Source organism: Chinchilla lanigera, unplaced genomic scaffold (assembly GCF_000276665.1).
Source record: "Chinchilla lanigera isolate Chin_1 unplaced genomic scaffold, ChiLan1.0 scaffold00004, whole genome shotgun sequence".
Classification (NCBI taxonomy): Eukaryota; Metazoa; Chordata; class Mammalia; order Rodentia; family Chinchillidae; genus Chinchilla; species Chinchilla lanigera.
Genome location: NW_004955405.1, coordinates 26,816,082 through 26,945,607, shown reverse-complemented (window position 1 = coordinate 26,945,607; position 129,526 = coordinate 26,816,082). Strand labels below are relative to the sequence as shown.

Genomic DNA, 129,526 nt, shown 5'->3' with positions numbered 1-129,526 from the left:
TGGGGCTGGGGATTTAGCTCAGCGGCAAAAGCGCCTGCCTGGCAAGCGCAAGGTCGTGAGTTCGGTTCCCGGTACCGGAGAAAAACCCAAAAAAAAAAAAGAATTTTTCAGGTTAGTATTTAGTTTTCCTAATCATTATTTTTAAGTCTCTTAAGAATCTTAAACATCTAATTTTAATTATGGGGAGAAAACCTTTTTTCTCCCTCTTGTGTATCACTCTACTATGCCTTTGAAAGTAGGTGTAATTTGGAGATTAGATGTTACAAAATCTTAGATGTGTGATTAAAGATCTCTTGGCTTTTTAATTCTTAATTATTTGGAGTCATTATGTACAAGCAGATCACATTCAAATACTGAATTAAACATCTTTGTCTATTTAACAGATATGTATTGTGTTCCTTATATTACTAGATTATTTTAAGCGTTATGTGATACATACTTAACATGACTTTATTGGAAATTAAAGTTATATTATGGCTAATTATAACTGTTACAGTAGACTAGTTTATTGGATGCTTATTATTGTCTGGCTCTGGGTTGAAGATGTTAGGATGATTCTAAGATATTTTGAAATACTAACTTGTTTAGTCCTTTCAGAAACTTATGAGGTAGATAGTAGTATTCCCATTTTACAAATTAGGAAGCTAAAATACTGGGTAAATTTTCCACACAGTGTAAAAGATGCTAGAGTGAAAGCTGAGAAGCTGTGGACCTATCATCATAGTTAGGGGAAGAATATTTACTACTCTGGGATTGACATTCCCTTCTGCTGGCCTCTGAGATGGACTTTACATTAGTACTTACTAAAGGACCATTGTTTGTTTTTAATGACATCACCGTGTGTTCTCCAGTTCAGTTTACCCTGTGTTGAGCAATTTTTATGGGCAAAGTACTGTTGCTGGAGTGGTCAGTGGGAGATAGAGAAATGAACAAGATCATCCTCCTCAGACCTGAAAGTTTGAGGGGAAATCTGTGTACACAAGAAATTGCAGCACCCACTGAATGTGTTATATGGGCTCCAAAAGACTTTAGAAGCAGAGCAGAGGGGCAGTGTAATTGTTCCTTGAAGAAGATAATAGAAGGGAAAGGGGAAAGGCCGGTTTTTGAGGAAAAATTCACTAGTATGACAGTAAGACTTGTAAAACTTGGGGAGTCCGAGAGTGCACTGGAATAAATGGTGGAGAGGAGAGGTGCTGACGTAGTGTGTGATACCTGACCTGAACGTGTTAGTACCTACAGCTCTTATTAATCTCGTGCATGTGATCTATTGAAGACCTCTGCAGGTGGACAGTGCTCCCGGGAAGATACTGCCATTTCCACTGCAGTCTTGAAAATACTCTTCATCATCTTCCTGGTTTATTCATTTTACTTACCACGGTTGCTCAGAAAGGAAATCAGACATATTTTGGTCTCAAATATGACAAATCTCTCATTGTCTTACAAAATAATTTGAGCTGCTTTTATTAAAAAGTTACAAAAAGGGAGTTAGAAACTTTTTTAAGAACTGCATGTTTTCTACCTCTCAATTCCATATTAGCCTAAATTTTTGTACTTTCTGTTAGGGGAGCATAAACATTTTAATAACGTTAATCTTGTTTGGTTTGGATGTAATATGTCCTCCAGGAGGTTCACCAGTTCAGAGATGGGCCTTGGGGGAAGTGATTGTTCCTGAGGTTACTCCCCTCATCAGTGGCTTAATCCACTGACGAGTTCATATCTGAACGGTTTATTTGGAGGTGAGCCATATGAATGAAGTAGGACATGGGGCCTACCCTCAGGGACTGTGTTTTGTTCCTGGACTCTGGCTCTGGGCTCTTTTGCTCCCTCTGCTTCCTGACTACCATGAGGTGAGTACCTTTCCTCTAGCATACTCTTCCACCACAACTGTGCTTCACCACAGGCCTAGAAACAGTGGATTCCAGTGACTGTGATGAACCCCTAGGGTCTTTATACTGAGCTACATCCGCCATCCTTCTCTTTTGTGACAGGGTGTCACTAGTCCTTGAGTTGCCCAGGCTGGGCTCAAGCTTGCAATCCTCCAGCCTCAGGCTGCAGTTATAGGAATTCACCACCATATTTAACTTCCTTTCTTCTTTTAGTGTTTTTCTCAGGTATTTCTTCATATTGATGAAAAGCTAACACAAATCTTTTAAACTTTGCTCTTTCCCATATATACTAATGATCAGTTAAGTGATTCACTAGCTTCTGTAAGGGATGGTACTAAAATGAATACAAGACCAGGGGATAAAGGAAGATGGGAGGGGGGACGAGAGGAGGAAGTAAAGTAAAATGGATTAAGATACATGTGTATTTACCAATTCCCCATGATGAATATACATATTATGTACTGTAAACATACTAATAAGTTTTTTAAATAAAACAGCAAGAAAGCAAATTGCACCTATTACCCTGCCCTCAAAAACTTAAGTTGTGTTTTAGGAGAGAGAACTTCGAAGAAAATTTTCAGTGGGGTGTGATGGCACACACCTGTAATCCCAGCACTTGACAGGCTGAGGCCGGAGGACTGCTGTGAGTTTCAAGCCAGCCTGGGCATAGTGAGTTCAGGGTCAGCCTGGACTACATAGCAAGACCCTGTCTCAAAAAAAAAAAAAAAAGAAAAGAAAAAAAAATTTTCAGAGATAGTAGTGTTTTTATCACCATGCTCTATTAGCTTTTTCCTCTGCTGCCTCTTTGTTCTCGTATGCTTAGCTCTATCAGAGTTTCAGTCACCTTGTTTTCAGCTTTTCCTCCACCCCTCCACCACTCACCTTAGTTTAGGTGTATCCTAAAGTGAGCCCTTTCTTGAAACCTTATAACAGTGGTGGTGAACTTACGGCACATGTGCCACATAGGCTGTTTGTATCATTAAAAGCTCTAAAAGGTTCGTTTTCACTCTTACATGGCCATTTAAAACTTGGTTCACCACATCTTTTGTGATTCTCTCTGCAAAGCCTGTACTGTAAAATCCTGACCAATCCTTGGATTCAGGGTTTACTCACCTATCTCTGGGACTGATAGCAACTTTGGTGAACAACAGCAGATTTGGGAGGGAGTTTAAGTTTGATATTTGTACTTGAAGTACTTCAAGATGTTTAATGGAAATATCTTAACAATGGCAACATGGCCTGTAGCTATATCTGGTGGTCTATATAGGTCATTTTATGGGTTTATGAGGTATGAGTTTCCAAGAGAATTTTAGAGAAAGGAGGCCTGTAAATAGATCTCTGGGTGATACCCTCATTTAGGACATAGTAAAGATTTTAAAAGCCAGTTAGTGAAGGCTGGTTTAAAGTCCTGTGAGAACTAAGTAAGGGATATAGTGGCTAGGAAGGAAGAATATTGTCTGATGACACAGAAGCACAGAGGAGGATAAGGACTGAGATGGTTGATCACTGTGAAGAGTCATTTCAGTAGTATGTGGGCAGAACAAATCCAGTTTTCCAAGGTTAAGGTGAGTGTAGGTGAAAAGTATTGAGGAAAGACCTTTGAGAGATAAGATAAAAGGAGGGAAAACACAAAAAGGATAATTTAGTAAGGCAAGAAAATCCAGAAGAGTCAATTTTAGTGGGCGGAGGAAGAGACATGGTCTTTTGCAGAGTAGACTGCATCTGAATGTTGCTGAGGCTAAGTAAGGTAAGGAAAGAAAGGGCTGAGTTGTGATGGCTGATCGCAGTACTCAAGAAAATAATGTCTCGGAGCCAGTTAAGTGACCTGGGTAGAGACGAGAGTGGAATAATTTAAGAAAGACATGGAATTGAAGGAACATTCTGAGAAATTAAGCAATATTGGTGGGTCATATATGACTAAGAAAAATAAGTTTCTAATGGAACTAAGAACTCAGTTTTCAAAATTTTACCAACAGTGCTCAGCCAGATGGTTTGTCTATTCAAGGGTAGCTTAATTAACCAGATGGATATAGTAGGAGGATAAAGAACAAGTCACACATAGACCATTGGGAAGTTAGCTTTTTGAGAGAGGCAAGTACTGATCAGAAGGAATCTTTACGCCTTGCGCCTAGAGGTGAGAACATGTGTACAGGATTCAGTAAAAGTGAAGAGAAATAAAGAGGAATAAATTGTACTGAAAGGGAATCTTGAAAATAGAACAACTTCCAGGTGATCATGACGTTTCATGCATGTCCCTGACCTTGAATAGGAGCTACAGAGTGTAAATCACAGTCTTAGAGTGAAGAGCAGGGTGGTATGAAACCAGAATTCAAAGGATCTTCAGTGTGATGTGATGGAGTTACAACTCAACACATCTTTAATGTCCTTATTCTGTGCACTTCATTGAGCTAATGATAGATCAAATTCCAGTGTGACACTCTCTTAAAATATAGCTTACCTTGTTTTTCAGCTGGATGACTTGAATGTATCACAAAAGTAGGCATTGCTTTACTAAGCTATTGTTTAATAACTACAGCTGGGAATTACAGAAGACCATTAGCTATCAAACTACATACATAAAATGAGCACAAAGATGGGATGTGTCTTAGGCATTTAGCTCTGTATTCAGTTGGTCAAATATTGGAATAAATCTTTGAAATCTGGAGTTTTAATTAATAAAACAGCTCATTTACAGATCAGAGTTAGGCCTCCCTCTATTGCCAACTTTATTTTTGTAAGCTTGTTCAGTGAAATAATGAGCACCCTGTTTCCTTAAGCACTGAAGTGTAGGTTCTTGTGAATTGACAGGATAGAAGCTCTTAAGAACTGAGTAGGCTGACCGAGCAGCTGGTGCGACATTCAAGTGTTCGTATTGCCTTCTAGCTTCTGAACAGAAGGAAAGAAACAGTTTTAATTTAGAAATCTCTTCTTTGACTATATCTGAAAATTCCAACACCAGGGAGACTAGAAAAATGATAGAACATTTGGTTCCTATTTAACTGGAGATATAGTATGTTCTTATATTTGGAAAATTGCACAGATTATATAAAATTAACTTTGTTTTTGAGCTTTTCAAAGTTTTGTTTTTTTTTTAACTAGGAAGCTTACTGTAAATATGAAACATTCCTAAAATGCCTAAATAGAACAAAAGAAGAAAAAATAAAATTTACTTTGGGGGGGCGTAGAAAATATAGGTATCTAAATTATATAGCTACCTGCTAAATTTGTTAAAATTAGTACTGCCGGATACTAAATGTAGCAATGTGACCTGTATTTTTACTTTGAATGAAGGAAATTATTTATACTATTTGTGTATTATAAGGTTTAAGTAGAAAAAAAGTCAGTATACATGATATTAAAAACCAAAACAGTTCAAAGTACTAGTTCACAGAGTACTGTATTTTTGGAAGATGGATCTGCTTTCAATTATCCATGTAAGTTAAGAATAGTGTAATAAAGAACCATGAGTAATTTGCTCATACTCAACACTTCGCTCCCTAGTCAAAATTCAGGCCTACAACAGTGATTCTGGAACCAGTAATATCAACATATCTCCATCATCTAAGAGGTTGTTAGAAATGTAGTCTCACATTATGGCCCAGATCAACTGAAGAAATTTCTGGCATGGAGCCTATTTATGATTCAGATGCATAAGGAAGTTTGAGAACCACTAATCTGCAGTGTACAGACTTCCAAATGTTTCCTAGTTTTGGTAAATTTAGAGGGATTTTTGGTTATTTCTTGGTTATTGCTTGCTCTTGAGTTTTGATTCTGTAAATACAACTTTGCAAAATTAAACCAACCCCTTGAGAAATGGAGGTTTCATTGATGTTCTGGATAAAATGGTACTGAATTGCCCATAAAACCAAACATGTCTAAAGTAGCTTCAGGATGTTTTGTATCAGATCATTCATATTAACATTTTGCCATACACTGTGCATATTTAAGTACTTTGTTGGCATAAATGATGTGTATTGGAAATGACAGTTATCACAAACAGGGGCTGTGAATCACCACTTAATAGAGGCTGCCCTGCTTTGGGCTGGCATATTCTTCAATAAACTAAGGATTATGGGAAGAGGAGCTGTATTTGTGAATAGGAAAGGAAACTGGGTGGTTTTTTCACACTTTTGCTAAGCTAGACTGCTATTGTGTGGTTTCATTTTAATTAAATTGTGACATTCTGAAATATGAGAAAACAAAAAACCATAAATAAGCCTTGTAAATGCACATGTAAATAAAATTTTGTTATTATCTATAAACGAGCCTAATTTTCGCTGACTAAACCCAGATGAAAACAATTACGATAAAGACTACCATGCCACCCAACTCCTCCCCACTGGGTCCCTTGACAATTATTGTAGAAGTGAAACAAAGCAGTAGGAAGTGAGAACAAGCCCTTGGCAGTGTGGTAGGAACAAGAGAAGAATTAAGGCAGCAAAACTAAGAGTGAAGACGTGGTTAAAAGTAGCAAAGTGTCAGTAGATGAGATAAGAAGGATTTGTTCTCTAGATGTAAGAACAAAAGGGGTCATTGGTCCTCTGGAAGAATAGTTTCATTGTAGCACCTGAGGAGAAGCGATTGATCTGTGAGTGGACAGTAGATAGAAACAGCAAAGCTCAGAGAAGATGCTAGATGTAGGGTTGAGGATTTCCTTACCAAGTAGCCTTAACTGGGTAAGGTTTTGCTTCATGGTTATTTATTACATATTTGGATCTACTTGCTAATTTTGGTTTTGTACATTTTTATTTGGCATGGGTAACAAATTATTTTCAAAATAAATACGTCATTTCTTTCCTGCTTTATGAAATTACTGAAACTCAGCAGTGTTACTTTGCATGTCCTCAGGTATCTAGGAACCTGGTTTAAAAAAAAAAAAAAAAATTTCCATAGGCCAGGCATGATGGCACATACCTATAATCCAGGCACTCCAGAGGCTGAGGTAGGAGGATTACTATGAGTTCAAGACCGGGCCACAAAGTGAGTTCAACACCAGCCTGAACTGCATAGTGAAACCCTGTCTTAAAACGACAAAAATAAATAAATAAAAAATAAAAACAGTTGCTGTGTAGCAGAATATAACTCATGGGAAATTCTGAAATTCATTTCAATTGTCAAGAAGGATTTAAAGGAAAGTTCATATAGGTTGGCTACCTACCCATCTGGAATGTTGACTTTCTCTGACATATTACTTTAAACATGTTAGGAGGTTTTATTTTGGTCTGCTATTTAAATTGTCGTTGCTTCTGTGTCAAAACCCCTTTCTCAAATTGATTTTAGCTTAAGGTTCAAACGAGCATTTCTATGCGATAAGCATTGAGCCCACATTATATTCCAGACAGTCTTGAAATTTAACCTTGAGTTCACAGTTCACTGAGGAAGACAGAGAGGTAAGCAGCTCACTCTAGCTGTGTGATAAAAAGCTGTACTAACAGAAGAAATTAATCTCTCCCCCATTCTAGTCTATCCTAATCTGAGAGATATGTTGAAGTGGTCATGCTGAGTTTATAACTGACAGCAGCTATAACTTGCCATTTAAAGTACTATACTTAGTCTTGGAAGGAGCCTACTAGATCATAAGTAAATTACTGAAGGAAATGGAACTGATTTTAGTCAGCAAAACACTGGAATAGTACTTAAGAGTCCTTTGAGAGTAATAAACTAGGCATTGTAAACAATACTGATTTTTTGCTGTATCGGTTATATAAAACCAGCTATATCTGTTTTTTAAAGCTGAAATCTTGTTTGGTGAATTTATTCGTGTTTTGTATCATTTATTATCTGATACAAATTATTTTCATTTCTAAGTCATATAAACTATTTTTGTGTGTGACTGTATATTTAAGGTCCTTTAAAAGTGAAAAAATGCAAGTTTAAAATAATACTAAATTTAAGTTGTCCTTTGGTTTCTTTGGAGTGTAGTGAAATAGTTCAAATACAACAAAACTGTAAAAGAAAGTCTGCACCTGGCATGATTGTAAGAGTGTCTTCTCTTTTTGTATAGTATCAGACCACCTGCTCTTTCCACACTAGTTTTTGTATCTAATAGTTTACAGTAAGCTATTATTTCTTATTAAAAATTACTTTAATTATCAGAAAATGTTCCTGTTTTTACAGCCTGCATTAAGTAAACAGTTATATTTGTTTCTTGCAGTAAGTGGCTGTGGAAGATAGTTGAAAGATTGTAGTTCTTTTGCTAATCTACAAGACATATAATGCTAGATTTTGCCTTTAAGTAATTTTTCAGTATAATAGGCATTAAATCTAGCCCCAGTTACCTAGTAATTATCCGGCCACTGTAGGAAACATTAAGGTGGTAAATATCAGGTTGTCCACACTGCCTTGAGGATCACTGCTGTTACACAGGAGTGTCAGGTAAGGTGCGGCTGTATTTCTTAATTTATGAAATAGCTCTCACTTAATGACAGTTGCAGCCACGGTAAGAAACAGTTACAGTGATTAGTTGTGACTTTTCCCATAACTACCTGTTTGGGTGCAAAGGAAGTGGACTTGATTTTATGTTAAAGGGAAAAAAAAAATAAGGAACTGAAGATCTGTTGAGCATTCTTTTTTGGAAAAGCTGTAGTCAGAATTATTTTTTAGTTTTTTGTCCGTCAAATCGTGTATCTAATAACAAGGGTGTCACTTTCCTTTTAAAGTATGATTGTAGTCATTTACTTCATAGTAGGTTCCTCCCTAAAAGCTGCATATTGTTGTGAATTATTCTGTGATTTCAATGTTGGTCACTTACTGGTTTTTTAATGCTTTTGTGAGTGTTTAATACTTACCTTTTATTATAAGCGTTTTTATCCTTTCTGGATGTATGCGATTGTAGGTATTTGGTTTCAGTGGCTATGAATGAAGTTGTACTTGTCTAGCATACTTTTCAGTTGTTAAATTCTAAGATTCTATTAGCATAATGAAGACTTTTAAAAATTTCTTTGTATTTATTTTGATTCAGACATGGTAACTTGTAAAATTTAATACATGCTTAATCACTCCAAAAAAATAGTAATTATTCTGATTAAGGTTGATGGCTTGATATGATAATGTTTATTCATACCAAGTTGGTGCATATTTACCTTCAATAAATTGTACCATAGTTTTTACATATATGCTGTTGCATTTCTTATGTATCATAGTTATACAGTTAGGTTTTGGAATTAACCATAGTATTTATGTACCAGTTAAATTTAGACTCATTCCTACCTGCCTGTTTGGATCGTGATATTAACATACTTGCAGATTTATTTGGCTTCAAGATAATTATAGATTGGATAAATATGATTTCTATGCCTTCCGGTCACTAGCAGAAGTTCAGAATCATGCAGGAATTGGAAATATTAATGCTTTTCTGCAGGTTGTTTCTCCTGTTGCTAATATTTTTAGTTTTATTAGCATACATTTTTTATCTTGCCTGCAAAAATTGCATGTTGTTATATAATATTGAAAAATCATTTTTAGATCTCCATAGTTCATCTAGGACCACATTTCAGACCATAATTTACTGAGCTATTTTCCTGTTCTTTTGATTTTTCTAAGTGATGGAGAGATTTGTAGCTTCCATACACCTGTTCCATGACTTATTTATCAAGTTACTGTGAAAGAAGGAATTTCAATTGTATTTTTAAACAAAGCTGTCTTTTCATGAGATTTACTCGCTAGGACCCATCTTACTTTCATCTTCTTTTGGATCTATGCCTAATCACATCTATAGGAATCTACTTTATTGCCACTTTGGAAAATTATAGCCATTTTTGTCCAGCTCTAGGTTTCAGCTACCTCTTTTTTCATAATGTCTCAAAGACTACCAGTAGGAGTTTGATCAGAGATGTTGCTTATTCTGGGATAGATTTTTGTAGGCTAAGCATCCTGTGTAGAGTAGCTGTGTGTTTTCTTTAAAACTTGTCCCTTCTGGGTCTCAGCTTCCACTTACCTTTTTTTCTTAAGCTTTTCAAATGGAAACTAGAAGTCCTTTAAAGAATGAAGAGAATCAAAATAGACCTTCTAATTTTTATTTCAGTCACAAATAGTTTGTCTCTTGCTTACAAGTAAAAAGCGGAACGTTTTGTTGTCCTTAGCATTTTTGTCAATCAGCCCGTTGAATAAATTAAAGAAGATAAAGGGGAAAGTAGAAGAGGAAGGCTATGTAGGGTTTGGTACTTTCCCTGGACATCCTTCTTTTAAATAGTGAAGCAACTGAAAGTGATTGAAAAACATGTCTTTATCAAAGATCTGTGAGTTGCAAAGTGATAGAAAATCAACCCTATGAGGAATTTCACAAATTGCCGAAAAGATCAATGATAAACAAGATCAGTGATGGGACAAATTTAAATCATGACCCAGGAGGGAATCACATGAACTCTTAGGAGTGATAGGCACATGCTTGCTTGCGTACCCTCAGAGGCTTTCTCCTGTGATAGTAGATGGCCTCTTGCCATCTCTGTCAGATTTCAGTACAGTGAGGGAGGGAAGAAGGGAGGGAAGAAAAGAAACAAACTTTGCCTCAGAGTTACAGCAAGTTTCTTTGCAACTCGACCTTTTTTGGGTTCCATTCATGTTCCTAATGTGAATGGCTGGGGACTGTGTGGAATGAATCCCGTTCAGATTTGAAACAGATGGAGGAAAGGATTTGGAGGTGATCAATGACAAATACCCCCCAGCAATATCCCTTCAGTACTGATTTGATTATATAAATTGGCACATTTGACCTTGACTGTGTTCTGACCTGCAGAAATTTCCATCTGGTCTAATAAATGTGAAGACTTAAAGTGAAGACAGTATTGTGGAAAGAGCATGGCTTTCTGAATTAAAGAATAGGTACACCTCCTTGTTCAGGACTTTAAGGACATCCAGTAAACAACACTCTTTTCTTCTGTTTCAGTTTTGTCAGGAGAAAAGACAAAGATTGGTACATAGGAATTTTTAAAATGAGTTTTATAACTAGTAAAAGCTGAAATGGAGAAAGTGATGTTTATGTGGCAGTAATAAAGTTCTAACTTGGAACCCAGAAATAATCGGTTATTTTCTTCTACTCCATGCAGTTTGAGCAACAGGAGCTTTTTTATAAGCCCAGGGATTTGCCTCTTAAATCTTAAACTAGAAGGCATGAGTCCTACAGATGTCTGACACACACAGCCTCGCACCACCCCAAGTAAAAGGCAGCTAGGAGGAGAAGCTATGTATGTCTAGTTCTAGGAAAATCTGGTCAAGCAGGACATTTCATCTCAGAAGTAATCAGTGGGATAGGATGCCAGGAGTTAGTGAGGAAAATTCCTCTTTATGAAAACCAGACGACAGATGAAGAACCATGCACTCAACACACAGACTTACAAATCTTAATTATTTTACCTGTTAGACATATTCTGTTTTAGAATTAGTGTGGTATTTAGGCAAACACATCCTGAGTATGGGAATTTAAGATTATTGAAGAAGGCTTTCCCAGTTTTTTAAGTTGGGTTATTAAAGTAACTAATGTATGAGTAGAAAGGAATCCACTTTACCTATGAAATAAATAAAATTAGTAATAATTGTGCAAGCATAAGGGTATGTGAAGTGGGAGGAAGCAGGCAGTGAAAGAAAATGTCTTACAGAATCCATTGTGAGCATATCTTTGTAAATTTAACCCAAGGCAATCAAACTTGTATTAGCCCATCATCTTTAATTCCCTGGTATGTATTCTAAGTTTTTAATCAGTTTTCCAGTCCAGTGCTTCTCACATCGTGCTCCCTAGACAGGTAGCACTGTGTGGAAACTTGACAGAAATGCAAATTGTGGTGCCTCTGCCTAATCCTGCTGAATTTAAAACTGTGGAGATGGGGCTCAGCGATTTGTATTTTAACCAGCTCTCCAGGTGACTTTGGTGTATGCTGAAGTATGTGGATTCCATGCTGTTGTGGTTTGTGTCTGGATGTCCCCCCAAATCCTCATGTAGTCATGGGGTGGGCTTCTAGAGTTTATGACTGATTCATGGTCCAATGTTGGGATTATGGGTGTGACTGCTGTACCTGCCCTAGGGTGGGTAGCCTGCATACAGTATAAGGGAGGGAAAGAGGCTGCTTGCTGCCACTCCTTCCTTTTTTGTTCTTGCTGCTTTGGTGGTTTTCTGCCCCAAGAACTGTTGCCCTCTGCCTTGGAGCCAGCCAAGTAAGGACTGAAGCCTCCACAAACTGTGAGCTAATGAAACCTTTCCTTCCTTAATTCTGGGTGTCAGGTATTTTGTCTCACAAACGGGAGAAAAGTAACCAAGACACATGCCATTGTTTATAAGCATCCTCATAACAGCGTCACAGCTTAAAGATTAATTGCACTTGCCAGTGCACTTGCCAGTGTCTTTTGTAGTTCATAACCATCAAACATTTCATTAAATGTTGTTGAAGGGTGTGTTGCTCGGGGGAGAGAAGTGGAGTCAGTGAACTGGAACTTGGCCTTGAATGCCAAACAAGCTTGGTGTTAATTTTGAGGTGATTGTTACTTTAAAGGAGAAAGAAGAGGGCTCATCTTGAGGTAGGTTAGAATAAGAAGGAAGTGCGGTGAAGAAATTGAAGCAGTATAGTACATCCATTTATTTCTCCAGCTTTTATTGTCTACCATGGTCTGGCACAGTTTTAGGTTCTCAAAATATAGTGATGCTCAGAAGTAATATTAGATGGGGGGATAGAAAATAACAGCATAATTGAATGAACAAAATAATTTCAGGCAATAATAAGGTTCAGCAACAACAAAAGTAGCAGAAAAGACTGATCAAAGAGTGGAGAATTTCTTTAGCTAACTAGTCAAAGAAGATCTGGTCAATAAAATGTGACAGAAGTCGTGTGGAAGATAGTTTTAGAAAGCCAGAAGATGGTGGAGGGCACAATAGAATGGCTAGGGAAAAGGACAGGAAACCGTATGAAAGAGTGAGTTTGTTGTGCTGCTTACCCTTTGAAAGGCTGTTCTGTGTGAGAAAGGGTTAGAAGGAGACACCATGTATGAAAAGGAGCATGGGCTTGGAGATAGTCTGGTCTTAGACGTTTTACCCACTTGTTAGCTGTGCAGAAAACTTCCTTTGGGCCTTACTCTTAGCAGGATAAGGACCAGTAACACCTCATGAGATTAAATTGTGATGATTAATTGAGAGGATGAACTTTTAGTAGTCAGTATAGTGCTTGGAACTAAGTACTTAGTTAATAGTAATAGTTACTAAGTACTGGTAACTATCAGTAATCTTGGGACATGAAATTCAGTCATATGGATTAGTTTCATTTAATGACCATCTAATGTCTTGACAAAATTAATGTAGACATCGTACTTGGATCTTTTATTATGCAAAAATTTTAAAGGCATTAAAGTTCTCAAATATTTCTATAATTAAACAGTGTACTTCGATTAGTTACCTCATAATGTGTGGAAAGTGTGCTTACGTGCTTAACTCTTAAGATGGCTCTTACTAACTTAAATGTTTTCCTGCAGATGTGTACATCTCATGATTGATACGAAGAAACAAGTCATGGGCCAAAGGTCAAGATATTTCTCTGGGAAATGTTGCTGTTGATGCTGCTTTACAAAGTCATACAAGGAGTGTCTGGTTTAAGAAAAATTTTCATATTTAGAAGATTTTCATCTTGGAAGTATATCAAGTGAAAATTAGATTCTTTTGGGAAACATTTTCCTTCTAATAAATTATACTTGTAATGGGCGACATGGCAAACAATTCAGTTGCATATGGTGGTGTGAAAAACTCTTTGAAAGAAGCTAATCATGATGGAGACTTTGGAATTACGCTCGCAGAGCTGCGGGCTCTCATGGAGCTCAGGTCCACAGATGCATTACGAAAAATACAGGAAAGTTATGGAGATGTGTATGGAATCTGCACCAAGTTGAAAACATCTCCCAATGAAGGTGAGTTTCATTATGCTTGCTTTAAGTCCATTGTGCTGTATATTTTGGCTCACAGATAAGCATGCTTAGCTTGTCTTGCCTGTTACTTGATTATGCCATGATAGTAGTGACATTAAAAATAGGCTAATAACGGATTGGTAGAGTTAAAATATGTTTAGAGCAAGAAGTAATGTAAATTAATTTATATGTTTTAGACTGGTGGGATGAAATACTGTGTCCTGTTGTACATATTATTGCTGCCTGTTTACAATAACTAGATTGTCTTTCCACTCACGCTATAGGCTACCAAGTTTGGTAGCCCCTAAGAGATTCAGTCAAAATAAACCTACTCACTATTCTTTATTTAAGGTGGCTTAAAATAGTTGTTTCTGCCAGTACCTTAAACTCTTAAGAATTAGTTCAGTAGATCCTAAGGTAAAATTTATAGATTAGATGACAATTAGTTTTTCACCTAGCAGGCATTTCTTTGATTACAAATAATTTTAAATCTGCAGGTATGTTGATTTTTTCCTGTTTGGAGAAGACATTAGTTTTATGATTCTTGATTTGTAGTAAGTTTCCTTTGAGAATCAAGAAAGAAAAATTCATTATAACTTCATTGCCTTATAGTCTTTGAAAGGATTTGAAAAAGAACCTTTCATTCATTGATCGTGTTGAGCATAAAATTGAGGTTAGGGTTTCAGGAAGGCATTTCCAAATTACAAAGGTGAGAATGGGAGGGAACATGTGAAGGTGAATGTTTGACAGTTACAATTTATTGTAACAAAGATAAGAAATCATTGCAAAAAATTATGCATATAAATTGTAAAGCAGATTCTAGAGCAGTTAGACAAAAGTGTTTTCTTAATATTATTTCTCAAATATGCCACACTGTTACAGTATTTATATGATAGCGAAAAGTAATTTTTAAAATTATTCTAAAATTTTGGGGCTGGGGATTTAGCTCAGTGGCACAGCGCCTGCCTGGCAAGCGCAAGGTCATGGGTTCGATTCCTGATACCAGAAGAAAAAACAAAATTATTTTAAAATTTTAAATCACACCAAAAGATTTGTTAAAATGTTTATGTAAGTTTTTGTGCATTGCAAATTATAGTGTCATAGATAATGTCTTTGATTTCTCTGAGGTACTATGTTGTTGAGGAACCCACTGTTGGTATTTGCACATGGGTTATTTTTCTGCAAGACCTGTTAACTCTTCAAGATTTTCTGTATCTTTTCAAATTAGAACTTCTAATTACCTGAATTTCTTGTTATGCCTTAGTAGTCTGATAAAATTTTGGAGCTTGTTCATTATGCAGACTCACTTTGAAATAATAGCTAACTTTACAACATCTTAGAGCTTTGTACATTAAGATGTTATTGGTAGTTGGTAGGTTCATTAAATCATCTTAACCATATGTTCTTACTACATTTTATCTAAAACTTACTTGGTAAGTGTTTCATGATCCCCAGGCTAATAGGTGACTAATGTTAAAGAGCTCTTAGTCCCACAGCATAGTTTGTTCATAAAAACCATATTGAACTTCACTTTCAGATTGGTATGTAACTACTCTTCCCTGAACTGTGTTTTTGTATTTCTCTGCAGTTGACAGTCTTCTTTCCTAATAACTGAACACTGTTGTGTTATGCTATCTCAGTTGTATAAATAAGAGTTCGCATTAGCTTGCACTGCAGTTATTTTTTATTAGCTTCTGTTGCTGTTACTTTGGATAGCATTCCTTAGATTGACTTTGGTCTAGTTAGTGAAGTTAACTGAAAGCTTTGCTACTAGTACACTAGTTTTTAAGATTTGGAAAAGGAGGTTAAACACCCTTTTACCACCTGGTAGAAAATATCTGTATGCTCCAGAAAAATAACTTAGCATTCAGAATCTAATGTGAATTGTTGGTGCTTTGTGTTATTAAAGTATGCATTATTTTTCCCTCTTGTGTTTTCTTGCTCACATTCTTTAGCAAGTATATTTAGTACTTGCTAAAATTTGTACAAACTATTGTCTTTATGATTATATAGAAACAGTTTATCATTTTGGAATGATCTTTTAAAGAATGTAAAACAACCCTTGTAAGCATTATATAGTAATACCTCAGTTTAGGAACACTTCTCTTTGGAAACAATTCAGTTTGCAAACAAAGCATTCAACAAAATTTTGCTTAAGTTCACAAACTCTGTATCTGGTGACAAATACAATCAAGCGATCTTCCCCACACAAACACAAACATAGCCATCTTCCCCAAAATGTAGAACAAATTTTGTAAGCCGAGGTACCACATTATTTGTGTTTATAGTTGTTGGAAACAGAAATGGCAGCAGGCTTCATAGAATTATTATGTCCAAAGGACTCTTCAGAGTTCAGAGATATGTCATGCAGAAAGCTATCGAACATTTTGTTAGTAATCAGCTGGGCCGATACTAAGTAAAGCAAGAATAAGAATAAGCAGCCACTCCGGCAGCACATCACTAGAATAAGCAGCTAGGCTTGTGTGTGCTCAAGCAAATGATCTAGACAAAAAGTATTTCTGTTAGGGTTAAACTGCTTATAGTCAGGGAAAGATATTTAGAATGATTTTCCAAAATTATGCATTATGGTTGGTAAAATGTTGTTTACCTGTTCCTTTAATTCTTTCATTCGTTAGTGTATTCATTGACAAAAGTCTTTCATTAGACCTAGGATGTTGCCATGTGTTTTATATACATCCCTAAACGAAAGATGTTAGCAGTTATTGCAAGATGATTTTAAGTATATAATTAAATACATCGCAGTTTCAGAGACTTAAATAAAATGTAAGAATATGTGTATCTTAGAATTGATGTAGGGCTGGGGATTTAGCTCAGCGGCAAAAGTGCCTGCCTGGCAAGCGCAAGGTCGTGAGTTCAGTTCCCGGTACCGGAGAAAAACCAAAAAAACAAAACAAAACAAAGAATTGATGTAACACAGTGTTATCAGGTGTCTGCTATGTAGCAGTTACTTTTCTAGCCCCTCAGCTAGCTCCATGAATAAAACAGAAACCTCTGCCTTATTCTCATGTGCGAGAGGTAGGCGTAAATGTGTGTCAGTGGCATGTGCTTCAGAGAAAACTTCAGGGAAAAAGAAATACTGGGGGTGCTAATACTTGATTATATACAGTCTGGAAGGACAGCCCAAAATGGCAACTGTGAAAATAATAGGTAGCACATATGATAGTAAATCCTTTTTGTGCCATGTTGGCTATTCATAAATATTATCTCTTCATTCTTACACCACCTTTATCCTATTTTGCAGCCAAAGAACGCATCGCACAAAAAAGGTTACACAACTTACCCAAAGTCTTATGACGCTGCAGTCTCTCATGCTTAATCAAGAAACCATGCTTTTAATAAAACCACTATAATATACTGCCTGTTATCAAAGTTCAACTCACACAGCCTCTTAAAAAGTTGAAATACTGAGAAAGAAATATCTATATGCTTTCCTCTTAATAGTGTTTTTTGATGAAAAAAACACATTTTTTAAAAGTACATACTGAAAAATAATTTGGATTAATTTTCTGTATGTTAGCTTTCCATCACTCTGATTGAATACCTGATATGATCAATTTAAAAGGGAGGAAAGGTTTATTTTGGCTTAGTTTAGGAGTGTAGTCTGTGTTTGGTCGGTCCATTGCTTTGGGCTTGTAGTGAGACTGTGTATCACAGGGGAACACATAGCAGAGAAACCTATTCACCTTACGGTGGCCAGGAAACAGGCGGAGAGGCAGGGTCCCCTGCCCCCTGTAGTGTGCACCCACAGGTAGCCACCAGATCCTGAGGTTCTACCACCTCCCAGGAGTGCCCCAGGCTCTGGACCAAAGCTTCAACAGTAGCCTTTGAGAGACATTCAAGATCCAAGTTTTAGGATTTATTTAGCAGTCTGGTCTTTAAAAACATGTTCTGCCTGTTTAGGCAGTTGTATTTTTGTGCTTCCGCATTTGTTCCACCAGTTTATTTCTCTAACAGCAGTTCTTGAATTTGTTCTGAAGAGTTCTGTATATGTGTACTGACCTACAAGAAGTATTTTGAACCAGATATGATTTTCCATATTGAAAACTTTCTAGTGTTTCCTGTTAACCATAAAAATTCTTAAAGGAAATGGAACTGTAAATTTCAGGGTTATCTGGAATTGAAACTTGTAACTTCACATTTTTAGCTGTATCTCTTAAAGAATACATCTGTTTTTTGTATTTCCAGGAATATATTCTTATACCAAAATAACCGGCTTACCACAACCTAACTGCGTAAAATTATCTAAAGTTTTTCTTTTATATATTTTTTTATTTTCTTACATTGAATTTCTTATTCTAAATCACGTTTCTTGATAGCTTTATTTTTACAACAGATTTCAGTAGCTTTTCTATTTTAATGTGTTCTTATGTTATCTATATTTTATATTGAGTGGTAGGGTAGACTAATAATAGGATCTAGAATGTAGCTCTACCTCTAGCATAATATTTATTATTCAGTAGTACTGTACTAAACAAAGTATAAAAATGAATTCATAAGATGTACTGGTAAGTGTGGAGTGATGTTCTAGAAGATTGATGGCTTTGTAAAGGTCGAGAAGTCAGGTGAAGCCCTAAACATTGGTGGTTGCTAAAATTAGAGCAGAAAAAAACCCAGAATTTTAAAAAAGAAACAGTGCTGTATAGAGAGAGACAAGATTTGTGGTGAGAACCAGTGCAGGGTCAATGGTAATTTTCCTGGTTACCTAAAGTTTCCATAATATTTAAGATGACAGGTATTGTTTACACTCAGTAAAAGTAAGGCTTTTGTTTTGTTTTGTGAGACAGAGTCTCAGTATGTAGTTCAGGTTTGCCTTGAACTCACTGTATAGCCTAGGCTAGCCTCGAACACCTAGTGATCCTCCTGCCTCAGCCTCTTAAGGGCTGGGATTACAGGTGTGCACCATAACGCAGCTGAAGTAAGGCTTTTGTAATGATATAATTTGAGCATGTCTTCATGATGTGGTAGAATAAAATGAACAATCATACATGGAAATGTATATATAGATATATATATAGATATATAGTGTGTATGTGTGTGTGTTTGAGACAGGGTCTCCTTATGTAGTTCAGGCTGGCCTTGAACTCATTATGTAGTCTAGCTGGCCTGAATTCCAGTGATCTTCCTACCTTAGCCTCCCCAGTTCTTGGACATGTGCACCACACCTGACTTGGAAATATATTTTAACTTTTTAAAAGAAACAGCCTTTAACTGAGGTAAGTCATTATTGACGTAGATGGTACATTTTTGTAGTACCAATGCTTGGTTTTGCAAGTTAGCACAGGCCTCTAGCAAGTGCTTGCAAGGCCACAGGTGTGCCAGACATCTGTGTTTTTACCTGTATAGAGTTACCATTGAGTGCTTTATACTAATGCTGCTGCATGACTATATCCTAGAAATGTATTGCTGCTCTAGCAGAATTACAGTTATTTTAATACCTGATCAGATCACTGGTTTTCATTGCTTATGGATTATTTGAAGATAGTTGTAATGCTACTTCTTTACTCTGTAATACATATGTTTTGGGGATTTTTTGTTGTTATTTTTGTACCAGGAATTGAACTCAGGATGTGTACTCGCCAGGCAGGTGCTTGCGCCACTGAGCTATATCCCCAGCCCCTATAGTATATATGTTACTTTTAAAGCCCAATTTAAAAGAACCTGAAGTGTAGTATGGCCTTAGTTTTGTTTTATATTGTTTTGCTTTAAGCTTAGTTTTTAGATCCCAGTAGACATATTTCCTTTTCAAAACATTCTCTTCTGTCTTCCTGATAGTATCCTCTTAGTTTTGTTTCTCTGACTGGCCAGTCTCATTACCTTCTTGTATTTTTCTTCTGGGCGATGCTATCCAGTCTTCTGACCTGGTGATTCCCGTATTAAGAGCTCCAGCCCAGGATTTTCCTTCAAGCTTTGGGCCTGAAGACCTTTCTTTTAGACACCCTCTCCAGACTTCTCCTTGTGATAGCATACTTCTCTTTTTTCCCTTTCCAGTGAAACTGTTATAAGCTAGTGACTTTGCTGGCCTTGGTCTTTAACATGAATTTCCTGTGCTCACTTGAACAAATGTAGGAAATTCTAACTCCTAACTTTCTCTTAATCCAAAGGTGTCTTCTTCATTATGTCCTCACTACCCTACTTTAGGATAATTCAGGTAACATAAGAATTGCTGTCTCTTCCTGTCTTTCTTCCCACTACCTATCATTTTCCAGCTTAAAGCCAGCAGTAGTTCTGCATTGCTTTCAGAATGAGCTTTAAGATTTCTCATTAGGCTTACAAATCTCCTTAGAATCTGACTACTGTTTGTTTACCTTTTCTATTTGTCACTTGCCTACAATTCAAAGGATGAGAGGTTTGTTTGGGCTCACATTTCAGAGGATTCAGTCCATGGTTAGTTAGAAACAAACTGCATAGCAGAAGGGCATTGAGGAGAAAAGGTGCTCAACTGTGGCAGCAAAAAAAGCTAGAGAGAAGAAGGAACCAGGGACAAGAATACACTTTTGCAGCTGACACCTCACTGGTCCACCTCCAGCCAGACCCCACTTCTAACAGCACATGCGCTACTGAATTCATTAATGGATGAATCCACTGCTGAGTTAGTTATACCACCCTCCTGATCAAATTACCCTCCGGTACTCTGGCTTTTCTTCATCATATAAATCTTTTGCCTTTTACAAATTACCCTCAAAGCACATGAGACTTTGAGGGAGCAGTTCTAAACTATAACAGGTTTCAAATCTTTTATCCAACTTTGTTCCTCAGTGTTTGAAGCATAGCACAGTTTTTAGTTTTCTTAAATACTTTTATTATGACACACTCACTTTGTTTCTGGGCTTCTTACTACTGATCTCACTTCACCACCAAAATCAACATCCTCTATAAAGGACAAAATACCTCATTCTTTAATGAAGTAGTAACCTATACTGTAACTATCCTCTTAATCATTATTATGATCACAGGTTTAATATCTTAGAATTCCTGTATCCACCCCAGCTCCCTAAATTTGGATTCTAGTTCTACGTGTGTACTATAACATTTGTACCATCCCCATAATACTTAATATACTAGGTTGTCTTAAGCTGATTGCTTACCAGTCTTCCCCACCAAATTATGATTTCCTTGAGGAAAGATACCAAGGAAAGGCATTTTGACTCATTTCCCTTTGTATGGTTTAATACCTTTCAGAGTGTTTGGCAGGAGGTGGGTATTTGGGAATGAATATATGAGTTTGACTTCAAACCAGTGGTTCTAAAATTTGGGAGCAGCGGGCTGGATCACGACCCCTTTTGCAGTTGAGATGTTGGTGAAAATACTAGACTATTCCTAAGAAGAATGCACATAGATGCAAATTTTCGTACAGGTTCTTGGTGTGTTTTGTTCTGGCTTCCACATGGAGCAGTCAGGTTGGCTGCTGCCACTTCTCCCATCACACACACATACACACAGTACACATACAGTTTCAAATATAGAGTTTGATAGGACCGTAGTTATGTGCTGTGTATTAGCCATGATTTTCAGTTAAACCTACCTGCTTCCAGCATTCCAGTAAACTGCCCCCCACTCCATGTCCAGAGTTAGTCCCAGCATTGAGATGCCACATTTTCTTGTAAAACAGCAATTTTGATAGAATTTGCGTTTTATTCCATAAAATATCATTTTTCTTTAAATATAAAGACAATATGGCTGAGCTATTATCTACCCATATAATAAATATAGGTTATTTTTACTCTTCACAGTGATAGATTCAGATCTGAAAAGCATATAATTCTGACGCTGCGTTTGTATTTTTAAAACTAGGACTGGAACTTTCATAACCTCCCCAGCAGCATAGCTATATCTCTTCCCCACAAACCTTGCTTTCTCCTTCTTTGCAGTGAAGCCTTTTCCTATATTACACTAATACAGTACCCCCACACAGACCATATAGCCCGTTCCTGCTTGCCATTTCAAATGTGTTACTCTAGTATTGTCTTTTGTCTCTTGCATCATATCTATCACTTGTCTTTTTTAAAGGGACAAAAACAACGCAAATAAAACCCACTTTAACTCACCTTTACTGCTTTATTTCTTCCTACTGCATCATACTTCTGTAAAAAGTTTTCCACTTGCCCATTCCCATTCTATATTCAACTCTTCCTAATCAGACTTTCTCCTACATTACTAGGTTTCTTATCAAGGTAATCAGCTGCTACCTAGTGAAAGAAAGTAAGCCATTGTTCGCTTTTCTCAGCTTTCTAATACCACTTGTCATGGTCTAACCACATTTTTTAGGTTTTTGTGGTACTGCATAAACATATCTTTGTTTTATTCTTCCTTTCCCATCCCCACAAGCTGCTGCTTCTCAGTTACCTTTGACTCTTTCTCATTTAACCATCAGGCTCTATCTTTAGTCCTGTTCTCTTTTTGTCTGCTTTCTGGGAGCTCTTATCTGGCCCATTGTTCCAGAGTCATCTGTACATTGATGATTCACTGGCTGAAACTCTTCCCTGAGTTCTGAATATGACTAACTACATGTTTGTTAGATAGCACCACTTGTTTTGTTTAAATCTGTAAAAAACAAAACCATTAACTTCTCTCCACTTTATCCCAGTTGTGCAATTCTCAGAGCTTGCCCTGTCTTGGTAAATGACTCTGCTGTCTACCCACTCAAGTATGCATTTGCCGTGATTTTCAGTTAAACCCACCTGTTTCTAACATTTCAATACCTGCCTCCACTCAGTTGCTGGGACAAAAAAAAAAAAATCTAGTTATTACTGTTCATTCTTTCTCCCTTTTAACCTACGTACCCACATCTAATCATTCTATAAGTTGTCTTCTTTTCGTCCAAGGTCCCTGGTAAATAAAATTACTCCTTTTTGCCTTTATTTCCAAAACTTAGATTCAAGCACCTCATGTATTTGAATAGCCTCTCAGCTGGTCTTTGCCCTCCACTCTTGGCACTCCCATTTCTTATTCATGTAGCAATTTAAAGGTCTTTCTAAGATGCAGAGTAGTTATCACTTCCCTGGTATAAAACCTTCAAGTGGTTTCCATGCACTTAAGGGAAATCAAAGCCTCTTTCTTGTCTCTCATGGTCTTGCCCCTATTTCCATATGTCTTACTGTCTTGCCCCTAGCTACTTTTCTATTTTGGCCCTGTTCTTTTCTGTTTGATCTCTGGAATCTAGCCTCAGTGCCTTAGTTTCTGGTTCCTGACCAGCATGTCAATAAACTGCTTCCACTCAATGTTTTAACCTTGCTTTGGTTCCTGGGTCTTGCTTTTGTGCTGCCAGGAGTGCTTTAGAATCTTCCATAGTTGACTCCTCATCATTTAGACTCAAGTCAAATAGAGTGTGATACCTCAGTTCAGGAACTTAATTGGTCTTGAGATTTGGGGGAAGGCAGCTGCAGTTCTGTTTGTCACTCAGTATAGTTTGTGAATAGAAGCAAAATTTTGTCAAAAACTTTTATTTCAGAATCAAATTGTTTGCAAACAGAAGCGTTCATGAGCTGAGCTATTAGTGTATTAGCTCCTGAGAAGGGCTAATGCAGTCCACGTGTCCTGTTATTGTCTTCAACATGTGTCTATAATTATTTTAAGTGCATGTCTGTTTGTCTCTCTTCAATGTATTTTGCACTTGTTGAAGGTGGTGAGCCTTGTTGTCTTGTTGACTTTGATACCTTAGTCTGTAAAAGAGTCACTGGAAGTTCAGTAAACACCTACTGGGGAAGTAACTTGTTGAAAAACTCCTCCTTCCATATTTAGATTAGTAAGTTTATTATTAGAAATGAATTGCTCTCAAAAAGGAGTTAAAAACTGTAATATTCAGTTTGTAACATGTCTTTATCCTTGCTTAGCTTAAAGCAGTGATTTATGATTTACAGACTTACTATAATTTATGTAAAAACTACTATGTACTATAATTTGTAGTACAAACTACTATAATTTATGATTTACAAACTTAGGTACTTTTTCCTTTAGACCTTCAAAACAACCTTGGAAGTTACATCAGCTAATATTAGTGGACATCCAAACCCCAAAGAGGTTAACTGACTTACAAGAGATTTCAGTAGATGACTTGGAATCCAGGTCCTCTGATTGTTAAACCTGAAAACTTTTTTGATACAGTGTTCTAAATATGTGCTTCTGTATGTGGTGGTAATTTAAAGGAATTATAACAATCCTTAGATTTTTTTTTTTTTAACCTCTCAAATTCCCTCAAAGATACATTTTAAAGCTATTTTTAGCTCGGTGGCTATTCTTTCCAACATTAACACAAAATACTGAATTTGGTTATAAAAGTAAAAGGCTTTGAAAAATTAGCTTTGGAAGTGTAGTGGTAATATTCAGTATGATCAGGTGTTATATTTATGGAATTAATGGTAGTCTTTTCATTGGGAGTTAAACTGATTAAACCAGTACTTTAAAGACATTTCTTAGAAAAAATAGAGACCAATGCAGAGAGGGTTACCAGTAATCGTTGCCCCTAGTAAGAGCATTGAAACACAAGACAAGACAAAGGTACTCATCACCCTCATTGTCAAATGTCATTACTGCAGTCCACTGCTTTGCCGTCCCCCATTGCCTGTCCTTCCCTTGACTCTGGCTGAATGCTTAGAGCTCTGTAGAAAGGTGTGGTTGTTGGCTGCTGTCATCAGAAATCTAAAATGCTTTTTGAACTGTTCCATTATGGACTGTATTACAGCTGCTGTTGCAAACATTCTCTAGAATCTTTTTTTAGTACCATCAACAAATAACTTCTTTAAATCTACATGTCCATTTTCCATTATTTATTCTAAAATGCATTGTGTTATTATTCTAAAATGCATTGTGTCTCCCCCGCCCCCCACTGCATTGAGATTAATAGCTAACATACTTTAAAAAAAGAGCCTTCCAGGAATCTACTTTCCTTTTTTTTGGATGTTTTTCATGAAATGGGCACTGGCCAAAAAAACAAGTGAAAGTTAGGTCTAATATGATAAATTGGAAGCAGTATTATTCTGGTTATCTCCAGCCCCTTACTTCAGCATTCTTAAACAGACAAGAATACTGTGATTTGTCACTGCTGTCTGCCTTACACTGCTGCCACGTGTGCTGTGAATGCACTTGGCATTACTACTGTCTAGGTTTGGGAGCATGGACAAGATTAGGGAGAGCATGCTTGGAATATTCACCCCACTCTGTCTTAACCTCTTCCCTCGTATTTTTTGTTTTTTGTTGTTGTTGTTGTTGTTGTTGTTTTGTTTTGTTTTTTTCCGGTACTGGGAATGAAACTCACAGCCTCACACTTGCCAGGCAGGCAGTGTGCCACTGAGCTAAATCCCCAGCCCCTTCACTCATATTTTTTGAATTCTGTATTATGTCGTATAGTGTACCTTTTCCCTTATAGTGACAGTAGGTGAGTCAGTCGGTTGCACTACCTTTTTCTTCAAAGAAAGGTCATTCTAAGTTGTGACGTGTGAATCGTTTATCAGTCTAACAGACATTTTTAGTAGAGAAGTTTTTAGAGGTTTAATAAATTAACTTCACTGTTCTTCAATAAGTGTGAAATCAGACTTTTCACTGATTATTCATGATTCAGTATCTATATCATATCTATACATATGTCTTTATATAAGCTTTCTCTTTTTGTAGGGAACATATCCTAAGTAAATATCAGAGAAATGTTTAATTCCAACATAAAACCTATTAAACTGTCATATCAGTTCAGGTCTCTTGCGATCTAGAAGATGATGTTAGTACAACACCAAAGTAAGCAATTAAGAAAGTGAAAATTCTTCCACTGTTGCATCTTCTACTTAAAATATATTTTAAAGCACTACATTTGTTTTCCCAGTGATTTATTTTATTTTTTATCTTTTTGAGACAAGGTCTCACTATGCACTTCAGGCTGGCCTTGAACTTGCTTTGTAGCTAGGCTGGTCTCACAACAATCCTCCTACTCAGCCTCCCACGTGAGGGGATTACAGGCGTGCACCACCACACCCGGCTTCCCAGTGATTTAAACTTGTATACTTTGAGGGGCAATTGGCTAAAATTTATTCCCACTCTGTGGGTTGTCTTTTCACTCTGTTGATGTGGTATTTTTATATAATGCAGTACTACTAAGCCATAAAGAAGAATAAATTCGAGATTGTTACAGGTAAATGGATGCAAATTGAGACCATACTCATAAGTGAAACAAGTCACATTCACGTGTGTAAACATCATATTGTCTCCCTGGTGTGAGAAACTGAGAGTAAATAAAGTATAAAATGTACAATAGAAAAAAAAATTAAAGTCTTTATACTTAATCTAAAGCACACAAACATTTTGATAGGGTGTAATGAATTGCAATCTAAGGTGCAGTGAATTAGTATGTTTGATATAAGTGGATGCTTTTCATTTATAAGTACTAAAACTATTCACTGAAATTTATTTCTTTTTATTAGGTTTAAGTGGAAACCCTGCAGATTTAGAAAGAAGAGAAGCAGTGTTTGGAAAGAACTTTATACCTCCTAAAAAGCCAAAAACTTTTCTTCAGTTAGTATGGGAAGCACTACAAGATGTCACTTTAATTATATTAGAAATTGCAGCTATAGTATCATTGGGCCTTTCTTTTTATCAACCTCCAGAAGGAAATTCTGCACGTAAGTAAACTGAGGTGGGGAAGACAAAGAAGGAAGCTTTTGGTGTGGCACTATTTCAGCTCATTTATGTACTTAATAACCAGTCAGCATCTGTGGCCTGCAATGTGCTAGGCGCTGAATATTACCTCAGGTGATTTTTCACAACAACCCTTTGAGTTGGATACTTTTGGGTGCCTTTTATGGTGGTGTGTAGAGGTTAAATAACATGTAACCTATTTCAGAAGGATGCTCCACATATGTGATGTGGTCTGTACTATCATAATTTTTAAGTTTTTTTAGAACACTTCTATTGTGAAATAATTTGTTTTGGTTTTTTTTTTGGAAAATATTATGAAAGCAAATTTGTATTCTCTTCTAAGGTCTATTACTTTTCATGTTCTTAAACTACTTTGTTACATACAATTTTGGGGTAATTTCCTTGACATTATACCAGTGTCTATTTCAGGTTAAGTATCCCTTATCTGAAATGCTTAGGATCAGAAGTGTTTTGGATTTTGGATTTTGCAATATTTGCAGGTACATAATGAGGTATATTGGAAATTTTACTTATGTTTCAAATATACCTGTAAATGAAGCTTGAAGATAATTTTTAACAGTATTTTAAAATAATTTTTTAGGAGATAGTTTCATGATGTGCAGTTTTCTACTGGTGGCATCATTTTGGTGCTCAAAAAGTTTACATTTTGGATTTTCAAATTAGGAGTTGGTCAATCTGTAAAGAGTACCCTAACAACTGGAGAAGTACATTATTTTTATTTTTTTTGTTTTGTTTTGTTTTTTTCCGGTACCAGGAATCGAACTCACGACCTCGCGCTTGCCAGGCAGGCACTGTGCTGCTGAGCTAAATCCCCAACCCCGAGAAGTACATTATTGAAGGGGTAGATAGATCTACTTTTACTTAGTGATATAAATGGTTTTTTATGCCCATCTTTATATGCCTTCATTTATCTTTGATATTTCTTGCCTTTTAAAATTTTATTTAAAATAAATAATTTATTCTGTGCTAGGAAATCTAACGTTGGTTTTGGTTACTATATTTAGGTATGTTTACAATATTTAAGTAGCTCCAAAGTCATCCATTAATATTTTATAGATCAAAAGATTGGTTCAATAAAATATTTTTCTTTGTAAAAGCTTCAGTTTTTTATGCAATTGAAGCTGTGAAGAGTTTAATAAATATTTCCTAATTCTAGAAGTTGGTTTAGGTTCTCATGCAGAGTAATGGGCTCGTGAATACTATGGGCTCAAGTGAAAACTTTTTTTTTTTTAAAGAAAGTTAATCATAGAATAAGCGAGGTTATCTGAAGTCATTGGAGCAGTGTTTCTCACCAACAGTGCTCTAGACATTTACACTAAGAAGTCGTAACCTGCTGAAAGAAAATCCATTATTTGTAAACCTTCAATCATAGAAAATTTGTTGTTTGACATGAAAATAGGCTTACACCCAGTTCAAGTCTGTAATTACAAATGTCTGCATGATGGTGGTACTCAAACGTTTTGGTCTCATAGTCCCTTTACATTTGTGGTATTGTGAATTCCAGAGAACTTTTGGCTATGTGAGTTACATCCATAGATGCATACTGCATGGTAAATTAAAATGGAGAAATTGTAAAATACCTATGTGTTCTTACCACACATACACAAAAGATAACTACAGGAGGTAATGGATTTGTTAATTTACTTGATTGTGGTAATAATTTCACAGTTTATGTATTTATCAAATTTATATGTATACCTTACATATGTCTGGTTTTTATCTCAGTAAAACTGAAGAACAATCACTGTGTTTAAAACCAATAAGCAGATTGTGTATTGTCATAGGTAACATTTTGACAGACAGTTACTATTTTCCTGAACCACTTGATAAGGAATTAACATGAAAGTAAGCTTGACCTCAAGGATCACCCAGGCACCCCTAGAGAACGCTTTGAGAACTGCGCTCTGTACTATCATTGAACAGGTTTGATACAGCATCTGAGAATAGCTTCAGTTAGGGAGTTTTAAACTGGATCATGTTCCTTATGGTAGAGAGTATAGATAGAATTTAGATTGCACATCTCTCAGTTGAATATATTTATAAGTAAATTAAGTTTTTAATTGTATTTTTACTTGGACTTCCAACACTAAAAAAATTTTTTATAGTAAAACTTTAATCCTGTAGTTACTTTGATCTTCACATTACTCTTTCATTACAGCACCTTTAAAACTTTGTAATGGTCATTAGTAAGAAGAGGACTCAGGAAACTTCTAGAAAGGTTTTAACACTAGTCTATGTTAAGATAATTTCAGTCTTATCTGTACAGTATAAAATAGAACTATATGAAGTGAATGAAATATGTGTTTGTTTCCAGTTCTTTTGAAATATCAGTAGAAATAAATATGCATGTGAGGTTTAAAACTGGAAATTACATAATAGTCTCACAGTTACCTCTTGTTGACCTCTATTACGTTGGTCTTTAAAGTTTTTTTGATTATTTACTCTATCAGGAAAAAATTTGAAGACATATCTCCAGGTGGTAAATTTATTAATTATACATATTTATAATTATATCTTTATAATGTGTGCATTTTAAGTATATTCAAAAGTAGGAATTGAAAGAGTAGAAGAATTAAAGTTTGAAATTTGGATTTTTAATAGCTATAAAGCATTGTTATGACCCTAGTTTGAGTCTAACTTTGTTCTGTTTCTTCATTTGGTTTTATTACATGTCATAGCTAAAAAGAAACACCATTATGTAATCCCGAGTGGAAAAGTGTACTCACCAAATCAGGATGCTCCTTTGCAGTCCCATCCATCAGTTACACAGACGTTTATGTTGAAATACTGAAAAATAACTGATAATTTTCATTTTCTGGTATCCACTTACTGTTTTTGCTTACAAAGGACAAAGTAGTACACTTTTATTTTTTAACAAGTTATATAAAGAAGCCCACATAAATACTTCACTTGGATAGTATTTTTGTCATGTTTCCAGGTTGGTGAAAGTGTTCAACTTGGTATTTCAGCGTTCAACTGTTCTTGAATTCATACTTGTTCTAAGTCAGAGTTGATTCCCCAGCGCAGTGGTGGCAAACGTTTTCGAGCTCTCAGTGGTACAAACAGCCCACTGCAGCATGCATCCCATAAGTTCACCACCACTGCCCTGGCCTCTGGAGTAGGGGGAGGCATAAGAGGGTATTTATCCTTACAATTTCTACTGTTTAAAAATACAGATTATAGGGGCTGGGGATTTAGCTCAGCGGCAAAAGCGCCTGCCTGGCAAGCGCAAGGTCGTGAGTTCGGTTCCTGGTACCAGAGAAAAACCAAAAAAAAATTTAAAAATAAAAATACAGATTATAAATTCATCCAACTGGTTTCTGTAAACAATAATACAGTAATACCACAGTTCACAGACACATTTGTTTGCAAACAAAATCATTTGGAAAAGTTTGCTTTCATTTTTGCAAGCTCCACATCCGGTGACAAACACAACCATGGCCATCTTCCCCACACAAACAAAAACATTCATCTTCCCCAAAATCATGAAGCAGATGGAGTTCATAAACTGAGGTACCATGATATATGGTCATTTCTTGAAAATAATTACAACAGAAGTTACAGTGTTTGAGTTGAAGCAGGAGGCAATACTCAGTGAATTGTCCAGCTTGTACCTGGTCTAAGAAAACATGCATTTCAAGCATAGTGATGAATCCTGCTGGTGGTTATTAGGATATTTTTTGTGTGTTTGTTCATGGCATTTGTTCCATTTCATCCCCATTTGACTATGCTGTCTTCTGTTCCTTTAACCTGTCCTGCCTACCTCTGCAAGACTGATCTTCCCCCTTATTTCTGTAGTCTGTGCACACAGTTCTGGAATCTGCTTTAGTCATTTCTAGTGACATTCATTTACTCAGTCTTCTGTATTGTCTTTTTTCATCTTTGTCTGTCTAACCAGTGGCAGACATTTCAGTTCACCTTACTAGGAAATAACTTTACATAGCAAACCCGAAGACCCTTCAGGTCAACTTACAAATAGCCAAAGTAAAGCCTCAAGAACCAACATATTATTTACTCTTTCTACATGTATATTCTTGTTATTTTATTCTGTTTCACTTTTGAAAATGCTAGTCATGAACCATTGAATTGATTTTAGACTTACAGATTACAACCCAGTGTCGAAAAAATGGTGTATTATATTGACCTTGCAGTTTTGGGGCTTTAAGTATTTTCCCCCTTATTCTTTCCTGAACCTTTTTTGTGTCATAGAGCATTTATACTGATTTTAATATCTCCCTGGAATTCTGTTCCTTAGATCTGTAAGGCTGGTTCCCTGTATACATTTGGCTCCTATTCCAAAAGTCGTGGATACTTCCAGGGGCTTCCTTGGCTCATGTAACTTCAGTTAGCCCTCTTTATTCATTTGAGAGCATCAAATACCATGTCTTTTTTTCTTTGTGGCATTTATAGATATTTGAAATTAATTATTCATGTCTTATTTGAATTTCCCACCTTCTCTTATCACCTACCAATCTGATTATGGACTCCAAAAAGAGTGATATCTTGTGTGTCTTATTACCATTTCCCAGGCTCCTGAAATAGTGCTTTGGCACCTAGTAAATGCTCATACAGTTGAATTACCAAATAGCACTTTGTTCAGGTTTTCATGTTGTAAAGGTAAAGCTTTGAGCACGGTGCGGTAAAGTTGCTCTAATAAGTATTATGCACAATACTTTCCGTGTGTGTCAGGCCCACCCTGTATAATAATAGTGCTAACCATTGGATGAGTGTGAAGGATAGGCAAGCCACTGCTTTACAAGTGTTCTCACATTTACCTCACAGCAACTCTGAGATAGGTGGTGGATTCCTAGTTTGACAAATAAAGAAACCAAGCCTCAAACGTAAGTACAGGCATACCTTGTTTTACTGCACTTCACTTTGTTGTGTTTCACAGATACTGTATTTTTTCATTTTTACAAATTGAAGGTTTGTGACTGCCCTGTGTCAGACAAGTCATTTGGCCATTGGCATCATTTTTCCAGCAGCATGTGCTTTTTTTTTTGTCCATGCATCACATTTTGAAATTCTCACAGCATTTCATACTTCCTCATTGTTACTTTTATCTGTTATGGTGACCTGTGACGAGTGGTCTTGGATGTTGCTATTGTAATTGTTTTGGGGTACCATAAATCACATCCACATAAGACAGCAAACTTAACCAAAACGATGTTGGTGTGTGGTATATTGGGGAACTGCCTGTATGAGGGTTGGAGTGAAAGAATAAGAAAACAGAGAAAAATTTAGTAATACATGGTGGGGGCTGGGAGGTCAGTGCCTGAGGAAGATCAGAGACAAAGACACTCCAAGCCAGCCACTATTTCTTGGGTGTATACAGTGGTAGAAAGGATTAGCGGAAGTCTCAAGACTCAGAGCTCGATGACTCAGTGGGCAGTGGATGACTTGAGATGACTTAACAGGTGATGGTGGTCTAATGCTGATGAAAATCTTGGGGTTGATGAGGACGATGGGAAGTGGTGACTAGTTAATACAGAGTTTGTCCTTTCCCTAAGGTATAACCCTGTTATTATTACAAGTGGGTCCTCCAGGAACCAGGATGTCCTCACTGATGTAAGCTTGCTCTGGGGTGTCACAGCATCACAGGACCCTTGAGGCTTCAGCTGTGACCAGAGGCACACGAGAATCATGCTCCCACATACTATAGCTAGCTCACAGGACAAGACAGTAGGCCTCAGACAAGCCCTAATCAATTTAATTATGGAATTATTTTCCCCTGACAGTTATATAGAATGATCCTCAATAGTCAATAGGCTCTCTATTCCTTGAGACAATAATATTGAAATGAGGCCAGTTAGGCTTTCTACAATAGCCTGTGTATGTTCAAGTGAAGAAAGAGTAGCACATCTTTAAGTCAAAAGCTAGACAGGGTTAAGTTTAATGAACAGAGTATGTCAGAGGCAAGATAGGCTGCAAGCTTGACCTCTTGTGCATTTAGCCTGGTTGTGAATGCAAAGGCACAGTTCTTACAGGAAATCAGAAATGTTACTCTAATAAAAACAGGGTGATAACAGCGAAGTAACCTTATTTTCTAATACAGAGAAAGTTTTAGTGGTCTAGATAGAGTGTTGAACCCACCACACTTCTGTAAGCCAGTCTAATCCAGAGCAAGGTCCTAGATCACATCAATTTTGTGAAGGCAAAGAGAAATGAGGAAACTGCAAAGAAAGAACTGGAAGCTAGCTGAGATTAATTCGTGAGGTTTACAGAAGGAATCCTCTGTGAAAGAAAGTGCAAGGGGAAGCAGCAAGTGCTGTTACTTAAGCTGCAGCAAGTCTGCCAGAGATCTGACTAAGATAATTGCTGAAGGTGGCTACACTAAACAGATTTTCAATGTAGATAAAACAAGCTTATATTGGAAGAAGATGCAATCTAGTACTGTACTTCCATAGCTGGAGAGAACTTAATGCCTGGCTTCAAAGAAAAGGCTGTTTTGTTAGAGCGTAGTGCAATTGTAACTTTAAGTTGAAGCTCATTTACTGTATCAAAATTCCTTAAGAATTCTACTAAATCCTTAAGCAGTGACTGTATTCTTCCTGTACATGGAAAACCAAGGCCTGGATGGCAGCACATCTCCTTACAATATGGTTTACTGAGTATTAGCCCACTGTTCAGAATTCACTGCTTAGGGGGAAAATCCTTTTCAGAAGATTTATGTTCATAGACAGTGCTCTTGCTCTCTGATGAGGAGCTCTGATGAAGTATACAATAAAGTAAATGTTGTTTCACATCTGCTAACACATCCATTCTGCAGTCCATGGATCAAGGAGTAATTTTGACCTTCCAATCTTAATATGTAAGAATTACATTTAATAAGGCTCCTGAGGTTATCAGTAGTGGCCCATTTGATGGATCTGTGTAAATTGAAAATTTCAGAAATAATGCTAAAGTTATGGGAGAAAGTCAAAATATCAACATTAATAGGAGTTTGGAAGCAGTTGACTCCAACTCTCATGGATGATTGAGGGGTACCCACTTCAGTGAAAGAAGTAATTACAAAGGTAGAGGAAACAGGAGGACTGGAATTAGAAGTAGACACTGAAGATTTGACTGAATTGCTGAAATCTCATGGCAGAGATTGAATGGAGAAGTTGCTTCTTATCAGTCAGCAAAGGAAGTAGTTTTTCGAGATAGATCCACTTCTGGTGAAGATACTGTGAACTTTGTTGAAGTGATAATTGATGTAGAATATTTTATACAAACTTAATTGATAAAATTTTATGATCTACTTTAATGTCAAACAGCATCAAATCTTATAGAAAAATCCTTTGTTAAAAGAATAGTCTGTTGCTGTGGCAAAGCCTCATCGCTGTCTTATTTGAAAAAATGGACTCAACCAGATGTGGCAGTGAGGGCGTCAGATTGGTAGACTGCATCACACACCTGTAATCCCAGCAGTCAGGAGGGTGGGACTGGAGAACAACAATTCAGGCTCAGCCTGGGCAATTTAGTTCCATAACAAAACCCTCTGTTAAAAAATACAGAAGGGCTGGGGGCATACCTCAGTGCACAGACCCTGGGTTTAGTCCCCAGGGCTGGGGCTGCGGGGAGAGAAGATCCTGCCACTACAACTTCAGCCTTCAGCGGCCACCACCCTGTAGCTGTCAGCATCAAAGGACCTTCCACCAGGAAAAAATTAGTGACTTGGATGTTAGATACTCATTAGCACTTCTAACAAAATATTTTAAAATTAAGATGTGTACATTTTTAAGATAATACTACTTTATTCTCAGTAGAGTACAGTGTAGAATAAACATAATATTTTTATATTTTTATATGTAGTAGGAAGCCAAAAATTCATAGGGCTCACTGTATGGTAATACTCAATTTATTGCAGTACAACCAAACTCATGATAATAATTCTGTGATTGCTTTCAGGCCAAGATTTGATCTCCTGTAATATGCTTATTCTTAATTAGTACCCTGCAGTATCTGTCCTAAGACTGAGATGCTCAGAGGCAAGGAACTTAAAATGTCACAGTGAAGCACTCATGTCCTTGTGGAATGCTTTGAAATGAATATAGTATTTATGATGGGAGTAAAAAATAACATGAAAATACTGTTTAGATTTCTGTTTTTATCACCAGTTCAGACCCTTTCTTTCTTTCATTTTTCTTTTTTTTTTTTTTGTCTTAATAAACATTTTCTTTCTTTCCAAATAGTTTGTGGAGAAGTTTCTGTCGGGGAGGAAGAAGGTGAAGGTGAAACTGGCTGGATTGAAGGAGCCGCAATCCTGTTGTCAGTGGTGTGTGTGGTATTAGTAACAGCTTTTAACGATTGGAGTAAGGAAAAGCAGTTTAGAGGTTTGCAAAGTCGAATTGAGCAGGAACAGAAGTTCACCGTCATCAGGGGTGGTCAAGTCATTCAGATTCCTGTAGCTGACATTACTGTTGGAGATATTGCTCAAGTGAAATATGGTAAGTAAAAACAAGCAGTACATCTGACTCGGAATGTAAAATTATTATATAACCTCCTTTATAGTTTAGTGTCTTACTGCTTTTTGTTGTAGGTGATCTTCTTCCAGCTGATGGTATACTTATTCAAGGCAATGATCTTAAAATTGATGAAAGCTCATTGACTGGTGAATCTGATCATGTTAAGAAGTCTTTAGATAAGGATCCGCTACTTCTATCAGGTCTGAGTTTCTTCTGTAAACATTGAGCTCTTTCCTCCCTCATAGCTTTGTACTGTTTTCAGCATATGTAGCTACTTCCCTGTCGGCTAGTAATATGAAATCAGTATTTAATGCTACCATATCTGTACAATCTTGAGACTTTATAAAATGATAGAGATAGTGCAAGTCTCTGCATCCAGAACTGTATTTTATAAATGAGTAACCCGAGTCCAAATAAATCAGAGATTTGAAAGTCAGCGTTAATGTTAGTGTAATGATAAAACTGCAGCATTTTTTGAATTGTTCTGCTTTTCTTTTTCACATTTATTCTTAAGGCCTGTTGAAGTAGAAAAGAATGACTAGTCTTCATGAATTACTATTGGACATACAAAAGATAGTGGGTTTGTTTGTTTTTTTTAGAGAACTGATAAAATCTTTAAAGTTTACCTAATCTTATTCCCTTATTTAACTGTTGAGTGAATCTGAGGTTTGAATTGTTTATCTAAGGTTATATGACTCACACACAGTAGGTAAAGGAAGAGCACTCACATCTTCTAGTCAGAAATGAACGTGTGCGGTGTAAGAAGTCATGTCCTAGGAGTGGAAAAGGGGTTCACATAGATGAGGGTACTGTTTGAAAAGGAGAATAAATGTCTGTGTGGGAGCCTCTTGTCATAGCTTAATTGTGATAAGTTGGACTAAAGTGTATTGGAAATAAAACAAGGGAATGTGCAAAAAATTACAAGATGCCTTCTAAAACACTGAATGTGAGGAAACCAGGAAACCACAAATTAACTCCCAAAGCATGCTAATTCTTCAGATTTGAATTGGTTTTTCTGCTTTGCCACTAGTCTTTACAGAATTATGAAATTATTTATCAGAACTATGTTAGATTGAATTTATACTAGTGTGTGGGAGAAGCCAAATATTTTCTATTTGTCTTTATTATCACTATCAGATATTAATGGAATACTAACATTTTATACACTGTCAGAGGATTACAGCTGATTTAACTATTTACTAACTTGACAGCTATTATTTTTTCAGTCCTTCTCTGTGAGCTTTATATTGGTTGAACATGATTTTTCTAAAACCAAAGTCATACTTGTGATTACAACATGGGAGGAGAACCTTTTCAAGATCTGTAGATGTGTGATAAAAAGCCTACTGGAAAAAAAAAAATCACAGTAGATAACCTGTGTATAAACCTCCAAAATTTACTGTAAAAAATCATAGTATTATCTGTATATACATTTAATAAACATCACTTTAAAGTAGGATAAAGTTCCAGTTGTTATATACACTTACATATTATCCCAAAAAACCTCGAGATTTGCATATCTTTAATATCCTGCACTCCTTAGAATAGTCATTCTCTATTTAAAATTTTTGTATTGCTAGGCTTTTGTAGTTCATATTAAATAAAAATACTTTGTATGTACAGAGATAATATATTTAAATAATTTAACGTATTTAAATAATTGTTTTACTTATTCTTTGCCATGGTTTTTTTTTGGGGGGGGGTGATCTTTTTGAGACAAGGTCTCACTATGCAGTTTAAGCTGGTCTTGAACTCACTTATGTAGCCCAGGGTGGCCTCAAACTTGCAACGATCCTCCTGCCTCAACCTCCTGAGTGCTGGGATTGCAGGTGTGTGCCACCACACCCAACATTTACTTTCTTATGGTACTGGGATTCAAACTCAGGACTACATGCTTGTCAGGCAGTCATTGTGTCTGAACTATATTCCATTATATGTTAATCACGTAGAATCTATAATCTTTCCAAAGGAGAGAAGGGTATACAGTCATACCTTAGCACCACATTAACTGAGCGAGCCATGGTATTTGACAAAATGAGTCTTCTGTTGTGTTGCATTTGCTGAATACATGGTTCGAGAGTTTGTGGACCTTATATAGATCTAGCGTATTTACGTAGTGCTTAGCTGTTCAGGTTGATTTCCTTCTACTGAACTTTGGTCCCTTTGTATTTTAACATAGATGATTGGTTAGTTTTATTGTAGACTCAGCTTCCTGATGTACCAAGTGTACCAAGAGAACTCTTAAATTTTCCGTTTTTGAGAAGAGACTGAAATAGCTTTGTAGAGTCTCTTATCGCTGTAGGAAAGTTTTTTTGCATTTCTTTCCGTGTTCCAGAAATGCACTAACAGACATGCCATACATTTATTTTTAAATTTACTGATGATGCCATCTCTCAGTGCTGTTCTTGGCATCTTAACTTTAGATTTTTAAAAGCAGTATGAAGTTATTGGGGAGAATATGACCTGAACAAAAAGTATTTTATTTTGCCTGAGTATGTTAACTGCTAAACAAGACCAGAACACAAAAATTGAAGTCTGCAGAAAGCAAGAATTATTAGAAGCAAATGTCTGTGTATATAGTACTGAGTATTTCATTTCTTCTTTCTTTTGCATTTTCACTCTTAACAAATCTAATCACCAAATATTCAGAATATAGGTTTTTAAAAGCAAGAAAATCAAACACCTGCAAGTTCATACTGGATAAATTACTTGTTAATTAATAACCGAATATAAATCCTTAAGTACAGGAGTAAGTACATATGTATTACCATCTTATTTAGCAGACAACCTCTGAGTAGTGATTTGATACATAAGATGGTGGTAGGTGCTGCAGACCTGCCTTCTGGAAGATTAACTGAGAGATAAGTGTAGTAAGTGATGACTGTACAGGAGAGTTTATCCAGTAAAAGTTTGGAAGTCTGATTAAAATTAACAAAAATATTGAAATCTGAATGGGTTGGGAAACCTTTTAGTGAGGAAGGAAGAATGCAAAGATATGCATGTAAAAGTTTGAGAACTGTAAGCAAACTTCTTATAGGAAAAATATACGCTTTGTCCTCTGATGAAGCTGGATTGAATCTTTACCTTGTGAACTCGTAGATATATAACCTCAGGCAAGTTTCTAGAAAATAAGAATAATAATCCCTGCCAACTTGCAAGATCTCTGTAAGGAATACAGTCAGACTTCTACTCCCTAAGTTTTTATGGTGAAATTTTATGCTGGAGTAGTGGATGAGAAAATTTTAAAGCTTGGTTGATCCCAAAAAGATATTAGACTGTAATCCGTTAGGCAATGTAGAATTAGAAGGTTTTGAGCCACAAGAGGCATATGATGAAATCACACTGTAGGAAAACAGATTTCCAGGTGAACTGAAAAAGCAGAGGGACTTGTTAGGGGACAAGGCAGGGTAGGATGAAAGCCTGGGTTAGATAGAGGTTGGGATTTGAGTGTGGGAAATACGATATTTATTGCTATGGAATTCTTTTGATTATAAGCACATTTCTTTGTAAACAGTGTGTTCCTCAGAGACATATCCCTCATACCTTACATTATAATTAATAATAATAAGCATTCTTTCAACCCCTGCAAATCCAAAAGAGCATGCTAAGCACTTTACATTTATAGACTTGTTTAAAAATGTCAATTGCACTATATTTCTATAAGTACTGTTTTCCCGTTTTACAGACGAGAAATTAATGTTATAATGTGCCCAATATCACACAGTAAGTGATACAGTGAGCTTTCAATTGCATGTATCTGGTTGCACAGATACATAAAACATTAAGCACCATTTTATTAAATATTGAGGATTTCAGAAACGGTTTTAAAATGTGGTGGTAGGAAAGAAGCCTGTCGAAATTTTTACAAAGTTTTCTGTTTTAGGTACTCATGTAATGGAAGGTTCTGGAAGAATGGTAGTTACTGCTGTAGGTGTAAATTCTCAAACTGGAATTATCTTTACCTTACTTGGAGCTGGAGGTGAAGAGGAAGAGAAGAAAGATGAGAAGAAAAAGGAAAAGAAAAGTAAGAAGAGCAGTTTGCTCCAAGAATTGTCTGTGGGTTTGTTGTTGTTGGTGGTGGTGGTGGTGGTTTTGGTACCGGGAATCGAGCTCAGGACCTTGCGCTTGCCAGGGAGCTATACTTGTACTGCTGAGCTATATCCACAGCCCTGCTCCAAGAATTGGTATTTGGAAATAGAACCACTAGATCGCAAGAACTGATACAGGAAACACATTCTTTCAGGAGAGTCTAATATAAAAAAATTCTACTGAGAATGTCCCAAAATTGTAATTTAGAGTAATAGTATTTAAAAGAGAGTTTTCTCTTCCAGACTTAAGTCCATTAAGGGTCTTCAGTCAATACAACAGTCTCCACCATAGCCAGACAGAGTCAGCATGTGCTTGAATACTTCTGTGCCTTTATTCTGTTTCCTCTCTAGTTTTAATACTTTTCTGCCACTTAATCAGCAGAATGAGTAGAACTCTCACTTCCTATTTGTGTTTTTTGTTTTTTCTTCTTCAGTAGTAGCTTTCTTTGTCAGTCATATCATATTTTGGTCTCGTCGAACTTTTAATCTTTTTCAGATATTATACTACTCAGATTTCATTCTGTACTTAAGCCATTGGCTTATTGAACACAAGACTAAGACTTCACCTTTACACTTGTTCTTATATTCAGCCCATTATTAGATATCAAGACTTCTTATTTTGATCCATTGGAGGGATAACTGCTGTCCCACCAAGTTATCTATCAGTCAACAAACTCAGTGACCATATAGTTTATCCACAGAGATCTTGCACAAAACTCTATCACACATATGGAAACAGGTCACAGTCTCTTAGTTGGGAGGCGTACCGCTTTTAAAAGACCCCCTGCTTCTCAGTGTCTGCCGTATCACATTTCTCTCCCATTCAGGGTCACCCCCAGAAGTCATTCACTGTTACCCTTTCAAAAGTTAAAAATCTTACTTTGCTATAATTGCAGCACTGCTTTTTTTTTTTTCTTTTTGCGGGGGATGTGGGCAGTGGTGAAGGTGGTGGTAGTGGTGCTCTCCTGGATTCAAACCCTGGGCTTCTTACACATGCCAGGCAAGTGATCTGCCACTGAGCTATACTTCTAGTCTAGTCCCTAAAGCAGTTTTAATATATGGGTAGGTTGTTTTGTTTTTTGAATTGTATATTTCAGTATAAAATCCTTCTTGCAGTCAAAACTATCTGAAAAGTTTGACTGCAGATGAGAGTGGTGAGCCCCATATTTCTAGGTTCTCCTGACCCACTCCTCGAGGTAGCCCGCAGCACGCCTCCATAGTCTCTTAAGGCCAAGTGGAGTGTAACCATTAAACCAGTAACAGTGATTATGAAGTGCCCTAAGTGCTCCATTTCATTGATCCTCACACCCACATGAGATAAAGACTTACTCTTTAGTGAGGAATAATGTGAGGCCTGTGGAGGTTTTGTAACTTGGTCCAGGTCAGCACATTAGTAACTGACAAATAACCATCTTCACTCTGCTCCATTGTAATGTATAGGAGTTAAAAATCACCAGACCCATTTACAAAGGAAGGGAAGCTTGTATCGTTACTTCATTCTTGTTGGCCCCACAGTGTCCTTTCCAGTAAGCACCTTTTTCCCCTAATGTCTTGTATAGGTGTTTTTCTTAATCCATTCCAGGATATTACCAGGAATTAACATCTCACTCATTGTCTTTTTCTTTTTCTTTTTCTTTTCTTTTCATAATGGCCGTCAGCCTTTCTTTATTCTCTTGACTGCTTTGGCAGCTACTCAAAAAGCAGCCCAGGGTAATCTGTCTCAGTTCCCTCCACAGCCTAGAGTACGTTACCTGGTCTCTCCGGACTTGAACTCATTTCAAGTAGCAGGGTATTCTCTTACTATCTCCTCATCTATCCTGAGCTTCTATTCCTTCTGAACATATTTGTTCCACATTTTCCAGTTTGGAGATAGTTCTTCTTGATAGAGAAGTTGAAACAAAATAAGCTGAATGGTTCTGCTGCTTTTTGGTCTTTTTTAATACACTGCCTATTCCAAATAATAGACCTGTGTCCTTCTTGATTACATTATTGCTCCAGGCAATTCATCTTTCTGTGTTTTCAAATCTAAGATAACCTGGAGCATTACCTCAACTGGCTTATTCTGTTTTGTATTCTAGTTTTACTAACTTGCCTTTCCTGTCTTTAACACACTTTTTTTGTTCTCACTCCCGCCAGAAGCCCTTGTGTGTGTGTGATGTCTTAGAACATTACTGCCTCCCTGTCCTTTTTCCTTTGCTGCTTTCTTAGTGAATGTCTGTATTTAGTTTGAAAATCTCTTGTACCATATTTGGGTTTATTACAGCTTATACAAGAGTAAAGTCTTACGAAGAAATTAAATGCAGATAGATGCCCCAAGTTACTTTGGCGCATTCCCAAGTTAAGACCTAGGGAGTGATTGACATTACAAGCCAGATGTTTTCACACACACACACCCCTGTTATTGTATAACCATTCTGTTACAGAAACGTGAACTACCTTTGCATAATTTAACAGAGCTGTATTCATTTCTTTGGAAAGCTTTAATTCCCATTTTGTTCCTACAGATAAGAAACAAGATGGAGCTATTGAGAACCGCAACAAAGGTAAATTCAGTCAGATAAACGTAGTTAGCTTGTTTTTATTATAACCAAAAATAGATCTACTGTGTACTATTTCTGTCCAAAATTAGGGATTCGTGTGGCAGGGAACATCAACAGTGTTTCTTAACTTGGATTAACCTCTCTTCCTGCCAGTGCCTTAGTCATGCTGTCTCTACAATGTTAAGATTTTAATTACAATCTATGGTAGTAAGCTCATAAAGGGACTTCTCCACATAAACATTTTAAATTTTGTAATATATTTTAAATGGTATTTAATACGTACTAGATGCAGAAATGCCTAAGAAACAACATACCATGTAAAGCTGTGTTTGTTTGTTTGGTGATACTTGGGATTGAACCCTGGGCTTCGTGCATGCTGCACAAGCGCTCTACCATGGAGCTACATTCCCAGCCTGTGTTTGAGAGCCTGTGAATCCATACATACGGTTATACATGATGCTGTACATTTCCAGTCATAAATTACCTGATGGATTTATAAGAAAAATGTTTAGAACTGCTTATTTCTCAAAGACCCTCTCATTCTTAAGTCTCATCCTCCTCACCTAGTGTGACATTCTCATGTCTGCTACAGTTTTACGACTTCATGTCATTATTGTTTTATTGATAAGCGTGACACACTCAAATTCACACACTCAGCTAAGTGTTTATACTTTTTCTATTGTCTATAAGAAGTGAATTTTTAAAAATTGCTTCAAAATATTAATAGTGATATGTACCTTTAAAGGGCCTTAACATGGTATATGCTCTTAAATGTAGCAAAAGCTCAGGACGGTGCAGCCATGGAAATGCAGCCATTAAAGAGTGAAGATGGTGGAGATGGTGATGAAAAAGACAAAAAGAAAGCAAATTTGCCAAAAAAGGAAAAATCTGTTTTACAAGGGAAGCTAACAAAACTGGCTGTTCAGATTGGCAAAGCAGGTATGATACATAGAAGTGTTTTGTTTTAAAATAAGCACATTCTTCACTTTAAAAATTATGTTTTGGGGCCGGGCGTGGTGGCGCACGCCTGTAATCCCAGCACTCAGGAGGCTGAGGCAGGAGGATTGTTGTGAGTTCGAGACCAGCCTGGGCTACAAAGTGAGCTCAAGGCCATACTGAACTACATAGTGAGACCCTGTCTCAAAAAGACAAAAAAAAAAAAAAATTATCTTTTGATACAGTATAAAGGGTGTTAAAATTTTTTTATTATGAAGTACCTGGTTCTTGGAGTTACTGTAGATATTCATAATATCATTGGGGCTGTTACTTTTGTGTTAAAGGTAGTTGTCCTCTTGTCAGCTAGCTAGTAAGTGGTCAGGTCAGAATTTGCCTATTTTACAAAGCCGGGCACTCTAAATTTCTCTGAATTTCTGCAGCAGTAGAGAGCAAAAGATTACCATGAATTTATTCAGTACAAATTATCCAATTATGAAGAGAAATTTTATTACATATTTTGTTCATCATTTTGCTGGCTATTTATGAAAAATAATTACTTGTGTTTTTCTAAATATCATTAGAAGACAGACATCTGTTACTAGATCTACTCTTTAGGAAAAAAAGCAGAGCATGCCCCCAGCATTATCACGTTTTTGAAAGAATGCTATGTGGATAAATCAGCGTAATTATTAAAATCACTTACATTGCATCATTCTGCTATTTCCAGAAGTATGTTGGAAGTTTTTGCTTCTATCTTCAGTAAGCTCATTGTCTAATAACAAATATTTGCACTTGTAACAGTGTAACCCATTTGTAATATTGACTCCTTATAGGGTCACTTCAAATATTACGTGTGTGTGTCTATGAGTGTGTGTTTTAAACATAGGGTTGAGTATTTAATTGCAAGCTTTGCTACTTACCACATCCTTACTGGCTTCTCTTTGAGTATTAGACAAGTTACCTATTGAGGATAAAGCACCAGCTTATGCTAAGCCTTTGGTATTTCTTTGTCATTGCCTATTACTATGCCTTAGTAGAATACAGAACATAAATTAATTCTGAGAATCATAAATACTTTTCTCCCAATTCAAGGCTATACTATAAAATATAAAAGATTAAGGCTATACTTACAAGCAGAGTATTAGTATGACAGTATCTAGTAATCGAGGGCAAAAAGTTCAGCGAGAAATACAAATATGGAACCACGTGCTCGCTTTGGCAGCACATATACTAAATATAGAATCAGTTACAACAGTTTACAGGGGCTAATGTGTAATAGTGTCTGGAATACTTAAATAATTGCATTTCTCTTTTTTTCTATCCTAAAAGGTCTGTTGATGTCTGCCATCACCGTTATCATTTTAGTATTATATTTTGTAATTGATACCTTCTGGGTTCAGAAGAGACCATGGCTTGCTGAGTGCACACCGATTTACATACAATATTTTGTGAAGTTCTTTATTATTGGAGTTACAGTGTTAGTGGTTGCAGTGCCAGAAGGTCTCCCACTCGCAGTCACTATTTCACTGGCTTATTCAGTCAAGGTTAGTAAGTAGACATACTGTGTTTAAAGCCTCAGTTGGTTTTTCAAGCATTCAACTTGATCTTTCTTCTAATATGGTTTTACAGGTAAAATTTTATATTTAATCGAAAAATGGTGACCTCATAAGTTTTAAAATGTTAATTAGCAGTTCTTTAACAGTTGTCTACAGTGAGAAATAGTTTCTGCTCTGGCATACACATTTTCAGTAAGATATTTTATAGTAGACCTGTCATAAGAATGTTTTTTGCTTTTTATATGCATATATTTTCTTTTCAGGCATTTAATATTTTTTTTAAAAATAAAAGGGGAAAATAGCAAAGAAATGGTAAAATACATGGAAACGCTCTACTTGTCTTTATTGATGTATTAAAATACTTAGAAATAATTGGTGTAAATACATGTTTTAGACACAGTGATCAGTCATTTTACCAATACTGTTAGAAGTTCATCTTGAAATTATTAATGACATTAACTTCTCATTCAGTCAGCAATACATGAACAGGTTGGTTTGTGTTCCTTGAATGGAGCATAAATGGGAACATTTTAACTAATGTTAAATTTTTGTTACATGTCTCTTTAGCCCTAATGTTACCAATTACTGTTCCTTTCACTACAGCAGTCTTTACAGATCCTACAGTGTTTCACAAGATTTTACATTTTCTTTGCTATGGACTTCATTCTTTTAATATTTAAATATGCAAGTCACAAATAATTTGAGAACTATATAGTTCTCTTCCACAAATTTATTTCTTCGAGGAACTGGTTTTTTCCGCTATTTTGCGTATTAGTAGTCACAAGAAAAATAAAACTACAATTTGTAGAAGAACTCTATAGGTTTTCCTCCATTCTACATATGCATTAAGAATTATTCATAATATATTTTAAAATACTCTTTGTGAAAACTCTTACTTTTTTAGAAATGATCTTTTTTAGTTGTAAATGAGAGAAACTGGTAAGGAATACTTCGATCCTAAAAAGGAAAATAGCAGTCAAATCTACTAGCATATGCAGTAGGTAAAAATGATCTGGTCATGGCTGTGGTGTATTTATTCAGTCTGTTAAAGTTAAAAAAAAGAAAAAGCAACTACATGTGTGCAGGCTCTTCATTTTACCCGATTAAAGCTACTTTTTCCTTGAAGATTGATACAGGAATTTTATTTTCTACTTAATGGGATACTTAGTCCTTTGTCTTACACTATTGTAAGTGCCATTGCGCCTATAGTACAGACAGGTATTGTTCTTAAAATGTAAGCACACTCACCTGATCCTCTTGGAGGAACATAGTCAATAAAATTTTGTGTATAGGTGCAGGTATTTGTCCTTACTAGCTTGTTATTCAGTAAAGTGATTTAAGGCACGGAAAAGTTAGTACTCTCTTTAGCTTATTGGAATAGGTCAAATATGCAAAAATTTATCCAGCACTTTTATATAAGGCAGAGTGTTTTAACTCTGATTATATAGTTTTACTGTAACAAGATGATTGGTTTTATATGTACCTTAACTCCAGTTTTTGTTTTGTCTTGTTGTGGTCACTGTAGAAAATGATGAAAGATAATAACTTAGTAAGGCATCTGGATGCTTGTGAAACCATGGGAAATGCTACAGCTATTTGTTCAGATAAGACAGGAACATTGACAATGAACAGAATGACAGTTGTTCAAGCTTACATAAATGAAAAGCATTATAAAAAGGTTCCTGAACCAGAAGCTATTCCACCAAATATTTTGTCCTATCTTGTGACAGGAATTTCTGTGAATTGTGCTTATACGTCAAAAATATTGGTAAGCTTTCTTTAATAAATCATTTATGTTTAACTTCAATGATTCAATAACATGTATTCCTTCAGATCTATCATTTCTATATATAAAATGAACAAAAGTCTGTTATGTTCTTTAGAAGACATCCATGTAAAGTGTATGTTTTTAATATATTTGTATTGTAAGATCTGTTGATTGACATACACATTCTGTTGTATCTTTGAGTATTATATCTGTATATTTTGAGTTTCTTGTGTGTATAAAACAAAGCTTTGTAACTAGAGCACATTCTTAGTTGTAAATTTTTGTTAAGTTCATTTTATGAAAGACCAGGCTGTATAGAAAGTCAGCTCTCAATTTTTTTTTTAGAGAAAATTTTGAAGCCAATTTTCAATGTAAAATAACATGTTTTATATTTGCTGGGTATAGGCTCTGAATGCATTCTCAGTAATTCCTACCTATAAGGTTGTCTTTAGGCCTTTTTGGAACTAATAATTACAGACTTGTGCCAAAATATTTTCACCTTTACAGGTTTTACAAGTCTTACTTATAAGAGAAAGCACAAAATTTATGTTTAACTTTATATCTTCTTGTGATTTATGTATGAAAACCATGAAAAATATTGCTAGTTGTTTCATTAGTGAAAACATACATGAATTGGATGAATGGACTAGAAAGTTGGGGATCTTGATCCAGTGCTAGGTTTGCGTTTTACTATGTGCAAGTTTAATGTTTTACTTTCTTTACTAAATAAAAGTGAGCATATCTGCTTTTAATGCTTTTGTGATGGGTATATAAAGAGGGGGTTATTCAGGCACTGCAGAGATAACTGAAACTTCTTTAAACTGAGGCAGCAGTACTTCATAAAGCCATAAAAGTAGATTGGTGAATTAGATTTAATTTTTAATTGTTCAATATAAATGCTCAATGCAAACAAGAAGAGAAAAAGGGGTGTTAACATTAAGTTCTACTGTATGTCAGAAACCAACTCTGAACTTTGAAGTCTTATATCATTATGCTTGGGTCCTGATTGTACCTGGTTTACAGATGCTAAAGCCAAGTACCATAGCAGTTGGGTAACTTGCCAGAAGTCCACACAACTAATGACTAGTAGGACTGAGATTGGAATTCATGTCATCCTTAGCCCAAGCTCCTCTCTGCCTTTGGTTTCTGTGTCCTCTTTAAAATGCTGGTGTTAGTAGATATTTATTACGTATCTAGTTGTTTTAACGTGTCGCTTTCATTTCACATTATAAAACTTGCATAGGGAAACACCATAGTACTGGCTTCTAAAGCTTTTTTTCTCTTGTAGCCACCAGAGAAAGAGGGTGGATTACCTCGTCATGTTGGTAATAAAACTGAATGTGCCTTGTTGGGATTTCTTTTGGATTTAAAACGGGACTATCAGGATGTTAGAAATGAAATACCAGAAGAAGCACTGTACAAAGTCTACACCTTCAATTCTGTCCGGAAGTCCATGAGTACTGTCCTGAAAAATTCAGATGGAAGCTATCGAATATTCAGCAAGGGTGCCTCTGAGATAATTCTGAAAAAGTAAGAGTAAAATGCTTAATTAAATGACCTGCTGATTAAACTGCCTTCTGTGTTGGTTTTGTGGTTTTCTTTTTGTGTCAAGCATTTGATAGGACCACAGAGCTTTTAAGTGTATTTTATGGTAGCCAAATATTTGCCCATAGTGTTCTACCATTTCCATACTCCAGTTTGTCTTACTTCTTAGTATTTTACACAGGAAAAATAATCTCACTGCATTCAGTCTGGTAGACTTAAAGAAGTAAACTTCGATGTTTGGTTTTGTTTATGATCTAAAATCATCAATATACTCTGGTTTCTCTTCAGATCACATAAATCTTTCGCCTTTTTAAAATCATATCAAATTTGATTTCATATAAATTTCCCTTTATATCAAAGTGAGATTTACTATATTTATCTCCTACAGTGTGATATTTAAGTATTTCCTTTTATTTTGTATAGTAATATTTTTTACTGTTTTTTTCACGAATCAGTAACCTCAGTTTTGACATTTCATGTTTACATATAATTTTCCTAATATTTTTATCTATTATTACAGGTGTTGGAATTTTTGGTTTCTTTAATTCCAGTAGAGAATTATTTAAAAAAAAAGAGCAATTTTGGAAAATTGGAGTTCATTTGAAAAGCAACATTTAAAATATTTCTACTTTTAATTGGGTGTGTGTGAGTTATAATCTAGTGTTACCTTAAAGCACTTGCTGGACTGTAGTGTTAACAGGTTTACGAGAAGACAAGTACATAAATAAGTAACTGCAAAAGCAGTACATGATGTGTGAATACAGAGTTCTGAGAAGGGAGTTGTTTAAGATGGGTTTTAGTATGAAGATGAAAGTAAAGACGGCCACAACAGAGGAAAGAACATGCAGGTCATTTTGTGAGGATAAGTAGTCAAAAAGTTAATCTGAGTAATGACAGGCTGGTTTTGGCCACATAGAGTTTTGTCTTCTGCATAATATACATGGCTCTTTTCAGAGTGAAAAGCTAGAAATCTGGCTTCATCCAGATGAAGGTAGCAGATACATGGTAAAGAGAGATTTTTTTTTAATCAAGTCAACTACGATTTGATTCTTCCTCTGCAACTAGCTTTGAGAGCTGGGGCAGATTTTTTTCCTTATTTTCCATTTTCCTTCACTGGAAAAGCAGGTGATAACCACCAACTCTGCGACAGTGAAATTATGCATATAAATGTCTAATGTGGAGTCTGATGTATAGTAAATACACAGTAAGAGTTCCCACAGTAATATTTACATTTTACGTACATATTGTTTTAGAGACTTAAAATATTAGGCTGAGCAATTAAAAGTGAATTTAAATAGGCTGTGTAGTACAATGAAGTTTTGCTTTCATCAGGTAGTAAAATCTTCAAAGCTGTGACTGAAAATAATTCTTGGGTCAGGGAATGAGATGGGTTGGTGAAAAATGGATAGACTGGAGACAGATTCCAATGAAAAGGCTGTTGCTGTTACAATAGCCATAGCTATAAAAGCAAGCCAAAGAGGAATAGAAAGGAGTGGTATATTCAGGGGATTGTTTAGAGTAGATACATAGCATTTAGGTGCCGACATTACCTAGAAGATGAGGAAATAGGTATTTAGGTGAAATTTTAGACTTATATCAAAGTGATTGGGATAGTGTTGGTATCCACATGGGCAGTGAGAAAGTAACTTCCAGTCTGTAATGCATTAAGGTAAAATACTGGTGCAGCTTGCAGGTGAAATCCATCAGTAATGAAAAGTTTTAAAAAACAATCAAAACAGAGGATGTGGGTTTGGGAAACACCTCCATCGAAGCAGGAGGAGGTAGAATCACCAAAGGAGAGGAACATAGAGAGGTGTTATGATTTTACAACTTACAGAAAAGGTGATAGTTTGTTTCACTGAAAATAAAAATATTTGGGCATTACCTTTCTTAGTTAGAATGCTAGCATTGGTTGGTTGGTTTGGCTTGGTTTGGTTTGGTTTTTTGTTTTTCTTTTGATGGTTAAAATAATGTAAGTGATGAAACAACCTCAAAGGTAAGGGTTTGATTGAACTTGGCCTGTTACTTAAAATTATTTTTGTGTTAAATAAAATTAACATCTAACTTTGTGCCAAAAATGGCCACCTGTATAGTTTATTCTCCTTTGCCTCTTGGGGTTCTTTGTGAAAATTTAAAAGTATATTTCAAAAGAGAAGGTTTAGAAAATACAGTAACTGCTGAAATAGAGAACTGTCTTCAAATGAGAACCATATGGATTAAAACTGTTGTAAAGAAGAGAGGAAAAAGTGATTATGATTTTATGTTAAAATGCAAAATATGTAATTCTTTGACATTCCAGATACCAGATCCCATGATTTCTTGCACTTCCTGTTCACTTAATTGGCATTAACCATTATTTTTGTTAATTATTGATGTTTGGATTCAACATTTCCTTTTAGGTGTTTCAAAATCTTGAGTGCTAATGGTGAGGCAAAAGTATTCAGACCAAGGGACCGTGATGATATTGTAAAAACTGTGATTGAACCGATGGCATCAGAAGGCTTGAGAACCATATGTCTGGCATTCAGAGATTTTCCAGCAGGAGAACCAGAGCCAGAATGGGATAATGAAAATGATATTGTCACCGGCCTTACATGCATTGCTGTTGTGGGGATTGAAGATCCTGTGAGACCCGAGGTGGTGAAACATTCTGTGTTCTGCATGTGCAGAATCTCTTAAATAGTTAGGAGGACCTAGACATTAACTGTAACCAGTTTTCTAGTAAACTGCTTAGTGTTTGTGATTTTAATTTTCTATACATGAACCCAAAATGAGTGAAATAATAGTTTGTGATGTTCGTGTTGCCTTTTAATACTATTTAGTTAGATTCTTTCTGAGGTCCTGTGTGTTTCTAGTATCATAATCTAGCAATGTCTTAAACTAGGTAGGCGTTTAGATTGATGTTTATTTTAAATCAATAATAAATGCCATTAAATTAATACTTTGCGTTTCTAGACCAACACTGTCTAGTATAGCTTTCTGTAATGATAAAAATTATCTGTGTGTTGCTTGGTGTACTATCTACCGGCCACATGTGATGGCTGAGTTCTTGAGGTGTCAACCTTGCACAGTTGAAAAACGAGATTTTTTACTTCATTTAAATTTAACTAGCTGGCTAGTGACTATCCTACTGGATGGTAAGCCGCTCTAAACTTTGCTTTTTTTTTTAATTCTTTTTTTAAATAGATAATCGCTGGGTGCCAGACACTATCCTAGGTACTAGAAACATAAAAAGAGTTGGAGATCTGGTCCCTGGCCTCAAAGATGTCACGGTCTTGGGTGAGAGTGGACAAACATATTATAACCCACGATGTTAGGACGTTGCTGGCTATATATAGATCATGTTATATGAACAAAGGTCATGGACTCTCGACCTAGTTTAAAGTAATAGTGTCTTTTTGCTGAGTCTTAAAGGATCAGGAAGATACTAGCTAAACAAAATAGAAAACTACACTGTGACAAAGAAGCAACATAAGTAAAGCCACAAATACAGAAATTGCTTTTGTTCTATGACTTCATCAACTGACAGAACCCTTAATAGGTAGTACCAAGCACTGTTTTAGGAATTGGAAGTGCGTAGTAGTTACGAAATGTGTATTTTAGAAGAAGGAAGAGAGAAGATACATGGACAGTGTGCCACATGAGGAAAGCAGAATCCTGTGGGAAATATGCTGCTCCCTGCGCTCATAGGCCTTCTGTTCTGACTGTCATATGGGATGAGGGGCTCTGAGGACAGCAGTGGGAATGTGAAATCTGTTAAGAGCTATAAAGGATATGAATAATCTGATGAAATAAGGTGACTGAGAGAGACCACAATAAGACAACATGAGATCTGATGGCTCTCATAAAGAGCCAGATATATAAAAAGCTTCAAAAAGAGCATTTCAGGCAAACAGCAAAAAATGCAGGGACCCAAAGGTGAGAAAAAGTATTGAGCTATTTTAAATGTATGAAGGAGGCCAGTGTGGTTGAGAGTGTAAAAATGGGGGGGGGGGCGGGGAACGAAATGATCTTCATCCTTACTAGGCCTTACGGCTTCTAAATTTTATCCTGACATTTAGGTTGGGGAATAACATGACTTACATTGTTAAGATTCCTTTTTGGGAGAGGTGGGATTGTGTATTGAACGTAGGCCCTTCCCGTTGTTCCCATCCCAAGGTGGGAAAACCATTCTGAGTACTGTGCAAGACAGGAGAAAGAGAGGGAAGCAGTAAGGTTGTTGCAGTGTTTTGGCAGTAGGAGTTCATGACTTGTACAATATTTGTGTTAGGAAGATGAAAAGGGGATGACTCCAACATAAATGGAGATAGTCTAATAAGATGAATTTGCTGGGCCTGGGTATACTGTTCTTGATACTGATGAGGTAGCTGAGACTGCCAGCTGTGTGTCAGGTGGGCTTGGTGACTTTGTGACTTTGGAGTCACAAAGAGTTCTGGAGATAGATAGTAACTACCAGACTGAAGGACACCTGGAGAAAGTGTATAGACAGGGAAGAGGGCTTAAGATTGAGATGTTACCACAATTAGAAGTTTTATAAAAGAAGATTAACTTGGTAGGTGGTAGAGGATATTACCAGTGTCATAGGAAAATCAAGAAGCAAACTTTTGAAAGACGAAGATAAATTTCATTGCACTCTTAGAGTTTCAAATACTTAGGAAGTCTCCAGCTAGATAATGTTTGCCAGGATTTGGTCTCAAGAAAACCACCTAAAGTTTTATACAGTGACTTAAGCTTGAATCTTAATATATTAAATTAGGACGTCTACACCTCTGTGTTTTAGAAAATGTAGTCTATTATCATGTCCTTGACATTTTGGTTGCAGAAGAGTTTGTTTCTAAAATATGTAAGTGGCACTCTTATTTTTTTCAATATCACAAAATAAGATATGAGTACTTTTATCCTAAGATAATATAATATGAAATACCTTTCCTTGAGTGGATATTCGGGGTTGTGCAGTTTTAGTGTATGGAATCTTAGATAATTAGATATCTAGGACAAATTTAGTTTCACTGCTTATGCATAGGTGCTTGGACAAGACACAGCTTTGCTTCAGTTTCTGCTAAGGAAAAAGGGCAGGTAGTTTGCAAATTGTAAGTTAGAAGTATTTGATGGTAATGAACACTTTTACTCTTATTTTTAAACAGCTTTATTGAAGTAAAATTTATATATCACAATTCGCCCATTTAAAATTTATAGTCTTATGGATCTTCGTATGCTCAGTTGTGCAACCATCACTGTAATAAGTGATCAGACATTTTCACCACTCAAAAATGCAACTCCATAATCATTAGTGAACATTCCCTGTTTCTCTCTAACCCTACACTCCAGCCCCAGGCAGTCACTTGCCTACTCTCTGTCTCTCACCTACCTGGATTATTAAAAAATATTTCTTTTTATCATAACAGTAAATCCTTTGACCAACATGTCTCCCTTTCCCCTAACATCCCAAACCTATGGTAATCCCTGTTCTGGTCCGTTCTTCAATACTGTTTGCCACGTAGTTGAAGAATTTCTCCCTTGTATTCATTATTTCCCCTAGATACTACCTAGTCAGTGACTACTTAAATGTACAAGTGGAAGGTACCATTTTATCTTACATGAGATACCAGTAGATATGTTGCATTTGTATAGCTGACTGGTGGTTTCAAAATCAAATACTGATTTTTTTAAAACAGTGATCTAGTGGCCTCTGTCCTTTAGCATACCACTCTGTCACTAGGAACTAGCACAGTTCCTGGCATTCAGTAATAGTAGTTTGAATAACTGCATGCAGTTTCCCTCTCTCCAGTGATTTGGATAAGGAAGAGTTGACAGAAATATTTTAGCAGTGTAAATCTTTAAACTTACAGATGCACATGTAGGTTACTAGTAATTAAATTATATACATGTTTTAAGAAATTATTCCAGTGTTATCCTATCTAAATTTGTTTCCTTCTTGGAAAGATGCCCCTTTGATGACTATTTCTCCAAAGTTATGTAATTCAGTAAATATTGGGCTATGGTTATGTGTGAGGCACTTATTGGTTACATAAGTGAAAACTTGTATAGGCACTGGTGCTGCAAAGATAAGGGTCCTACCTTTGAGAAGTTCATTGACTTGCAGAGGATTCAGGTAAATATCTATAATATAATGAACTGTGGTAGAGGTTGTAATAAGACGAAGACACAGTTCTATTTAGATAGGTAGGCCAAGGAGACTCCAGGGAAGTTATATTTAATATGGATTTAGAAGTCACAAACAGGCAGCCTGTAGGCCTACTTGAGCTCTGTGGGTGTGTGTGTGTGTGTGTGTGTGTGTGTGTGTGTTTGTAATACTAAGTATTGATAGATCATATACAAATTAAGAGTTTTTTGTTTTGAAATTTTAAGTTTTGTTAACATTGGGTTCTTATTTCCCTGCAAAATAGACTAGAGCTCAATAGTTCTTTTCTTTAAACATTTACCTTGAGTTTGGCATTTTCAGCATGTTTTCCTCCTTTATGTTACTTGCATGACCCTGTAGTCATTTGAATTTACAATCTCTGCTCTAGTAGAATCTGTATAGATTTTCTAGTTCAAGAAGAACAAGAAAAGATTTTGTGGGTAAAACAAACTATAAGAGTAGAGAAACAAAGCTAATTATGTAGACCCTTCATCTACCAATTTGTGTGTAACAGAGAAAAATTTTAGATAAATCTAGAAAAATATTCTGAGGCTGAATTGTGATACTCTGTTATACTAACTTTGTGGTTTATGTGTAACAGCTGAGGAATCATCATGTATTTTTAAGAAAGTGTATTGGTGTATTAAAAAAAGAACTCTACCGTAAAGTATAGCAGATGCTTTAAAGAAGGAACAACTTAAAGGTAGGGATACCAATTAAAAAGTCCTTCCAATAGCTCAGGCAATAAGCAGGGACATGACAGGGGAAGTCTGAGGTCAAGTCCATAGGAGTCCTTAAAGATGTATAGGAAAAGAAGAATAGAAGAGGATATATAGATGCCTCTTAGGTTTCTGTTGGATGTCCTGATGGCCTTTGTAGACCAGCAAATGATAGCACTTTTCAGGTGGAGCTATGAATTATTCTCACAGTGAGATGAGGGAAATATGTAAATTTGAAAATCATTAGCACGTAGATGATACAGGAATAGGTGAGGCATGCTTTTGAAGATTTGCATTGGGAGGAGCGAAAAGTGAAACGCTCATAACTCTGAAGAACACTAGCATTTTACTCAAGTGGGATCCAAGTGGTTAAATGAGAAAGATAGAAAACCATTTAGAAAAAAATTTCCTGATGGTTGCCAGGGAGAAACAGTACTTTAAAAACCTTCAGTAAATAGGTAGCATAAACAAATTAAGTAGGATGGTACCTGAAAATGAAGCTTGCACAAAGACGCTGGCAGTGGAATAGAAAAAAGAGATTATTGGGAATAATTCAAGAAATACTAAATATCTTGAGATGAAATTAAAGTTATCATTAGTTGTGTTTGTTCAGTGGAAGTGTTTCTTTGGAAATACTAATTTTTTATTGTAACATGATTTTTTTCCCATGTAAACCAGGTGCCAGATGCAATAAAGAAATGTCAGAGGGCTGGAATCACTGTACGGATGGTCACCGGTGATAATATTAATACTGCTCGGGCTATTGCTACCAAATGTGGTATTTTACATCCGGGGGAAGATTTTCTATGCCTAGAAGGTAAAGATTTTAACAGAAGAATACGAAATGAAAAGGGAGAGGTAAGGATTTCTATTTTGATTTTTAATTAAAGTTTTTAGTATATTAGGAGTTTTATTCAACAGGTGTATACTGAGTGTGCCCTGTATTTTAGGTACCATCCATGAATAAATGCAGTTCACACTTTGATCTCTTAGAAAGCCGAGCATTTAAGAGATGAAAGGGACAAATGATAAAGAAATCAGCCATAAAAGGAGTGTCATATCTTGCTAGAATGCTTTATGAAAGTAATTAACTGTCTGTCTAGGCTAATTCCATATGGTAAGAGTAATGGGAGACACATTTGGAAAGGCTGGTGTGGTTTGGGCACGCCAGAGTATCAGAACTTTTCACTTCTCCATAAGCAGTTTTTTTAAATGTGATACGGTCATATAATAATGTTTATAGCAGTAACGCTCACCTGTAAGCATCTGTGAGAGGCACCTGGGAGCTTGTTAACCTTAGACTGGTGGGGCCCACCCTAGAGTCTGTGGTAAGACAAAGCCATAAAGCCACGCCTTGCCCCGTAATTTACGTTTCTAACAAGTTCTCAGGAAGTTCTGATGACGTCCCTCTGTTGAACATACTTTGAGAACCACTGATAGAAGTGATTGATGACCAATTTGGAATTGTGAAATTATGCTTGTGTACATTTTAACTTTGATAAAAATTTATAGATTGAACAAGAGCGGATAGACAAAATTTGGCCAAAGCTTCGAGTACTTGCAAGATCATCTCCTACTGATAAGCACACACTGGTTAAAGGTAAGTAGATGTTTCAGTTATTTCACAATTTCTTGGTGTAGAAATGTGTTTGCTTCCTAAAATAGTAACACAGTGACTATTAGATTGAGTCAAGGATATCATCTTTTCTAATAAACTCTAAATACATTTGCTTTTTATATCTTGGCTGAGCTGTATTCCTCTTCAGTGATGAAAACAGGATACTGCCATGTAACTTTAGTTTCTAAAGTTAATCCTTGCCCAACATTAAAGCAGTTTCCATTCTGTTTAATTCTATAATTTAACCTCAAATCTATAAAACTGATGAGTTGGGGCATTCTGTAGAAATCCTTATCAAGTAAAGAAAGTTTTCTACAGCACAAATATTTACTTTTATTTAAGGTATAATTGACAGCACTGTCTCAGAACAACGCCAAGTTGTAGCTGTAACTGGTGATGGTACAAATGATGGCCCAGCGCTAAAGAAAGCAGACGTTGGATTTGCAATGGTAGGAACTTATTTAAGTATTCAGTGTAATTTGGTAGATGTGTTTTTTTTGGCTAAATCTTTGTTGATTTTTAAACACTGTCCCTCAATATTAGTTTCAGTACACCTAAGTTGGTTTATAAATCTGATCAGTTTACTAGCTTGTATTGATTGCATGAAATGTGGCTAAATAATGATTTCTTTGGACAACTGTAATAATATACTTTTACTCTGCACTCTGAAATACTTAAATGTCTGTCCTCTAACCAAACCGTTCAACAACTTTCTTATGGCGGACACAGGCTTGAAAACAGTACTACATATTTAAATTAAAATATAGTTGATGTTATATGCTTGTACAAATATGCCAAATGAAAACATTTCATATTGCTAGTACGTATTAATGTTTAAAAAAGGGAAGAGGCCGGGTGTAGTGGTGCATGCCTGTAATCCCAGCCCTCGGGAGGCTGAGATAGGAGGATAACTGCGAGCTCAAGGCCAGTCTGGGCTATAAAGTGAGTTCAAGGCCAGCCTGAACCTTGACCTATCTCAGATTTAATAGGCAGCTATGTTAGAGTAAACTTTTAAAGACTTGTGAAGAGTAGCTGAAGAGGGACAAGGAATAATTAAGTGCCCTGCCTTGTTGTCCAGACAAACAGGATCACTCTCTTTTAGGAACAAAGAATTCGTGCTGCACTTACATATTTAGCAGGATTTTTATTGACACTTAACATGCTGACAGTGACCAGAAAGGTAGTTGAGTAGAATGCATTTTAACAAAGAAAGCTTTCTTCTCATAGCTTGAGTGTATGACAGGCAGTTAGGCTTTTAAATAAATATGGATGAGTATAGTCACGCAATGAAAAATACAGTGCAATGGTTTGTTTTTTTATGCTCTGAAGGTTTTAGGAGCAATTGTACTAGTATTTTTTTAAATGATAACTCATCAAAAAATGTATTTCAAAAATAGAGGGAAAATAAATACTTAGTAGCCTGGATTTGAAACCACTGAAGCTTGACTTCTGATAGAGTAAAGTGTTTGGACACACACATGCACGGAACATGCTCCTCTGAGAAGCTCATAAAAAAGTTGTTTAAACCTTTCTGTATCTAAAAGTTTCCCAAAGCTGACTGTAAAACTATTTTTGTTTGAATACCAGCCAGTATATTAGTTACCCTTTAAATTTTTAAGGATTTTGAACAAGAGAATAAGATTCACATCTGTAAATTATAAAGAATGATTAGTCAGGAAAACTTGTTACACTTAGATGTTTTAAATATGTTAAAGATAATATATGGCAATTAGGAACTCATATAAGAGAAACTATGTGATATTTAAGCTGTGTGTCTGATTTGTTTCGCTTAACATTATGGCCTTACGCTACCTGGTGCTGCAAAATCCTGAACCTCACAGAAGGGTTCTGTAGAACAAACCAAAGGTCTGCTTCGCTCCCATTGACTTGGGATTCACATTTCTTGGATCTGTGGAGTTGTTTATTGTTTGGTTATCTGCTTGTCAGTGTTTAAGGTTATCTTGCAAAACCTCCTTTACTTCTAATTTTGTTGCTGTAAAATCTTTTTAATATACTTTTAGGAGTTGGGAAGGAAGTTTAATGTCTTTGTTCATTCTGTTTTTGATCCTACTTGAAATTTTATTTCTCATGCTTTACTTATGTTTGATTGTCCTAAAATAGGGTTTCTCAGTGACGTCCTAAAATAACTGTATTATCTTCCTTTAGTATAAATTGTCACTGTTTCCAGTGTAATAGTAAGTTTTTTGTGTACTGTACATTATCCTTTTGAATATGTAAAAGTTATGTTTTAAATATTTAGTCTGATTGCCATTTCTTCCCACAGGGTATTGCTGGAACTGATGTAGCTAAAGAAGCATCTGATATTATTCTCACAGATGACAACTTTACAAGCATTGTTAAGGCAGTTATGTGGGGACGAAATGTCTATGACAGCATCTCAAAGTTTCTGCAGTTCCAGCTTACTGTTAATGTCGTAGCAGTGATTGTTGCTTTCACAGGCGCTTGTATTACTCAAGTAAGTGAAGATTTATTAAAATGTGTTTATTTTTAAGCAAAAATGTATATAGTTTGCCTTTTTAATGTACTTAAGTATTCAAGATGAAGCTTAATATTTTAGGTTAATTAACAGAGAAACAACCAGTTTTGTTCTGTTCCTTAAGTTTTTAAATGCTAAAGGCATTGTGAGAATTACTGAGTTGTGAATGTCCATTAGGAAACATATCTTTTCTAGGACTCACCGCTTAAGGCTGTGCAGATGCTGTGGGTAAACCTTATAATGGATACACTCGCTTCCCTCGCTCTGGCAACAGAACCACCCACTGAGTCTCTCTTGCTTCGGAAACCGTATGGTAGAAATAAGCCTCTCATCTCACGCACAATGATGAAGAATATTTTGGGACATGCATTCTATCAACTCGTAGTAGTTTTTACACTCTTATTTGCTGGTAAGAATTCCTGTCTAATAAAGATTTAGTTGATTCTATTCAAATTGAATACATTCAAATATGCTTTAGGATCACAAATATTTTTAGAGCCTAAGTTCTGTTCTTGACTCTTCTTTATCTCCTTGGGTGCTTATTAAATTTTGGGAGGGCAATATGATAGATAGTGGTGGGGTAGGTAGAGTGTCTTGACTTCTTAGCTCTGCCACTTAGATATGAGGTCTTTTATATATCACCATAGTTTAGGGTGCTTCATCTATAAAACAAGACAGTTTCCTCATCTGTAAAACAAGAGACTTGTATTAGATTATACCAAGTCTTTTCCATCTCTTTTGTGCCTTTATTCCAGATCAAATAAAGAGTTTACCTAGGTTTTATTATTGTGTATTTCCTTGAAATGTTAAAATTTATTTTGTATGATAATTACAAAATAATAATGTTTCATTCTTTCAGGGGAAAAGTTTTTTGATATTGATAGTGGAAGAAATGCTCCTTTGCATGCTCCTCCTTCGGAACATTATACTATTGTTTTTAATACCTTTGTGCTGATGCAACTTTTCAATGAAATAAATGCCCGGAAAATCCATGGTGAAAGAAATGTGTTTGAAGGAATCTTTAATAATGCCATCTTCTGCTCAATTGTTTTAGGCACTTTTGTGGTACAGGTGGGTAATAGGAGAAGACAGGTACTTGTTCCAGAAATTACTAGGTAGCTGTGGGAGTGGGGAGACTTTTATTTGTTACCCTGATGATGTGTGTAGTTTCATATTGATCTAAGGTATGTCTTAAAGAAAGTTGGTCTCTTGATTCTTTAAGTCAGTGCAATTAACTAACAATTTTATTTATTTAAATTTGAAAATGAAAATGATTTTATATGAAACTAAATCATCTGTTTTTACATAGTCATTGATTTTTTTCCCCTAGCATCTTTTTTTTTTTTTTTAAAGAGTAAAAGAAGGGTAACATAATAATGGGGGCATTACCAAATTACAGACAGAGTGGTAGGAAATTATCAATGGTTATTGTTTTACATATTGTTATCTACAAGATAGTTTCTCAGGAAAACAAATAGACAAATAATAGTGAGTTACAGACCAAAGAGGTAGGAGATTATCAATAGTTGTACTATACTTTGGTATCTTCAAAGTGGCTTCTAAAGAAAATAAATAGAGCTATACATGAGTGACCTATTGAATAATCATTAACTATTCTCAATGGTTATTGTAGGAATCCCCTAGCATCTTAACATTTTTCATGTCTTTTATACCAACAACTTAAATTTTTTTAAAAACTAAGAACACTTAAATAAGTACTGAACTTTTTCACCTTCATTATCTTCTTGGTTTGCAAAAGAAAATTCCATCAATTTTATATCTCTATGAATATCTGGACTTTAAAAAACAGTGGAATTAACAAATACAATGCAAAGAATGGAATTTGTAACTTTTAAATAGTTTTTAAATGTTAACCACTGTTGTTTGTCAAAATTATTTTTAATTTCAATTTGGTAGCTACCTAACTGCCATATTGAAGAGAGGTTTGTCAGACAAAGAGGAGGGTGCATAATTTTGTCACTTAATTCACTGTTTTAGAACATTTAGAATAATGAGGGAAGCATAGTTATTATATTACCAATTTATTCATATACATTACTGGATTTTAGTCATTAGAAGGGAATGTGAACTTCCAAGGGCATACCTGAATTTGTCCATATTTCATAGAACTTTGCAAGTTGATTTCCGTTCGTAGTGATCTAATATCTAAATGTTAACAGGGAATGAATAGGTCTGTGAAAGGGAAGTGGGTTGAACGTTTTGTCCATTTTTCCATACATAATATTAGTCTTTTCCAGAAGTATACTATCTTTTGTGAAAGGCATAAATTATTCAAATAGTGAAACAAACTACAGGAAAATATAGTATTCTTGAGGTTAAGTTGTATTAAATTATTCTTCGTGATCATGATGATTATTTTAATTTAGCAAGCATAATTTAAACATGAAAAGTATATGCATTTAAAAGTTTGGGCCAAGATTTGACCTTTTATTTCAGTTGTCTTATTTTTCAGCTGAGATTTAAAATAGTGGTCATATTAAGAATACGAATTTTAAAATTTAAAAGATTCAAATAAATTTACTTTCGATTATTCCTCCAGATAATAATTGTGCAGTTTGGTGGAAAGCCTTTCAGTTGTTCAGAGCTTTCAGTAGAACAGTGGCTATGGTCAATATTCCTAGGAATGGGGACATTACTCTGGGGCCAGGTAAAACTCTCATCATTTTTCCTTAAAACCTAAGGTGATTTCTTTGAAAATTTCTAGTATATATTTTCTTAGTTCTGTTACTTGATTCTAAATAATTGTGTCAAGAAAAGGAATTTAGGGATATGTGCGTGCGTGTGTGTGTGCGCACGCGTGCGTGCTCACATGCATGCATTAATTATACTATCTGTAATTTTTTTTTTATCTGTAACTTTTTGTAGGACAGAATTCTGTAGAAATTTTGCAGCAGTTAATAGTGATATTTTTACTATTGGTTGGGATACTAATTATCTTTCACTCTATTTTTACATTTTTAGAATAAAATAAAATAATGATATCTGGAATATAGGGCCACTAAATGGCATTTTAGAGTGATTGGACTGAATATCTTTAACAGTGTGTTTGTGAAATAGAGTGCCTGAAGCATGAGATACTCCTCAGCTTTAGTCTGCTTACTTGCAAGTGCATGCCATTCTTTTTTAAGGGCGAATCATAATGACTTGTGTTGTTCATTTTAAGCCTGTTATCATTACTATAAAACTAATGGATAAAGAATCCATATTAATGTTTTCATAAATGCAGGATAGCCTGTTATATAACTTATCTAAGCAAATTTTGTCATTCTGCAAATCAAACCAAACTTTGTTTTTACTTAAATTTAGCTTGTATGCCTTTTTATCTTACCTTTTTCTTGTGTTTCTAGGTTCTAAGTTTCTCTTATTCATTTTGAGCATTTTATTATCAGAGATCTTCTTTAAAGTAGGATCCCTACTTCTGATTACCATTGTAATTATCATGTTCTCTGATAGAACATAATCTTACAACCTCCAACAATTCTGGCTAATTTCAGGAAGAGGAAATGCAGTACGGCACACATACAGCTTAAGTTGATGTTGTCTATTGATTTTAAGTACGTCATGGTGAAAAATAGCAAAACAAAACAACACTGGCTCTTGTGGCCAGGAAACCTGGAGTCTTAGACACTCCATTTATCTCCCAACTTTTTTTGCCTCTGTGAAGTGAGGTGTTATATTAGTTTTCTAAGCTGTTGTTTCTGACTGCATGCTTGTTTCTGTGTCTGGCTCTCATAGGGAGCGACTGTTAACCCAAAAGGTAATATATACCAGTTGGAGTTTCTTGTACCCTTTAGATTTTCTGAGGCACTGATACTATTGGGTGTCACTGTAAAATCAGTAATTGTTCAGTTTTAAGTAGTTGTGTTTTATACAAATAAATATATTCAGTAAAACTTTTTAGTATAACCTTGATGAATTTCTGGATTTTGCTATTTTTCTCATAGAATTCTTACAGCACTAATGAAATACATTTTGCATCTAGTAAGACCACTTGGTGTTTCCATTTTGTTTGAAGTAAATATAATTAATAATGTTAAGTAAATACATGTTTTGAAGCATGGTTGTACAGTTTACTGTTGTGTCCAAACTAAAATATGAAAAAAATGTAATCAGATTAATTCTTACTCAAAACATCTTTTTATCCTTCAAACCTAAATCTTTTTGTATAACTAAGAAAAATATTTTTGGTTCTGGGAGAGAGTGTCTGATAACAGATTTCATTGCTTCATTGGTGAACATAGTTGGATACTCTTACAATTTTTACATCTTTCGGATAAAGTTTATCGGTTTAACTGTATTTGGTATTATTTAGTTCTAAGTTTTTTCCCCTATGTTGTAGCTTATTTCAACAATTCCAACTAGCCGTTTAAAATTCCTGAAAGAAGCTGGTCATGGAACACAAAAGGAAGAAATACCTGAGGAAGAATTAGCAGAGGATGTTGAAGAGATAGATCACGCTGAAAGGGAGTTGCGGCGTGGCCAGATCTTGTGGTTTAGAGGTCTGAACAGAATCCAAACTCAGGTATGGGCCTGGTAGAGAGGTAGGAGAGATGATGGGAGCAAGGGCTTTTTGACCTGGGAGGAGGTTTGTGTGTGCTCCTTGACTTCCTTTCTAGCCTCCCCAACCCACAAAATTTATTCTTTTGAAAAATAGTACTGGTGGCTGAGTGAAACTTGTAACTGATTATGGAAGAATGTGTCTTATATGCCCCTACGCTCCTTTTTTCCTAGCTTTTTTTTTTCTCCCCCATCTCAAAATGCTACTCTTACCTATTTATCTGCTCTGTAAAAAGTGCCTTTTTCTTTACTTTTTATATGTTGATAGATGGAATGGTCCTTTCTCTTGTTCTCTCTCTCTTGCCGAGCAAGCTGTCACAATCTCTGATTCCTTGCAGATGGATGTAGTGAATGCTTTCCAGAGTGGAAGTTCCATTCAGGGGGCTCTAAGGCGGCAGCCCTCCATCGCCAGCCAGCATCATGATGTAACAAATATTTCTACCCCTACACATGTAGTGTTTTCCTCTTCTACTGCTTCTACTACTGTGGGGTGTGAGTGTGTGTTCCTAAGTGCATGAAATTAACATTTCCTACTTCACACACCTAACGTTTCTCATTTTCTCCTTAATGTTTAAATTCATTGTTCAGGCTTTTCATAAAGCTTTCTTTTTGTAAAGTGGATTGAGACCTCAAAGTGTTGTCGTTGTTGTTGTTTTATTTCTTAGAGGGCTAGATAACCGGTGGAACAATTGCAACCAAAGATTAGATATGAAATCTGTGAGCTTGTCTCTATGCTACCTCTTTAGTTATATGGGGAATAAATTATAGCTTAGAATTTGTGAAACTACTATAAATTTTTGAGTATATGCCTTCAAACATGTCCATCCTGCATGTTTCCTAGAAGCACATGATTTAAAACTGATGTACCAGGATCAGGAAATTGCGTTTTTAAAGCTAAAAAGGAATTTAACATTTCAACTTTCATCTTGTCAGCTTGGAAACTTAGTTACCTGAAGAACAGTTCTCAGTATAGCTAGTTGCTTGCCATCTTAACCTGAATTTTGTTTGCCTTGCTTTGTATAAGCTTTGTATAAGCTTTTGTGGTATTTATAATTTGGGGTCCGCTCCCACTTGTATAATGAATTTAAAGTCACATTATAGACAAAAAATATTGTCTTAAAAGAAGTGGAAAATGTATATAGTTGATTAATTATTGAACCATCCCGTGTGGAAAGGTCCATTAATTGAGCAGAGTAACAAATTCCCTTTCAAATTTTCAGTAAGTGGCAAATTCCTAAAAGTCTTATTACTTATACAGTCTTACTGTGAAGTAGAGTCTTCTGATTTCATGTGGATTTTCAGTACATTAAAAGAATTAAGGGGCTGGGGATTTAGCTCAGCGGCAAAAGCGCCTGCCTGGCAAGCGCAAGGTCGTGAGTTCGGTTCCCGGTACCGGAGAAAAACCAAAAAAAAAAAAAAATAAAAAAATAAAAAAAAAATAAAAGAATTAAAAGTGCAAGCCTACCTCCATCCCTGAAATTGCTGAAGTCCTTAAGATTGTGTTGGGTAGAGGCATATCTTTTCCATTTAATTTCCAGCCAGTTAAGGACTGGGGGAGCCTTGACAAAAAGCTGGACAGGGTGAGTTAGAGGAGAAAACAGTGCAAACTATTAATCAGTGCATATTTGTTCACTGATTGCTTTTGTAATTTTTATTGGATATTTTTAACAATGTTGTAAAAAACAGGCAAAACAGATCAATTCCCGTTTCACACGTGTGAGCATGGACTTGGAATTGGAATAAGTTGCTCTGGCTAATACTTAGGGTAGTATGATGTAAAGCAAAGAGCAGACAAGTGCTCTAAAACACCCTGGCCTTAGAACACTGGGATATTACCTTTACATGGACAAATGGGAATCTCCCTTTTTAAAATTATCTACATCAGTGAAATGGTAAATGTAAATTGCCTGCCATTATGCTTGGTATGATAAACGTCATTTGCATCCCTTCCTCCCACTATCTATGGATTTTACACTATCTTGGGGACAAGCATTTATAGAAGGCATACTATTAAATGTCAAGGCATGCTATTATATGCAATCTAAGGAGAGAAATAAGTGGACATTTTTATGTGGAAGGAAAACACAGAATACTGTGGGTGGGTTCTTAAAGTACACCAGGAACTCAAGAAAAATTATGCAAAGGAGATGACTATTCCAAGTTGATCCTTGATAGAATTTGCTAATTGAGGAGAGCAACCTTCAGTGATAATTGTGTGGCACTAAACAAGTAATAATAAACCATAAGAAGTTGAAGAAGCTAGAATGGAAGGTAATCTTCTCTTCCTATCCTGTGAAGACCCAAACCAAGTCTTTATCCTAAAAGACTTCCCTCCCCTGCCCCAACTGTTAAATTTTAAAAATTTCAAACCTGTAGATGAGTTAAAAAATCAGCACAAATGTTGTAATACGTACTGTATTAACATACTCACAATAACAACACTAATACCATGTTATAATGAGTCCATCTTCAGATTTCTTCACTTTCCCAATGTCTTTTATAGCTTTTTGATGCAGGATCCACAGAAGAATCAGCAGCAGTGTGTATTCCTGTTCTTTAGTCTCTAACCTGGATCTATTTCTTGCCTTTTTTTTTTTTTTTATGTCATGGACTTTTTCTAAAGACTTGGCCAGTTGTGTTATGAAGTGTCTTATATCTGCATTTATCTGATTATTTTGTACTGATAAGCTTCATGTTAAACTTTTTTGACAAGTTTACCTTATGGATGGTATATAGCCTATTCATTTTTATTTCAGCAGTATTTTAAATAATTGGCCATTTTTGTAATTTGGAAGGGTGTCACATGATTTTAGGTACCCTGTAGTTATATATTTCTCAGCCTAATTTTGTCCCAGTTTCTGTGTTAAATATCACACCAATTACAAACTTAAGTTTTAAGAGACTTATGCACACTTCAGGCTCTTTTCTAATGCACAGTTACATATGGAACCTCTGAGTTGCTAGATCCAAGTGACTCGGGGAGTTGTGTTCAACTTCAGGGAGGTAGAGTTATACATCACAAAGTGACAAAGGAAGAATTGTAGTATTGCTTCATCAAGGTTTGAGATGTTTCCTACTTTATTGTATATCCTGTTCTTACATCATGAGGTATCCAGGGGCTAGATCATATCTTGTTAATGAGGTTATCATTATACAGTAACAGTTGCTATAATTATACTGTTTTTACCATAAATTTCTCTAAAACTTGCTGGTGGAACATTGTCTTAGGTAATAAGATATAAAAACCCTTAAGATATAATTAGGAGTCTTACTATGCTTGATGAAGGGTTTAATTTTTTCACTATGCTTCTGTCCTAATATTGAGTAGTCTTAGAAATATCTGTGAATGTAAGATTTCTTTGCTTTGTTAAATGGATGTAGTAATGATCCATGCCAGCTTTGTCAAATACTAGACTTGAAACTTACATGGAGAAATCATCTTTTCTCCTCATTTATTAACAAGGTTTTTACTGTAGGATCTCTAGAGAAAACACTCTGTAGTAATTTCTCTGTAGATATTTTATGACTCATACCAGCTCTTCACCACTACTAAATGTTTATGCTGAGCAAAGAGCTATGCTTCCTAGAAAGGAGAAGTTGAGAGGTTTAACTTGAAGGTAAAAGGTTCATAGATGCCTGGGAGCTAAATCTGTTCTGTCTCCTGTATTTTAAAATAAAATTTTACTAGAACAAAGCTACATGTATTCAGTATTATAATGGTTCTTCTACTATGAGGGCAGAGTTGAATAGTTATGACAGAGACTTTCTACCTTAAAAAACCAAATATTTACTGTCTAGTTCTTTACAGGAAAAGGTTCTACCCTATTCCAGATAATTAGTAAAACAGCTCATATACATGCAAGTGAGTCTCCCCTAAAGAAATTCAATGTGCTAGTCTCAGCTTTGGAAAACAGCCTAGAATTTTCTTTCTTGTTGAAAAGTATCTTTTACTGTAACATTTAAATTTTTTAGGTTAGTCCCCATAGTAAAAATAATAATGAACACAAATTTTAGAAATGGGCAATCTGTTGCAGAAGATAAGATGTATTGGCTTCCGATAATACGGTACTGTGTCTTAGAACTGTGGGCAATGTGTTGCAGAAGACAAGATGTGCTGGCTTCTGGCTATATAGTACTGTGTCTTAGAACTGTCTCCTTATATAACATGTTCTGGGCAGCAATATTGTTAATCTTTGCTAACAAGATTTAGGAAGGCATTTAGAAAAGTCAGTAGTTTTGCATAATTTTTTGATTTGTTACTTATATTTAGTACATTGTTTACTTTTGTACTCTTAAATTTCTTAAAGTTTATGATGGTAATCACTTCATTTTCTTATGTGCTTTATACAATACTTTGTTTCTGTTCTCTTGTTGAATAATTTACTTGATAAAAATTTTTTTGAACATAGGATTGAATTTTTTCTTACAATTTTAGAAGGTATAATCTTGTGCATCTAGGTCCTAGTCGATATTAAATAGGAGCTGAATTAAAAGACTGGATAAGTAATGAGGCTAAGCTTGTCAAATGGCAAGTTAGGGTTACTTTTGAGATTTATGATTAAATTGGATTCTTGGTGTTATTAATTTAGTTCCTATGAATGGGAAATACTGTGCACAAAATGCTTTTTCTCAAAGTGACTGTAAGAATTTTACATACAGTCAGTAAGGTCTAAGGTCAAAGCAAGTATAAGTTAGCTCAGTTTGTTAGCAGCTTTCTGCCACTGTTAACAAAATACCTACCACAATATGTGTTTAATTATGTGTCCACATACACCTGCTGCTCTTACCTGTTCATTCTTTATATTGTGCTTCATATAGAGCTTCACAAACTCACAAGTCTCATCTTCAGCCCATACCTTTCTTCTGAATTCTAGGTTTTTTCCAAATTTAATATATTCAAAGAATGGGTTTCTGTCTCCCCTTAGACTGGTTTACAGACAGGGGGGGAAAATAAAAGAAAAACCATTTTTTCTGTCATGAATAACAGCAGTAGCTCCGCTCTTGTCAAATTTCCAACGACCTCAGGGTTGTCTTAAACAGTTCTTATTACCCAGTAAGTTTGATAGAGAACCCTCTAATTTGTTTTCTTTCATCCCTGCTGGCTACTGACACCAACAAATTTTTTTTTAGGAAGTTATAGCTTGCTTTTAAAGTATAAGACAACTAATACTTACTAAAGTATCACAAGTATAAAATGTAAATTGTAAGATTTCACAATACAACATTAAATGAATGAATTTAACTGAATAGTCATCAAGCATCATTTACATTCTGTGTGTTAAGCACTTTGTATCTTAATAAAGGGGAAGCAAGCAGGGCAATCAGTTGAAAATATTTGCTATTAGCTTGCCATATTAAGGGACTAAAGTACAAACACAAATAGAACAAGACTAAAAAGTAGCACACGATAAAGTAGCCAGACAGTACAGAGACATGCTGCCTATGTTCCATGTGTATATTATTAGGCCAGCAGCACCAGCATCACTTGGGAAGTTCTTAGAGATGCAAGATCTCAGGCTCCTGCTGAATCAGAACCTGCACTCTAACAAGATCCTCTGTTAGTTTATATGCACAGTATAGTTTGAGAAGCCCTGGGATTGATACTTTTGTGCTAGCACTTCTCTGACTACTGTAGCATACTAACTGAGCTCCCATAACAACCCTACAAAGTGTAGATTACCGACTTTGTACCTGAGAAAAGCCAGCTGACCGGGTTCTTCAGCTGGTAAGGCAGAGCTGTAACCCACTTACCTTTCTCTTACTCCAATATGCTATGCTGTCAGTGTGTAAAACTAAGTTAATATGAACTAAAGCAGCTTACTGACAGGGATTGGTAAATCAAAAAAGACAAATTCAAGGAGCAATAAGGTATTGATTAATGATTAGAAGTGGACATGTAACACTAACTCAACATTACATTTAAAAAATGTATTCAGTGTCCATTTGAAGAAATTTATTCATTATCATGAGATGATTTTGGTGGCCACATCTTTTTTTTTCTTTGCATGTCAGTGATGTCTTCATTATTAAACACAGTTCAGGGGCTGGGGATTTAGCTCGGTGGTACAGTACCTGCCTGGCAAGTGCGTGGTCGTGAGTTCGATTCCCAGTACCGGAAAAAAAAAACAAAAAAATTTAAAAAAATAAACACAGTTCATTAGAATTAAAACAAAAGCAAATATTGTATTTCAATTGGTGTGTAAGAAGAGTTCAACTATTTGGATATGCTTGTTTTTTTCCTGAATGACACTGAACTACTAAGATCTAATGTTAGCACTGCGGCAATGTTTTTGAATTTGATTGCCCATTAACTGTCTTTCATTTATACAGAAGACCTCTAAATGGAAAGGTAAATTGTTGGGCTGTGTGTTTAGAGATGAAAATACTAGAAAGCTTTGAAACTTGGGTCTTCTTTAGAAATTTTTATAGAAAAATCTCAGAGAATTCATTTTTATTTTGAGTCTGTTCTTCCCAGAGGACTATAGTGATTAAGTTGTAATCTACTTAGAGAAAAACACCAACACTTTATAGAAAAATGGCATATACTCAATTATTTATAGCTGTTTAATGATATTTTATAAACATTTATTTGGGTTTTGTCTTTGTCTTTATTTTTAACTAAGGGAGCAGTGGGGTAGATGTGAGTTCATTGTGGCATTTGGCTTATATTTGCTTGGCTTTTTCATAGTTGGTGACACCCTAATTCCTAGCATGATAAATAGTAACCCTTTGTGCTTGACTTTTAACTTATTTGAATTGTTTTCAAAAATACATTCTTTTTAATTTACAAAGAAATCAGCTAAGCTTGTGTATGGTTAAGTTTTTGTTTGTTTTCTGTTTGTTTTTGTTTTCTTAGGGGAAAAAAAAATCCTATAAAATGGCTATTAAATTTTTAGCCAGTGACAATGAGGTTTTCTTAGTATTACTTTAAACCTATACCTCTTAATTCTTAGAGTATGTGGTTTTGTCGTTCTGTAGTGTCCTACTAAAATATTCATTTTTTTACAGTGTATTGCAAGTTCCACTGCATTACATGCAAATATGATTCACTCATACCTAGCTGTTTGTGGATTCAAACTCATAAGTGAGCCAATCTTGAGTTAATAGTGTATTGACATCTTTCTGTTTTCTGATATTTACAGATTCGAGTGGTGAATGCGTTTCGTAGTTCTTTATATGAAGGGTTAGAAAAACCAGAATCAAGAAGTTCGATTCACAACTTTATGACACATCCTGAGTTTAGGATAGAAGATTCAGAGCCTCATATCCCCCTTATTGATGACACTGATGCAGAAGATGATGCTCCTACAAAACGTAACTCCAGTCCTCCGCCCTCTCCCAACAAAAATAACAATGCTGTTGACAGCGGAATTCACCTTACAATAGAAATGAACAAGTCTGCTACCTCTTCATCCCCAGGAAGCCCACTACATAGTCTGGAAACATCACTCTGATTGTAAGCTGAATGTTAACACACTAGCTGCATTGTAAAGAAACAAACTGAAACTGGGTCTTTTCACAGATTGTGACAGACAAGAGCGTATTCTTGTCTCTGGACTTCAACAGAACACACACTTGTACGAATGGAGATTTATTTTTTTAAAAAAAAAAAAAGCAAAGCTTTCTGCCAGACTGAGGGTGCTTTTTGGGGGGTGGGAGAAATGAACTGACAGATAAACAGTGACTCAGCATAAGTGACCCACGGATCATCAGTAGCACCCAAGAATGGTCCTGAACAGTGTACTAGCAGAGCTTTAGTTTATCTCAGTCCTTGATGGGAGAGAGGGAGGAGTCGAGCTGGGCGAGACAAAGAGCCCTGGATCATTGAATTGAATTGAATCTTTAATTTCTGCTGTTGGCTGTTAATAATTTGGATTATTTATGTTTATAAATGATAAAGATCTGTTTACAAAGGTTTGTAGATACTTTTTTTGTTCCTGTTCATAGATGGGAAGCTTCCTTACAACTGATGCACAGAAAAATTAGTCCTTCAAATACTGCTGTATTTTCAGGAAAAAAAGGGGTGTTTCTATTGAAACTGTACTAAATTTTTGCCTACAATTTACCTTGTTAAATATTGTAGATAAATTGCTAATACTAATAGCCAAATAGATAACACTAATGCTTTGTTTAAAAAAAGAAAAAACAAAACAAAACAAGAAAAACATGAGCAGTGGTGTTCTAATGAAGTTATGGCATCTGTCCTGATTAGTTTCTTAAATACATTTACTACTTAATGGTTTTGAAACAACTGTTTAATTTTTAAAATTTTTGAAAACTTGCTAATAACCTTTGTTCAGAATTTAGTAGATTGTTTAATGCAGGACATCAACTACATAATGAAAGATGCTTGAAATGCTTTTGTTATTTCAGGCAAATCAAATTAAATCAAACTATTACAAGAGAACTTCAGTCCTTTTTGTTTTTGTCTGTTAGTTCAGTGATGTCTTGGTGAACTGTGAGTGAACTGTATTGATTTTTCTAATCCTTAAGAGACCTTCATACAGCATGAGGGCTGTTGGCATTTTGAAAACGGTTAATAAGTAGAAGCATACATGTTTTCCTTTTGTTTTTGAAACTTGTTTGTAAACATAAATAAATATGCCCTTTTATTAAATAAATACATGGCAATGTTTTTTTAAAAGGCATTTCTGCTTCTTTCCTCAATTCTGCATAGATGGCACATCAGTCCATTCTCTTTAACCATAATTGGAATACATTTCAAGATGGTAACAGCCCCATGAAGTAGCACTTTAATTCCCTGGTGATAATCTAACAGAAGCAGATTGAGAGAATTATCACAATTTTGCCATTTAATTTACTCTGCATAGAATTGTTTGTCTAAAAAGTCTCACAGTTTAAAAAAGGTAATGACCACCGTTGTCTTCGGTACTTTTAATTCTTAAGTGGCCAAATAACAGGTTAGATAAAATGAGGTTATAGGAAGAATTGGAAAAGCTTCTCAAAAGAGATATGCCGATGTAATAATCGTATGCTGGAATGCCCATCGTAAGCCAGTTGGATTCTCTAGCTCTGTTTCTTTCCTGTCTACCTTCTCCCTCCGTTTGCCTTTGTTTTTTTACCCTTTAAAACTGGCATTGTGTTAGCAGCCCAGATTTCACCAAACAATCCTCAGGCTGACATAAAGTTTACAGGGACTACTACATCGGAGAGTGCTGACCCAGCAAAGAAACATTTAGTTGATGGTGCTTGATATTTTTGGTGGGTGGGGGAGATCCTTTTCTCTCCATCAATTCTTTGCGATAATCCTCTGCAAGTCTTAGAAACACATTGGCTCTGTCAGCATTTGTCATTGTACATTTGTTCATCAGGTATTAATAGCAACTCATACTGTAAAAAGAGGTAGCATGATATGCTAAGAAGCATATTTAGACTAGGAGTCAAGTCCTGGCTTCTGATCTTGGTTTTGCCATTAACGTTGCTGCATGATCTTGGGGAAATCGTTTACCCGAAATGAGGGTGGTGGACTAGACTTTCTTGAAGAACCCTTTCAGCTCTAAAAATTGACCCTATCAACTGGAGAAGCCTACAAGGCATAGGGAGTAGAGAAAAGGGAAATATTTTCAGTTTTCTTTTTTACTTTGGTTATGCTTAAATATGAATGTAATTACCAAACGATTTAGAAGTGCATGTGCTTTGGAGGATTTGTATTGAGCTTTTACAGTATTCATTTCTGAACTCAAAGCAATGGCTTTTTACACCAACTCTAATCCATAAACGGGTCTTTGACATCCATAAAGTAGTAGCAAGACAAGCTTAGAGTGTATTTTCTCTTTGAGACACTGTAATTTCTACAACAAATTTCCAGAGCATTATGTAAGTAGGAAAAAAAAATGCAAGCAAGCTGTTAAAGATCTTGGATCCCATTATATAGTATGTATAGCTGCAAGCAGCATCTGTAATTCAATCACTTTTTCTCTTTTATCCTCTAACCAAGAAATTGTTTCATTTTGAACCCCAAATGTTTTTAATCTTTGTATATTTTTTAAAAATCCTTTTCCCCTCATCATTGCCTTTTCTGTGGTTGTAAATAGACTTGCACTTTGAAGATGAGTTACTCCTTGTCACCTTACAAATATGTGATATGGTAATTTTCATAACAGATGTCAGTTTTGAACCAAGAAATGGTGATTTGTTTATAAGAAAAAAACTGGCTTCATTTCTGTGAAATTGCTCTCTGAAAATTTCTTTTCACACGTGTAAGCCAACTGCGATTCCGTGATGGTGTGGATTTCTCTCGATGATGCTTACCATCTATTTTAGCCACTGAGCCTTTTATTATTTGTCTATTTGTAAAGTTTATTTGTCTTAACTCATTTAATAAATATACTGTTTATCTGTTTCTGAATGGGGACTGAGCTTTTTGAATAATGAAATTTATTTGAATATTTTGGAGTTACTTTTTTCTACTTGAGATTTTAAAAAATCTAATGAATGAACATTCTCTGTAATGTACTTGAAATGTTACAATTGTATTACAGTGAGTCAGGGTTCTAATCTGCATGATCCTGCCTCTCAGATGAAGGTGGGTAGTACCTCATGCCTACTTTTGTATTCACAGCTTCAGTTGTGCTAGCATAATAGTTCATTCTGCAGTGGGGGGGGGGGGTAATGCTTCAGTCGCAGAACAGATTAGTTTTTGACATTAACTATAAGAGTTTATTTCCAGTAGCAATTATCTGAACTCTATGGCAGAAGTAATAACATTTCCCTTAGTTGGTTTAATAATAAATTCTGAATATAAATTAACAATTTTGTGGAAATGCTGAGTGACTTTAAATGATATGAGTACCATATTTTTGATAGTATAAATTATTAACAAATTACTGAATATATTTAAATACCATATTGATGACATGAAAGATATTTTCCATTTTGTCAAATTGGGTTTTGTATGTATGATGTATTAGAATTGAATTTTGAATTATATTTTCTCTGTAAAACTCACTGAGTAACAAAGGGGAGTTTAAGCTTTTTCCTGTTGACATTTTTCCTTCCCCAGGCCTTTAAGAGAGCTTACGTCTCACTGCACCTGTCTTCTTTCTGTAACCTGTGCTACGCTTGTCTCTTGAACCCAAGTGCTGTGGCCCCCTTTATCTGTTTAGAGTATTCTTACACTCATTTGTTGACAGAAAAAGAAACTAACAGCATAATTACCCCTTGCTAAAAAAGTAATCTCTGAAAAATAACGTTAGAGACTTAAGTGTATTTCACAAAGAATGCTTCGTGTTACTCATGTTATAGAGTTGGTGATTGTATTCCTACAGTGCTCCTTGGTGTGAGTCAAAAAGAAAGCTCTTTATCCAAATAATTTCCTTGTTAACAGGCTGATAATTTTGCCACTTAAACTCTTAATTGGGGGCTTACATTTATGCTTTTTATTGTAAGAACCATTTCCTTGTTATCTCTCCTATTTGTTAAAAAACACTTCATCTTCTGGATGATTATAGTAAATGCAGGCATGTTAAATATATCCTTTTGAATTGAAGGTATCATTATTGAAAAACGTTAATGGCTATGAAACAAGGACTTTAAAATGTGTATATATGCTTGTGCAGTATCAGTCCCTGGTGATATTGCTATCTTATGAACCAGCACTAATTCCCAACCACTAACACACAGGTCTGGGTTGGAGTTCAATGTAGGACTAAGGGTCTCAACTTAAATCATGGTTTCAAGGACCACATGTTTTTCAAATTACTTTGCAGATCATTAACTATTAAAAAGAACAATTGTCATAACCTGCAGTATTTACAAAGTGCCTGCTGTATGCGAAGCATTTTACATGCATTATGTAAATAACCCTGTGAACTACTACCCTCTTAGCTGTGGGGAGGCTGAGGCTTGGGAAGTTGAGTGCACTGGTGTGGGTTTCCTGGCATGTGGTAGAGCTGGGGTTCACACTTGAGGCAACCTTCTCAAGCCCAGCTGTAGCCCCTGGGCTGTGCCAGCGCCTTGTTAACCTGAGTCAGAACCCAGCACCCACAGCTTTATGTTCAGTTCTTGAGTATTCCTTTTGCTGCTCTTCTTTTCTGATAGCAGATGTCTCAGAGATGATCCTGAGAATCCTCACACTCCTCCTGGAGGGGTAGCTCAAAAGACTGAGGAAGAATCGCCAGTTAAAATGTGTATCATCTAAACTTTTCAACAGGCCTCCCCTAGGTGAATGGACCCCCATAAACTCAGTTGAATGGTGTTTTTAAGAGTATCTTGATAGAGAATTTCATGGTTTGCTACTTTTAAGATGAGTATTTGAAGTTCGATAGGTAATATCATTAACAGGTCTTTGCTTCATTTTCTTAGTAATTTAGAATGAAAATAAATTTATAACATTGAGATAGTCTTCTTTGATTTTTGAAGTTTATGGAATTTAGACCTTTCCTTTGCAAGAAACATTTAAAGAATACTGTGTTCTACTTTGAGACAGCTTACTTTCTTAATGAATATTTTACCCTTCAGTATTTCCCATGATGAAAATCCTTAATGGTTTAATATTTAGCCTAAGGGAGTGACGACTAGTGCACATTGGATTTTAAATGATCCTTTTTTAAAAGAAGAGAATTACAGCCATTTTTCACCGCCATCTTAATACCATTTTATATTCATATAGCTTATGGTTCATGGGTAGTCTGGCCTCCCTTAGTCTATAAAAATGAGATGCTTGCTGACTTTATGGTCATGAGATACTTTAAAGGTAAGGTGTTTTAAAACGTTCTCTATAAGATTGCTTTTGAAATCATAGGTATTTCTTTCATCTATGGCTTATCCTTCTAGACAGAATTGTAGGCAGAAAAGAATGGGAGCGCAGGGAGACCTGTGGTGTCTGAAGTTAAAAAATTCAGATTAGCATCTCTTTATTAGTACTCTTAATCTTTAAACATAACCCGCTTTCCAAGAAGGGTATATTGGTATTGTATCTGAAATCTTTAGATAATTCATTCCCTGCCGTAAATTTAGGGTAGGTAGTAGAATACAACCTCTGAAGCACGGTAGGCTAAAGAATGAATTACAGCAGAAAAGCCACACCAAGTCCCTGGAGCCTGAAACCTTTCCAACATTTAGGATGCTTACCCGGAGGTCCCCCGTTTTTGTGCCCCCAAGTTAGCGGTTAACTGTGTTCATGTCTTTTGTTTGTATATCTCTCCATTCCTTTATCCAACAGTTCTTCATCTCAGTACCTGACATGAGGATTTCATGCTGTGCTAAACTCTGAGAACCAAGCAAGGTCCGTCTTGAGGAGTTTGTGTTGCATTGGTGGAGGAGACAGCCCTGTGAGAGGTGGTGGGGGATGATGCCGTGAACTTGGCGTCCTCAGGGCAGCCTGTGTAGATAAGGTAACCGAAGGCCTGTAGGAAGCCAAATTCCTGGCATTCTGGAAGACCCAATAGTTGGTGTTCCGCAGGTCTGAGGGACAGAAAGGACTGTGGCCAGGGCAGCAAGAGTGAAGTGAGCCATCAGGAGAGCGGTAGGAGATACCCGTAGGTAACAGGAGACTGTAACCCAGTTACAAGCCTCGGCAGAAGTTGTGGCTCTTCTGCCGAGGGAGATGGGAGGGTCGCGGAGGACCAGCATAGCCCCGCTTTTGAAAGAATCATTGGCTGCCCTGTCCACAGGATAGATGGGAAGCTAGGAAACCTGGTAGGAAACAGCTTTTTCAGCCCTGTGCTATTGCAGCTCAGCCTTTTCTGCACCTTCGTAGCCCCTTTCTAAAGAGTCGTATGGGCCCCTTTGTGCGTGACCTGCTCGTCCAAATGACACAGGGCCAGCACCATTCCTAACCTCACAGTTTTCCTCATTAGAGGCTGTGGCCTGTATTTGTACATGGATCACATTGGCCCTCACGTGTCTTAATTCAATCACATGGTTCAAAGAGGGTACAGTATGGCCATTGGACTTTCAGTCTCCAAGGTCACAATCTGTGTCTTCCAGCCCCTCTACCCAGTTTGTAAACACTATATACCTGCTCTTCTTACTCTGCTACGTAGGACTATCAGAGTCTTGACTCCCCAGTCTTTCTAGCCTGCTAACCTTTATCAGCTTCATCCTAACCAAGGCGCTCATTGGCTCCGTCTTCCTGCTGTGTCGTTGGCCTGATGGCCTTGTCTCCTTGATACTACTTCAGTGCCTAAACTTCCAACTGCAAGCAAGCCTGTTCTCTGCTTTCAAGTGTGCTCTCCATCGTGCTGGTGATCAGAATGCACACTCAGCCCTGGTGTTCCTCACTGATGCTCAAGCCTGCCTACCTTTGTCCTTCGTTCTTCTCAGGGCCGTTCCTCTTTGCATCTATAGTTCCCTCAAAGCCAGGATTCTAGACCTGGTCTGTCTCACTTGAACCCACCTTTACCATTCTGGGGCCAGCAAAATCTGTCAGATTTGTCGGTGGCGGTAACTGTTTCATCTTGTCATTTTGTTACTCTGTTTTGGTCCTGAACAGCAGGATTTTACATCTGTCCATTATTAAACTACCAGCTCATACCACTTTGACACCTGATTTTGTCTAGTTTATTCTTCACCTTATCCTTAATGCTGCTCAGAACTATGAAGAGCTTTTTGTTTTACTTTACTACAACTTCTGTGGTAGAACTGATGAGAACGAGACAGATCTGCGAACACCTCTGCCTGCCTCATTTAGCAAAACCACCATCAGGGTGATGCCTGATCCAGTCATTCAGCCAACCAAGGATCACCTCATTTTCCATCCTACTTAAAAATAACCATCATCTCCAAAAGTAGATAATGCCTTCTTGAAGTACTGTCAGCTGAATAGCTATTTTACTACAAATATTCTTCTTGATTTTAGCCCTTCATCCGTATCTTTCCCTGCCGTTACTCCAGTCCCTCTTTACATTATCTCACACACTGAACTCCGCATCCCGCCCAGCCTGCTGCCTCCCATCCCCATTCCATCGGACACCCAGAGCCTCTGTCAGCCCTTACCACACGAGCCTTCCCCTCAAAAAGTTTAAAAGCCCTTTATTTGCTCCTTAACAACTTTCTGATCTTCCATAGTCACCTGCCTCTCTCCTCCGCTGCTGTGTTCTCCTGCAAAGTGCTCCGAGCTGTGTGTGTTCTGGCCCCTTTTGTGCTTTATGTCTCTTTACGGCGCGTGGACCACCCTCTCTTCCCTTAATACAAGCAACCAGTGAGAAGAAGAGTGCACATTTCAGAGGAAAATCACCTTTCTGGGCAAGGGTGCTGAGGCTCAGCGGTTCTCGGGAGACTTAGAAAGAGGAAGTATTATATGAGAAAAGCATTTTCCTAGCAATTAGCAGACCTGGCTGTGGTCCCAACTCTGCCTAGTATCGACTTTTAACACCTTGAGCTCTCACTTTTCTGAGCAGGAGTACAACTATTACAATTCCTGCCCAGCCTTCGCTGTTTCAGCTGAGAAATGTGAAAGCACTTGGACAGTTAAAAAGGACCGTTCAAAATGGTACAGCAGCAACCTAAACAATCCTATGAAAACTAGGTCTTCCCCAGTAAACTTGAGTTAAATGTAAAAATTCAGAATTGCAGCTGTCACATAAGTTTCAACTGGATCTTAAATAGATATTATAAAGACCATTCACCCAGAAGGTTATCTCACTAGAAATAAGTGTTTGCTTTCACTCCTCTGTGTGTTCGCTCAGCACTCCAAACATTTTCCCCTTTAAAAGATGTGGTTGTAGCACATCTGGGTAGGGGAGAACAAGCGATTTGTTAGCAACTCACTGTTTCACCGTTTACCGTTTAGCTGAACGCCACTAGCTGTCTGATGTTTGGGACTATTATGTTTCAGTTGCTCTTTCCCCTGCTCACCTTTCGTCCCATCATGCACCATGAAATAAATCAGTATTTCCCAAACTGCAGCACACTGAGTGACTTGAGTGAGCTTTAAGACATGGGTGCCCCGCTCTCACTTGCGATGTCACTGCCTGTGGTGTCGTCTGAACGCTGGCATTTTTAGAAGCATTCTCAGGGTGACTCATACACAGCCAAAGTTTGGGAACTACGAGGAAAGCACTGAGCTGCGTTGCTGAGAGGCAAGAAGTTCAGAACATGACAAGTAATTTGTAAATGTGTCCATGAGTGTTGATGTTTAGTACCAGAAATTATTTACTTGCTCACAAAAAATTTTAAGAAAAATAATTTGTAATGCTTTAAGAATCAGCCTTAAGATGAATGTAGCGGTGCACGTGTGTGACCCCAGCTACTCTGGAGGTGGAGGCAGGAGGACTGCAAGTTCACAGCCAGCCTGGGCAAATCAGCAAGACCCGATCGCAAAATAAAAAGGGCTGGCGATGTAGCTCAACAGTGGAGCCCTTGCCTAGCATACACGAGGCACTGGTTCTAATCCCTGGTACCGTGTGGATTATTATGTTTCATGTTTAAAATGCACTGCAATTAAAAGGTAACCTGAAATACACATTTTGTGTAATTGCACTTACTAATAACATTTAAGTTAATCATTTTAAGCAATTTATGATAATTTTAAAAATAATACTCTTTAAAAAGTTACAATGAAAGGGCTTCACCTATTGAGTCCTGAAAATTTACTTTTCAAATTCTAGTCTAGAAATGGAGTCTCAAAATCAAGCAATATGCCCTTTTTAAGTTTATTGCTAAAATGTTATTTGTAGAGTTGAAAGTAAACATTTGTGGGCCAGGGATATAGCTCAGTGGCACAAGCGCCTGCATGGGACTCGCAAGGTCCTGAGTTCGATTCCCAGTACCAAAAAATAAGTAAATAAACATTTGTCACTGGAAGTAACCAGATTGTGTGGTGAATAGTAAATGTTAAAAGATGTATAATAAAGAGTATACTTAGGATTCTTACATTCAATCTTTTCCCCAAGCCAGAAGAAAAAAAAAAACAAAAAACTATAAGTTGATTTTTTTTTTCTTTTTCTAAGGGCAATTTCTTTTTTATTTTAAAGAGTAAAAGAAGGATAACTTACTAATAGAGGCTTACCAAATTACAGACAAAGTGGTAGGAAGTTATCAGTGGTTATTGTTTTACATATTGTTATCTACAAGATAGTTTCTCAGGAAAACAAATAGACAAAAAATAGTGAGTTACAGACCAAAGAGGTAGGAGATTATCAATAGTTGTTGTACTATGGTATCTTCAAAGTGGCTTCTAAAGAAATTAAGCAGAGCTATACATGAGTGACCAATTGAATAATCATTAACTATTCTCAGTTGTAGGAAACACATAATAATAAACATACATCCATTTATGAAATAGGATAGGAACAATACAAACATTACAGAGTTATGGACAGATTAATAGGAAAATATCAATGGCTGCTGTAATATATGGTGGTATCTTCAAAGTGGTTTCTCGGGAAGACAGAGATACGCAAGAAGGATCTAACAAGTAGTTACAGCCTAAGGGTTGTCAAAAATAATGTATTACCTCCTCACCAGTGACTCCTGTCACTGAGGTGTGACGGCTGGAAGGCGGCCAGGATTGAAAAGAAGGACCGAGAGACTTGCACCTGTGTCTAGCAACAGGCTGTTTTCTTGTTCCTCCATAGTCATGATTACCCGGGGCTCCTCCATGGAGATGACGGTCTGGCCAGAGGGAGAAGGCAGAGTATGCCCTGGGCCCTCATTCCTGTTAGACTAACTGGTAGAATGGGTCTGAGCTCTGGGGCCTTTGCTTCAGAGGGCAGACCGATCTCCAGTGGCCACCTTTGCATTCATCCAAGGGCAATTTCTAAGTCAAATATTTTTTTAAAAAATGTTGGCTGTAGCCGTCCTTTCATTTAACCCCTAAAACATCCCATGACACCCCAGACAGGATCTGGAGTGTCTACTCCTCTGCTGGCACATTGCCAGCAATAGTCGCAGTGCCTCAGTCACTTACCAGGCAGCCCTTACAAATACAATTAGAAAATTTGCCTAGAGCCGCACAGCTAGTTGGTATCAGGTGGTGTTTGAATGCAGAATTGTCCAACAGCCAAACTCCTGGCCACATTATGGACTGGGAAGCCTCTTCAGGCTTTTTACTCTACATGTTAAAATCAGAATCTCACCAGGACAGTCCTTCATGGGATATTTGCATGTTCTCTAGCCCAGCGTCCTGTCGACTTTTGTGTCCAGCTTCTCCCATTCCTGCAGTGGTTGTCACAGTAGAGGTCCATGTGTCGTTTTACTAGGGACGGTTTTGGTACGCAAGCCTGCCATCCATTGTGATTGAGAACACCCCTTTGCTCTTCAAAGTGTTCATGTCTGAATGTTCAGGACTACATATTTTCAAGATGTATCATCATTCCCTAATGTGTCTGTGTCTGTCTGCAGCCTGGCAGCTGTTTTGAAACGGTGGAATTTAGGATTTGTTAGGACCACTAGAAAACAGAAAAGATCAGAGCCATTATTTTTTTTGTCATCTTTATAGGTGAAGGGGCTCACAAGTAGATCCTGATAATAGTGCTCAAAACTCAGTTCTTAAATCTCAATAAAGTCTAAAATATCTAACAAAAATTGCTGCAGTCCCTGTTGCAGTCCCCCAAACACGACTCTTGAGGGAAGCCAGCCTTCTTTCAGCCCAAAGTTCACAAGACTGAGGATGTGGTTGGCAGCCATGCTATGGATTTAATCCTGTTTAAAAAGTGTGCAAAGCAGGAAGCACCATCCCTGTGCTGGGAGGCTGAGGCACAAGGATCACAAGTTCCAGCCCAGGCTGGGCAACTTAGTGAGATCCTGTCTCAAAAAATTTTAAAAATGGTTGGGGATGTAGCTCAATGCAAAGACATGACCTTTGTCCCTAACACAGAGGTGGGAGGGGTATGTAGTTAAGCTTAGAGCCTTCTTGAAGCTCAAAGAAGTCTTGTGGCTTTTTTCTTTCTTTTATTTACCTACAATAAATCTTGCTTCCCAGAGGTATCTGGTGGAGCCAGTATTCTCCCTTGAGGACAGCATATAAGAATGGTGAATGACATAAAGGCTATCAATGATTTTACATAAGTTAGTTTTTTAAAAAGTATTTTTCCTACATGACTTTAATAGTGGCTCAAATGTTTAATAATAGAAACATTTTCTAGCATATCTTCATGATGAATAATATTCAATAATTGAAATGTAACACAAAATCATCTTTTTTATAGCCTAATTTTTTCATTCAGCATAGTATTGTGCATATTTCCATGTAAATACTTCTAGCCTCTTCCCTCAAAAAAAAAAAAAAAAAAAATGGTTCTATGGTTAGGACATGTTATTTGGCCTCTGTGAACTTTATTTCATCATCTGTAGAATGTGTCTACCTTTTTCTTGGGGTTGTGACAATTAAATGAGGTGATAAGTCAGGAAGTCATAGCACAGCACAGTATGAAAGAAACTCCGCAGATGTGCTGTGGTTATGGTGATCAGAACATTCGCTGAAGTGGCATTACTAGCCAGCGAATAGTGCTGGTCCTAAAAAAAGGGAGGAGACTTGAGAATTAGCTGCCCGAGAACCCTCCGTAATCATACATGTGTTCTATTTGGCCACATTTGTAACAGCCCACAAGGTGGTGGTTTAGTGTTGGTTGGTTGGTTGGTTTGTTCACTTAATGAATAAAACTAGATTTCATTAAAACAGGTTTTGCATTTCCTCTCCTCTACTTGCCACTTTCGTCACTACTCTGCGGGTCCCATAACACTGTCATTTGTCAGTTCTTTGTCCATTCATTTTTCTCTCCCATAATAGGCAAAGTAAAATACCAAATTTGAAATAAACAATGGATAAGGATTCACTTCAAAGACAACCATACTCAACCTGGCCATCTTAACTCATATATATTACCTGCCTGGCCCATGGGCATTTGTGTGGAAATTATAGGCTCTCATAAAATTGTAGAACCTTAAGAAAGAAACCAGCACTTTGGATCAGATAATCACACATGTCCTGGTACAGACAAGTGAGTTAAAACCTCTGAGAGGCTGTGACTTGTCCAAAGCCCTAGTTGAAACAAAGTTGAGGCTTTATGCAGAGTGGTGTTTCTGTTTATGTTTATTAAACTTTTAAATTGTCTCTTAATTTTTAAATAATAGAAATTACTGTATAGTCTCTTTAGAGTCACCCTCCAAGGCCTCTTCCCTCGAAAACACTGTAATTTTCTAAAAGAAGATTTTCTAACAACTTGTGAAAATAAGTTGAATGAACTTTGGTTTTGCTACAATGTATATAGCAAATTTAAAGAGACTGAAAGGTATTAATTGCATTTGTATTACTCCTTTCCTTTGTTCAAGGGTGGAATGCATGCACTGAGAGCATGCAACCTTGAAATATGCATCTGCAGTTGCTTGTAGATTCTACATTAGGTTCAGCATAACAGGAAAAACAAACCTTGGCCTGCAGACCTGGAAGATCTATGAATCCACTTTTATATAAAATTTCAGGCTTCTAGACATTGCTTAATGCAAATAATAAACAGTGGCATGAAATCATTCTTTTGTGTGTTCTTTTTCGTCCCTTTTCCAGTTTTGGGGAAGAGAAAGGAGTTGAAAATCAGATAGCATGGGTAATTCACAATTAGATCTGTGCTAGGTAAATACCCATTAGTATGTATAAAAAATGTAAAGTTCTTCTGAGATTTGTCATGAGATTAATTGAGTTAATTTGAAGAGATAACTAAAAAGAGTTATAATTAATGGTTTTATTAAGAAAATAGCTTTTTATATAGTTTCCATCTGAAACATTACTTTTATCACTGGAGTGGAGACAGTTTTTATGGGAGAATTTGCATTATGTTTGTTATGAAACACTCAAGTATAAATGAATAGCTTTGGTTTTTATTTCAGATTGTAAGAATAAGCCATGGTTATTATTAAATTAGCAAAGTATATAATGGTAAGAAAACTACATTTAACCCCATCTCCCAGACTTACAATTTTGCTGTGTATATTTAGGAGTTTTTGTTCTGTGTATTAATACTTCCTCTCGTGTATAGCTAAACCTTTGGAACTGTACACAGCTGGGGTTTCAGATACTATAAATAAAAACAAGTTTAATGGATTTAGGAAAGGTCCAGTGCAGTCCAAATTCTAAGGACGGACAAGGGGCATCTAAAAAGAAAAAAATCCACCCAATGGGAAGGTCAGTTCTTATGACCAGGCGAGCAGAAGAGAGAGAAGCAGAATGTGTCACCAAGAAAGGGGAGTGGAAATAGCTGTGATAATTAAAGTCCCCAGAAACTGTATGATAAAGGCTGCCTCCCCAGATGACTGTGACATGAAGCAGAATTACCACCGGCAACCCACCCCACTCATCCGTCGGACCCCTGTAAGCTGAGACACAAACAGAGAAACGATTTCTCCATCAGTCAGAAAGAGAATGAAGGAGGCTAAATGGAAGACCAGCAAGGGGTGATAGTCCCAAGGGGCAGGAGGCAAGGTGGAAGATCCCAGCACAGTGGTGATGTGACAGCAGACCAGAGCAAGGCACGTGATAGGGAGCTGTCTTGTTACACTAAAAGCTCAAAGTGACACTTTTAATTCTAGAAACAAGACACAATCCCCAGCATCGAGATGGCTACAGGGATCATTGTAATAGTGCAGGAAGTCCCAGGGCAGAGGGGAGCAGGGTGTCAGGAGAATGAAGCCTGACACACACGGGGCACGTGGTTAAAGAACACTTAGCGGAGACATTTCCCGGACAAGACACTGAGCACGGACAGTCCGTGCAAAGGAGGAGGAAGACGAAACTTGTCGTTTTTTTCATGAAGCACAGGCTCTTCAGGTGAGCAGTCGTGCAGAATTCACTACGAATTACAGATGGTCATAATAAAAGCTCTCTGAAACGAGCTAATGGGATGGCTCAGATCCTGGCGTTCGTGGGATTGTATTACTTTCCCGCATGTAAAGGCGTTTAGATGAAAATACAGTGTTAGATAATGATTGTTGGAAACGGACACTGACATGAATGTGTGTTTCTAACGTGTTTTCTAGCATTTAAACTTTTCTCCTTGCAGTCATCTTTATGCTTTAAGTTTACTAAGCTCTCTTTCCTTTGGCATCCATCTAAAGCAAAACATAAATCTGAAAAATAACATACTACTTTGTATAAAATAAAAATACTGTTCTGCTTTGTAAAAGGGCATTTTCTACCCTGACACGCAGAATAAATGTTTCCCGGGGGATTTAGTGACAGACAGGAAAGGAGATAAATATGTCTGAAGCTGTGCCAGCTGAACAGCTCTGTGTCAAGAACTAACAATTAGAAGAAAAATACATTCTGTCCAGTCCTGACACAACGAATTCCATGAAGTTCAGATCGTCACTGAACTCAGATTGTTTCGTGATTCATTTCATCCAAGCCTTTAACTCTACAGCGCACTGTATTGTGTATTCGGTGTTACGGAGCGTGGAGGCGGCATCTCATTTAATAATTTTTATTCGGGTTGTTTACTTTGTAGTCAGACATTCTCCAAACACATTTCGGTCTCCCCACATTTTCCCTCCAAGCCGGTCAGTTCTTCTTTAGAAAGGTTAATTGAGACCGGGAGTCTCCAAACCTCTGATACAGAAGCAGCTCTTGCCAGTCTCAATCGTTTTCTCTGAATTTACTGCCAGGTCTGATTCTACATGTAAATATTTGACTGAGTTGGTTTTTTAAAAAAAATTTTTTTACAAGAGTGAGAGAGTGAAGTGACCGTTGTGTAATTTATGATTTGAGGAAACTAACTCTGAGTTCTGCACATTTCTTTCTGTGAATTTCTCGGTGGTTGTCCAATTTGCAGATGTGTTCATTGCTGTTCTTCATGAACTGTTTTAGCCTCCTTTGGAACTGCTGAGTCAGCCAGGAGGCGGTGCAGCCCAGCTGCAGGAGCCTACGCTGTTGTAATGAACTCCTCTTCATGTCGCTGAGGAGGCTGGCTTGAGCGAGCCCTTTGCCATGACCTTTAACTCGTAAGAAGTGAGCATCTTTGCATGAGAGCCAGCTTTTAGCTGTTCGCTCCAGGCTGCTGACATGTCTCTTTCACCTCTCAGGAAAAGCAGAGCCTGCCTTGGGATGGAGCAGAACTAACCCAGCACAAGGAAATAGTCTGTGAGCTGACAAACTTGCTATGAATGTTGTATTTTTTTCCACAGCCTCCTGCAAGGAAGGAAGAAAGCTGTCTCTTTCCGCTGCCTTACTTCCTCTTCCCAGCTGGAGGTCACCACTGAACTTAGACAGGAAGAATGCACAGTCAGGAAAGCCACATCCCGGCTTGCTGCTCTGCGTCTGAACTGTCCACCCAAAGTCAAAGCAAACCACATGTGTTTAGCCGGGCATAGTGGCGCACGCCTGTACTTCCAGCACTCGAGAGGCTGAGGCAGGGGGATTGTTGCGAGTTCAAGGCCAGCCTGGGCTACAAAGTGAGCTCAAGGCCAGCCTGAACTGTGTAGCGAGACCTTGTCTCAAAAAGACAAAAAAAAAAAAAGCAAACCACATATGTAATTTTAACTTTTCAACTAGCCATAGTTTTAAAAAATAAGAACAGAAGACATTAATTTTAATAATACATTTTAATCCAGCATAGCCAAAGTTTTACAATTCAAGGCAATACAATTTCAACATGTAATTGGTAGAAAATTTATTAAGATATTTTAAGTACATTCCTTTTGTAGAAGTCTTCAAAATATGGTATTTATTTTACACATAAAATATCTCAGTTCAGACAAATTTTTATTGGAAATACATATTTAAACCTAAAATTAACAGCCGAAAAGACAAATTCATGATTTGTTACAAGTATACTAAAAACTGTTTCCCAATAACTGAACAAAGTAGTCAATATTTTTTGTTTGTTTGTTTTTTCCTGGTACTGGGAATTGAACTCACGACCTTGCACTTGCCAGGCAGGCGCTGTGCTGCTGAGCTAAATCCCCAGCCCCCAGTATTTTAAATAATTAAAATTACAGTAGTACCTCAATTCACGCACTTAATTCTTTCCATGATTCTGGTCGCACACAATTGGACAAGAACTAAATCTAATTCAATGATTAGGTGCAACGTTGACCTTATGGGAAAATTTGATTCAGTTCTCATTAAATTTGAGTTGTGACCAGAACCATGGAAAGAATTAAGCTCGTGAACTGAGGTCCCACTCCACAGGGAAATTTTCATTTTTCAGGTACACTGGTCACGTTTCAGGTATTCAAGGGTGCCACATGTGTCTAAGGGCTCCCATACTGACAACACAGAGGTACAATTTTACTTTGCAAAGTGTAGGTGACATCAGCATCCCCTGGAACTTTATTGGAAAGGCAGAATCTCAGGCCTGACTCCAGACCTGTGGAATCAGAATCTATACTTTAAGAAGATCCTCAGATGATGTGTACATGTAACACAGTTTGTGCAAAACTGGTCTGTATTTAATACATGAGGAAAATTCGCATTATTGCACCCATTTTACAGATGTATGTACTAAGGTTCAAAAATGTTAATTTTGTGCTTTAAATTATACTTAATAGAGAGGGAGCTAAAATTTAAGCAAGTGTTGCCCTCCTTAAAGGTCTTTTCTAATATTTAACATATATCTAATATTTACCACCCAAAGCATAACCTGTATCTTAGTCACTTCCTTTGCACTGAGACACAATACCTGCCAGACTTAAGAGAGGAGTTTATTTTGGCTCACGGCTTCAGAAGTCTCGGTCCATGGTCAGCTGGCTCAAATACCTGAAACATCATGACGGAAAGGCCAGAGTGGGGAGAGCTGCCCATCTCATGGCATCCAGGAAGCAAAGAGAAAAGGGAGGAGAAGGAGTGGGAGATACACCCTTTCGGGACACACCCCAAGTGACCCACCTATGCTGACCAGACCCCACCTCCTCACAACACAGCATCCATGGATTCATCAGTGGCTTCATCCACTGAGGAGCATAGCACCCCATGATCCAATCACACCCCAAGAGCCCCACCTCTGAACATGAGGCTTTAGCAGGACATTCTGGATCTACATCGTTACAACCTGGTACAACTACAGCATGAAACTTCATCATGAAACTGCCCAGAAGAGGTTTTGAAAAAAACCACTAAAATATAAAGTTTAAAAATTGGTCCCTTTTCCATCCTCTTAGATTTTCCAAGAAGGTCAACAATAACATGTCTGAATGGTGCTACTACATTTTCCCTGGCTACGATTTGCTAAAAGTGGACCCCAGCCTCAGATCTCTCGGCAAAGCATCTAGCTAGGCCTTCGTATAACGCTTTTTAAACCTTCTATTTATGGAAAGCGATGCCAAATTTGTAGTTAGGAAGCCGACACTTATATAAGAAACAGTCGTTGTCAGTGTGACAGCAGGGGAGCAGGTACGGCCCTGGGGCAGGGAACGTAAGGGGACAGGAGAGCGCCTGAGATGTGGGAAACACCGCTCTGGATGAAGGCGCCTCCGCTGAAGGCTGAGCCATCAGCAGCAAAAGCCCTAAAGAAGACTATGGAGCACCAAAAGAATCGGGCACTGTAGTTCTCTTGTCAATGAGCTGAACTCGCCCCTCGCTAATGCCTTATCACAGCGTCCCTTCAAAGCACTTAACATTCATTATAATTTTGTGTGTGTATTGGAGATGTTAACCGTATACAGTGGGTGGGTTGGTTGCCCAGAATTTCTTACCTCCCAGAAAACCAAGTCAAACACCTGACCTCCTGAGCTCAAAAACAAGGCTGTGGCTGTAATACAGAAACTCAGAAATCATGCTCCTGCTGATTGGTAAATGTAGATCAAGAACTTTTAAAAACCCCGGGCAACACAGGGCTCATTACAGCACAGAAGCTGTGTCAGTGATCTACGGTAGCAGTGACGTCAGCGCCAGGCTCAGCAGGGCTGGCAGGGATACCTGACCAGGCATAGACCTGGCTCAGGGACCCTGACATGTTCAGTAACTCTCCATTCTAAGTGTGCTTGCTCTGCAGGATTCCAGGGTATATGTAGGAGCACATCATTATTCTAAAACTGCCTCCTCAGTAACCAGAGTTGGATTTTGTCTTTTGCAATTGAAATTCCTGTTAGAATAAGTACCCTTTTATTGCCTATCTATCCCACTAGACTATCAAGCCCCTTGAGAGTAGAGTCTTTTCAGCTTGTTCATATTGCATAATTCCCAGGGACTGTCTTGTTGCTGCAAACATAACTGGTGCTTAATAATTATTTGATCAATAAATGAATGAGAGTTGAACGTATAGGAAATGCCACTAAACACATGGGGGAATGTTGGAAAGTCATGCTTTGACTTTCTCAAAACAAACATTTCCTAGGATTTAAGAGAATCTACCTTTGAAAAAATGAGATAAATTAACAATGTCTAGGCAGGGATATAGCTCAGTGACATAAGTGCCTGCCCGGCAAGCACAAGGTTCTGAGTTTGATTCCCAGTACCAAAAAAAAAGAAAAAGAAAGCAAAGCAAAGAAAAGAGAACAATGCCTAAATTAAAGGAAGTCTTACTTAACAAACTGATTTACCCAAAATTCTTTCCCATACTTTTTAGGGCTAAGTTTTGTTTTCTAATTATAAAACTCTTAGAGGAGCTTGAACAGAACAGAACATAAAGTTAAAAGTTAGATTTGGTGTAGTGAATATGCAATGCTTTCAAAAGTAAAGGAAATGAGTTATTTGGAAAAATTACATATTCAGAGCCATTGGCAACAAGACATGCTTCAGCCATGAGGATCACACGTACATGAAACGGAGGCGTCAGTGCCGGGAGCTTCAGAGATTAGTTTGTGGCTTGCTGAGTTACAAAAAGGTGTTAAGCAGTTTACCAGCATTACGGAGCCTCAGAAATACCCCCGAGTTAACAAACTACCTTGTTGTTCTTTTCCGGATGAGGAAACTGAGACACAGAAGAGACACTGAGTTATTTGCCTAAGGTTAAGTACAACGATCACACAGCTAAAAACTGGGACTTTTTTTTTTTTTTTTTTGTAGTGCTGAGGATCAAACCCAGGGCCTTGTGCATGCAGAGCAAGAACTCTACCACTGAGCCACATCTCCAGCCCCCAAACTAGGATTTAAACACCAGCTTTTAAGACTCTAATTAAAAGGCTGTGCTTGTTGCTCAACAGAATTGTAGAATATAGCATATTTTTAATGAAGTTTATTGGCACATTTTAGGTATATGTAATGGTCACATTCACCATAGGGAATTTGTACCTGTACATTACGTATCTGGATTCTTTTTTCCCCCGTTCTTCTCCCCTTCCTTCAACCCCTCTTGCCCTCCTTATTTACAAAGCTTTGTTTCCATTTTTTCCTTCTTTTCTCATTTATTAAAAACTCTGATTCCATTTCTGATGTTTAACCACTGACACATCTGCCATGCCAACTATCTTTCTTCTTCTTTTTGTCCCACATGGGGGCAAACTGCTGAGAAAGTTCACGTGTTCCCTCTTGGTGCCAGTGAGAAAGTCTACCTCTCCCCATCTCTGCCTCCTAACTACACACACACACACACACACACACACACTCTCCTCCTTTCCAGCCATTTTCAGCTTAGCTTGGGTGACTGCCCTCTTCTCCCCAGAAAGCCTCAAAGTGTGAGGGCTAAAACTTTTCACACTCTCTTACTTGTGTATGTAGCACCATTTACCTCAATATTCAAATAAGTTTGGGGGCAAAGCGGCGGGTTGATAATACTCTTTGATGCCCTCTGCCAAATACAAGGTAATATTAAACTAAATGTCAGCCTTGGGCCCCAAGGAGACACTGGAAACCTTCACTGAAAACTCTTACACGAAAAAAGACTCATTGAGGAGCATTATTAGCATTCACAAAGAACTTCCTTTGCTACTTTGTCTAATTTTTGTGAATGTTATAGATTACAGGGGTATTTTTTCTCTCCCTCTTTGCTCCAAGTGTATCTCTGTTTTCCAGCTCAAGGTAGCAGGAACTGTTACCTGATTGACATATTCCTTTTCTTTCTCTCTTTTTTCTTTTCTTTTTTTTTTTTGGTACCAGGAATCAAACTCAGGACCTTGCGCTTGCCTAGCAGGCACTTGTGCTGCTGAGCTACATCCTCGACCGCTGATTGATATAGTCTTAAATCTGAGTTTTCCCGGTGGGGAGAGTTGCTCAGTATCAAAATTAACCCTCTCAACACTCTTCAGCTTTCTGTCCACCCCAATATTCAACCTGTGGCCCTACAACTTTTTTTTGTCTTTCATCCCCTACGTGTTCTCGCTGTCCTCCCTACTCAGCTAAAATCACTTTCAGCTTCTAAGCACTCTTTCTTACATCCCCGACCCCATTACATCTCACTTCACCATGTCCCAGTTAAACCTGTATCTCTACAGACTCATCAATGGCTCTGAACGGTGGTTGGAGACAAACATAACCACACTGACTGACTTCAGTTTCAGTTTACCACAAGCACCATAGGCTGGCTCCATCATACTGCCAGGAAATGACCCCGTATGTTCCTTCCCTCTCCCACTCCCTTGCTCAGAGACTTGGTTGGATCGAGCAATGTTGCATGACAGAGAAGTCTTTCCTCCACCACACCCTTGCCTCCCTGTGGACACCACGCTCTGTGTCATTGGTCACTCCCTCTTTGTCTCCTTTGTCTGATGGTCTCTTTTTCATAATGTTGGACTACCCCAAGAATCAATCTTTGATTCTTTTTTCTGTAATTATTCATTTCCTTGGTTCTCATTGTAAACTTAAATTCAGTCCATAGACTGTCACATCCACTTCCAGCCCAGACTCCATTTCCTGAACTCCAGCTACATGTACCAGAGCCTCACTTGCACCTCTACTTAGATATCTAATAGATGTCTGCAAATCAGCACTTCCCAAATCAGCCCCTAGAGTTCCCTCTGTCCTTAGTCTTTCCGTCTCAGCTGATGGCAGCTTCAATTTTACAATTTTCAAGCCAGAGATTGAAGTCATCCTTGATTTTCCTCTGTTTTATATTCCAACTCCAGCCCAGCAAGAAATTCTGTTAGCTGTAGCATCAGAAGATGTTTGGAATCTGACTACTTCTGCCGATACCTCCACTGCCATCGCCCTGGTCCAAGCTACATTTTCTGCAAATCACTGCACTTGCATCCTGACTGGTTTCCTTTCTGCCCTTGTCTCCCCAAATCAATCTTCAATGAAAAATAGCCCTAGTAACCATTTAAAAGACTGTATCATCCTCTCGCCTGTACCTTCACATCTTCATGCTGTGCCCTGGGCCCTGCGTCATCTGTCCGCTTCCCTTTACCTCCTCGTCCTCATGTTCTATGACTCCCCACGTCACTCCTCCATTCGCTACAGTGCCTTCTTTGCTGTTCCTTAAAACCATCAGAGATCATCTCATGCGACACCTTTGCACTAGCTATTACTGCTGTCTGGAACACTGTCCCAGAGAAAGTCACACAGCTGACTTCTTCACATCCTGTAAGTCATCACTCACATTTCACCTTCTCATGGAGATACCCGCCTCAATGCCTTGGACGGCTTATATTTTCCAAACATGCATAGCAATATTTCTCATCCTGTAACTCATCTTAAAATGTTGTCTTTCTACTCTGCATTAAGACATGGGTTCTATTACGGCTCCTCTCCTTTGAACCTGAGTGGACTAGTGTGACCCTCTCCACCAGGAGTGACACTATGCCACTTGACGCTAGATGTTATAGTACAATTTCCCCATAAAAAAAGACAAAGCTCTTGTAAAAATGACTAATTCAAGAGCAAGAGTAGAGAAAATAAAGTGAGTCTGGGGCATCCTGAGGTGCTAGAATGTAAGGACACGGTCAAAAAACTAAAAGATGGCTTATGTCAAAGGCACACAGGAGCCAAACTAAAGGAAACTCCAGTTATAATATCTGGACATTTTTAAACAATAAAATAACAACATAGAATTGGATTATAACCTAAAGGATAAAATAAATATACATGAGTTCACATTAAGAATTCCAAATAACATATGTAGATACTACCCCATCCGGCAGGTGGAAGTTAGACTTCCCTTCCCTTTCAAGCGTGGGTTAGACTTAGTCATTTGCTTAAAAAACATAAAATTTAGAAAGGGAGAAACAGTGGTTTTACTAGGGAGAAACATGGGAAGCGTTACTTTAACCAATGATCAAAGTCAACATGACCAGCGGTATCACAGAGATGCCATGTGTCCCAGGTGCCCCAGGCTGAAGGAATTCACCCCTCTGGTCTTCCCAAAACTGATTCCCTCAGCCTACTTGTGAAGAATATCAGACAGATTTGGTTGCGGGGAATTCTACAAAATAACCGATTTGCATCCCCCGAAACTATCCAAGTCATGAAACTAGACAAAGGCTGTCACAGACGAGAGGCAACTAAGGAGAGACAGGAAAATAGTGCAGTGTGGGAAGCTGGATCAGACCACGGAACAGAAGGAAGGACATTCACGGAAAAAACTAGTAAAATCCTGCTGAAGTCTGGGGTTTAATAAATGCTCATGAATACATATTCATGAACTGGTGTTGGTTTTTTAGTTTTGACAAATGTACCACAGTTAGGAGAGATAGTGACATGAGGGGAAGCCGGGTGAAAGATGTACAGAAACTCGCTCTGCTTTGCAATGGTTTTGTAAGTCTAAAGTTATTCCAAAAGATGGTGAATTTTAAAAGGCAAGCAGGCAATATAACCTTTACCTTCTCTCTCTTCCTCTCTCTCCCTCCCTCCCCCCCTTCCCTTCATTTTTCTCCCTTTCCTTCCCTTCTCTTTTCTCCTCTCTCCTCTCTCTTCCTCCTGCCCTTTTTTTGTTTTTTGGTTTTTGGTTTTTGGTTTTTTTTTTCCAGTACCGGGAACCGAACTCACGACCTTGCGCTTGCCAGGCAAGCGCTTTGCCACTGAGCTAAATCCCCAGCCCTGAGCTAAATCCCCAGCCCTCTCCTGCCCTTTTTGCTCTCAGCCTATTGGGACACTCACTGTAACAACCTAAGTCCAATGTACTGCGAGGGGCCTGTGGCCAGTCACAGTTCCAGCCGTGTCCCAGTGATAGCCAGCATCAGCCACCAGACGTATGTGGACGAGAGAGCCTTTGAGATGACTCCAACCCTTGCGAAATCTGACTGTAACTTGTGGGGGCGCCTCTGGATGTGGACCCCTGGCTCAGGCAGCCCCGTCAAGCCTGAGAACTGTGAGAAATAGTAAGAGACTTGTTTTATGTCTCTGAAGTTGGGAGGTTTCTTACACAGCTAATATCCCCCTACTTCTCAGGTTTTTTATACTTGTTCTTCTGCTCCATCGGGCAGATATGCAGATTCATAAAATTTGGAAAATCTGGCCCCCTTTATTAGGCGCACCTTCATTTGCACTTCCAGGAGATGGAAGAACTCACCTCTGCTTTAACCCTGAGCTTCACACCAAAGCTTGTTTCCAAAGCTTGACTTGGGGAAACACTAAGTGGTTCAGCATCTTTTAATCAAGTAGTAGTTTGATTCTCATTCGCTCTCTTCTTTATGTACACAAACTCCTAGAGAAAGAGCTCAGAGGCAATATTGGCATATCCAAGCATATCTGAGTTGTTGTCTATCACCTCGTAATACAGGAAAATGCTTCACCCTTCATAGACTCATGGGGCCTGGGGTCTCAGGACTAGGATTTGCTGTCTCAGAGAGACAGGTTTGCTTTTATCTTTCAGACTCTGTAAACCATGGCGTGGGATCTTTCATGGCCTAATAGGAAAATTTCCACCTGAGTTTACAGCCCAGGGATAACTGAACTGAGAGTCGTGCATGACCCCTATTACCTTCTAGCTTCGCCTTTATTTCCAGTTGTGTGTCCTTGCTGATCCCATGTTTTCCTATAATCAGCTTTATATTACTTTGGAAAGAGTCAAATATAAATAAAATAATGGCTAGTAATAGGAAAAGGAGATTCAGCAGAAATAGTTCTGCTTATAACTCCAGAATCTGTTAGTACAGAACACAGAAAGGGCTGAAGAAATCTAGTATTCTCAGTAAAGCCAAGTACTAGGCAAAGACCTAACATACATGTAAATACATAATAATATTAGTGCTTTTCACATAATGCCTAGTGGACGAGTCTCCTTCGCCTTTGCCTTATACGTAGCCTTACTGAGAATACTGGATTCCTGCGGCCCTCTCCGTTCTGTTTTGATAATGGATTCCAGTAAGTGGGTCTCTAAGTGGAATTACTTATGTTGAATCCTTCTTTTCACATTTTTAGTCATTTTAAACAAAAAGTGGGCTCCAGCATGTTTCAAGAGGGCCAGGCCTCCCTGGTGTTGCAATCATATGCAAGACTTGTACTGGTCAGAATGCACCTTGAAGAGGGTGTGACTGTGGATGAGCCCGGGATCAGCATTGCTCCAAAGGGGAAGTCTTGGCTACTGCATTCCTACGCTGACATCCATAAATGCCTCTAACTCTGAGTCACTAGTCACGCCTGAAACAAAAGTATCACCAGCTTTAACCATCCAATACGGTAAACGTTCTTGTATACAGTGGCGAATTCTTGTGACTTTGTCAATTTCCTTATGAGAAAAATAAGAAAACTTGCTCGGGCTTCAGAACGCTATAAAACAGCTTGAGGGTTTTTTGCCTTGAGTTTGCGTGGGCAGGAAATTTATTCTTTGCTTGGTTCATCTTAGAGCTGCACACAGCTGTGTAAGATCCCAGTTCTTTGCAAATTGCTAATAAAGGAGATAATGCCAGCATTTGCACTCTTCTCAAAAGTCAAATACTGAAGGCTTAAATCAAGACTTCTGGACTGAAAATCTTAATCTTTTGAGTCATGTTCCTAGGCTTTTAAATTCATTTCCTAATTATGAAGGGAACTAAAATTAGAATTTGGAATAAGCTGAAAGCAATGAAACAATTTTCTCATTCATTTAACATGTACTTACCGAGTTTCTAATCTATGTCAATGTATTTAGAAATTTTTTAAGTGATGTCAGGCTCCAGTCTCCAGATACACTCATTTATTAGGTTTGGGGCACAAAGGAAGAAGATACTATTTGTTGAGCCCTTGCTCTATGCCAGGCACTTGGTATGTTTTTTTTTAAATTTAGATTCATGTATTGAATAAATGCAATAGACAGATAAACAATGATATAACAAGTAACAGGCCAATATAAAATGTGGATTTCAGATTCTTTTTTAAAAATCTAAATTCTTATCAATTAAGAAGAAAACACTGTTACTTTTCCAAAATATAGAATTGGATTTCAACAAAATGATTTAACAAAATAAGGCACAGTGTTTAATAAGGCAAGATTTACACACAAGGTTGGTATAAGTTTACAAGGTCCTGCTATGTCTGGGGAGTGAAGGAGAAGTACTAGAACTGAAGTAGCTTTAATATTCTTTTTAGAGCATTTACCGTTATAAGGTAATATGCAAATTTGATACAATAAACTATATATAGAAAATAAAACTTAATTGTTCAATCATACCACTGAGTTATTCATGTTACCATTAACCTTTAGTTAACTATATATTTATAAAGATATTCCTAATTCACACAGCTTTAAATACAGAAAATTAAGATACCAGATCCTACATACTAATAAGACAATACATTTTCAGTATACTTTGTTGATACTTTGACGTCTCAAACTTTATGAAAAGTTAAAATGTTGAATATCTTAACATTTTCTCCCATTATGTTTCTGTTTATGAATACAAAGTGGGTTCAGCACACAGCATCAACACAAGTCTCTACATGACTGCCGTAGTCCTTTCCAGAAACACATCAATGTGAACTACTTAAATTAGTGACAGAATTCTTACACATCAACTGCAGACAGAAACAATTTCATAATGTTTTTGCAATATTGGCAATAGAAATGTCAGTCTTACCCCAGTTTCTTCCTTTAGCTGGAATTTTGAATAAAACAAGTTTATCCAATTTTATTATAAAAATGTTATTCTATAAATCAATGGCATTTTCTAGGGAAAAAAACTGAAACTACACAAGTAGTAACAAAGTGGGATTTTAACCTCAGAATAACTCGTTCCAAAGTCTACCACATCAAGCCACACCTTATCATGTAAGTTTTTTCAGTTTTACAGTGAAAAAATTCACTCTAGTTTTAGAAAACTTCTCATAAAACATTTTCAATTCACTTAAAGTAGATTTAAATTAGTTAAAGCCACAAAGAGAATGAATATTTCTTTCATAGATATAATCATTTATATTTAATATAATGTGACATTGGGTTTGGATGTGAGGTGAGACGAGACATAAAGCAGTCCCAGGGAGGGGTCTGGTCACCTTTTGTTCACCCCAGTTTCCATTCTCCCAGACTTCCTTCTGTCCATCCATCCATCCAACCACACATCCGTCCATCCATCATCCATCTGTCCACCCATACCATCATCTGAACTCCTACCATATTCTAGGTTCTGGGAGAGGCATCAAAATAAAGAGATAAAAAGAACTTTACTTCCATATAATTTTCAAACTGATGCATGAAAAAAGATATATTAAGCAAGCAAGGTAAGCACAGTTTACTACAGAAGGGGTCCAAGGATCAGTGGGAATCTGGAAGAAAGCATGCCCTTAGAGGAGTAAGAAAACGACCTTTAAGGTTACCCTTGAAAGAGGAATAAAAAATGAACACAAGACATTCTGCTGAGAAAGTGGAGGGCCAAACTGAACTGCTACATTCATAATGACTCACATGCTGTAAAACGAGGCTTACTGCTTACCTTTCATAATCCCAGGCCCCATCCAGATGTTAGCTGTTTATATAAATTCGTGTCTCTTCCAGGTTCGAAGCAATATTTACACTCTACTTTGGGGCCCTGTTCATTTCAAAATACAGAATAGAACACATTTAGAAGACAGAAACCTCCTGACCTTGAATATGTCAAAATTTTCCCAAATTCATAGTAACACTTACAGTCACTGAACATATATCCTAGTGCATTTTGTGCTGCTATGACAGAATACCCGAGTCTGGGCAATCTATAATGAACAGAAGTTTGTTGGCTCACAGTTCTTAGAGGGCTAGATAGTCCAAGATCAAGGCGCCAGTATCTGGCAAGGGCCTTCTTGCTGTGTTAGCCCACGGCAGAAAGCAAAGAGAGGGTGAGAAAGAACACAGGAGAAAGAGAACAGAAGCAAACTTCTCCTTGTTAGCAGGAACCCACTCCCCCAATAGCAGCCTTAATGTATTCATGAGGGATCACCTCTTACAGCTTTCACCTCCCAACACCATTGCATTTGGGATCAAGTTTCCAACACATGAAATTTGGGGGACACATTCAAACCACAGCAATATGGTAGTGGCGGAGTAAGTGGGTTTTGTAGTTGTGCAGGGATGCTCCAGAACTGTGCTTCTTCTGTGTGATCTGGTGGTAGCTTGGCTGAATCCACTGAGAGTACTCACAAGAAGTGGAGTGTCAGGGCTGGGGATTTAGCTCAGCGGCAAAAGCGCCTGCCTGGCAAGCGCAAGGTCGTGAGTTCGGTTCCCGGTACTGGAGAAAAACCAAAAAAAAAAAAAAAAAAGTGGAGTGTCCTGGACTTCCCCCTTGCTGCTGAAGAAGTTTTAAGAATGGGACCGGTAATTCTCATTTAAACACAATCTGTGAATCGATCTGATGTTTGAAAGCCACCCTCGACCCATACCATTCTGGAGTTTGGGCTGAGAACTTGCCCAGAACAGTTAGAAAGACATTGAAACTACCATTTTGCCACCATATAAAACTGTTTATTCACACAAATAAAATTGACACATATATGCAAAATATAGGTCCTGAGTGACACAAATAAATAGAATCGCATAGCCTAGTCCTTTCTCTTGGGGACATCGGATCGCCAGATGCCAAGACAGCATTAGGAGCAGAGGGATTAGTAGGGAAAATGCTGGTGAATGATAAATAAGTGAGGAGCAGGAGTGGGCGGGGAGAGACTTTTAGACCTCGGTGAAGGTCTGACAGCTGTGGGAGGAGGAAGGATGGATGACTGAGAAGGAAGAGTTTCAGATCCATGTGTAACTCTGAAAACATCCCGGCACGCAACACGGAAGCTTGAGCTCACAGGTTTCAGTAGAGGGAGGTCAGCTGACTTGAGCTGGCCAGGCTTTAGTTCTCTAGACATTCTCCCTTCTGCTGGAGCTACCTGGAAAGTTTATGTCCTTGCCTCAAACATTGCACAGGACCCCAAAGTCACTGCAGCAGGGGGTTGTCATCGTCTGCACTCCTCCTGACGGGAGTTCCCTCTTGAAGGGAGTTCTGAGATGTGCACTTCGGTGGATGCCCCAGACTTACTGTCTAAATAGGCATTTGAAAGTCTTTCCCTAACCAATAGAACACGGGAGGAAGAGGTGTGCGGACAGTGAGGTATCAGGCACATGGCTTTGAAGGCAAACAAGCCTAGGTTGGAATCATAGCTGTCACTTAGAATGTGGCCTCAGGTAAGTGATTTAATTCTTCAAGCCCTCAAGACCAAATCCTCACAGGCAAGGGTGGGATCATGTAGATGACTTAATTCTTCAAAGCTGAATGCTTGAATGAAGTGGCTAATGAAACAACACCTAGACATCATCATTCTTATTCCTAATACATACATACACACACACACACACACACACACACACGCCCCACAATCTGCCTCTATTCACTGCATACAGGTTTTGTTTTTTAGTGAAGAAAAGACAATGGGAAGTAGGAAAAGGCACGATGTCTGTTTCTGATCTAGTCCTGGTTGGATTTCTATCCATTTAGCATAGGGTGGGCATTTGTGTGAAGGGTAGATTACTGAGCTCTCTTACACAACACTGTATTTCTAGAAAACCATAGTATCTTTAGGCCACACTAGAACTGATGAAATACGACTGTTCAAGGCCGAATGATAAGACTGTAGTTACCCAGCACACAGCCAGCTGCTCCAAAGGCCAACGAGATCAATGTCCTGCCACCCCCATAACCTTTGCGGTACACTAGTGTGCCGCGTGTGCAGTTGGAGGTCTCTGCCACTAACCCTAGCCACATGAAGAACAGCGAGTGAACTAAGTTGGCCCAGAATATGAGGGCACATGCACTTCCTATGTCTACACCAAACTCAGATGTTTAATCACCCTGAAGACCAGAAAATCTTAAAACATGTCTCAGTGATACCCTGGATGTAGGTATGGTCATTTTCATGAGCAGTGACATCTGTGAATGAAATCGTCAGTAAGAAAAAAGATTAGAACAGACTGTGTGGCAAATGAGGTTGACACTGGTTTACGAGAAGCTATGAGATGTCCCTTGGGCAGCACTTAGAAAAAATTGAGAGACACTTAGAGCGATTTTTGGAAGAAACTTTGAAACCAAAAAATGATCCAACTTACAGGAAAACTACTCTGTGGTACAGCTGAGAGGATTAAGCCAGAGAAGTCATGTGAAGTCTGGTCCACAGTGAGTATTTTACAAGTGGTGATTGGGAATTTGTATTGAGCCTCCACTCAATAGGACTCTGACTGCAAGTAACAAAAAGTGCTTAAACTAACAAACCTTGTATGTATGGGCATTGTGTGGTGTGTGTGTGCATGGGTGTGGTGTCATTGTGAGCAAACAGAATTTTCTCATGGGGCCTGAACACAAGACCTATCTGGTGCTTAGGAGGAGCTGAAACCAAAGACTAAAAAGCCATTCCAAATTCAGATAGCAGTAGTAAGTGAATGTCTCTGCAGACCTGCTTCCTCTGAGAACATCCACATAATGGGCAAAAAGAAGTTCAGTTTCCGAGCTCACCTTGTCTCCAATCCATATGGAGAATTTCTTAATGCAGATTCTCAAAAGAAGTGTGTGATTAGCTTAATTTGGGTCAGATGTCCAAATATTCTTCCAGTGAACCTTGGCTTCACACAGAGCACAAACATTGCTCCATAGTGCCTGTCCTGTGGTTGAAATGAGGAGATATCCAGTGCTTCTCTACCTCTGATAGAGCTCTCCATAGGCAACAGAGAGTACATCCACCTTAGTATAACTTAGGAAGGCTTAAAAAGAGGGCAAGGTGTAGGAGGAGTTAGGGAGGAGACATGAGACAGTACCCAAACCAGGCTACTACTATTTCTGTGCCCAACCAGAAGAGGAAGAGTAGTCATCCAAACCCAAACACTGAGAGAAGTTGTGAAATTCTTGTGTGGGCTGTGGCAACCCAAGATGACCCCTCTGGAAGGAAGCCTGAAAAATAAAGTCTGACCTCTGCAATCTTACCCCATTGGCCAAACTGGAGAGTAAGGAAGACCTTTGATACTGGAGCCTCCATAGGACTGTCAGGGAGAAGAGCAGAGGGAAATTGCATCTGGAAGAAGGTACATCAGGATGTACCTGGTACCAGTCTTACATTATGGAAAAGAAGTCCTTCCTCTACCTCATTTTCAATGGCTTTCTTTAGAAAACTTCCCACTGAAATATAGCATCGTTCCTATCATCGGATGCCAGCAGCCTTAATCCCTCTTCAGCCAAAGCAAGCTACTCACTAACCATTCTACTTATACCACCCCCCATCCTTCTTACCCTGCTCACACATCTGAGACCAAATTCAAACCCACCTATGCCTTCAGGCATTCCGTCCAGCAATCTCTTTCTCCTCTGACATCATTGCAATTTCTGCACCTTACAGCATGCCTGCTTTCTACCTAGAGTTGCAGTATTTGTCCAGCTCCATGTCTATTTATCTTTGTGTCCTGCAGAGACTTGCACCAACTGCTGCCCAGAGAAGATGCTCAGGAATGTTTGTTCAGTTGGTGTTGAAAGAACTATGAGAAGTTGGGCCAACTGACTTTCCAGGTTTTTTTGAAACTGCTTACTGGATCCTTTAAGTTTGAAACTTGGAAATATGTACTGGTCAACAAGATAGTTGTGAAAAGACTGGTGCCCACCTCACACACTGGCCCAGCTCAATTATTGCCCTTCATTTATCCTTGAAGAACTTGCATTTGTATTTTGCGTGTTCCTGAGAAAGAACTGGTATTCACTTGCATGAAAATGAATCTCTGTTTTATCTATTTTAGCAATAAGAGATAGAATTAAGTTATTACAACCGGTGGGCTGCATATTAAGATGGTGTTAACCTAAAACTAGAGTCACATAAAATAAATTTGGAAGTGAGTGTAAGAATACATATATATGCAATATTCTATTTTTCAACTTTTAACCTTATGATAAGAATTCTTTTGGAGTTAGAAAATTACCCAATTTCCTAAGGGGAGTATGAGGAACAAAATAATCCAACTGTTAAAATAACAGTTGTTAGCTCTTCTTCTTGCTAAACCTTCCTTCTTCCCAGCCGGTAGCTCATTACTTTGAACTTGTTGTCATGAATCTTCTGTACTCCCCTTTGCGCTCATATTCGGTCAACCGCCTTATCACATCCCTCCTGTCTGCCAACAAACCACTGAACTTTCCTTGACCCCCACAGTTACTTTTCCACAAAGTTGTACTTAATAAGAAAACACAAAGAAATCAAGTAAAGTCTCAAATAAGGGGACTGTAAGACCTATAAATATTTGTGAGAAGTATGTGGTAAGCCCATAATAGATCTCAGCCCTATAGTTGTCAAAACGATGAGAAGGGTGTCTTTCTTCCTAAAGACTTCATTTTTGAGGATCAGATGTGCTGGTATGAAATGCAATACCTCTCCTCCTCTCCAGGGCTCTGGGCAGGACCTGTCCGGTGGGTGAGTGAGCACATTTGGAAAGGAACAACCTCAGGCTCACTGAGCTCATTTCTCCTGCATCAGCAGTGATAGCATCTAGGGAGCAACAGCACCTCCTCCTACACACTCCGCAACAATGCTCAGTGTTTCCCTGACAGATTTTGAGTCTCTCAGGGTTCCATTCTTGACCTTTTAAGGTCAAGTTCCTGCCACAGTCCCAAACCCTACCTGGACGGCCCTCGTGAGAGGTAAATGGCCCTTTAATACCCAAATGGAGAGTTTCATTTGAACCTGAAGAAAAGAATCCTGCTGGTCTTAGTTTTATGGAAAAAATACTGAAATACTACTAAAAAATCCAGTCTTCAAGTCCCCACTTGTATATTTTTCGTTTTCTTTTTGATTCTCCAATCCCCTTTCAGTAATTGCTGATCATATCTTCCTTTTCCCAAACCCTAAAAACTTGCAGCAAATTATAATAATGACAGTGAATACCACCAATTATAGCATGGCAAACACTGGCATTCACTGTCCCATTTGGTCTTCATATTAACTCTATAATGTCAGTAATAGCATGATTCCCATTTTATAGGTAAATTACTAAGGCTTGGGATAGATAATCATCCAAAGGCAAATCATTAGTAAATGGTGAGGCCAGTATTTAACCCCGTCTCTAAATTTAAAACCGGTGCTTTTAATCTCTGTATCCTATAGAACCTTGGCTCCTTCCCACTCTAATCTTCACCCTCACCTGGCCAGTTTGGATGTTGCTTTGGGCAAGACTCACTTAAGTATCTTGCTTCAGTCCTTAGTCTAGGCTTATAGCCAATTCAGTTCAGCACTATGCTGAGCTCTGTAACAGATATGACGAATTCTGCCTTTAATGTTCTTAAATTTTAGATCCCTTCACCCAAGTAGGGTGCATGTCCATTTGGGTTCACTATCCTAGCCTTATTTCCTTCTATGTGCAAAATTGGTGAGCACACAGGAAAGTGATAGACATAGGGTGTTCATCTCTTGGTTCTACCAGATGCAGACTCCCCAAAACGATCCCCCAAATGACCTGTCATCAAGCAAAGCCGAATTTATTGCTCATGCAGTAAGGGGAATCACCTCCTTGACAGAAGCTTAGTTATGTCTCAGAAGGACTTCAGGGTATTTATAATGTTTAGAAAATTGGCATCGAGGTAGAATTTTCAGTGTGGGGAATTGCTTTGGACCAGGCCAAGTTTACAGTAGAATTGGCCATAACTGTGGTAGAATTGGTGAAATCTGTACAGCACGGATTTTCAAGCGAATCTTGATGAATCCTTTGATAAACACACTGAGTGTTTAGTTAGTTGAACAGTTAGTTGTTCAGCTAAACAAATTTTCAAGATGGTCTTGAAATGAGTATTTCACAGCTTTATCTTCTCAGGCAAAAACTTCCCAGAATAGTAATGTTGTATTGGTGTAGCCAATCCTATTTCATGTAGTTGCAAGCAGGATTTGTTCACTGTTTATCTCTTATCTGCAAATGGAGATGATTGTAGCACTTACCTCATAGAGTGATTATGAGGTTTAATGAGTTAATGGAGGTAAAACACTTAGAAAAGTGACTGGCACATAGAATGTGCTATGTATATATTTAGTATCATCTCTACAACCCAGTATAGTTAATGCCTTAACCTAGCCAGACTAAGAATGACTATCAATCTGAATGGATTTTTGGGGGAGGATTTTTTGATAAATTCATATTTGGAGCAATGTGTTGTATCTTTGTCAATTTTACATATTAAACTTTGAGCCCCCATTGTGACTATATTTAAGGCCAGCTCCTTCAAGGATTAAGATATTAAGGTTATGGGAGATCATAAAGATGGGGCCCTGCAGCAACAAAATGTATAGGAAAAGGAATAGATATCAGAGAGCCCTTTCTGTGTACGCACAGAAGAAAGGTCATGTGAGGACAGAGTAAAAAGATAGCTGTCTGCTAACCAAGAAGAGAGCCCTCACCAAAAACTGAATTTTCCAAGACTTTACTTTGGACCTGTAGCTGCAAGAACTGTTAAAAAAAAAAATCTATAGTGTTTAAGCAGCTTAGTCTGCATGTTTTATGGAAACTCAAGCTGAGTAATACAAAATTATAGCTATATGACAGCTCCATATTGCTTTGATTTTTTAAGACCATCTTGAACACATAGAATTTATAAAATTTGCATCTGTTGCCCTAGATTTTATCTCTCCTGACTTCCAGGTGTGTGCTCCCTATTGGATATTAAACTCTGTTTTCATAAGGTGAAATTTCTGATCTATCCTTTCAATGCTTGTCTTGGTATTCCTGGAACAACTTTAATTCACAACTAAAGATAAAGTAATCTCTGGATTTCCCCTCATCTGCCCATCGAGCTATTTTCTAAGGTCTCATTCATGCAGTAAGTATCAATTACCTTTATGTACCCACTACTGGGATGAGTACAGGGAATTAAAAGTTGAGCAGAACAGACACGGCCCCTCCCCTCACAGAGTTCAGTCTTCTGGCAGGGATGGACATGCATCACATGGGAAGGGGTGACATGAACACAACCACATCATGAGAACTGAGCCTGCCCACATCCACATACCTTTGGTCAGGGATAAGAGCTAAGACCGCCTACATCAATATGACTTCACTCTTTGTTGCAGTAATTCTGGCCCAGGGAGGTAAGCTAGACAGAATAAATGCCCTTATTGTTTGCTTTAAGAATTTGCCTGAAATCAATTTAGCTGAACATTAGCTGCTCAAATAGCCAATTTCACAGGACAATAGATCACATAGCTCACTCATCAGAAAACTGTTTACTTCCCAAGATTTGCTTCAAGACTCCCCTTTTACTCTGTTCATCATTCCTAAATGACCACACAAAGAACACTCAGATCCCCTTAAAACACTTGAGTCTAGACTTCAAAACCCTATAAATATCTGCTCTTGGCTTCTTTCTGAGACACTTTTTCAGTTTTATTTGACCAACAGCTTATTCTGCTGGGCTGCGGAGAGTCCACGGTCCATGATCCTTACGAACTGATGGGTGCTGTTGTAGTCAGGGTTTGCAAAAGAAAAGATTTAATTCAGGACACATAATTTATAGCATTATTTTATAGTAGTTACCCAAAGAGTCAAATACAGAAAAATGCAGGGAAGCTGCCCACACACTAGAGACACTAAGAATCCATCCGTGGGCCTGGATCCCACAGCAGTGTCCTCTGTAAGACCAGCTGGAGGCCTGGAGCCCACGACAATGTCTCCTGCAAGTCTGTATCAAAAATTTGCACTGGGAAAGCCCAAAGGTCAGTAGCAGAAGCTAGAAAGTCTGTGCCAGCAGGATAAAGGATCTGTGCTAGCAGCCTGATGGGTGTGCACTGGAGCCAGCAGAGAGCCTCAAAGTAAGGACCAGAGCTCTCCTCAAAAGTACAACAGCCATCCTCAGTGACAATGAGATCCCAAGCTCCTCCAATGATGAAAACAGCTGAGTTCATATCAGGAAAGCCAGCATGACAAGCTTCTCTAAGAGACTGAACAGTGCACCATTCTTCCCTTTGGAGCCAGGAAGTGATGCTCAAACTAGGGACCAGAGCTCCCCCAAAGCGAACCACAGCCATTCTCAGCAACAACAAGGTTCCAATCTCCTCTAACGATGAGAACAGCCGAGTTCATATCAGGAAAGCCAGCATGACAGACTCCTCCACCAGAAGCAACAGCACCACCTCTTCTTCCCCAGCTCTCCTTTTTATGTTGTTGGCAACAACCCTCAGGTGGTCCTCCACATCCAGCACCACGCTGGTTCAGTTCCGCTGGGTGTTACAAGTTGACCACCAGGTATCAATCCACCACATGTGCTACAAAGTCAAAGTGCAAGGACAAGGGGGTGGAGAGGAAGGCGCCTGACCTAAAATGAGAGTAGGGAAAGAGGACTCAAGGGAGGCTCCAGAGGAAATGATGTGGAAGCTCAGAACTTAATATGAGGGGGAATTCACTAGATAGAGAATGGAGGAAGAGGAGTGCTTCAGGGAAACCCCGGAGACAGACTAGTAATTGTTTTTTCCAGAATGACAAGGAGCATAGAAAGCAGTGACAGGTAGGAGGAGTGAAGTCCGGGGACAGATGATCATGGGGGATTTCATGGGTCTATTGAGGATTTGGGCTTTTCCTATAAAAATGAAGGGAAAGTACCAGAAGGCGCACAGTGGGAGGGTAACAGGATCTGACTGGACACCTTAACAAGATCACTTGTGCTGCTGAGGGGGAGTGGATGACAGAGAAGCAGAGGGTGATGGGAGAGGGAGCTAGGCATTGGTGTAGAATTCCAAGAAAAGGCCAAAGTGGATTTCATGCCAGGACACCCATACTGTGATCCAAATCCACCCTGTGACACTGCTCCCACCCAGTTTAGGCTTTCACCACAGTCCACTTAACCCACATTACTCCTAACTTAGCCCAGTCTAACCCCAATCCACACCTAATTAGCTCTCTGATCTCAGTATCCTGCTTTATAACATGGAGGAAGTAATAACACATATGCAGCTCACTTCATTCAATAGATATTTCAGAATAACTGCTAAATGTGCAGCATTGTGCTTAGTCCCAGAGAGCTCATCATGAGCAAGATCTATGTGTATCCTGCACCCAGAAACTACAGGGCCATACAAAAGAGTACACTTGAAAAATTCCATGAAAACTTAAAGCTGTTTTGACATTCTCAATTGCAAGTGATAGAAATACTAATCAAATAACATAAGCAAAAACATATATTAGCTGGAGGGCTTGAAAAGTCTAGGATTGCTCTGGTTTTAGGCAGCTTTGACTCTAGGTAATGCTATCAGAGATCAAGGAATGACATCAGGGATCCACACCTCTCGTGGTTTAAATATGTAGTGTTCCCCCACAGACTCATGATTGAGGTCTTGATCCCAATGTAGCAATGGCCAGATATGGCCCTCAAGAGGTGAATGGATCATGAGACTGTTACCCTCATCCCTTACTTCACCAATAAGTTCATAGCTGAATGGCCTATTAAGAGTTGGGGCCCAGCTAGAGGAAGTAGGTAATTGTGGTGTGTATTCAAAGAGTATATCTGAGCTCTAGCCCACTCCCCTTTCTCTCACTTCCTTGCTCTTGCTGTGCTTCTTGATTGCCATGACCTCCACACTTTTCCTCCATCCTGCCCTTTTGTAATGTTTTTGCTTCACCACCAGTCTAAAAGCAAAAGGATCTGGCTGACCATGGACTGGAACCTCTGAAACCATGAGCCAAAATAAACCTTTCCTCCTTTTAAATTATGTATATCAGGTACTTTGTCCCAGCAGTGGAAAACAGACTAACATAATGGTTTTCTCACAATCTTGGCAGAAGGATTACACCTTTCCTGAGAGCCCCCAGAGAGAAATTCGGGACAGGCTTCTGATTGATCTGGTTTATGTGGTGTACCCATCCTTGTTTCAGTTCCAACAATGACACAGAATTCTGGCTAGGCTAGAGAAAGGAACTGGGGCAGTCAGTCCCCTTGAATCATCTATACTGGACAGTACTTCCACATGATGATGAAGAAGATAAGTTTCTTGTGGCAGGTTATGCTGGGCAGAAACAATCACAATGTAAGTCCACAATAAAAATACTGTGAATAAATATTAGGTTTTGTAATTAGGACTAAAATGTCTCTCTCTGTGATAGCCTTTATAGAAGTCTCACTATAAATACAAGAAGAAAGAAGAAGAAAAAAATTAAAAATAAAAGAATAGCCAGAAGATGACATAAGCTGAGCAAAGCAGATGATTTTCAGGATTAAAGAGACCTGTAGATGCTTTTAGTCTGAAAAAGGTGAAGTTTAAAAATTATCAGAAAATGAAGAACATAGGAAGAGATTTTAGTCTTGAGAGACATCTCATCTATCGACATAGGAAGGAAAGAGGTTTGGTGGGTATGGAAGTACCATATTTAAGTGACACTAATTTTTGAGCACAGCTTATCTTTGGATTGAAAAATATCTTCTACATATAGGAATGGTCAGAGCACTGTTTTGTTATTTATTTGCGGTGTTTTTCTTAGTGTTACACAAAATAATGGTGTTTCTTATAATCATTATGCTTAGATTTGATGAAATTTGGCTGGTGACTATGTTGATAATTTGAGGGCTTCTGAGTCTAAGCCTCTCCATCCTCTGTTTTCTGAGTAGCTGAAGTAGGAGATGAGTTAAATTACACTGCCCAAAAGGATGCAGTAGGAAATTTTTAGGTTAGGTCAGTGCAACTCCTAGATTGGTTTGACTTTTAGCTCCACCTATGGTCAAGTTGCTTAATTCCTCTAAGCTTCGGTCTTCTCATCCACAGAATAAGAATTCCTAATCTGTATGTTTGAAGTGAAAATTAAATGAGATGCAAGGGATGATCTAATATATGGCATATGTTTAAATTTTTTTTAAAAATTGTTACAGTAAAAGACACATTGCATTCATCCCCCTCAAAATACTCCTCACTCTTCAAATACACTTATCCGATAGACCCTGCCACTTTCTGAAGCCATTCTGGAAGTTCTTTTTTGTGAGTGTCTTTACAAGGTGTGATCAAAAATATAGGAATGCTGCAGCCCAGTGCCATCAATGGAAAGGTAGGCTCGCAAAAACATGACAGTGTGTCTTCACCATCTGGCACCATGTGACTCTTGACTCCTTCTCAAAAATCAAAATGATCATGAAAAGTAAATGTTTTGCATCAGTTCAGCACATTGAGACAGCCACAACAGCACAGCTCTGGAAAGACTTCCAGAACTGCTTCAGAAAGTGGCAAGAATAATGGGATAACTGTACTCAAAGAGAGAGCAAATATTAAAGAAGATTAATGGCAATGTGTCTTTTACTGCTGTACATTATTTTTATTTAAGCACACAGCATATTTTTATTACACTTTGTATACACATGAGGGAAAAAAAACTAGGATGTTTCCTGGGCCACGGAAAGTGTTTCAGTAATTTTCTTGTACTGTTGTTAGTTTTAGCTGTTGCTGTTGCTCTTACTTTTGGTTTAAGTGAGGTATGAATGTCTGAAAGAACTGCCAAGGTGGGTAGGAAAAATACCTAAGAACAACAGGTGCAATGCTGTGAACCCCTCAGGGAGTCGGAACAACAGCCCCACAGTGCCCCAGTAGGCCAGGAGGTGTGAGCTTCTCCAACAGGGGGCGCTGATCAGGCATAGGTGTGGTGGTGGCAGTTTGTTTTTGTTTTTGTTTTTTATTTTAAAGAGTAAAAGAAGGATAACATAATAATAGGGGCGCTTACCAAATTACACACAAAGTGGTAGGAAATTATCAATAGTTATTGTTTTACATATGTTATCTACAAGATAGTTTCTCAGGAAAACAAATACACAATAGTGGGTTACAGACAAAAGAGGTAAGAGATTATCAATAGTTGTTGTACTATTCTTTGGTATCTTCAAAGTGGCTTGTAAAGAAAATAAATAGAGCTATACATGAGTGACCTATTGAATAACCATTAACTTTTCTCAATGGTTGTTGTAGGAAACACATAATAATAGACATGCATCCATTTATTAAATAGGATAGGAACAATACAAACATTGCAGAGTTATGGATAGATTAGTAGGAAAATATCAATGGCTGCTGTAATACATGGTGGTATCTTCAAAGTGGTTTCTCAGGAAGACAGAGATAAGCAAGAAGGATCTAACAAGTAGTTACAGCTTAAGGGTTGTCAAAAATCAAGTGAGCCATCTGGGGCAAAAGCCATTTTTTGTAGTGTTTTCTCTCCAGCCTCCCATCACATTGGGATCCCACAACCAGTTACTGTCTTCTCCCCAACTGTCAACACAGGCAGCAGGAATCCCGCTGCAGATTTCTCCGGAGCTCCACCACAGCCTTTACTGTCAGGGGAAGAATGGCTTCCAGGGAGTCTCCACAGGTATTGTGCAAGGTCCTCCTGGTTTACAGCTGCCAAGTGGCTCTCGTGACCCCAGTTCACCGGACCTCTGACTCTGGGCTTAGTCTGCATTCTCATGTTCTCTGAGTCCTTGTTCAGCAGCTGCTCCTCCGCTGACTCTGGACCTTTCTGGTTCTCAATGGCAGGAACAAGAGTGACCCGTTGCATGGCATGTATTCCCAGGGGTTTCTCCATGTTTGAATGATTCACACATGTCCGTGGGTGGGCATCTGCAGCCGGTGCATGGTGGGCCAATTGTGTCATTGTTTCTCTGTGTCATGGTTGTTCTCAATTGAGCGGTGGGGGCCAGCCTGAGGGCCAGCGCGGAACAGCACTGGCTGCCGCATGGCTCCCCTGCGCCGGGGGCACTCCTTCTGGGCGCCTAAGAGGCAGGGAGCAAGCCAGCCCAAAGACTGGCACTCCCTACCCATGGCTCCCCGTGCTCCTGGACCCCTCCTTCTGGGCGCCTACGAGGCAGGGAGCAAGCCAGCCCGAAGACGGGCGCTCCCCGCCTGTGGCTCCCCTTATGCTGGAGGCCCTCCTTCTGGGCACCTATGAGACAGGGAGCCAGCTGGTCGGAAGACTGGCGCTCCCCGCCCCTACTTTGTACCATCAAATGTTTGGCTTCCTGAGGGCAGCCACATGCTAATTATTCTGCTGCTGCTGGGCCTTGGGCTGGGCTGTTTCTGGCGAGTAGTACTTTTCCATTTGGCCTCATGCTTACCCTCACCTCTCTCAGACTCCTCAAGTGCCACTTCTACAGGGACACCACTCTGTCTGTCCTGCCTAAAGTAGCTCTCCCTACCTCACCTGCTTGGTTTTTTCATTAGTGAATGATGGCTCCTAATACACTGTTTTGTTTTTGGTACCAGCAATCAAACTCAAGACCTGGTGCTAGCCAGGCAGGTGCTACACCGCTGAACTATATCCCCAGCCCTATGGCCCCTACAATTACAGTGAGTTTTTATTTGCTTAATTTTTTTTGTCTACCTGTCTGGTAAGGAGGCAGCTGTGACTTAGCCATTTTCACTGCTCTCTCTCTCTCTCCAGTTCTTGCTGCAGAGTGCGCGCACACACACACACACACACACACACACATAATTGTTGAAGACACAAATAAATCAATGAAAAAATAAGAGTGAGAGAGCAACCTCTGTAATCATGAAAAGTTCAGGAGGCAGGGGAAGGGAACAAAGCCAAGGGCGCTGACACTCACTTGCACGCTCCTCCAGAGAGCCCTCCTGAGCACCTCTCTACTCTGTTCTAGGTACTGGAGATGAACCAATGAGCAAAACACAGAACTCCCATTCCCTGAGACTTATGTGCTGCTATGGGAGAGAGAAAATAAGCAAGGACAGTAATTAATTATGCACTGCCTTAGAAAGGGATATGAGCTGTGGAAAAGTGGAGCATGGTAAGCGGAATCTAGAATGCAGGAAAGAGGGTGAGCAGTTCCAGTTTTCAAATGAGTAGTCAGGAAAGACTTCGGAGATAGAAGAATCGTGGCACCAGCACAAAAGAGGCCACAGTGTGACTCTTAAAGCCAGGGGTAAGATTTCTCTGGGAAGAAGTCTCAGCCAGAACAAGTAGCCTGAGGTAGGCGCAGGCCTGAAGGGAGAGCCCAGAGGCCAGGGTAGCTGAGGCAGAACCAGGCTGGGGAAAGGCCAGGAAATGAGCAGGGTATAGGCCATCACCTGCCACTGCAAGAATTTGGGATTTTATTCTGAGCACTGGGAAGCCATACGGGATTTTAGGTGATAGACTGGAAAGATTGGAATTTTTTTTTTAAATAAACTGAGACTATTATTCCCATTTTCTAATTAAGAAAACTGAAGTTCAGAGCATGAGTTATTTATTCAAAATCACAGAGCAAGTGACAACGCTGGGATTGGAACCCAGATATCCTAAACTCATGGTCTCAGCCAACAAGCACTGTCTGCCCCAGACACACACAGCACAGGGCTCCTTCCAAGGCAGGAGAGCAGCATGCCAGCTCCGTAGGGGGTAAGGGTGTGCCGCCAAGGGCAGAAGCTGTGCCTCACAGTCGTTCTTTGTGGACGGGTCCTTGTCCGCTGCCTCCACCTGCTATGTAATAGAAGGGACCAAGAGGGACAGTGTCACCAAAGTACTATTGGGCAAAATCTAGAAGAAAAGTCCATCCTTGAAACATCAGCTCCTACCCCTCACAGCCTTGGGAGAAGAACTACCTACCCTGTCCTCACACTCTGATTTTTTGTGGCCATTTTTGAACTTTGAGACATCGGCCATGGCATTCATGACTCTGCCTGGGCTGGACACCTCAAAACAGGCTAGTGAGATTTTGTAGGTCACTAGAACTAGAAAGATTCTAAGTGATCTGCCTGTTAGCCCTGGGATCTGAAGCAAGTGAAGAGGAAGAAGCAAGGAAGAGGAAGAAGCTGGTGAGCAGAGGGAGAAAAATGAAGCCAGCAGGCCAGCATCGCAGGCTCTCTAAAGCAGCGCTGGTCCAGACAGGTTCTTGGCTATGTCCAGAAGTAACGCCCATGTATTCTCTGTTTTTGTGTTGTTTTGTGTTTGTTTGTTTGTTTTTCTTCCAGTACCAGGAATCGAACTCACAACCTTGCACTTCCAGGCAGGCGCTGTGCTGCTGAGCTAAATCCCCAGCCCACCCATGTATTCTCAATACCTGCTTTTCCTGAGTGGTAACTGGAAAATGAACCACACCAGGCTAAAGCAAGTTCCAGGTCACTTAATATTTTCAACAAGTGTCTTCTTCAGCTCTGCGTGGTAGGGGCGGTTCAGCACCACTGTCCGCCTTCCTGGGCGATCTCGCTCCATCTCCTCTGCCTGCAGCAGAACAGAACTCACATTAGCAGAAGTCTTTCCTGACCTGTACCATGATAAGCTAACGTCGAAAGCATTTTACAAGCACCCTCTTTTTTCCTACTGGGTATCTTCCTCTTTTTTTTACCATGACTGCTAACCCAGTTCTGAACAAGGGATCCTCAGGATAATCCTAGTGAGTCCAAGCCACCTTCTAATATCCAATTTAATCTCATAAAGGCTAAGTGAGCACCTGGTACGTGCTAGGTGCCAGAAACAACTATGCACGGGGCAGATAAGTCCTCAGGGATCTTCACTCTAACAAACAATAAGAATCAACAAAGTTGCATGTGGTGTTCACACATGCAATCCCCCCACTCTGGGAGGCTGAGGCAGGAGGACTGCAAGTTTGACCTCAGGTTGACCAATTTAACAAGACCCTGTCTCAAAATAAAACATGTATTTAGAAGAGGGAGTGTCTAGGGGGCTCAGCACAAAAGCCCTGCGTACAATACCTAACACCTTACACCCAGAGAGACAAAAAAAGAAAAATCAACAAAACAAACCTGTAATCTCACTTTGGTTTCGCTCACACAGTTCTGCTTTGCACAGAGAATTCAGTTTTCAGGAACATAAAAAGACAGTAGCTTCTTTTCCCTGTAAACTTAAGAATTTCAAGTTGGTCATTTGCTGACCTCGTAAACACTTGGAACATAATGCAGGAAAAACTGATTAAAACTAAAGCATGTCTCCTTGTCTCATGGGCTGAATACTTCCATTAAGGTTTGAATATCCTCCTTGTTCCTGAAGCCACGGCATCCTGCCAAGTCATTAACTTTCTGATAGCCTGTCCTCTCCCCCAGCTATCTGTTCCAGATCTGCGCTGGGTGACTCGGGTTTCATGGCTGCTTTGACAGGACTCAGGAACAAGCAAACACGCAAGGACTAAATCTGAAAAGACATTGCCTGAACTGTTCTCTGCCTCCGATCAATGGAAAGGGGAATGGAGTAAAGCAGAGCTTCTCTGCCTGCTTGCTGTATCCATGCAGTCTTCTGTGTTTTTTCCATTTCACAAACTTACACAGTGACATTGACCTTTCCTGTGTTCAGCTCTATAAATTTTGACATGTGTATAAATTCATGTAACTACCACCATAAGCAAGATATAGAACATATCGTTTCCATCCCAGGCAAAAAGAAAAGGTCCTTTATCTTATCCCTTTATCATCACTCTCCCCTGCAGCCTAATTCCCAATAAAGCACTAATCATTGATCTATTGCCTATCACTCTGGTGCTGTCTCTAGAGAATTTCATATAAATGGAATCTAACCTCTTAAGATCAGCTCTCCGCTTAATGCCTTTGAGATTCATCCAAGCTGCTGCATGATTAAGTAGCTGATTTCTGTATACTGTTGAGTAGTCCATCATTTAGATATACCACAGTTTGTTTGTTCATTCATTAGCTGAAGAACATTCAAGTTGTTTTCAATTTGCGGTGACTATGAATAGAACTACCATATAAACATTTATGTACAGAGTTTTTTGGGTAAGCTTATTTATTTTTCTATGGCAAATACCTAGGAATGGGATTACCGGATGTAGTCATAGATATATGTTAACTTTTATTTAAAAACTACCAAGTTTTTTTCCCCAAAAGAGCCTGAATCCTTGTGCATTTCCTGGGGCAAAATATTAGCATTCCAGTTGTTTTACATCTTTGCTATCATTTGTTATTTTAGTATTTTCTTTTTATTTTAGCCATTCTAATAGATATGAACTAGGAACTTAGCTTGGCTTTCCCTAATGGCTAATTATGTCATGTACCTTTTCATAAGCTTGTTTTCCATCCATGTATCCTGGGTGTTAAAGCTATTCAAATCCTTTGTCCATTTAAAAGTTGAATTATTTTCTTGCTATTGAAATGTGAGGATGGCTTACATATGCTGAGTAAACGTTCTTTACTGGAAATGTGATTGGCAGATATTTTCTTCCAGCCTCTAGGGTCTCATGTCTAAATAGTGTCTTTTGCTTAGAAAAAGTTTTTAATTTTGATAAGTCCAATTTATTAAATTCTTACTTTTATACAGTGTGTAGGTAGTGTCCTAACAAAGCCTTTTCCCTGCTCTGCAGTCGTGAAGAAAAGTATCCTATCCTTCTAAAAGTTTTACAGGTGTATGTGTTACATCTGTAATTCATGTGGGTTTTTTTCACTCCAACACTGATAATATGATGGACAGGATAGTCCAGTATTCAGCATTGACTCAGTCTTACACTTGCAGGATAAATTCTAACGTGCCATGTTATCTTATTCTTCTTGCACATTGTTGAATTTGGTTTTGTTGATTTTTGCACATTTTCATGAGGAATACTGGCCTGTAGATTTCTTGTACTTTTTTAGTTTTCCTATCAAGGTAATGTTACGCCCTAAAAGGAGCTAGGCAGCGTTTCTTCCTCTCCTGTATTCTTCTCCTTCTGAGATCCTGATGACACAAATGTTTGACTTGTTGGTTAGGTTCCTTACGTCCCTGAATTCCTTTTTTTTCCTAATCTTTTTCTCTCTGTTAATTAAACTCAGTAGTTTCTATTGCTTTACCTTGAGTTTCCCTTGTTCTTTAACTTCTTTCTACCATCGAGCCTGTCCAGTGAGTTTTATGTTATATTTTTCAGTTCTAACATTTCAAAGTATTCTTTATATTATCTTCTGTTGGTTTGCTTGGGAAATTTTATCCTTGCACTTGTATAAGAATTTATTTCCTTACTTGACTGAGCATTTTTACAATAGCAGCATTATTGTGGCTTTGTTGGGTAACCCCAGTATCTGTCTCTGCGGTGTTGATGTCTCTTGATTATCTCTTCCCAAGTTAATCATGCTCTGGTTCTTTGTATGCTGCCTGCTTTTGGTTTGTGTTCTAGACATCTTGAGTTTTGTGTTATGTGATTCTAGGTCTTGTTAAAATCCTACAAAAAATATTAATATCTTTGACTTGGTAGGAAACTGACAATCCATCTGTGAGTTCCACCTAGTTTTGAGTGTGGGTTACAATTTCAGTGTCAGCCCAGGGTTTAAAGCTTCCATAGCCCTTTAGATCCACCACATCTATGTACCACAATGTTCAGTGAAGGATCTGGTCAGCAATCAGTCCTGCTGTTCAGCTCTCAGTGTCTGTGTGGCTTAAACTCACATCCAGGCATGTACAAATCAAGGGTGAGCCCAGGAGTTCATAAACGTCCTTAAGGAGCTGCACTCTCACATGCTGTTCTGTCTGTGAGCTCTGGTATCTCCTGGTTCCCTAGGGCTCCTGTCTTTGCTTTTCTGGTCAGGAAGCTGGGGTTTGGGTAGATTTACTGTAATACCTTGGTTCATGAACACTTCCCTTCATGAATAGAATCATTCAGCAAAATTTTGCTTCTGTTTGCGAACTCCACATCAGGTGGTGTACATGGCCTCATCGATCTTCCCCACACTAACACGTGGCTGTGACTTCCTCTGGTCCACATCATGGTCGCAGACAAACCCATGCACACTTGCTGGGAGGCTTGTTAACACATACAGTACTGAATAGTATTATTCAATCCAGCATGCCTCCCAAGAAGGTGCAGAACAAGAATGAGGTAATAAGAAGCCACAGAGCAAGAATGGTAAGCAGAAGGTTTTGAAGAAAATAACCACTGAACCGAAGAAGGACATTGTAGAAAAGCACGAGCGTGGTATTCATGTGACTGATCTGGCCTCGGAGTACAAGACGGCAAAGTTGACAATTTCAACTATTCTGAAGAATAAAGATGCCATCAAATGAGCTGACTTGGCAAAAGGAGACACAATGTTAACCAAGTGGAGGACACAAGTGCTGGAAAAGGTGGAAAACTTCGGTTAGTGTGGTTGCAGGAGAAACAGCTGGCAGGTGATAGCGCTAGTGAAGCGATGGACTGTGCAAAGGCCAGGGAATTGCAGAGTGATTTACTACAAGAAAACCCCTCAAGTGCAACACGTGATAAATTTAAAGCCAGAAGGGGGTAGTTTGATAAATTCCACCGGAGAAATGGCATCCACAGTGTGACAAGACGTGGTGAAGCTTCCAGTTCTGACAAGGCTGCTGCAGACGCCTACAAGAAAGACTGTGGAATTCATGAAAGCAGAAAAATATGTTGCTCAACAAGCGCTCAACTGCGATGAAACAGGGCTCTCCTGGAAGAAGACACTGAACAGAACCTGCATCCCACAGGAGGAAAAGGCACCACCAGGGCACAAGCCCATGAAGGACAGATCGACCCTTTTGCTGTGTGTGAACACAAGTGCTGGTCTGAAGATTAAGCCTCTACTGGTGCACCATTCCCAGACCCCTCGTTCTTCAAGGAACAAAATGCGAATGAGGCCATGCTGTCTGTGATGTAGAGGGACAATGCAAAATTGTCTGGGGTCACAAGGCAGCTGTTCATGGAATGGCTGGTGAGGTGTTCACACCCATCACTAAGAAATATTTTTCTGACAACCAACTGCCTGAAAAGGTGTCTTCTTCTGATGGACAATGCCCCAGCACACCCTCCAGCCTTGGTGGATGATATGGACACTGAGTATGACTTCATAAATGTTACATTCCTCCTCCACAACACGACACCTTTTCTGCAGCCCACGGACCAGCAAGTGATCTGCAACTTCAAGAAGTTGTACACAAAGGCACTCTTCATCAGGTGTTTGAATATCACTAAAGAGACATCCTTGACTCTGAAAGAGTTCCAGAAGAAATATTTCAATGTCCTCTACTAGGTCAACCTCAGTGACAAAGCCTGGGAAGATGTCTCATACTAGACCTTAAACTCTGCCTGGAGGAAACTGTAGCCAGAAGGTGTCACGGGGGCTGGGGATTTAGCTCAGCGGCAAAAGTGCCTGCTTGGCAAGCGCAAGGTCGTGAGTTCGGTTCCCAGTACCGGAGAAAAACCAAAAAAAAAAAAAACAGAAGGTGTCACGGAATGCGACTTGGAAGGGTCTGCTGTACAGGTACTGGAGGAGACTGTGTCCATGGGTAAGAGAATGGGTCTGGACATCAATGGTGCAGACATAGAGGAGCTTGTTGGGGATCATAAGGAAGAGCTGACAACAGAAGAATTTGCTGAACGCTGGAGTGAGCAGCATAAGCACTTGTTAAGGAGCATTCTACTGAGCAAGAGGAAGACAAGGAGGAGGTTAGCAGTGATATGACCAGTCCATTATGGAAAAAGGAATGAGCTCCAGGATTTCTTTAAGAAGCACCAACTACCCCAACTTAACTATAATGAACAAAGTGCTGAATCTGATAAACAATAACATGGTCTCTCATTTCTGGAAGGTTCTGCAGTGCAGAAAAAACTGATATTAGACAGATTTTTCATCAAAACTGACCCTGCAGCTGAGAGACAAAGAAGAGAGGAAACTCCTGCAGGATATCTCCCCAAAGTCCTTTTGGAGAAGGACGTTCCCTCTGAACAAAAACCTCCTCCCCACCCACCTTCCTGTCCTTCACACCAGAAGTCACCTCAAGTAAGGTTAGTATTCTCTCTCTTTGTACTATACTGGGCTGTACTTTGTTTCATATTTTTGTGGTTAAAATATGCATATCGTTCTGAATGGATTAATCTTATTTATATTGCACCTTATGGGGAAATTTGATTTGGTTTGTGATCAGAATCGTGGAACTAATTAAGTTCATGAAACAAGGCACCACTGTACCCTATTCTGTGCTTCAGGCAATTGCTCATACCTTGGACCAACAGGTGAGAGGACACAGAGAGAGAAAGCCACAGGAGTCTGCACATCCCTGTGGGCTCACAGTTTATCCAACAAGAGTGTAGTGACCCCTCTCTCAGAGTTCTGGATCCTGTGTGGGCCTGCCACTGCCGACACTTTCATACTTCTTGGTGGCTAAAGAACATGAGAGACTGGAGAAAAGGAAAAAGTTTTAAAGTAATGGTTTCTTTCTGGGTGTTAAGAATTCCCATTCTTCTCTTGGAGCCGGAAGTAGAGGAAGTCTCCTGAGCCCCCTCTGCCCATGAATGAGTGCTCACTCTGAGTTTCAGGCAGACTTGAGCTCGTTTCAAGGACTAGGGGGGGAGGAGTGACAAACACACCATTTTCATCTTCTCCAGTATCCCTGCCCCTTACTTCCTCTTTAGAACCCTAAGATGCCCCATGTAATTCTGGGAAATTCTGCTGAGTCTGAGAGAACCCTGCTGGGAAGAAGCAGGATGGAGTGAGTATGTGTACTCCACTGTAGCTGGAATCAAAACCCCTTCAATTGTTTTTTAAAACTCTTTTAAGAGACAAAAAGAAAAGAAGATAGATGAAGTTTCTTATTCTAAACTTCCTGCTTAAGTGAAAGTTTAGACTATTAATGCTGGGAAGAGGGAAAATGTAAGTGTGGGCAGGTGAAGTGGGAGTATCATGTAGTCATGTGAAATATTTTAAAGCCAAAAAAAGGAAAGAAAGTCTTTTAAGCTTTAGTTTTACAGGCTTTTATTTTACTCAGTACCATCTGTGGGAAAGGAAATAAGAAGTGAAAGGCAAAAATTAAAATAGTTTTGGAATCAGTAAAAGACTAAAGAAAGTTTTACTGGGCAAGTTAGTATGGATTCAGGAAAGAAGGAAACACACTATACTTACTGAGGTTGTTTTGTACCATCTCCAAGCCTGAGCTTGCCAGGAATTTCCCGTTTTCCATTTACCCTGCTCATAAGCCCACCACAAAGAGCAAGACTTGGGTTTGCCCAAGCCTACGCTCGAGACAGAAATAAAACCCTTTTACTTCCTAGTAGAGGACTGAGATGTGAGACCCTGAAACCTTTCTTATTGCTTATCTCCTTTCTTGTCCTTTATAGGCTTATGCGTGTTTGGTATCCTTACCTTTGGGCCATGTAAATATCTAGTCTGAGTTCTTGTATTTCTGTTCTATTTGTGTTCATGGAGTTAAGTCACAATACAGCTCGACCTCTACACAATGTACCACTGTGTTGGCTGGTTTCAGTCTGAATCTATTAATTCTAGGGTGTACGTGTGTGTGTGTGTGTGTGTGTGTGTGTGTACTTTGGGAAATTTTCAAAGTCAGTGTAGTCAAAAATATAAGGTCCCCAAACTGGGAGTCTTTTGAGAATCCAGTTTCTGTAGGAAACCAGACAGGAGACTACAGCAATAATCCAGGTGAAAAGACACCACCCTCTAAATGCCTTTATAGTAGACTCCTGTCCTGTTCAGGGTAAGGTCAGAAACATCAGTGCTTCTACTTTTCAAGAGTTAAAGGTGAGAAAGGGATGTCTGGGTATAATTTGAGACAGAAATACAGACTTTTAAAACCAAACGAGAAGCTAAATTTACACTGAAACATGCTGTGTTTGCCCAGAGATGATTCTCATGGGAAACACCCTGGAATCTCTGCTTTAAAAAGGGTTGTTATTACCCAAGGCACTGTCCTACCTCTCAGGAGCTTGGCAGGTTTAGGATTTTAAGTTTTGGGAATTGAATTGCTCTCAACCTAAGAGTCCTAATCAGAGCAACCAGATAGCAGGGTTTTGTCTGCTGGGATCACACATTCTTGACTTTACTTATTTTGAGTACTAGTCCTTCCACATGGTGGGAAATTCATAGTGTCAGTCACCTAAATGATATCATCACCATGCCTGACAGAGGTACTGGAATTCATTCACACACTACCACCTACTGAGGGGTTTGCTATGGGCAATACTTTGTTCTAGATCTATACACTGAGGGTAGAGAAAGAACAAAAGAAGTCCCTCCCTCAAGGAAACATTTCAGTGGGAGAGACAAATAACCCAATAAATATATTAGCGGGAGGCAGTAAGTGTCATATAAGTGGAAGACTAGTGTGCTATCGGGTGACAAGGTGGCAAGAGGCCTCTCTGAAGAGAGGACTTCAGGAAGAGGCTTCAGTAAACAAAGACAGCAAGCTATTCAAAGGGGAGATGATCCAGACCAAAAATTCAGCGAGTTAGAGACTCTGAAGGGTAGATATTTAAGGACCAGCAAGAACTGATCAGTATAAAGTAGACCATGGAGAAGGAAGAGATGCACTGCTCAGAGCAGTCTGCTGGCTTCCAGCTCAGTCCCAAATAGGAACTACTTTGACGCATCAGTCCCCCGTGTTCCTGGGGCTCCAAAGGGGAGGAAGCTTGGATCAACTTCAAATATCGTGCCTCAAGCAACAAGAGATTGTCCAGCCTGTCCGCAAACCCTGACACAATTCACTCAACAATTTGCAATAATTTGGAAGTTCCAGGCACAGCACAATTACTCATGACCATGGCCTGGCATAGAAACTGGAAAAATGTCTTTGAACTTACTTTCCTGGGAGGTAATTATTACAGTAGTAAGCAGTGTTAAGGCAACGAGTCCTGTCCCAGGCTTGAAATACTCTAGGACAGAACTGGATGTTCCTTCTTTCTGTATTAGTAGATGCCTTTCTTGGAGTGCTCCAGGCCGTAGACCTTGGTTCTACTTTCTCCTGTCTTCTTTGTTATCTAGTTTTGAAGTATAACCCCCATGATTTCTAATATGAAACTAGTTTTTCCATCTGCATGTTTATCGTGACTGCTAAACGCATACACTTAACAGCCTGTCAATTCAGTGACAGTCTATTGAGAGACCCTTGGTATCTCTGCCACTGTAAGGCTGACCCAAACCTCCATCCTCCTCGCCTGGATTATGGCAATAGCCTCCTGCCTGCTCTGCTTGTTACTACTATTTCTCCCCCCACAGTCTTGGTTCAAATAGCCCCAGCGAGTCACCTCATGCCCCTCTCTTGCTCATATTCCTCAAAGGCCACCCTATTTCATTAAAAATAAAATCCAAACTTTGCAACAGCCTTCACATTTTGCCCTCCACATCGGTTCCTTTTTCCTTTACTCATTTCATCCCAGTAACACCAACTTCTTTGTCTTGAACTTGTCAGATCCTTTTCTGCCTTACCATTCCCTCTGCCTAACTACTCTTCTCCAGCCAGCTATGCACATGGCTGATACCCTTTCCTTCACATTTTGCTTAGGTACTACCCTCTGAGAGTGACACCTGAACATCCTCTTTAAAATTGCAATCTTCCCCACAATACACCTCATCTCCATTACTTGCTCTATTTTCTTGAGTAGACCCCTCGCCTTTTAACGTGTAACTTACTCCTTGTTTGTTGTGAATTAACTCTTTCTCCTTACTAAACATGGGTCCCACAAGGACAAAGAGCTCCACTTGCTCTGCTCCTTCATGGAATCTCAATGGTCTAGATTATTGTCTGACACATAGTAGGTGCCCAGTAGACATTTATTTTGTCAATAAATTGTTAGTGTGGTATGTCATTCTCCCCATAAAATGATGTTATCTCTAAATCAGTCTCCTGTGCTCTGAGCCTTCCATACATGTCTCTGATGGCTGGACTCTTCAGCTGGAAAAATACACTAGTTGTGCAATATTTCTTGACATCTTCTCATCTGGTTTCTAGTTTATGGAAACTTTTACAGGCAAGTCAGCATCAATGAAGCCACATCATTTTTCTCCTTATGGGAGTACAACATATGCACAGAAAATTACATCCATCACAAATGCACTGCTTGTGGTAATTTCACAAAATGAAGTCACCGTGTAACCAATACTCAGAGAAGCAAGCACAACATTCCTAGCCCCAGATGGTCCTCTTGCTTCCCTTCTTGACATCCAGTTTCATCAATTAGTTTAACCACATTTTATTTAAAATTTATAATGGGATTCCCATAGTTTCATTTATGCTTATTAAGAACTAATCTTATATAATTAGTCTGGGTTTTCACACTTCACCAAGAAAATATAAAAATGGAACTTGTATTTAAAAAAAAACAAACAGAAAGAATTTATCATAAACTGACACTTCAAAATAGACTTCCTGGCATAAAATCAATTGAATATAGATATTACATAAATCTACTTTTACCTCAAGTTTATTTAGGAAGCACCGTGAAATATACTGTTTGTCAGAAATATATGCCAAGATATTCCTTTATTGCTTTATTGGCTTGTAATATTAATGCTTTTATATTTATTAGGATTTCTCTCATGCAAAGTAAGCAGAAGCTTGCTGAAGATTCATTTTATTTTAGCTGAAGGGTAAAGAACTGCACATATGCAAGTGAGCTGTTCTTCTCTATCCCCTCACCTCTCCTGGTCTATTTTCAGCACTTTTCTGCATAAGCAGATGACTCAGATCTTCTTACTGCTTCCCGCCTTCCCCTCAAACTATGCTTTTGATGTCATGGGGAATTTCCTATGACCATTTAACGAGAAAGAAAGGGGCTTTGGCTGGTTTCAGGATGTATCCACATAGGGTAGCCCTGCAAGTCTGAGGGAAATCTCCCAGTAGACAGAGCTTTAGGCAGTCCATCCAGTGGGCCACTTAGCTTAAAATCAGAGCTAACCTGAGGTTTCATGAAATTCCTAGGTAGTGGAAAATGGGTTGGTCAACCTCTCGCAGACTTGAAAGATTGGCACCAAGAATGGAAGTTATATGGTGGACCTCTAAGAAAGCCTACAATCCCTGAGGCTATCTGAACAGTCCCACACTAAACCTTCCCCCGGGACATCTACTCTACAGAAGGCTGTGTAAGGAGGTGGCCTGGGTTACCTATCCCTTGGTTGTCAGCGAGGCTCCTTCCCTAGCTGCCATGGTCTGAGTATTTCTACTCCCCTCAGAAGTCGTCTGTGGAAACCTAATCATCAGTGGGATGGCACTAGGAGAGGGGCTGCTGGGGGTGGGAAGAGGCACGACCCTCACAAATAGGATTAGCACCTTGTAAAAGAGGTGCTAGAGAGTTCATCTTTCCTTCTATGTGGGGACACAGAAAGTGCCATTGCCAACCAGCAACTGGGCCTACAGTTGATGCAGAATATGGGGTCATCTTGATCTTAGACCGCCCAGACTCCAAAGCTGTGAGCAAGAAACGTCTGTTGTTTGTCAGCCGCCTCACTTGTAGAATTTTGTTACAGCAGCACGAATAGACCTAAGATGAGGTATGTCTACACTTGGACACAGGTTCCTGGCCAGAGGTCCGGGAAGCGGAATGGAGCCAACGTAGTACAGCGAGAATGTGGACTTCCTCTCGCCACCACTGATCTAGCGCTGCCACCGCTGAGCATCCCGATTTCCAGAACAGGAGCCAACGCTGAGCTCTTATTTGTCACCATTTCCTAGGGGCATTAGCCAGGCAGGCTGATTACATTAGGCTGCTTCTTTATGGAACGGGCAGGAATTTGTCTTCGTGGGAATAATTGCATATTCTGGAGCAAATTTTCCTTTTCCTGTCTATGCTCCTGCCAGTATTTCCATACGTGATCATACAGGGCAGAGACATGGGTGTCTGTATGGCCCCGAGTGATTGATTTTAATTTGCGGGGAGGCATTCGAATTATTGCTACAAAATGAGACCAGCCCTACGCCTGGAGCCCATCAGATTCACTGGACTCACACGTCCAGTAGCAACGCTCTCTGGGAAACAGCAACTACTCATCAAGGGCAGGGCCACGCAGGACCTGGAGCCTGTGGGAGTGAAGGCTGGGTGCAGCTCAGGGAGTAAGCACACCGCCTTCACGTTCAAGGAGCCAGCTCAGTGCCCGGAGTGCTGGAATGACTGGTGGAAAAAGGGTGTCCCGATCAGATGAGATCTGCTCGAATGTGCCTCCTTATTTTGTTCTAACTGTTCCTTTCTCTGCTGCCTTGCAAGTAATGAGTGGTACAGTTTAGGTTCCAGGAAAGAATATCACGGGACTCTGTGACTTCTGGATTATATGATAGCTGCATTTTCCCTGGGTCAGGAACCCGAGCTTCTTTAGTTAATGGAGGGACCAGGATGGAAGCCAAGGGACAACAAGGTGGCCTGATGGTTATTCTTAGAACTGTACCCTGCCCTTTCCTGTCACGCTCTGTGGTCTAGAGGCTGAGCCTCCGAAACCACTGTTGCATTTGCTTTCTCTTGCCCTCCACCAGAGGCCAGAGGGCAGGGGGAGAGCACGGGAAGGATTTTGATGATTTCCTTTTTCCTTCTCCGGGTGCCGCCGCAGTTCGGACAGAGGGTGCAGCACGGTGGCCTCTCTTACACACTTCCCACTTTCTCACTGCTGGGAACAGCCTGTCCTCCCTGTCCCTGCAGACCTCCAGTGGTAAGGACTAATCCCTGGGTGTACCCTCAGCTCTTGTTGGTTCCATTAACCCTGCCTACACCTCTGTAAATAATCCCCATGTGCAATTCATTTCAGCTAAGCCCTTTTTTAGGGTGCCATCTGTTTCCTGCTAGGGAAAATAGCCGAGAAAGGAGACACAAAGGAGACAGAGGTCAGCTATGTGAAGTGGGGGAAATTCTGAGGCTATAAAGGCTGGCACGTTACCTTAGGCCTGACTGAGATGCATTTCCACAGGCTGAAATTGGCCGAGAAAGAAAGAATGACCACTACTGGTAAGAGCTCACGGTTATTTTGTTTTATGTTTTTAAACTGTTGTCCGCCAGAAGAAAATCTATGAAGCTGGGATGCGCAAATCTAGGGGTTTCCCCAGGACTTTGGGCTTGCAGTGCTGCAACTAGGACAGTCCTGGGAAGACGGGGAGAGGTGGTCGCCTTAACCTATGGGTGTACTCGGGACCTCTGGGTCCTGCCCAGCCCCTGCTGCAGTAGGGACATCCCAGGTAAAAGAACCCTGGTCTAGACCCATGTTCCTGCCTTCTGCTCCTCAATCTGGCAGGCAGCACCTACCCCTGCCGGCATTCTTTCCTGCTCACTCTGCTCTCAGTCTGAGAATCTCTCTTAACACAATGGTTCAGGCAGCCAGCATCAACCGCTCAGAGTTGGAACCCCAGGCAAAAAAACTCTCACCCCTGGATTAGAGCTTGGAGCCCAAACTCTAAAGCTGGGCTGGTCCAAGTGCAGCCTCCGGAAGTCCCTGTGCTCTCACAGCCCTGGGCCTTGCTGAAGTCGAAGGGTGGGTGACCTGCTGCGCTCCCTTGCACTTAGCCGGGAACTGATCTTGTTCCTCTGGGTCTCTCTCGCCCCTCAAGCAGCTCCACAGGTTGACGGTGTGTGGTGAGCAGCAAAGCACACAGCTCCGTGACACGAACGACCTTCCAGGCGTTGTTCTAAGGGCTTTGCAACTTCTCCTTATCTATTTTTGCACGAAGGAAACAGGCAGTTAAAATGACTTAAGCGAAATTTCCTGGGCCCCACAGATAGTACATAGCAGACCCGGCACTCAAAGCTGCGCAGCGGGGCTCCTCCTGCACCGTGGTGCCGCACGCTTTGTTCACCTGGGTGTCCTTGGTCGCAGATCAGAGCCTGGCAGGTACTGAGTGTCCGGGCATGGAATGCATGTGCTGAAGATCGTGAAGCGAGGACAAGCGCTGCCGGCCCCATCCCCTGGTCTGCTTGTCTATGGGCCCTGCCCTGGTTTTCTTAGGTTCCTTTGACCCTGCTGACTAAACCGGCAAAGCGGGAGCGAAATGGAGCAGAGACTGTGCAAGTGGGTTCAAATCCAAACTCTGTCAGTCTCTAAAACCTAATGATGCTCAAAGAGCTGCTCTGGGCCAGGAATGAGCACGTGGTAAACACTAAGTATTAGCTTTGTTTACTTTATTATTAGAGATCAATCCAAGTGTGGGCACTCTAAGCTCAGAGGGTAGAGTTCCCCTTCCGGGGGCAACCGCTTTGCTCCTAGCCCTGTCCGCTAGCCAAGGGCTCTCTCTTGAGTCCGTTTCGCTCAGCGTCCCTTTTCTCCTACTTGGGAAGAGAGTAGAAGGCGAGCAATCCTCGCGCGCCCTCTAGAGGACAGAAGTGCTCCTAACCGTCAACCTTTCCGTGGCGCTCCACCTGCCACAGGCTGAGTTCTGATCGTTCCCAGTTCTTCCGAATGTTTGTCCGCCCTTCTCTGCGAGTATTTTCTGATTGTTCCTGGGAGTCTAACTTCCACTTCTTTCTCATTCTTTTCTTGGATCCACGATACTGATCTGTGGCGATTGCTCTGGGGGACTCCCCTTCACGTTTTTAGTTTAGCAAGTGAAAGCCGCCAGTTTTGACAGAGAGGAGGCAAGTTGGGACATTATTTACCCAGGCCCCTCCTAGCCAGGCTGCAGGGAGGAGGCGATTTCCCTTCACCAAGGGTCCCAGCTCCTATCACGCGGACCCTTGGGTGAGGGTACCTTGGTGTCGTTTCCCACGTTCTCTGGACCTAAGGAAAGGAATTCTCCCGGCAGAATTTCCATCTGCAGGGTCCCGACGTGTTCCACAGCACACTCCGCACCCTGGCCCCACTCAGTCCAAGCCCTGGTCCTCTTTACAGACGTCACCTCAGAGCGCACGTCTGTCTTGATCCCTGGTACATTCTCTCCCTGCTTACTGACGCCTATGCAATTTATTTGGGGCTTTTTAATTCCTATTTTATTGACACATTCTAGATATACATGGTGATAATATTCATCATAGGAAGTTTGCACCTGTACACGATCTATCTTGCTACTTCTTTTTTCCCATTCCCTCCCCTCCCTTCAACTCCTCTTCCCCTTTATTTACAAAAGTTTTGTTTCTGTTTTTTCCTCCTATTTCTATGTTATTAAGCAGCAGCTATGTATGTGGTTGGTTTCGCCTTTTCTGTAGTGTCTGCGGAGGATTCTGTGTAGTTACATTATGTTCCACTGACGGGTTTATGAGTACAGACCTAAGTCAACCCACACGGAACATTTCCCTGGTTAGAGGGATGTCTTTACCGCCATTCTACCAGCAGGCAGCTGTGGACTTCTGTTCGTGGCTGTGGGGACCGATGCTGTCCCCTTCAAGGGTGCGCCGGGAGTACAGGGCTGCGCCTCCTGCAGGACCTTGTCGCCAAGAACACGGCCAGTCTTAGGAAGAAAGGAGCAAGGACGGAGGCCAGAGCCGAGAAGATCCCTTGCAAACACATCTGTGGTCTTGAGCAAATTGGGCCCAAAGTTGTAATGCAAACGCATGTGAGATGGTTTATTTCAGTGACGCCAACTAAAAACATAGGTAACATTTTCAGTTAATGAGAAGGCAGCGTTCACAGGGTGCAATTTAAAAACACTTTAATTATTTTCTTCTTCTGCCCAATCAAACTCTCCTAAAGGGCTACTTCTGCCCCGTCTCCGGATGAAATCTCAGCGGGATGCTAGCGGTAGGGGAGAAGCCCTGTGTCTCTCTGTGCTTTTGCTGACAGATGTCTTCCAGTCACCTCTGACTGCAAAATAGTTTCATTCCGGCAATTTTAAAAGATCCATTTCTGAGGAATAGTCATACTTTTAAAAGTCACTCTACATTAAAGCTTCTCTCCCCCTACTCCCACCACAGGAAGCAACTGGTTTGCTGCTCCCAGCTCAAAAGTCCCGGACCGGTACCGGTGCTTCAGCCCTTCCCGTGAGAACTGCAGAAGCATCCGACTGTTTGTTTATTTTTCATTACTTATTTTTATTATACATATTTGCCATACATAATGATTGCATTCATCATAGGGAATTTGTATCTGTATGTAATATATCTTAATGCTTTTTTCCTATTCCCCTCCCCTCCCTTGAACCCTTCTTCCTCTCCCCACGTACATAAGCTTTGTTGCCATTGTTTTTCTCCTTCTGTAACCCTTTTTCTCTCCCTTCCCATCCACATCCGTCCCCCTCGTTCCCCTTCCCATTTGAACAGTTCTTCCTACTTCCTAATGTCTATCCTCCACTTTGCTCAATCACCCTGTTATGGTTGCATCTAGATGTCCCCCCCCCCACAGCCTCACACAGTCATGGGGGTGGGTTCTAGAATTTGCTACTGATTCATAATCCAATGCTGGGATTATGGGCATGAGTGCTGCACCCGCCCTGGGGCTGGTAGTCTGCATACAATATAAGGGAGGGAAAGAGGCCTGCTCTCTGCTGCTCCTCCCTTTTTGCTCCTGTTGCTTTTGCTGTCTTGCACCTCCATGAACTATTGCCCTCTGCCATGTGCCACTCTACCTTGGAGCCAGATGAATATGGGCTGAAACCTCCACAAACTGAGCTAAATAAACCTTTCCTTCCTTAATTTTGGGCATCAGGCATTTTGTCTCAGCGATGAGAGAAAAGTAGTTAAGACATGCCTCTTGTGTTTCTCAGACAAGAGGAACAATGTGATATTTAAACTTGTGTATCTGATTTATTTCATTTAAAATTGTGGTTTTGAGGTGCATCCATCTACCTAAAAATGACTTGTCTATCCTTCTTTATGGCAGAGTAGTATTCCATTGTATATAAATACTACATTTTCTTTATCCACTCATCTGTTGATGAGCATATGGGCTGTTTCCAAGATTTTGCTATTATAAATTGTGCTGCTGTAAACATGGGTGTGCATATATCACTG

General features: G+C 38.7%; 1 protein-coding gene and 1 long non-coding RNA gene across 5 annotated transcripts; one reads left to right on the top strand and one right to left on the bottom strand.

The window, feature by feature from the left end:
* Positions 1 to 13,337: 13,337 nt before the first annotated feature.
* Atp2b1 (ATPase, Ca++ transporting, plasma membrane 1) lies at positions 13,338 to 73,229 on the top strand. 4 transcript variants are annotated; one of them, XM_005374438.1, is made up of 21 exons: positions 13,338 to 13,766; positions 26,189 to 26,386; positions 34,601 to 34,855; positions 34,948 to 35,073; positions 38,757 to 38,897; positions 41,466 to 41,504; positions 42,279 to 42,440; positions 43,767 to 43,981; positions 45,519 to 45,761; positions 47,050 to 47,291; positions 49,706 to 49,943; positions 54,846 to 55,025; positions 55,680 to 55,767; positions 56,128 to 56,234; positions 58,070 to 58,261; positions 58,478 to 58,691; positions 59,142 to 59,353; positions 60,843 to 60,950; positions 62,643 to 62,825; positions 63,199 to 63,285; positions 70,003 to 73,229. In XM_005374438.1, exons 1-21 carry the CDS (start codon positions 13,559 to 13,561, stop codon positions 70,312 to 70,314), a joined length of 3,750 nt encoding a protein of 1,249 aa, XP_005374495.1. In that variant the 5' UTR covers positions 13,338 to 13,558; the 3' UTR covers positions 70,315 to 73,229. The 4 variants fall into 4 exon arrangements, with proteins under 4 accessions (XP_005374495.1, XP_005374501.1, XP_013373649.1 ...); XM_005374444.2 differs by having other exon boundaries at positions 63,199 to 63,352; positions 70,003 to 70,119; XM_013518195.1 differs by lacking the exon at positions 60,843 to 60,950.
* A 39,036-nt stretch (positions 73,230 to 112,265) lies between these two features.
* LOC102015071 lies at positions 112,266 to 126,543 on the bottom strand. The gene is made up of 5 exons (XR_259397.1): positions 126,445 to 126,543; positions 126,017 to 126,302; positions 113,718 to 113,808; positions 113,015 to 113,175; positions 112,266 to 112,434 (listed from the first exon to the last, which is right to left on the bottom strand). It is a non-coding gene; the product is annotated as an uncharacterized LOC102015071 (long non-coding RNA).
* Between the last annotated feature and the right edge of the window lie 2,983 nt (positions 126,544 to 129,526).

Bases quoted from the DNA above. Each gene is read 5' to 3' on its own strand.
- Atp2b1 (XM_005374438.1), top strand. From the start codon at position 13,559: ATGGGCGACATGGCAAACAATTCAGTTGCATATGGTGGTGTGAAAAAC. The intron at 55,768-56,127 runs GTAAGTAGATGT...CTTTTATTTAAG, and splicing joins TAAGCACACACTGGTTAAAG to GTATAATTGACAGCACTGTC. The intron at 58,692-59,141 runs GTAAGAATTCCT...TCATTCTTTCAG, and splicing joins TTTTACACTCTTATTTGCTG to GGGAAAAGTTTTTTGATATT.